The sequence below is a fragment of the Hyperoodon ampullatus genome (assembly GCF_949752795.1).
Source record: "Hyperoodon ampullatus genome assembly, chromosome: 3".
NCBI lineage: Eukaryota > Metazoa > Chordata > Mammalia > Artiodactyla > Ziphiidae > Hyperoodon > Hyperoodon ampullatus.
In genome coordinates this window covers 87,020,093-87,164,271 of record NC_136916.1, presented here as the reverse complement: position 1 = coordinate 87,164,271, position 144,179 = coordinate 87,020,093, and the positions used below count along the sequence as shown (strand labels likewise).

At 38.4% G+C, this 144,179-nt stretch overlaps 2 protein-coding genes and 2 pseudogenes across 8 annotated transcripts; 1 reads left to right on the top strand and 3 right to left on the bottom strand.

The window, feature by feature from the left end:
* Window positions 1-32,712: 32,712 nt before the first annotated feature.
* On the bottom strand, window positions 32,713-33,251 carry LOC307049559 (peptidyl-prolyl cis-trans isomerase A-like; annotated as a pseudogene). Its single transcript has one exon. The product of its transcript is annotated as a peptidyl-prolyl cis-trans isomerase A-like (transcript).
* A 39,715-nt stretch (window positions 33,252-72,966) lies between these two features.
* On the top strand, window positions 72,967-120,379 carry USP8 (ubiquitin specific peptidase 8; the record flags this gene model as incomplete). Of its 4 annotated transcripts, none has more annotated exons than XM_079700295.1 (19): window positions 72,967-73,075; window positions 77,186-77,330; window positions 82,798-82,883; window positions 84,586-84,748; window positions 87,554-87,596; window positions 89,726-89,870; window positions 94,008-94,170; window positions 97,525-97,669; window positions 97,967-98,187; window positions 101,349-101,933; window positions 108,616-108,693; window positions 111,201-111,278; window positions 111,689-111,951; window positions 113,897-114,109; window positions 115,149-115,359; window positions 116,248-116,484; window positions 117,208-117,350; window positions 119,893-120,025; window positions 120,194-120,379. In XM_079700295.1, the coding sequence occupies 19 exons, from the start codon at window positions 72,972-72,974 to the stop codon at window positions 120,377-120,379; spliced, it is 3,342 nt and encodes a 1,113-aa protein (XP_079556421.1). The 4 variants fall into 4 exon arrangements, with proteins under 4 accessions (XP_079556421.1, XP_079556420.1, XP_079556422.1 ...); XM_079700294.1 differs by having other exon boundaries at window positions 108,607-108,693; XM_079700296.1 differs by lacking the exon at window positions 108,616-108,693.
* Window positions 105,914-106,389, bottom strand: LOC307050332 (ATP synthase F(0) complex subunit C2, mitochondrial-like; annotated as a pseudogene). Its single transcript has one exon. The product of its transcript is annotated as an ATP synthase F(0) complex subunit C2, mitochondrial-like (transcript).
* A 1,715-nt stretch (window positions 120,380-122,094) lies between the features above and the next one.
* USP50 (ubiquitin specific peptidase 50) lies at window positions 122,095-140,041 on the bottom strand (the record flags this gene model as incomplete). Of its 2 annotated transcripts, none has more annotated exons than XM_079700311.1 (7): window positions 122,095-122,286; window positions 131,120-131,252; window positions 134,330-134,472; window positions 135,951-136,160; window positions 137,791-137,986; window positions 138,225-138,419; window positions 139,989-140,041. In XM_079700311.1, the coding sequence occupies 7 exons, from the start codon at window positions 140,039-140,041 to the stop codon at window positions 122,095-122,097; spliced, it is 1,122 nt and encodes a 373-aa protein (XP_079556437.1). The 2 variants fall into 2 exon arrangements, with proteins under 2 accessions (XP_079556437.1, XP_079556438.1); XM_079700312.1 differs by lacking the exon at window positions 139,989-140,041 and adding an exon at window positions 138,553-138,611.
* Window positions 140,042-144,179: the final 4,138 nt, after the last annotated feature.

The following is a 144,179-nucleotide window of genomic DNA, read 5'->3' as shown; positions in this document are numbered from 1 at the left end:
GTATTTGGATAGAATTAAGAAATAAATATTTTAAATCATGAATTCATATTGATATTTATAATTCAAGTTCAACACTGTCAGGTTTTTTGCTTAACTTCTTTGATTGTACACAAGTATCTCTACTGCCTCCTAATATATAAACATAATAACTTATGGGCTTTATCCTACAATACATAACAAATGCTGTCAAAATAAAAATACCAATAATTCCTGAGCATATATCCAGAGAGAACCATAAGTCGAAATGATACATATACCCCACTGTTCACTGCAGCACAATAGCCAGGACATGGAAGCAACCTAAATGTCCATCAACGGAGTAATGAATAAAGAAGATGTGGTACATATATACAGTGGAATATTACTCAGCCATTAAAAAAGAATGAAATAATGCCATTTGCAGCAACATGGATAGACCCAGAGATTGTCATACTGAGTGAAGTAAGTCAGACAGGGAAAGACAAATATCATATGATATCGCTTATATGTGGAATCTAAAAAAAGAGTACAAATGAACTTATTTACAAAACAAAAATAGAGTCACAGATGTAGAAAACAAACTTATTTTAGTTAGTTACCAGGGGGAAAGCAGAGGGCAGGGGAGGGATAAATTGGAAGATTGGGACTAACATACAAACTACTATATATAAAACAGACAACTAATAAGGACCTACTGTATAGCACAGGGAACTCTTCTCAAGACTCTGTAATGACCTATATGGGAAAAGAATCTAAAAAAGAGTGGATATATATATACGTATATTGATTCACTTTGCTGTATAGCAGAAACTAACACAACATTGTAAATCAACTATACTCCAATAAAAAAAATTTTTTAATACCGATATTAAAACTAGCAATAAAATGAATGAAGTTTAAGATTTCTTTGCAGTTCTTTTTGTCTTTAGCATATATGCCATTTAGTGTTGAGCTCAAAAGTCAGTTGAGATAGTGTTTTTCTTCATGTATTTAAATAACTATTTTGATATATACATTGGCTCATTTGTTCAAGTTCTCAATTTTAGGAGTTGTTTTTCATCTACTTTGACTTAGTGTAATTTTTGAACATGTAAAATATTTCCACATTTCAAAAGTCAAAACTAAATAAAAAGGTAAACCCAGAAATCTCACTTCCATCCCTGTTTCCTTCATGTCATTCCCAACCACCCCACACCACAGGGCAACAATTCTATTCTAGTTTGTCTTTTCGGTTTTTCTTTTTGCAACATAAGCAAATTAGTATATATATTCTTATTCCTCCCACACACACACCTCTTAACACCAAAAGAGCATAGTACATACATTGTTCTGCACTTTGCTTTTTTCTACTTAATATATAACCTTGAAAATCTCCTTAGAGATATTCATCATTCTGTTTTACAGTAGCATAGTACTCAGCTATGTGAAAATACCAGTTTATTTTTAATTAAAAAAAAAACAAACCTAGCAATCGTTTACTCTCCAGCAATCAAGTCAAGACTTCAACTTACAATTCAAGGTCCTGTATCAACTACTTCAACCTCACACATTCACCTCATCCAGTTTTCTCACCTCCCACTTAATAACCCCCAACAGTCATCAGAATCTAAACAGTTTTTCCTCATCCCATACATGCCCACCTTATTCCAGACCCAGTGCCTCCCCTCATGCTATTTTCCCAGTTTGGAATGGCTTCATCCCTTTTCTCCAAATCCTAGACTCCAACCAAAACCCATTTCAAAAATTCCTCTTCCCCAATAAGCTTTCCTTAAATGAGCTAACTCCTCAACAATCCTTCCTTTCCATTTTTTCTCAGCAATTTATGCCATAGTCCATGTATTTCCCTTTCATTCATTACACAAATGTTTACTAAGCATACACTATCTGCCAACAGAAAGGTGAACAATGACAGACAAATCCCTACCCTCATGGAGCTTGTGGTCTGCAAGGAGAGCCTGGAAATCAACCAATCAATCAGTAAAAGTAGTAGTAGTAGTCGTGATAAATGCTATGAATAAAATCTAAGATGGTAAGAAAATATAAGGCAGGGTAAGAAAATGGAGAGTACTGGATTAGGGACAGAGAACTGCCATTTTAGACAAAGTCTAAGGACAGGCCTCTTTGAGGAGGTGACATTTGAGTAGAAACACAAATGAAGGGAAGAAGCAAAGCAAGGAAGGATTCCAGAGAAAAGCATGATGGATATGTCACTCTTTTAGCTGCTCAACATCAGAACACCTTCATATATCTAGGGAATTCTCCTCTTGAGTCTTGAAAGACAGAAATGGCCACCTGTTACTAAAGCTAGATATATACTTTCCCAGCTTTCCAAGCAGCTAGGGCACAGTCATATGATCTCCTCTCAAACAGAGAAGTAACTATACTGGAATTTAACTTAGATGATAATGCATAAAAAAAGCAGGAAGTACACAGAATCCATTATGGCAAGAGTGGAAGCAGATTCCAACGACAGTAGTGGTAGCAGTTTCTTCCTCTGATAAATTCCTTTTCTGCGAAATTAACCAGAGGTAGTTTCTGGTGCTTAGAACTAAGAGTTCTGACTGTTCCTGGTGATCCAGGGAGATGCAATAGCAAGTATAAGGGCCCTGAGCTAGAGTGAAGAAGAGCAGGATATGCAATCACAGAGATATGAATGGGCCATTTCACATAGGGTCTTATAGGCACTACTAAGGCATCTGGATTTTATTGAGTTTACTAGGAAGCTGTTGGAATATTTTAAACATGTGTTGTGATGTGGTTGATCTAGTTTTTAAAAACTACTCTTGTTATTATGTGGGTAATACATAGAAGGTGGCAAGAATTGAGGCAGTAATACTAGTTAGGAAAATATTTTGGGCTGATGGTGCCTGGTGCTAGGATGATACCTGTGTGATCATTTAGACATTTTACCTTTAAGTACTATCTATCTAGGTTTAAATCTAGCATCTTATTTTGTGCTTTCCATTGTTCCGTTGGGTTTCTTTTCTCTCTTTCTTGTCTTCTTTTGGATTGATTCATTTCTTTTTTTAACATTCTATCTATTTCCTCTACTGATTTGGAAGTTATACCCTCTCTTCTTTCAGTGGTTCCCTAGATATTATACCATGCAGTAAAGTCTAAAGTTAATCAAAATCTTTAGTTCCCGCTTCCCCAAAGAACCTATAGAGTTTAGAAAACCCAAGCAACACATCAACCAAATGCAATGTGTGGACTCTGGATTCAATTTGAAGAAACTAAGTGTACATTTTTAAAAGTCATTTTTTAGGGCAGTGAAAAAATACTTATATGATACCATAATGATGGATACTTGTCATTATACATTTGTTCAAACCCATAGAATGTACAACACAAAGAATGAATCATAATGTAAACTATGGACTTTGGGTGATTATGATGTGTCAATGTAGGTTCACCAATTGTAACAAATGTAACAAATCCCCCACCACTCTGGTGGGGGATACTGACAATGGGGGAGGTTATGCATATATGGGGAAAGATGGTATATGGGAAATCTCTGTACTTTCCCCTCAATTTTGTCATGAACCTAAAACTGCCCTAAAAAAAATAAGTTAAAGAAATCATTTTGGAGATAATTGGGGCAATGTGATCACTGCTTAAATATGTACTGATATTAAGAAATTATGTTGACAGTTTTTCTGGATCTGATAATGATATTGCAGTTTAAGTTTATATCTTTTTAGAGATTAAAAACAATATATTTACAGATTAAATGATGTGATACTTGGAATTTGTTTTAGAATAATTGGGGGATATATCAATATATGAAACCAGATTAGTAATGAGCTGATCACTGTTGAAGCTAGGTAATGAATGTGGGGTTCATTATACTCTTTCCTTTCCTTTTATATATTTAAAGTTTTCCACAGTTTTTTTTTTTAATTTACCCTCCTTCTAGATAAGGACCCTAAAACCCCACTTATCCCCCTTCTCCTATTGCCTTGTTTTTTAATCCATCAGATATTTTTTACTGTTTCATGCAGTCCATATTCATTTTCATTTTCTAAATATACATCACTTTCTTTACTTTTCAGCCCTTCATACATTTTATTCCTACCATGTGGGATTCATTCTGCCTGATGTATATCCTTTAGAACTGCAATAATATGGTGCATGTGACCATTTAAATTTAAATTAATAAAACATTCAGTTCCTCAATAACAATAACCACATTTCAAGTGCTCAATAGTCCTATGTAACTTATAACTACAATATTGAACAGCACAAAGAATATTCCTATCATCACAGAAACTTCTATTGAATGGTGCTGGTTTAAAATTATCTTTAATAAATGTTGGTAACAATCTGTTTTTGTTTAAAATATCTTTATTTCATCATCATTCTTCAATGATATTTTCACTGGGTATAAAATTCTAGGTTGGCAGGTTTTTTTTTCATTTCATATTGCAGACATCATTTCACTATCTTTTGATTTCTTTGATGTTGAGAAGTCATCTGTTAGCCTAATTCTTGCTACTTTGATGGTTATCTTCTTTTCCTCCAGCTACTTTTAGATTTTTCTTTATGTGACTGGTTTTCTGCAATTTCATTATGCTGTGTCTAGGTGTGGAATTATTTCCATCCTAATTAGGATTCATTGGGATTCTTGAATCCTGGTTTGGAATCTTTCATTGTTTCTGGAAAACATCAGCAATCACCTCTTTAAATGTCCTATTTTCTCTCTCCTCTTCTTCTGGAATTCCAATTAAGGCTTTCTTACTCTATCCTCCATATCTCTTACCCTGTCATCTATACTTTCCATCTTTTTGTCTTTAACCTACATCCTGGATAATGCTGTCTGATCTATATTCCAGTTTAGTAATTTTCCTGATGTGTGCAATCTGCTGCAAATTATATCATTAAGTTTTAAATTCAGTTACTCTATTTTTTATTTCCAGCAGTTGTATTTTTTTTCAAATCCACAGTGCCACTTTTTTTTCCTGTTTCCTGTCTTCAAGTTTGTTATTTATTTCTATAAACACAGTAATCATGGTTGCTTTATCAAGTATCTTCTAATTCTAATATATGATGCCTATGACAATCTTTTTCTGCTATTGTTTCCACTGGTTCTTGCCCATGTTTCCTTGTCTCCTTGTATGCTTGGTTATCTTTGACTATGTGCTGGTCAGTGTCCTTCAAAAATTATTTGTGGGGAGGCATAAGATGAAGGAGCATTCCTCAAAGGAACATTTGCATTTGCTTCTGCCAAACACCTGAGGGATAATACCAGTCAGGGACCAACCTAAATTAAGTCATGACTTAAGTTTCCCTTACATAGCTAGGCTGTGATCACAGTTTTGTAGAGAATTTTGTTTCCTTTCTTTTTTTTCTCCTGTTCTGCTCAGTACCAAGACAACCTGCCCCGAAGTCCCTTGATATTTGACTGGGAGGTAGGCAATGAAAGGGGACCAGGAGTTAGTTCTGGTTCATCCTTCCCCCTCAGGTGTAGACATATGGAGTTCAAGCCTAACAAGGAAGGATCTCTTAAGAGACTTTACCTGTCCATATGTGGGTAGGCTCTGAGTCTTGATTTCTGTCCATCTCATCCCACAAGGCTGATAAAGAGAAACCTAAATTTCCTGGTATCAGCAAACATACTCAAGGCAAAAGTGGCTTTAGTTCTCTAGGTATTCTGCTAACCTCTCTTGGTTTAGGCTTTCTTCCAGAATTTGACTTACCAGATTCCACTATCTCCCCAGTTCTTCAAAGCTCTTAAGGTAGTGCTTTATATATCTTATCCAGCATTTTCAGTTGTTTCCAAAAAGAGAACTGGTTTAAGTAATCTATCCCACCATTACCCAGATTCAAGATATATTTCAGGGCTTCCCTGGTGGCGCAGTGGTTGAGAGTCCGCCTGCCAATGCAGGGGACACGGGTTCGTGCCCCAGTCCGGGAAGATCCCACATGCTGCGGAGCGGCTAGGCCTGTGGGCCATGGCTGCTGAGCCTGTGTGTCCGGAGCCTGTGCTCCACAATGGGAGAGGCCACAACAGTGAGAGGCCTGCGTACCGCTAAAAAAAAATATATATATATATATATTTCAAAGTAGAGTTAACAGGTCTTCCTGATGTATCAGATGTCAATGCACACACACAAAAAGAGGAGTCAAAGATAATAACTAAGTTTTTAGTCTGAACAACTTGATGAGAAGTGCGATTATTTACTGAAACAAAGATGGCTAAGTGGGATAGGGTGGGTCACGTGTTAAAGAGTTTGGCCACAGACTTGTTAAGTTTGAGATGCTTTAGCTAGGTTTTAAGTTTCTTGTGGGGAGAGACAAAACTTTCTTTTAGTGTCATTTTCACCCATAACTACTTTAGAGCAGTGCTACAGACATAGTGGGTATTCAACTAGCAAGGCATTCTCCACATTTAGCAGCATCTCTGGTCTCTACCCTTAGATACCAGTAGCAACCCCCTCCCCATTTTATGACATCAAAAAAATGTCTCTAGATATTGCAAAATCACTCCAACTGAGAACCACTAACTAAATCCTTCTTGAATTAAAGTTAATTTCTATACACTGTGCTATCACCATCCTTTCCATCACCGTCCACTCAACTGGACATATCAAAGATATATAAGATATATATGAGTTGATCCAAGCCAAAACTGTAGCCAAGCCCAATTCAGCGTTTCCCAAAAGCTCCAGAGGACTGCAGTACTGAGAAAAACATGGGGTGAAGGAGTAAGTACAGGTTGGAGGCTACAAAACAGTTTCACCCTCACTCAAATAAGAACATCTCCAGGGGCTTCCCTGGCTGTCCAGTGGTTAAGACTCCATGCTTCCACTACAGGGGGCATGGGTTCGATCCCTGGTCAGGGAACTAAGATCCCACATGCCACACAGCGCAGCCAAAAAACAAATTTTTTTTTAACAAAAACAAGACCATCTCCAACTGTTACTTGATCCTATGTAACATTATTTGTAATTTTTAAAGCATTTTTAAAAGAAAACTATTGCCAGTAAAACATATTCTCATCAGATATAAAATGGTTAAAATTTTAAATCTCAAGCAGGAATTACTTAACAGCTCTTTTTTATTGCTACTCCACACCCAAATCCCTGTTAACATAAACCCAGAAAAGAACTACTAATTCATTTGCAAGTCCTGGCATGTATGTGCTTTATCTGTGCTCCCCTTTTATTTTTTTCACTCTAGCCAAATAGAAATCAAAACTCATATGGATAAATTAGGGCCTCTAAAATCAGATTCTGAACTATAACTCATTCAAATAAAGTTTAAACCCAAAATTATACAGCAAGAGTTTGTTTTAGGCAACATCCATGCATTTCATGATTCTTTTCCTTCATTAGGTTAAAACCTCTTTGTCTTACAGTTACTCCCCAATGTATCATATTAAAAAAATACTTTTATGATCTACTATAAAGTTCCTTAACTCAGCTTTAATATTGTTTTAAATATTATAATATAATCTCAAATACCTTAAAGATCACTTCATTATTCAAAAGCCATTTTTACTTCTTTGAATTTCAGGCATCAAAAGATGTAATTAATTTGGAACCATGTTAATAACTTAAGTTCCTACTTCCCATATAAGCTATGTATTTATCAGACATACATTCTCTATCTACATTCTATCAATATCTGTGCATATCAATGTCCCTATTTGACTGTAACATTATAACATCATTACAAAGCTGTTCTCCAAAAAAACCAGAATACAAATGTCTATAATCTAAGCATAAAAAATGTTTATTGATGACTTTTACTATTCATGTTTAAGCTCTAGTACCATATCTAAAGCACATAAATTATACACACACACATACACACAAAACATAAAAGGACACATACACACAAAACAGAAAAGGAGTAAGCATTCATCAACTGGCATGACCAGAACTTCTCATGCACATGTCAAAACCTAGTCTTCCTCTTGTATCCCTGATGACACTACCGCCAAATTTACCTCCCAAATTAAGAAATCCAAGAGCTATCCTCAACTCCTTCCTCTCCCTCATGTCTCTACATACAGTTGATCAAGTCCTATACAGGCTACTTCATTTCTCCTTTTCTCTTTTTTCAATAGTTCAAAAATCCAAAACACAGAAATGTATACACTGAAAAGTTTCAATGGAAGTATTTATGCTATTCCCATCTTCCTCCCAGCCACAATTATTCACCTTTACTAGTTTCTTGGGTATCCTTCCAGTATTTCTATAGTTACCAAAAGATTGCATTACTATATACACTGTTCTGCACTTGCTTTTCTTACTTAACACATCCTGAAGATCTTTTCCTATTAGTTCATAGAGAGCTTCCTCATTTTCTGTATAGCTGCTTAGTATGCTATTGTGTGGATAAGCCTCAATTTATTATAGGTGGACATTATTGCTATTATAAACAACACTGCAATTAATAAGTTTGTAGATGCATCATTTCACTTCATGTAACTGTAGGATAAATTCCCTTAAGTAGGGTTGCTGAGACAAAGGTAAATACAATTGTAATTCTGATAGATACCAAACTGCCCTCATGTCATTTTTTAAATTAGTCCTTTACTCACCATTCTCTTTGCCCCTGCATTCTCATGCCTATATTAATGAAGTACCCCCTTAACTTGTCTCCCTCCTTCCCCAACCATTCTCCAACCTATTGTCAAGCTAACCATTATTTTTTTTTTTTTTTTTTTTTTTTTGCAGTACTTGGGCCTCTCACTGCTGTGGCCTCTCCCGTCGCGGAGCACAGGCTCCAGACACACAGGCTCAGCGGCCATGGCTCACTGGCCCAGCCGCTCCGCGGCATGTGGGATCTTCCCAGACCGGGGCACGAACCCGTGTCCCCTGCATCGGCAGGCAGACTCTCAACCACTGTGCCACCAGGGAAGCCCTAACCATTATTATTTTTAATAAATTTTTAAGTATACAATATAATAATTCTAATTTTAAAATTTTAAAGATTATTGAAAAGGCTAAGGCTCCCTGATCATCCCTCCCATCTTTACTCCCAAACCCCAATCCTCTATCCACCACCCAAGAGTTGAGCACTATTATCAGTTTAGTATTTATCTTACCAGACCATATTGTTTGCGTTTGCATGTATGTATCTGTACACCACCTACAAAATACAGTATTCTGGGTTTTTTCCTTATTTATATAAATGCTATCATACTGTATATACTACTCTACAACTTATCACTCAATAGTATATGTAATTTATTCATTTTTTAAATTGTTACATGTTACTCCATAGCATGAATATACCAATTTACTTGGTCATTTTCCTAATAATGATCAGTTTTATTTTTCCAGGTTTTTTTTTTTTACTACTGTAAACAATTCTGTAGTGAACATACTTGTACATGTCTCCTTATGTACATATGTAAGTGTTCCTCTAGGCAGAAAATGGACAGATTTGTTGAGAACAGCATTTTAAATTAATAGATACTACCAAACTGCCCAAACCAATTTACATCTCCAAATTGGCTATACCAACCTATACGCCCAACAATAGTTTATAATATTTATTATTTCCTCACAATAACCAATTTTAATATTACCAATCTTTTGGGCTTCCCTGGTGGTGCAGTGGTTGAGAGTCCACCTGCCGATGCAGGGGACACAGGTTTGTGCCCCGGTCCGGGAGGATCCCACATGCCGCGGAGTGGCTGGGCCCGTGGGCCATGGCCACTGAGCCTGCACGTCCGGAGCCTGTGCTCCGCAACGGGAGAGGCCACAACAGTGAGAGGCCCACGTACCACAAAAAAAAAAAAAAAAAAAATTACCAATCTTTTAAAATTTTTGTCTGTATGATGGGTACAAAAGGTTACCTGTTTTAATATGTATCTCTCAAATTTTTAATGAGATTGCATATCTTATCAAATGTTTGTCAGTCATGTTTCCTCTTCTGAAACTGCCTATTCGTGTTCTTTACCCTCTATGTCACTGTTTCTTTGTAGGAGTGTATTTTATGTATATTTCTGGTTTATTATACATGTTGCAAATATTCCTCCCAGTCTGTTTTAAATGTCCATATTTTGAATATTGTCATTGTCTTAAACTGTAGTTTGGTCAAATTTATTAAAATATCTTTCTAAAACATAGACATAATCATGTATTTCAATCACCTATAGAATACAACAGAATTTAGCCATATGTATATTTAACTTGAAGTGAAAAATACTTTAAATCGTTGGCCACCTACCATTCTGCTTTATAAATATAAGTCCCAGAATTAGTCTGAAACGTGAATCTCCCCCATTTCCTCAGTAGGTCTTAGTTCTCAAATGCTTCTTATAAAGTGAACCTCACATTGCAATGGGTGCAAGTTTAATGTTTAACAAGATTTTCTTTTTGGTACAACATAGCCCATAAATGTAGGTCAACTTCCTCTAGGGCACAACTGAAGAAACAGCGATATGTTTCATCATTAGAGGAAAAGTTGGCTGAATTGGACTTATTGAGAGATGATAGCTCTACTTCTCATGTGGCAACTTCCTACAAGTAATTTTGACTATACATAATTTTCACCTAATTGCATAATCACTGAATTAGTGATGACTGCAATGTATTTCAGATCTTTAAAGATATGGCCCATGCCTCACTGCAGCATCATCAACTCACCATTTCCCCCTTGGGAACTCCAACAATACAGTTATATGTAACTACCCCTATGTACTACTCTATCTCATGGGACCATTCCTTTATTCATTATTCTGCCTGAGAAGTCTTCTCCTTATCCAATTTACCTGATCAAGTATTCATATTCTTCCTCTCAAACCCAGTTCAGACATTACCTCCCCCAACAAGCTCCCCTTGACCTTCTTAGCAAAAGGGATTAACCATTTCTCTATTCTCTCATTATGCCCTGAACCTACTTCCATTAATATATGGATTCCACCATATTATGAACAATTGTTTACACAAGCGCTCCTCTCCCATAAGCCTCGGGTAATCAGGCAGGGTTTACCTTATTCTTATGTGTATTTTATCAATAGTATCCAGCAGTTTCTAGCGTCCCACTGAATAGCTATTTGCTAAATTAAACAAGTCTTGTCTATTCAGCACTATAGTAAACATTAAAAACCTATACACAAAAAAGTTGAACTCAAAATCTTTAACCAAAAATATTTTACAACCTGAAAGAATATGTAGATTATTAAAAAAGCAGTCTGTAGTTCCACTTTTTTGGTTTGTTGTTTTTTTAAGTGGGTATGTACCACAGATCAGTGTTTTTCAAACTGTGGTCATAACCCATTAGCAGACTATGAAATAATTTTAATGGGTTAAAACCAACACTTTAAAAAATATCAGCATATATCAAATATAGTAAAGTCGTGTTTCATGAATTTCTTCCAGCCATACACATGTGCACACATACACACAATACACAAACAACAATACATATGTATGCTAACAATGTTAAATACACTTCTTACCGTGGGTCACAATAAAAAGTAATTTGGAAGCTACTTCCATAGTTGCTATGTGGGTTTGGAGAAGCTTTAAATTAACAAACAAAAGTATATAGTCAGGAAGGCTTCTTCAATGAAAGACTTAACCATCTGAAGCATCATCTGGCTCCCCACTACCTCTCTAATCTCATCTATCACTTCCCCTTATTTATTCTGCTCTAGCCACACAGGTCTTAGTAACTATTCAAACAAGCCAAACATGTTCCCAGCTTAGGATCTTGGAGATGTTGTTTCCTCTGACTAGAAAGCACTTTACTTGGATAACTGCATGACTTACTCCTTCATTTCAGGACACCCAAAGAGAGAAGCTTTCTCTGATCACCTAAAATAGGAGCCACTTCCCACCATTCTATCCCCTTATCCAGTTTTACTCTTCATTGCACTCATTACCACCTGACATTTGTTTACTGTGCCCTCTCTCCCCCCACCCTGAATGACAGCTTCAAGAAAACAGACTTTGTCTTCTGTGCTGTTCATTACTGTAACACCAGAGATTAGAACAGAGCCTGGCACAGAGCACTGTTAAGCTGAATAGGTTTTGACAGGCAAGGAAAAGGAAAAGGAAGAACACATAGAGTTATGCCTAAGCATGGTGTAGTACAGAGAGGAAATACTACCTTGGTAATGTTAAGGAGTAAAGAATAAGGTTGAAGAAGCAGACTGTAATATGAAAAGATTTGAAAGCCAGAAAGTAGAGTTTGGACTTTCTCCTGCAGACAATTGGGAGTCGTTCTATGTTTTGAGCAAACGGTGATCCATTCAAACATTTATTCAGCACAAGTTCAATTCACTTTGCTTGGCACAATGCAGAGTGCAAAGGTCAACGGTACACGTTCTCTCTTCAGACTGCTTAGGTTTAGCAGCAATGGGTTCAAAAAAATTTTTAGGAAAATTATTCTGGCAGCCATATGAAGGATGGATTGGAGGAAGGTGACTCTAAAGTTAGAAAGGGCAAATAATAGGCAATGCAGAATCCCAAAAACAGAGATCCAGTAAAGAGTAATCTAAAGAATCATGCTGACTGATGGATATACAAAATAAAGGAGAAACATGTATCACAGACAACTTTAAGACTTAAGCATGGGGACTTCCCTGGTGGCGCAGTGGTTAAGAATCCGTCTGCCAATGCAGGGGACACGGGTTCGATCCCCGGTCCGGGAAGATCCCACATGCCGCAGAGCAACTAAGGCTGCGCATCACAACTACTAAGCCTGCGCTCAGGAGCCCGTGCTCCGCAACAAGAGAAGCCACTGCAATGAGAAGCCCGTGCACCACAACAAAGAGTAGCCCCTGCTTGCTGCAACTAGAGAAAGCCCATGCACAGCAATGAAGACCCAATGCCGCCAAAAACAAATAAATAAAATAAATTAATTAAACAACAAAAGATTTAAGCATGATGATGATAAAACAAAGAAAAACAGAGTAGGTGGAAGGTGGGTAATAATAAATCAAAAAGTGAAGGAAATTCCTTGAACCTCTCAATGGAAGTATTTGGTAAACCACTGGAGATACAAACCTGGAAAGTACATATTGATGAGTCATCAACATATAAAACATCCATGGAGAAGAAACAAAGAGAGGTGAGCAGAGGGCCAAGTACTGAGAAGAATAACGACCGTGGTTAAGAGGATTATGAAACAACAACCACAAAAAAAAACATAAACGTAGTAGCCAGAAAGAGAAAATCAGGATGCACACTAACATGAAAGGCAAGGAAAGAAAGTTAAGAAGCCTAGGTGGAAGTCAACAGTAACACATATACACTGACTGAATAAAATCAGGATGAAGTCAATACCATTGGAAAAAAAGGATGTCCCTTGAGGCAAAAGTCTGAATACGTCACATTCACATGTAATGTCATTACAAATTGCAGTAAGTTAGGGAAGAAGTAGTAAAAGGGCTGAGGGCAACAAGAGCTGAGGGCAGCAATTTTAACTAAGGTCTTAAAATTTTTGAAATAAAAGAGAAACGAGGAAGATAGCTAGAAAGAACAGTAGCAATAGTTAATCAAAGTTTATTTTGGGCTTCCCTGGCGGCGCAGTGGTTGAGAGTCCACCTGCCGATGCAGGGGACACGGGTTCGTGCCCCGGTCCGGGAAGATCCCACATGCCGCGGAGCGGCTGGGCCTGTGAGCCATGGCCGCTGAGCCTGCGCGTCCGGAGCCTGTGCTCCGCAACGGGAGAGGCCACAACAGTGAGAGGCCCGCGTACCGCAAAAAAAAAAAAAAAAAGTTTATTTTTTTCTCCCAAAATATGGAAGTCTGTATATACTTGAAGGTAAGGAGGAAAAACCCCTGGAGATAACCATCAAAGTGATCAGACGAAAAGTTAAGTATGGCAGCAAGATTCCTAGAAAAACAAGATTCCTCTTCCATTCAGTTTACAAAATAAGGTGAAAGAATAGAGATTTGTCATGGTGAAAACAAACAAAAAAAATGCCAGCTTGTATTCTATTTTTTTTCAATTAAGTAGAAGTCAATGGCACCTTCTGAAAGAGGGGAAGATATATGAGACAAAAGCAAAACATTAGATTAATAAAATGACTTCCAAGTAGCAAGGGTCCATTGGATCTGTCCAGCATAAATTTATAGTGGCCAAAAATTTTCAAAATTACCCACCTTCCTCCACAAATACACTGTGACCTATGAGGAAAAACAGAGGAAATAGATGGGTAGGAAGATTTGACAACAGGAGCCCAGTAAAATATGAAAAAGTGACTGATGCAAGTTCAGGCTATATATAACGCATACAGGAATAAACTAAGAGAGAGAAATTGAGGGTTCCTATGAAAAAAAAATAGATAAAGGAACATAGGTGGAGTAATCACAAAGATCAGAGTTCACATGAGCCAGTTAGGATGTAAGAAATTTTTTAGATCATTCACTTATAAACCACACTGTATGCTATGGTCTGAATATTTGTGTCTCCCCACCCCTCAGTTTTATGTTGAACTCGTAATGCCCAAAGGGATGGTATTGGAAGTGAGGCCTTTGGAAGGTGATTAAGTCTTGAGGGCAGATCACGAATGAGATTAATGTTCTCATAAAATGACCTGAGAGAGGTCCCTTTGCCCCTTCTACCATGTGAGGATACAAGAGAGAAATCTGCAACCCGGAAGAGGGTTCTCACCAGAGCCCAATGATGCTGGCACCTTGACCTTAGACCTCCTAGACATGTTTTAATATTTAAAATGTCTTAATATTAAAATAAAATAGGACTCAAAATTGAGTAAATTCTACAGGTTCCTTAACTGCAATTCCAAAACCAAAAAAAGCTCTGAAACCCAAAATAATGCATTTGGCAGTAAAACCTTACCTAAACTGACAGGAAGCTATTTATAGTCTTTACTTACCCCATTTAGTGTAAACATTCATACATTTTGCTGCAGAAATAGTAACTTGTTTGAAGAGGGCTACTGCACTGGACTGTTGAAAGGTTACATAACACTACCTTAGCTATATCCAAAAAATTCTTAATCCCAAAACCTATTAGACCACAGGGTTTTAGTTGACTATGATCCTACAATAATTGCTAACATTTACTGAGCTATTAACCATGTGTCAGACACTGTTCTGATCACTTTATATGCAGTAACTCATTTAATCCTTCCAAGCACCATGAGGTAGGTATTATAATTATTCAAATTTTACAAAGGAGGAAGGTGAGGCAGAGAGATTAAGCAAGTCACAGAGCCAGAGAGTGACTAAGCTGGGATGAATACAACATTTAAAATATTACACCTAAGGTGAAGAAAACATAACAAAATAGAGAACTGATTATAGTAGGGTGGTAGGAGTCTGATATTTTTCTCTATTCAATTAATGTATTACTTTTAGAATGGTAAAGAATCAAACACTTCATGTGTTCATTAAATACAGAACACTTCATGAACTTACAAATTCTCATTTATGTGCAATTCCTTAGCCAACTTGCATAAACTGCACAGTATAAAATCCAAACTCCTCAGCTTATGCTAATATTTTTAATTTTTTATTGAAATATAACACCTTAATATCTTTTTAATCACAAGCAATACACAATAATATATATTCATTGTAGAAGTTAGAAAATTTGTATAAGTAAAAAGAAAATAATCACCTATAAAATAACACTCAAAAATAACCACTTAACAATTTGGCACATTTCCTTCCAGATGTCAATGTATGTTATTTAATCAAAATAAAATCATGTTTTTATATTTACTTTTTTCACTTACCATATACCAAGACATAATTTCATGTTTTTATTCTTCTAACCATCATTTTAATGGCTAGGCAGTACCCCACTGTAGGGATGTACCCTAACAATCACTGTGAAATATTTAAGTTGTTTATAATTCCACAGCATTGAGTCACTGGCTCTGGGGGTCAAACTGTTTGGAATCAAGTCCATGCTCTACATTACTAACTCTGCTACCTTGGGCAAGCTACCTAATTTCTCTATGCCTCAGTTTTCTCTTCTGAAAAATGGGGATAGTATAACCTACTACATTATTAATGTGTGGAGGAGGGTCAAATGGGTCAATATACAGCTTTTATTATCAACAATGCTGCAGTTGGTATGTAAACAGCTACCAATTTATTGGCGTATCTTTACTACACCAAAATAAATTCATCTAAATAGGAACTTCCACATCAGAAGGTATGCCTATTTTTCAGGCTTTGAATCTGCCAAATTACAGCTGGGTTTAAAACCTTCATCAAATAGCTCTCTCACTTAATACTCATTTCTCTTTATCCAAGAAAATGAAAACTATGATCCAGTTAAGCTAACCAGCTTGCTTCAATTAGCTTTTGCTCTTCCACTTTTGTACCTGCAAACCTAGACGGATTTCATAAAATCTCAGTTTGTAGGGAACTTAACGAAACCTGGCCCAAATCCTCATTCAGCACATCATTTCCTCTACCCTCAAATCCCTAACTTTAACACTGTCAGTGGGAGGGGACAGCCTGCCACCCAAAACAACCCATTATATTTTTACTGTTTTGAGGAAATTTTTCTTGGAAGAATGCTGAAATCTGCCTCCTTCTAACTTCTACCCCTTGATCCTACTTCTTTCTGGTCAAATCAAACCTGATTTTTCTGTGTGACAGACGTCCAAATATTTAAATACTGCTATCATTTCTTACATGAGCTTCTCTTTTTTGGGCCAAACATCACAGTTTTTCAACTTTTCCTCCTTTCCATTTCCCCCATGATCAGAATTATCTGGCTACGCTCTATAGTTCAGTGGTTTTTAAACCTGATTGTCTATCACCTAAGGAATGTGAGAAAAACAGAGTGGCCCAGTTCCTATCTTACTTAAGCTTGGGCCTCCATGGTTTTTTTTAATTAGCTCTCCAGGTGATTCTGATACAAAGTTTGAGAACTGATGCAAGGTCCCACTTACAATATGATATATCATATGCTACCTAAAAATCTGACATAATACCCCAGATATAACACAACCAGTAAAAAGTAAAGTGGGGCTAACACCTTGCTCTTTCTATATGCTGTTCTACCAACTTCAAAATGACATTTACTTTTTAAAAAATTATAAGCGTTGATTCTTATTAAATGTACAGTTAAAATGATCAAGTCTTTTCCACACTCTCTATTTGTGCATTACCATCTTGGGCCCTAACTGCTAACCTTTATAATCATTCCCATTAAAAGGTAAGAGAACTCGGGCTAAGAGTTTTAGATTTCTATTTCTAGAAATCTAGATCAATGGCCCTGCATGTGGATTTACCTTCAGTGGAGAAATCACTTCATGCTTAAGCCTCTACACTTACATTATGGACATACTCAGCCCAAATAAAAGTGCACTAGCCCACCAACGACTGAACTGACAGTTGACTGCACCAAAGCATCTCCTCTGTGCAGAGCGCTGTTGTCAACATTATGAGGTAACACATAGGCCCTAATACTAATAAATTGGCCTTCTAGAGAGTATGATGGAACAAACATCTTCAGAAAAAGTATAATACTAATTATCGTTGTCCCAAGATAGACACATTAGTGCTGTAGAAACATATGATTACTAGTTGGAAAGCTCTGGGACCAAAGAAATGATTCATTAGGAAACTAAGTTGCCCTGAACTCTAAGGTTTTGTTTCAGTTTGTTTTTTAGCAATTGCAGAGAAGAGATGGAGCCCATCCACACTCAAGCTACTTGCAAAAGGGCACTGCACCCTCAAAATTAATTCATGAGTCAAAATTTCTTGCAATGACTTCTGAATCCCTAAGGACTTGTTTGGTTTACTTGTTACTATTTCTAACTTGAGGTACTCAAGGGCCAAAAAAAAAAGTCCATTCTATGGATGATGAGGCCCATTATAAATATATCTTAGAGTTGAGGGTAGGGGGGACAAACCAAGATCCAATCTATTTATTTTCATTTGAATTGCAAACATCAAAAATATACCTGGCATTTTCTAACAATTACATGAAGAATGACCAGATGCTTCCTGTTGATGGAACAGAACTACAGACTGACAGAATCAGACTAAAGTTCATAAAACAACTAGAAGTGAATTTAGCTTCATTTCAAAACCATTAAACCAAAGTAAGTATGGCCTTAAATTTTCATACATTTACAATTTAATTGTCCCTCAACCTAGAAAACCCAGATTGATTCAAAGAGATACAATTCGAACTCTAAGTTACAGAGAGTTAACTCTAAGTTTGTATACACATAACAATACAAAAGCACTGTTTCACCCAAGGTTTCACTGCAGGATTCCTTTTAAATCTGGCACTCCTATACCGCTTTGAAAGTGTCCTATCTTCAAAAATTCCATTTATATACAAGTTTTCACAAGCAAATCTAACACGGAATTCATGGTTTACTTGTGTACATCATTAAAAATAAGTTGTGGAATTAAAAATTAAGTTTAATCACTTAAAATTTTTTCAAATGTTCTAAATCCCAAACTGAAAAAAAGTTGGAGTCCAAGAAAAAAGCACAGGAATCAACCTTCTTATCCATATTTTTAAAGTGTGTCTTGTATAACATCCTGATTTGACTTGTATGGTGAGAGCAGGATAGAAACGACACATTTTTTAGTTTTTTTAAAAAGGCATGAGCATACAGTGTTTTCCAGTGGTTACATGGTGTGACACCACATCAGACTGAATGCAGAAGTAGGTTTAAGAATCTAGCTATCTTCTGTTAAACCTGACATTAAAGACTTGCAGAAATGCAAAACAATGTCACTCTTGCCTAAAAGGTCACTGACGTGAACATGCAATGGATTTTTCTTTTGTTATTTTTGGAAAAATAAATACTTCAAATGAGAGAAAAGTTAAGAAAAAAGATAAAGCCGTCTTCAGTTTCCTTAAATTCAAAATCTGAGCCTGAAAGTGGAAGTGTCAAGGTCGATGGTTACAAGTCAGTGAGAAGAAATTTAAAATAAGCTGGCTGGGTCTATGTGTGAGATAAGTATCTGCAAAAAGAACTTTTGACCACGAACTTCTGCATAATAAACTATGGTGCTTCTTTAATTCTGGGATGGCAAACTACTGTACAAGGATCATTTACTCACTACATCAAACCATTTTCCAGATAAAAACTGTACTTCAGAAAGTAACTTGCCTGAATCGAGACAGCAAATCAGTGTCGAGAGAGAGCACTTAAAATATTTCCATATTACCAAGCCCCCTTCAGAAGCACTGTGGTCTCTGCCCCTCCTTTGAACAGATGTCTGTTCGCCACAGTCCAATCAGGTTTAAAGCAACAGTCTGTGTACTGAAAACAGGCTTCAAGTGGGAAAACACACACAAAGCAGGCCTATATCGTTCCTTTGGTTTCAGTTTTCACGATGCACCCTTGAGGCTAGGCACGCTGGTTCAACGCGGTAGGAGAGTTTCAACGAAACACACTAAATACACACTGATTAACTGTGCCCAGGCAGAAATGACCTGGCAAAATTCTCAACTTCGTCCCCGAGGCCCTGCACCGCAGATCCCGGCGGCTAAGTCCCAAGAACAGAAGTGCCCAGCATCCTGAGCGGCTGGCTTCGTCCCCTCAGGGACTCGAGTCCCCAAGGCCGAGGCAGTTGACGGGGAGGCCCAGTGCAGGACCGGCCGGGCGCGCCCGTTAACCCTGTCCGGGCCGGCCGCTCCCGCCGCGGCCCGAACGCCAACCGGCCCCGCGGGCCCAGCAGCACAGCTCACCCGAAGCCGGCCGCCCCCGCCGTCCCTTCCCCGCTCCGGCGAGCCCGGCGGTGCGGTCAGGCCGCCCAGACAAAGAGAGCGGCGGCTCCCGGGGCGGCGGGCGCCAAGACCGTGCCGCGCCTGCCTGCCTGTCTCCCTCCCTCCCTCGCCCGCCTCCCGCAGAGCCACCGCAGCCCCGGCCCGACCCCATCCCGCCCCGGGGCGGCCGCTCTGGACCGGCCGGGCTATGAGCCGCGGGGAGGCCGCAGCTCGCCGGGGCCGAGGAGGGGGCGGCGGCCGCCACCATGTCTGCCCGCCCCTCCCAGAAGCGGGGTGCGAGCGGACAAAGCGCGCCGGCGGCCCGAGCGGAGCGGGGGCACAGGCCGACCCCGCCGACCCCCGCGGAATAAGCGGGGCCAAGAGCCCCGGAAACCCGGCGCCTTAATGCAATAAACAGGAAATCGCGGGGATGATCTGGGTTCCGGGGGAAGTGGAATTATTTTTTACCAGCGAAGAGATCAACTTCCACATCCGGTGGTAACAGGGCCCTACACAGACCCGCACTGACCTGGAAAAGCTTCGGGAGCGGCGACCGGGGAGCAGCAGGAGGTGGTTCGGGGACCCGAGGCGCCTCGTACCCGGCCGGGCTGACGCGGCCCAGCTAAACACAAAGCGCTTCAGCTGCACAGGGCGCTATTTTCCGAAAATGCCGCGTCTGGTCGGCGCCCAAAATCCCCACCGAAAAGTCCCCCGTGCTGCGCGCGGAGGGACACATGGTATGCGAGTGAGTCAAAGCTCCCAGCATCCCTCCCGGACCCGGCCCTCGTTCAGCCCCTCGTCTGAGCCTTTCCGCCCCTGCCCTGGTCAGCAGATCCCTCTCCCACCCACTCCCCGATCCCATTCCAGCGGGAGGAAGGGGGCGAGACGGCCTGATTTTTCTTTTTAACAAAGGGGAGGAAAATATGCCATCTCTAGAACTTGAGCCACACAAAGAAAGCGGCGGAATGATCCGCTGTCGGCGACCGCAAGTCCCGGCTCGCCCGGCGCCTGCGCGACACGGGGGTAGGAGCTGCGGCCGGCCATGTGCGCGGCGGGGCCGCAGGCCGGCCACCTAGCCTTCCCGCCACCTTCTGCGGGGCTAGGGGTGGAAGGCTGAAGTGCGTGTGCTTACGTTATGTCTTCGGCATGAAAGCTGAGAGACGGGGAATCCTGACTCCTTCCAGATTAAGCTGAGCCATCTAGCAGAGTCCTGGGAGACGGAAGGGCAGTGAGAAAGCTAGGATTTAACTTGAAGCCGCCCTAGAGTCCAGTAGGCTGACTGGGACAGGAGTCGCTGTTGAGGTACAAGGGGAGGTACTACGAATGTTATTTCTCCACTTCACCTAAACTGAACAAGTCAAGTTCGTGACGAAAACGTACATATTCCTGTAGCCACTCCCCGCCTTTTTTTTCTTAAACATTCTTTTGATGCCTAATACGTCATAGACCTTTCGTAACTGCTCGCCGAATTCCCTTGGATTACTGTCACCACAGAGGTAGAAGTCTTGTTTTCCCGTGGCTGGAATGTCAAGATTCTTGTTGTGTTGTATTTTATTACGAAAGCAGCAAAAGTTTATTTGTGGATGGTGATTTACAAAGTAAGAGTCTTACGAGTTTAAATTACTTGTGATGATTTTGCTTAAATACCCACCACACTGGTAATGTTTTTAACAGATGAGCCCGGGAATGACTTTTCCAACCTTCTAACCTTAAAATTTTTGGCTTCCTATATCTAGGAATTGGCAATATGTGAGAGAGCGCCAAGATTTTAATCTAGAAGAGTTTACAAACAAATGAAATACATGTTGTCTACTGATTTTGGGTGGCCTCAGATAAACAATCTTTCTCCACTTACCCTTTTGTGTTATTGATGTAGAGATTTGTGAAGTCTTTGTGTAACTTATTAAAGCGTTTTGCGTAAAATAGAAACAAAGTGAATGGCATAGGAGCCGTATTCTATTTTTCTTTCAATTTAATATTTTCAATGCTTCTTTCGATAGTCACATGCTCCTCTTTAACATTGAGTTTATCTGAGTAAACATTCAGCTAATGGTTGTTACAGAATCCTTGCCCACATTAATCTTATGCTGTAGAATGCAGACAAGTAAATAGGCATCATCAGTAGTATAATGAGGGTAAACTGCTGAATGCTGTGAAATTTTATATAGGAGAAATCCCTTACTTACCTGTCAGGGAGGCATAGAATGGGACTGGAGAAGCAATTAGCTTTAATAAGGGAGTTGGGGAAGAACCTTCCAGACAGGTGAAGCAACAAATGCAAAGGTTAAGAGGAAAACTCTGGAGAAATTGTTGGGCGAAGGAGATAATGCTTTTTCAGGAATGTCTAGAGATGTGTCCGAAGAGGTCTAGTCATAAAGGCCTTGAATGCCATTTGCAGAAATTAGCTTTTGAGAGCTAAGAGGACGGCATTGAAAGATTTTAAGTAGAAGCATAATCAGATTGGATTTGTATTTTAGACAGATCGCTGTTATGCAAAAATCAGAGGCAAAGAAAACAGTTTGGAGAAAACAGCAATCTATGAGAGAGTAATGACTTGGACTGAGATAGTGGCAAACAGGAGTGAAGAATATGACCAAAGATGTTGTTGAGAGCTTGGTGATTTGGTTGACTGGATAGGGAATGACTGAAAAGATGTCAAAGATGACTCCCAAGTGTGTTGAGGGAGCATTTAGGAGGATGTTTTCACTGAGATTGTATGTCTAGTAGGCACTTAGGTATTCTTTCGTGTAAGTTGTCTCGATAGCAACTGTCACTGGCACTGTTCTACACATTAGAACAGATTAAGCAGGAACAAGACCAACAAGGTTCCTGCTCCTGTTTCTGTGGAGGGAACAGACTATAAACAAGTTTTATAAAAGAAGAGGAAAGGTAATATCACATAATATCCTTTATGAAGAGAATAAAAGGGTATTTGGATGAAGCATTTCTCTGGGACGAGAGAGCAGGCATAATTTTGAAGATTGTTCAGAAATGGCCTCTCTGGGAGTTTCCTGGTGGCCTAGTGGTTAGGATTCTGGGCTTTCACTGCTGTGACCCAGGTTCAGTCCCTGGTTGGGGAACTGAGATCTGGCAAGCCGTGTGGCACAGCCAAAAAAAAAGTGGCCTTTCTGAGAAGGTATTCTTTGAGCTAAGACCTGAGTGGAAATAAGTTGAAGGCAGTATTCAAGACCGAAGGGAATAGTAAGGCAAAATCCTTGGTGAGAAAGCAAGAAAGGCAATGTGGCTAAAGTCTAGAGAGCAAAGAAAGGAATGGTAGAAGATGAGGTCTGCAGTCTTGGTAAGTTTCAGAGCTCTAGAAGCCACTGAAGGCTTTTAAGGTATGGAGTAACATGGATAGTAACAGTAGAGATAAAGCATTGAAGATACATTTTGTGATTAGACCCGACCTATATTGCTAATGAATCAAACAGGGAAAGGGAAAAATCAAGAGTGATTCCTAGGTTTGGGGCATGATTGTCTAGGCCAACACTGTCCAATATAAATATAACACAAGCCACATATGTAATTTTACAGTAGCCACATTAAAAAAGTGAAAGAAAACAAAAAGAAATTTTAAAAATCTTATTTGACCTGATATATCCAAAATAGTATCATTTCATATGTGATCAATATTAAAAAGTATTAAATATTTTGCATTCTTTTTCTCCTTACTAAGTAAGTGTTCAAAATCTGGTGTGTTTTTTACATTTATAGCATATCACAATAATTGATTTCATAAAATTGACAGTTGAAAAAGTAGATTCACATACTCGGATCATTCCAAACATATTTCAAAAGTTTTGCAGTAGTTGAATTATATATAAGATTTTTTATTTTAAATTAAAGTTAAGATTAAAATTTTACTTCCTAAATTAGCCACATTTCAACTGCTGCATGGCCACTTGTGGCTAGTTGCTACTATATTGGACAGTGCAGGTCTAGTAGAATAAAGAATAGTGGAAAATCAGACCAAAAAAGTTGTGTGGAACCAGCCTGGAAGGCCTTTGATGCCATGTTAAAGGATTGGGATCTTACCCTTTAAGACAGAGGGAACAGTGGGTAGTTTTTAAGCTAAGGAGTGACACAACATTGTGCTTAAGGCTAGAAAAAGTCCAGTAGGTGACCAGCTGATGACTCAGGACCAAGAGCAACCCTTCAGTAGAGTCTCCACATTCTAGGACCTACCTCAGCCCTTCAAATTCAGAAGTCTGATTTTTGTCAGTGCACTAGAGCAGTGCTACCAAAAGTATGGGCCACGGGCCACTGCCAATCTGTAAACCCTTTATTATTGGTCCAAGGCATTTACAGAAATCGAGAGTAAGAATTTAGAAACTTTTATAGCAATTAGTGTTAGACTAATTTTATGTCTATGGTTCTAATAAAAATTGGGAGCTTGTATTGTTGTATATGCCTTTGTTTTCTTTCTTTATTTCCCTTCTCTAGTTAATTTATTTTTATATTTTATAGAAGTGTCTATGATCTTTCACCACAGATTATTTTTGAAGCACTGCTCTAGAGACACTCTGATGAAGGGAGTCAGAAGGACCAAGTTCCCAGAAGACTAATCTAAACCCAGTGCCTTTTTTTTTTTAACTTTATAGTGAGAACTATAATGGCTAAGAGGGGAATGGACATCTACTCAGTTTCTCCCACTATACCGAAGTGGAAGGCTACATGGAAATAACCAAATTTATAATGGCTACCACTTATTAAATGTTCCTGTTTGCCAGCCACTATGCAAAACCTGTTACATATTATTGGTCTCATTTAACCCTCATAACAACTCTCAAAATAGGTATTATTAGCCCCATTTTTCCAAAGAGGATGTTGAGGCTAAAACAGTTTAAATAACTTGCGTAAAGTCACCAAGCTGGTAAATGTTAGAGACAGGATTCCAATACAGGTCTCTTTTCAAAGCTGTTGTCCCTAATCACTTTATTTGCCATTATTTTCCAAGTGTCTAGCAGATTCCATGGCACAATAACTCTACATTGGTTTAGAGAGAATACACAAAGTTGACTGCATTACCTCCCAGAGGGTCATTAGTGAATTTGGGGTTCTGCAGAGTAAGAGGAGTTAGTGGTATTCTAATAGCATCCGGCAAATGCATTCATTTCTACAATAGAAATATGTCTGTTTTGCTGCTATTCAGAATTTATAGACTCCCACAAATCAATAAAAAGTAGACAACCCAACAGAAAAATTGGTAAGATTTAAACAGTCACTTCACAAAAGAGGATATCTAAATGGCCAATAAACATGTAAAGGTGCTCGACTTCTGTAATCATTAGGGAAATGCAAATTGAAATCACAATGAGATACTGTGGCACACCCACAATAATGGCTAAAATGGAAAACAAAATGTCAAGTATTGGAACAAATGAAACTATACACTGTTGGTGGGAATGTATATTGGTATAGCCGTTTCGGAAAATTCACAGTTCAAGAAAACACTTGAAACCAAACTATATTTAGGGATACAGGTTTAGGTAGTAAAATCTATAAAGAAAAGAAAGGAAATGATTAGCTTTGGGTGGGGGAGTAATGCTTGGGCGGGTATGTAGGGGTGCTTCTGGGGTGCTAGCAGCGTTCTATTTCTTGATGTGAGTGGGGGTTGCATAGATGTTCACTTTGTGATTCATTGAGCTGTCGGTTTTGGGGTGGATGACTTTTCAGTATGTGTATTATATAGTTCATGGTTTTAAGATTTTTGCTGAAGTTAACAAGTTAGAAAAAATATCCCATGCTGGATACAGACTACCAACTATTACCTTACTGACTGAGCCAAGCATTACGGATGTGAAAGATAAGGCAGGCCTGAATTCTGGGGTTCGCAGTGGTGAAGGAGAGGAGAGAACAGATGCAAAAGAATGCTGCAAAACTTGAGGCAGTATGAGATGGTGAAAGAGCATAGCAATTGGAATGAGGAGTCCCAAGTTCAGGACTTAACTGGTTTTTCATCTAGACTCTAACCACTCTCTAGCTTATGACCTGGGCATATCTCCTAACTTGCCTTAATATCATTTTTCCCACCTGGGGCTGAGGGGAGTTTGATAAAACGTACATTTTTGTTTTGTTTATAACACTTCGTAAGCTATTAAAATGTCATATAAAATTTTTACTGATGTTCAATTGGATGTGATGGGAAAGGGGGAAGAAGTTAGGATGATTGAGATTTTGAGTCTGAGTGATGGAGATTATGGTGATAGCATGAACTAAATGATTTGGAGAAGGATTTTATTTAAACTCTATTTTATACGTGTTGAGTTTAAGATCATGCCAGAACACAAGGTGGAATTTTCAAACAGATTTAGAACCTAAGTTTTGGTACTCTGGAAAAAGGGTCAGAATTGGTGATAGAAATTAGAAATTACCCACATAAGGGTAATAATTAAAGCCATGGGCGTGAATACGATCATTGGAAAAGAATATAGAAAAACAGTACTGAGGACAAAGAAGGAGGGAGGTAAAGGAAAAAGAGGAAATCAGCATTTACTGAGCACCTGTTGAACTGTGTGCCAGCTGTTCTATATTTGTTATCTCATTTATTCCCCTCAAATTCCAGGGTAGCCAGTTGAGCTTCATTTGGTAGACTGACTTTGTAGACTCACAGTAAGGTAAAGAACCAGCATTTTAAACCAGCTTGACTCCAGCTTGTATGTTGCAATACACCATGCCTGTAGAGCCAAGTATCTAAGTCCATGGGGAGAATTTGAGTCAAGGAAAGATATGCCCTGAGAAAAGACCATTGGATTTTTGTGATTTGCGACCAAGGGTTTCTGGAACATAAAGCAGTGCCTGTACTCTCATATTTGTTGTGCTTCTGTGAGCATGGTTAATCCAGACAAACATTTGTGTTCTAGACCTCTGGCAATAAGAAAAAAGTCAAGGTGGTAACTGTGAAAATTAGTATAATGAAAACAAAGTCAGTTATTAAAGCCTAGCTAGATACTTTTTTTGCCAAGTGCATTAAATCATGCCAAAGAATGAAAGAGAAACAGGAATAACTCATACGTGATTCATTGTTGTTTGCTGCTTTGTTCGCATACTGCCAAGAACTATCTCGCATATCACCAGTGGTATGGGTCCTTCACATTGGAAAACACTGAAATGTTATATAATAGTGTTCACTGTTTACAGGGCATTTTCAGTCACCTGAAATTTTAAGGGAAAAGATCAAGATGGCTTTGCCAGCCAAGGGCATTATAACTTAGAATGAAAGATAATTTTGCTGGTGATAAACCCTTGCCTTTTGGAAAGCAGCAATATCTCCTCAAAATTTAGAGTAATCCACTGTATCTACGAGGAAGACGAGGAAGACTTTTCCCTACTAGGTTTACTAAAACTATTTACTCTTAGAATGGCATCTTAACATTAAAAAAAAGTAAAAGAAGAATGTTCCACTACAATACAATTACTGGTTTCTTACTGTGTGTTTTTAGATTTACAGATGAATAATGTGTGCATTTTTGGAAAACAGACTGTTGAGGAATTTTAAATTGATTGCAGGAGCATGATGTCTTCTGTCTTTATCTACTCCCTCTTTCCGAGTTCTAGAGAAGACCTCCAATAAGCAAGTGAAACTCTTTGGCATAGTCACTGATCTCAGAATCCCTCAGGAGCACCGAGAACTTTGATTTCCAGGAATTGGTTAGGCACAGCCACTTCACTCAACCTTATATTTTACACCCCAGAGTAAAGGTTGCATTTGGGCAACCTGATTTTCTTTCTTTCTGTTTTAAGGCAGTGGGCAATTAATAATTGTTTGTTGGTTACAGCCTCCAGCCAGATTTGTTAAAATAGATAATCCACCCACAGGTGCAAAAAACTTTTTAAACATCATCACTGTCTTCCATCTATACATTTCCCACCCCCAAGGTAACCTCTACTCTTACTTTCTTGTGTATTTTTCAAGAGTTTTTTTTCATGCTTATACATGTAATTATTTCATGCCTTTACATGTTATTTTTCCCCATTTTTATATAAAAGGGAGGATACCGTATACAATATTCTGCACTTTGCACTTAAGACATCTTGGGCTTTTCTGTATAAATGCATAAAATGCATCCTTTTTTCTTACCCCTGCAGATTATTTAACCAGTCATTATCCAATTGAAGAACATGAGTTTCTTTTTTCTTTTTTTTTTTTTTTTGGCTGCGTTAGGTCTTCATTGCTGCATTACAGGCTTTCTCTAGTTGCAGCACGTGGGCTTCTCACTGCAGTGACTTCTCTTACTGTGGAGCACGGGCTCTAGGAGCGTGGGCTTCAGTAGTTGTGGCCCGCAGGCTCAGTATTTGTGGCGCATGGGCTTAGTTGCTCCATGGCATGTGGCATCTTCCCGGACCAGGGATCAAACCCATGTCCCTGCATTGGAAGGTGGATTCTTAACCACTGCGCAACCAGGGAAGTCCAGAACATGAGTTTCTAATCTTTTATATTCTAATTAGTGCTTGGATGGGTATCGTTGTACACACATCTTTTCTTGTATATTTAAGCATGTCTCATCTCAGTTCCCAGACTGGAATTACTCTGCAAAAGGGCGTATGTGTATTTTTAATTTTAATAAGTACTGCCATATTGCCCTCCATGTACCAAATGTCTCTCCACAGCATTGCTGATAGACTAGAGTATTACCAAATTTTTGGATATTTCCCTGTGAACTTTTGAAGGGTGGATTATTTCAAGTCCTACCTAATATTTTCAGGACCAGTAACAGAATCATTTGGTTAAACTGGGGGAAATGAGATTTGGTTTACACAGTTTGTTCAGGACACAAATTATTTGCTGCAGATCCTGCAGCTACACACCCACGACTAGTAAAAACATGGCTGCTTATGCAGTGGAAGCAGCCAGCAAAAACCTGGAAAAGTGCCAAGAATGACTACAAACAGCTCCACCTACTCTTTTTTTGTGTGTGTGGGGCAAATTTGCAAGCTTAGCAGTATCTAAAAAGATCCTTCAGCCTTTGTTTGAATTACAGAGAATCAACCTGGTAAGAGGGAGGGGGTTACTCATTTCATGAAAAATTCCCCTGATATGATAGGAGCTGAAAATGATTTTTATTTAATTTTGCTTCAGTGCTGAAGTGGCACAGGGAGGGAGAAAATAGGGCTGTTAGGCTATGGGGTTCACCTGCACTGGGGATTATGTTAGAGTGTGAAGAAAGATTTCCAGGAATGATAATCTCAGTTACTTGGAGCCAAGGTAATTTACAGAGGGAAAAAAAGAGCTCAATGTGGTATGCTAGCTTACTGGCTTTTCAGACTTTTTTTGTTTCTGTAACATTTTTTTAAATTGAAGTATAGTTGATTTACAATGTGTCAGGTATACAGCAAAGTGATTCAGTTATATATATATATATTCTTTTTCAGATTCTTTTCCATTATAGGTTATTACAAGATATTGAATATAGTTCCCTGTTCTTGCATTAGGTCCTTGTTGGCACTTTTAAATCATTTTACAGATTTGTAGGCTTGTTATGGACTGAATGTTTGTGTCTCTCCCTCTCCCCCCAAAATATTCATAACTCCTAACCCTTAATGTGATAGTATTTGGAGATGGTGCCTTTGCAAGGTAATTGAGGTTAAATTAGGTCATGATAATGGGGCCCTTATAATGGGATTGTGGCCTTATAAGAAGAGGATGAGAGAGATCTTTTCTAGCTGGAGCTCAGGGGCACAGAGGAAAGGCCATGTGAGGACCCAGTGAGGAGGCCATCTGCAAGCCTGGAATAGAGCTTCCTACCAGGAACTGAAACGGCCAGTGCCTTAGTTTTGGACTTCCCAGACTCTAGAACTGTGAGGAGTAAATTTCTGTTGTTTAAACCACCTACTCTATGGTAGTTTGTTATGGCAGCCGAAGTTGACTAAGTGTATCTCTAGTTTTCCACAGATTCATAAAGGTCCATCCAAAAAAAATTGTGATGACTATTAATAGTGTCATGTCTCGTCAAATTAACTGCAACCAACATATTTTCTGTGTAGTTCCTGCAAAATTTGGAAACTGTTACCTCTTTAGGCATGGCAGGTGACTATTGGGGAATCCTTCCATTTATTTAATATACCCAAATGTTAACTTGAATCTCAGGAGTGGCTTAGAATTTGGAATCCTTCTGTGTCTTGAGTTTGAATAAGAGGCATATAAAGGCAGGCCTAAACTCATTCACTTGATGGGCTGTAAGTACTGGTACACACTGGTGATTGATTGGATATTCAATGATAGCAAGAAAACATATTACTTTTATTGAAATTTGATGTTTTGTTATGATAAATAGTATTATGATTAAGTTTTTTAATCCAGAGTCTTTTAGACATGATATTTGGGGTTTGTTTCAAAATAATGTGGTGCTGCAACAGGGTGTAAATTGTTGGCAGTATCAAGGAAATAATAGTGGTCTAGGGTATGATCATTGGAGAAGCTAAATGACAGATACTTGGGGGTTCTTTGTATTGTTCTGTACTTCTGTATATGTTGACATTTTCTGTACTAAAAAATTGTTAAAATAATTTATCATTGTGTATAACTAGTGACTCATAATTTTACCTGCTGAAATTAACATATAAAGAGTCTTCAACTTAAATGTCTTCTTAAGCGTGGAAATTTAAATGCTGGCCATGAGCATGAATTGGACTTCACTTACCATGCATTTATTTAGCAGCTACTAAATGCTTTCCTGTAGATTTTTCTCATTTAATCTCTGAAAAGGTAGGTGTCATCCCCATTTTACAAATGAGGGAAATGTAAACTCTAGATAAGTAGTACACAGTTAGAAAATAGCATAATTGGAATCTTCCCCCCATTTGGTCTGTCTCCCAAAATTCATGTTTTATTTCTACCATACCCTGCTGCTTCTCAGACATACCTGACCACCTTTTCCTCCATGCCATTTTCCTTTTAGTAGTGAAAGCTTGGCACAACAGGTGGACAAACATATATGAAAATGTGGAAGATTTCTGGGGTCTTTGTCCTCTCCTTTCCTGTTAGGGCCGCTAGAGTCCCAAAGCAGGAGTTAAAGGTTTGTTGCACCTAAAGGAAACCATGAAGCAAGGAATTGATAAAATTCTAGACCTAACTCACCAACCTTTGGTTCTACAAGAATTCATTTGACCATTATTACATATATTTGTGTCAGTTACTGTTCAAGATACTGAACTGATACTCTCATCTCACTTTCAGAACATAAATTAAGAGCTCAACCTTGAGGACTTTATGCTAACCTTGAGAGCATTATGCTAAGTGAAGTAAGCAGACATAGACAAATTCTATATGATCTCACTTATATTTGGAATCTAAGAAAACCAAACTCTTAGAAACAGGGTAGATTTGTGGTTGCCAGGCGTAGAGTAAGGGGAGGGGATGTGATGAAAGAAGGAGGAATGGGTGAAGGTGGTCTAAGGGTACAGCCTTCAGTTATAAGCTAGGTAAGTTCTGGGGATCTAATGTACAGAATAGTGACTACAGTTAATACTGTATTGTATAGTTGAAACTTACTAAGAGAATAGATCTTAAAAGTTCTCACCACAAAAAAAAAAATACAAGAAAAAATGGTGAGTGTGAGGTGATAGGTGTGTTAACTAAACTTATTGCAGTAGACATTTTGCAATATAAACCTATATAAAATCATCATGATATGAGCCTTAAACTTAATGTTATGCATCAATTATATCTCAGTAAAGCTGGTGGCGGGTGGTGGTGCTCAGTCCTAACACACTTACCTCTCTCCTCCTCCCTCCTATATCCCTACTCCACCCTCAGAAGCAACAGCTACACAGCTCAGGAAGTGGACTAAGTGCAAGGTAGTAACACTGAGCAGCCTGTCCAGCCACTCATTGCTTTCTCCTTTCTCTTCCCAAGAACATGCCAAGTTTGCAATATAAGGGAACTTGGGACAACCCCCTACTTCCATGCCAGTTGTAACAATGGAGCTTTAAGAATACTTAATATATAGTGTGGCACAGCTTAACAAAAGTCCCATCCTGAAGTGTGTGGAGGGAAAAGACCAGATTTTATAAGCACTTGTGTTTAAAGCAAGACTTGAATCCAAGAATCCAAGAAAGAATCCAAGAAATGTGCAATCTGGATATTTACACTCCCTTTATTCTCCATCACCCACCCATCCCCAAATAAAAATCACCGTACTTAGGCAAATCTAGACTTACCTGTGCTTAAGATAACCCCATGCTGACTAGCCTACAGAGTGGGTCATGTGGGATACACTTTCAGCTCCATGGTGTACTTTCCCTGCCCCTGAATTTCCACATCTCTAGGCCAGAGAAACCTAACATGACAGAGTTAGTAAGAGCACAAACTCCAGTTTTATCCACAGAGCTGTCCTTTGACCAAGCAAGAATGCTGAATTACTGGAAAAACTATAGCATGTTTGATTCTGTAAAAAAAAAAAAAAAAAAAAAAAAGATTTGATGCTTAAGCCCAAAGAGTTGGAAAACTAAGAAATGAGAGATTGAGAGTTTCACGTTAGAGTAAGAGAATACCTACAGATTATTTAAGGGCATAAATTCAAAAATGCCCCTGCCCCACCTCCTGAGAAGGTTTTCAGTAGGATGGAAAGCTGAGAGCCACCTTTCCCCCTGGCTAGCCCACCTTTCGCTGGCCGCAGGCAATCAATAGGTGGAGTAATGTATTATTTAGTAAAGCACTGATTTAAATTTAGATGTTTTTCACATGTACTAAAAACTGACTTGTCTGCCTTTCTGCCATCTGCACACGTGTACAGGATCTAGAAGAAGGTACTTAGGTTTCGCTCTTCCCCTTAAACTCTTCAAATGAATCCTTTTTGCTTTTCACCTTCCCATCTTTTTTATCTTTACCAAGGTGCCACCTTTCTAAATAGGCCAGGCTCAAAACTTTATCTTCATTTTTCTCATTTAGTTTTTATTTCATAATCATAAACTTAACTATGCAATCCAACTAGACTTGGAGGGGAATAAGGAAAATATAGAACCCAAAGAGCTGCAGCACATGAATAGATGTTGAGTATTTTCAGACAGCACAAAGATTATAAGATAGAGTGAGCAGCTGAAGGTGGTGGGGTACACTCCTGAGCTATAGAAGGAATGGTATGGAAGTTAAAACACAAGTCAAATTTATTGGAGTTGTCTGTAGTCAGCATTAAAGAGCTTCTTGGTGGTTCTGCCGTTCCTGGACTGAAGCACTCCATAGCTTCCACAATATTCATGCCCTCTTCTACCTTGCCAAAGACCACAGGTCTGCCATCCAACCATTCTGTCTTGGCAGCGTAGATGAAAAACTGGGAACAGTTTGTGTCGGCTCCAGCATTTGCCATGGACAAGATACTAGGACCCATATGCTTCAGGATGAAACTCTCATCATCAAATTTCACCCTGCACATGGACTTGCCACTAGTGCCATTATAGCCTGTGAAGTCACCACCCTGGCACATAAAACCCACAATAATTCTGTGAAAGCAGGAACCTTTACAGCGAAGTCCTTTATCCCCAGTGCTCAGGGCATGAAAGTTTTCTGCTGTCTTTGCAACTTTGTCAGCAAACAGCTTGAAAGAGACATGGTCCAAGGGCTCACCGTGGACAGTGATGTTGAAGAACACAGCAGGGTTGACTGTGGCTGGGTGGTGGTGATGTCTGCAAAGCCAAACTTTCTTCATTCTTTAGTCCAAATTGCTTGTCCTCCTGGGAAGAAATCTCTTGTGTTTTTACCTGTATCTCCACAAGTAAGGACTTCACCCTAAATGAGTCTATCACTTTTCCTTAAGGTGACTGAGTCTTGTTGCCCTCTTTGAATTTAACCTTTCCTTCCTGCCCCCCAGACTACCCTGCCTGACTACCATTGTGATTTTCTTCACATATTGCTTTCATCTTGAGACTCCTCTGAGCATTAGCCTACGGAGTATCTAGGCCCTATCCAGCCCTGGGTATGAGCAGACCTGCAGTCAAAGATGATAGGATGTGAAAACACCTAGCATCGTTCCTGGCACATGGCAGGCACTGTTGACTTCTTTTTTCTCTTCTTATCAAGTTAGTTTCTTTACTGTCCCAAAGACTACCAATGGTTATACAAGCCTCATAGATTACAGGCATACCTTGGAGATATGGCAGATTTGGTTCCAGACCACCACCATAAAGCGAATATCACAATAAAGTGAGTCACATGGATTTTTTGGTTTCTCAGTGCCTTTGAGTTATGTTTACACTATTCTGTAGTCTGTTAAGTGTGCAAACCATTATGTCTAAAAAAAAGACCTTAATTAAAAAACACTGTATTAAAAAAATACTTTATTGCTAAAAAAATGCTAACCATCATCTGTGTCTTCAGTGAGTTGTAGTAACATCAAAGATCACAGATCACCATAACAAATATAATGAAAGTTTGAAACATTGCCAGGATTACCAGAAACATGCCACAGAAACATGAAATGAGCAAATGCTCTTGCAGAAATGGCACCAGTGCACTTGTTTGATGCCACAAACCTTTAATTTGTAAAAAACACAGTATCTGTGAAGTGCAATAAAGTGAAGCTCAAGCTTTTTGATAAATGAAATATGCTTGTATTCTCCCTCCAAGAAATATATTCACTCCAATCTTTTGCCTCTCCAAATGTATCAAGCATGAACAAATACAAATTCTATGTTCAAACTTTAAAACAAGCTTGAAGGTCACAGAAGTAGGAACAAATGGAAAACCATACCTTGTTCTTGGCTAAGAAATTTAACATCATAAAAACAATGTTATTTAACATGTCAAAAATACTAATAAGGTTCTGGGGGGGGAACAAAGGAAATGGGAGGAGGGAAGCTAGCCAAGCTGATTCTAAAGCTCATATGGGAAAAATAAAGCAAAAATGGGCAGAAAATTCTGGCAAAGAAGAGCGATAAAGGGAGATGAGCATCTGTTAGATATTAGTCAGATTATAAAGCCTAAGTAAGGGCACTAATCTACCCTCATGACCTAAACACCTCCCAAACGTGCCACCTCCAAATACCAATACATTGGGGATTAGGTTTCAACAGAATTTTGGAAGGACACAAACATTCAGTCTGTAGCATCAAATGTCCATCGATAGGGAGCTAGAGGGAAAAAAAACACTAAAAGTATAATATAAACAATATATCATTAAGGGCTTCCCTGGTGGCGCAGTGGTTAAAAATCCACTTGCCGATGCAGGGGACATGGGTTCGAGCCCTGGGCTGGGAAGATCCCACATGCCACGGAGCAACTAAGCCCGTGCGCCACAACTACTGAGCCTGTGCTCTAGAGCCCGCGAGCCACAACTACTGAAACCCATGCACCTAGAGCCCGTGCTCCACAGCAAGAGAAGCCACTGCAATTAGAAGCCTGCACACTGCAATAAAGAGTAGCCCCCTCTCGCTGCAACTAGAGAAAGCCCGCGGGCAGCAACGAAGACCCAATGCAGCCAAAATAAATACGTTATTTAAAAAAAAGTACATGCACATTTTCTAAAAATATATATATCACTAAGTTAAAAAGTAAGGTGCATAAAGTATATATAGTGTGCTACCTTTTAATAAAGAAGATATAGATACATGCCCATGGGGACAGTAGTGGGAGCAGGACCTTTTAGTGTACCCGTTTTGATACTGTTTTGTTTTTGAACCATGTGAGTTAAATGTATTACCTTTAAAAGAAAAAAAGATGCTTTCCCAACTATAAATAGAAATTTAAAAATTAAGAGTTGGGAAGGCCTTCAGAGATCACTTACAAGTTTCTTCATCTTAAAAGTGAGAAAAAGAAAGAATATAAGAGGAAACTGTTCATGAGATAGCATAGCTAATTTGTTACAGAACTAGAATACAGGTCTCTTGAGTGCTTTTCTCTTAGGTTTCTTCATAAGTGCTGTCTACTCTAGCCCATGCTGATCTCCCTTTTTACTGACTCACTGATACCTTATTTGCTGATTTCATGGGTCTTAATTTTTTCTCATAAATGTTTACATCTTTGAAGGTATTCCTCTGTATTTTCTATAGCACTGCACACGGTGTTTGGCCCATAACTACTTTGTTCATTTATTCAATAATTTATTGAGTGTTCGCTGAAAATGCCAGCCACACTGCTTGGTTTTATGGATAGCTGTCAGTTGGGATACTGGAAGTGGAGGTAGAAGTTTTCATCCTTGTTCTAAGCATTGAACATAAAGTCAATAAAGCCTGTAATTCATTCACCTACTTATGTGAAGCCATATTTATGTTTACTTTCTTAATAATTCTTTTGGGTAGGGCCTAAGCAGTGGGTGACATACATCCTGCTGTTCATATGTAGGTGTTAGATGAATAAGATTACTGATCATCAAGCCCAGAGTTAGGTAAACAGAGAAAACCTTTAGCCTGCTTGTGTTAGTCAGATTCCCCTTCCATCATACTTCTGGGGACTGGATCACTCTGGGTTTTCAGGAACATTTTAGAAAAGACTCTGTCCCCTGGTACCCAGTCTCCTATTTCTGTCAACAGACTGCCTGTGCCAGACTGTCAGTGTCTTGAAAGCAGGAACTCTTTCTTTGTATTCCTAGTGCCTGTTAAAGTGCCCAGCACAATCAATGTTAGTTGAACTGAACCAAACCTCTAGGGCCCTACACACCGATACTTAAAATACAAATGTGTCTCCTCCAATGTGTTTCCACAAGAGTGAATTTCGTTTCATTTCCAGTCTGTTTTAATGTTTCTGATTCCCAGCTATAAAACCTGTAGCCTCCATTCCCTTTTCCCATAACCATAACTGCCATTTTTCCTCTGTCCCTTCTGGAAAGTGCTCTAACCGTAAGTGCCCTAAGACTACTGGGAAGCAGGTGTTTCCCTGGTGCTCAAGATAAAACTTGGCAAATAGCCAAAGTAATCTCGAGAAAGAAGAATGAAACTGGAGGTTTCACACTCTGTGGTTTCAAACTATACTACAAAGCTACAGTAATCAAAACAATATGGTACTGGCACAAAAACAAGACACATAGATTAATGGGACAGAATAGAAAGCCCCAAATGCATCCACAGTTATTGACATATTTTGTTAGTTAATATATGTCAAAGGAAGCAAGAATATACAATGGGGAAAAGATTCCTCTTCAATAAATGGTCTTGGGAAAACTGGACCACTTTCCCACACCATATAAAAAAATAAACTCAAAATAGGTTAAAGACTTAAATGTAAGACCTGAAACCATAAAACTCCTAGAAGAAAACACAAGCAGTACACTCTTCGACATCATTCTCAGTAATATTTTTTTGGATATGTCTCCTCAGATGAGGGAAACAAAAGCAAAAATAAGCAAATGGGACTACACCAAACTAAAAAGATTTGTACAGCAAAGGAAACTCAACAAAAGGAAAAGGCAGCCTACTGAATGGGAGAAAATATTTGAAAATCATCTGATAAAGGGTTAATATATAAAATATACAAAGAACTTACACAATACCAAAAAAAATTTTTTTAATGGGCAGAGAATCTGAATAGACATCCTTCTAAGGAAGACATACAGATGGCCAGCAGGCACATGAAAAAATGCTCAACATCATTCATCATCAGGGAAATGCAAATCAAAACCACGAGATTATCACCTCACACCTGTTAGAATGGCTACTATCAAAAGACAACAAATAACAAGTGTTGGCAAGGATGTGGAGAAAAGTAACTATTGTGCACTATTAGTGGGAATGTAAATTGGTGCAGCCACTACAGAAAACAGTATGGAAGTGCCTCAAAAAATTAAAAATAGAATTACCATATGATCCAGCAATTCCACTTCTGGGTATTTATGCAAAGAAAGTGAAAACACTAACTCGAAAAGATACATGTAACCTCATGTTCATTGTGGCATTATTTACAATAGCCAAGACATGGAAACATCTAGGTGTCCCTCAACAGATGAATGGATAAAGAAAAAGTGGTGTATATATATATACAATGGAGCATTACTCAGCCATAAAATAGGAATGAAATTCTGACATTTGCAGCAATGTGGATGGACCTAGAGAGTATTACACTTAGTGAAATGTCAGATAAAGACAAATAATGTATTTCACCACTTATATGTGGAAAAAAATAATACAAGTGAATGTATATGCAAAACAGAAACAGACTCACAAATATAGAAAACCAACCAATGGTCGCCAAAGGGGAAAGGGGAGGAGAAAGGGGGAAATTAGGGATATGGAATAAAGAGATACAAACTACTATGTATAAATTAGATAGGCAACAAGGATATATTGTATAGCACAGGGAATTATATTCAATATCTTGTAATAATTTTAAATGGAATATAATCTGTAAAAATACTGAATCACTATGCTGATAGATCTGAAACATACTGTAAATCTACACTTCAACAAAAACAAAACTTTTTAGAGAAAGACAAATATGTGATCTCTCTTATATGTGGAGTCTTAAAGAGAAAACTCATAGATACAGAGAACAGATTAGTGGTTGTCAGGGGCAAGGAGTGAAGGGTGCGCAAAACGAATGAGGGGAGTCAAACAACTTGCAGTTACAAATAGGTAATGGGGATGTAATGTACAGGATGGCAACTGTAGTTAATACTGTATTGCATTTTGAAAGTTGCTAAGAGAGTAAATCTTAAAAGTTCTTACCACAAGAAAAAAATAGTCTTTAACTATGTATGGTGATGGATGTTAACTAGATTTATTTTAGTGATCATTTTGCAGTACATACAAATATCAAATCATTATGTTGCACACCTGAAGCTAATGTAATATTGTATGTCAATTATACCACAATTTAAAAAAAAGATAAAACTTGGCAAGTTTATTTTTGTTCCTCAAGGATTTCCTCAATAAAAATTTCATAAAAGCCTGATCCTTGGTCCTGGCAGGTTATGCTACCCTAGATTCAAGTGTTTCTCTAGTGGTTTCTCCAGAAACCTTCTGAGTATATTACATGATGAAGTGAGAAAGAGCTTGTGCTTGACAGTCCCATATACTACCAGCCTTCAAATCTCCTTATTTGTAAATTTAGAAATAATAATGCTCATCTCATAGTGTTATGATGATGTAGAGATAAGGCATGTGAAAATCCCTGGCATATAGTAACTGCTCTAAACACATCCCCCTTCTTATCCACAAAGTAGTTTACAAATTAATGAAGAAACAAATGAACAGCTTTCCCAAGCAGTAATATTTACCTTATTTATAGAAACCTGTGCTACCAGTTCCTGAAGAAACCAGGTCTTCAGAAACCAGGTCTCTTAGTAGCTTGCCTTGGCCTGTCTCTAGCAGTTTAGTTTTGGAACATTATGCTCTTGAGGTGTGTCATAGTATGTCCTGATCAAAGGACAAGTCTAGTTTTGTCAACGATATTGGTATGGAAGGATCCCTTTTACTAGGTTCCATGAGGTCCTCAGATATGACAAGGCAGAGTCTCTGCCCCTTAGGTGATAACCATCTATTAGAGAATATAAGGTATTTACATAAATAACAGTTACACAAGGTAGAAAGTAATGTATGCTTTAAGTATATAAGAGATATACAGATAAAAATGCTATCGCGATTTAATAAGGAAAAATTACTTCCAGCTGGAGAGGATCAAAAACGGGTTCACTCTGGGACTTCCATGGTGGCGCAGTGGTTAAGAATCCGCCTGCCAATGCAGGGGACATGGGTTCAATCCCTGGTCCAGGAAGATCCCATATGCCGCAGAGCAACTAAGCTGGTGCGCCACAACTACTGGGCCTTCGCTCTAGAGCCCACGAGCCACAACTACTGAAGCCCAAGCGCCTAGAGCCTGTGCTCTGCAACAAGAGAAGCCACCACAGTGAGAAGCCCCTGCACTGCAACGAAGAGTAGCTCCCACTCTCCTCAACTAGAGAAGAAAGCCCACGCAACAATGAAGACCCAACACACCCAAAAAAATTAATTTTTAAAAATGGGTTCACTCAGTCATTCAATAGACATTTATCATAGATGTGTCTCTGCAAGGTATTAGACTAGACACTATGGATGCAAGATTTAAATTATGTCACACTTGTTCTGGGAGAGCTAAGAGCTTAGTAAGGGAGAAAGTCACAGAAAGAATAATTGCGGTACTATGTGGTAGGGACTGCTTTATAAGTGGGATGTTCAATGTGCTTTGGAAGTAGAGATCAAGAGTGATTAACTCAGTGTACAGAGACTGGGGAAGAAATGATATTTGAGCTGGGTCTTGAAGGATAAAGAGGAGTTTCCCAGATAGAGAAGATTGGAAAGGGTATTTATTAAGAAGTTGCCCTTTTATCTTGAAAAATGGGAAGAATTTAGACATTCAGAAGTGGGGAGAATCCAGAATTGCATCAACAAAGATTGGAAAATCAGAAGAAAGTGTGAAGTGAATTAGTTCTCATGGGTGAGTAGAAATGAATGAATTTGATCCAGTTTGTGGTGGGATTAAAGACAATGGGGAAAACTATTAAAGATCTTCAAACTGGGACAGGATAAGGTTAGAACTTTGAATTAAGAAGACTGAGCTTATAGTTTTGTACAGGATAGTTTGGATAAGGCCACACTAGGAGCAAGGAGGGCAAGTAGGAGACTATTAAAATAACTAGGTAAGAGGTAACAAAATCATGTAGAAAGTGGCAGGAGGAATGGAAGGGAGAGGCCAAATGGCAGAAGCGTTGCAGACATGGGGTATGGTTATTGGCAACCTGAGTGCTTGAGAGGATGCTGTACCATTAACAGGAGTAAGAAACATAAGAGATAAGGCTCGGGAGAAGTGAAAAGTAGACGCACTAATTTTGAGAATCTGCAATAGACTGGTAGGAACAATAGACAAGATGGGACAAGTGGTTAAGGAGAAATGGGAAGTGAGAAAGAGACAACAAATGTGACTACTTTTTGTGAACTTTGGCAGTGAAGGAAAAGAGTTTATGAGGCAAATCTTGAGGGTTTTCACTGTATGATGAACTGGAGAGACTGAGCTAATTTGTAGGTGGAAAGGGAAAATGAAGAGCAGACCAAAAACTGAAGATGAAAGAGAAGGGGGTAAATGATGGAGCAAGGTCATAGTTTCAGAGGTATTAGTGGAGAAAAGGATATGAACTATTTCTGTGACAATAATTTGTAGGCATAAGAGGTGAAGAATTTCAGTTTCTACTTAAGATGATGTCAGATGATTTGCAGATAATTTTTTTCCAGTATGGAAAATCTCACCCTGTTTTGTTTTTCCAGTCCCTTGTCAATTAAACCAATTTCTGACTGGCTAACAACATGGCCTACTTAGTAAGAGACACTTTGCTGCAGTAGAGTGGGAGTTGTGTAATTGTTTTCCCTAGTATTCCTGCTACAGAGAGCTGCTTGTTCAACCACTTCAGATTTGATATCACAATACCCTGTGACTGGCTCCTCAAAAAAAGCTCTTCAATTTGGATAGATGTTGATTTTCAGAACTTTCCCAACTCAGACATTTTAAAAGTCAGGAGTACAAGAATAAAGCTTCTAGAAGAAAACATAATAGAATAGCTTCATGACCTTAGAATAGGCAAAAATTTCTTAAATAGGACAAAAACCCGCTAATCATAAAGGGGGAAAAACGTGATAAACTGGGACTATTAAACTGTAAAGTCTTGTTCATCAAAAGACATCAATAAGACAATAAAAAAGACCAAGACACAGAGTGAAAGATGTTCTCAATATGTAATAATATAGACACATACTCAGAATACATAAAGAATGTCTATAAATCAGTAAGAAAAAGTTCAGTCGCAAAATAGGCAATTAATTGAACAGGCATCTCATAAGAGATTATCCAAAAGACCAATAAACATTTTACAAGGTACTCAACTTCTTTAGTTATCAAAGAAATATACATTAAGACCACAATAAAATATTTTAGCCATCAGAACTGCTAAAATGAAAACTCAAAATATCAAGTGTTGGATAAGGATTTGGAGCAACTAGAACACTCATACACAGCTGGTGAGAGTGTAAATTGGTACAACCACCTTGGAAAATAGTTTGCTCTTATCTCATAAAGCTGAACAAATGCATACTCTGTGACCTAGCAATTCCAATCCTATGTATCTACTCAGCAGAAACAACTGGATTCTATGCAAATGTCCTAGTAGAATGAATGAATAAATATGGTGTATTCATGCAGTGTAATACTACTCTACAATTAGAATGAATGAACCACAACTACATACAACAACATGGGTGAATTATACTACATCATGATGAGCAAAAGAAGCCAGAGGCAAAAGAGTTCATGCTGTATGATTCCATTTGTAGAGAGTGCAAAAACAAGCAAAGATGATCTATTCAGTTAGAAAAGAGGATAGTGGTTGCCCATGGTGTGTGTGTGTGATGGGGCGGGGGGGCAACGGAGCTACTGAAAGGGGGAGCAAGAGAAATTAATGGGGATGGGTAACGTTATCTTTCTTGATCTGACAATAGGTACACAGGTGCATTCAATTTGTGAAATTCATTGAGATGTACATTCATAATTTGTGCACTTTTCTGTGTGCTTGCTATACTTCAGGATTTATTTTTTTAGTCAGAGTTCTCAAGTCTGTCAACCTTGTTTCCATAATAAGCTAAATCAAGACAAGATCAAGATTGTAATTTATCATTTTCCTTCTGATTTAATCTATGAATATTTATTAAAATTATTCATGTTTCTCAGTTTCTACCTTCCAAATCTCTAACTGCCCAGCTCTCCACATCTTGAAACCCTTTAACGATTTCCACACAAGAGAATATTACCCCAAGTTCTGTGCTTTGTGGTCTGTGCTTTTGTGTTATAGAGCACAGAGTATCTCCCTTAAAATACACAACGCTAATGAAATTGATCAAATAACCAAATGGATAATAACATCCATTTAGTTTGGAGTTCACAACCATAAAGTCCTCTCAGCACTACTACAACTATGGACATCCTCGGTTTGCTCAGTGCTTTTGATGCCTCTTGTTGCCACATGCTAGTCTTCTGGTCTCCTTGAGAACATTTGGATGTTAACACCAAGTTCAAGGGAAAATAATGATAATGGAGGGATATTAAGGTCAGGAGTTCCTTGTTTGGGGCAGCTTCCTGGTTTATTAGTTATTCACCATTCTGGAGAGACAAGTAACTATGCAAAAATACCTTCAATATGAACATCCGGGTACTAGAGGGAAAAAAATGAAACATGAACTAAGTTTTAAAGAATAAAAATAAGCTTAATATCATGGATTCCTGGTATTTTTTAAATAATGCATTACTGGTTCAGAGGGCATGAACATTTTGATTGGTATCGCATTTCACTGAAAATGTGATTTGCAAGAAATGACATTTTTAATAATGTTCCATTTTCTAATCCAGGAACATGGTGTGTCTTTCCATTTATTTTCTTGTTCTAATATGTAAAGTTTTGGGCTTCCCTGGTGGCGCAGTGGTTGAGAGTCCGCCTGCCGATGCAGGGGACGCGGGTTCATGCCCCGGTCCGGGGGTATCCCACATGCCGCGGGGCGGCTGGGCCCGTGGGCCATGGCCGCTGCGCCTGCGCGTCCGGAGCCTGTGCTCCGCAACGGGAGAGGCCACAGCAGTGAGAGGCCCGCATACAAAAAAAAAAAAAAAAAATGTAAAGTTTTAAAGATTTCTCATTTAGGCCCTGCCCATTTCTTATTGCGTTAATTAATTTCTAAGTAAACACGAGTGACGACTTTGAAATTCCTGGGGACTCAGGGCTCCCAGGGGAGCCCAAATGAGCACAAAGTGAATCCTTTAACCTCTTTAAATTGTTTCTCTGCTAGTATAATTCAGGAAAGAAAGATTTCCTACTCATGTAGCCTCAGATAAATCTGTCTTTTTATTTTGGCTGGGACAAAGGAAAGAAGAGAAACACATGGTCGTGTTTTACCATTCTGTTGTTGGGGTGAAAATATTAATGTTATCTCTCTTTTTCTAATTTATAAATTATTGGTTCACAGCTTTCATCCTCACGACACTGTGAAGAAAGGCAAAGCATTCTTTATTATTATTATTATTATTATTATTATTATTATTTATTTTTGGCTGCGTTGGGTCTTCGTTGCTGCATGCGGGCTTTCTCTAGTCGTGGTGAGCGGGGGCTACTCTTAGTTGCAGTGCACGGGGCTTCTCATTGCGGTGGCTTCTCTTGTTGCGGAGCACGGGCTCTAGAGCGCAGGCTTCAGTAGTTGTGGCGCATGGGCCTAGTCGCTCCGCGGCAGGTGGGATCTTCCCAGATCAGGGCTTGGACCCGTGTCCCCTGCATTGGCAGGCAGATTCTTAACAACCGTGCCACCAAGAAAGTCCTAATATGTTACCTCTAATCAGCTAATTTTCTCATTATTATTGCCCTTCTACAGTACTGCCATTAGGCCCAGGAAAAAATAAATTATTAAAGAACACAGAAGTGTCTCTGACACTCAGGATGGGATGAAACCCTTAACAATCACTCCCATGATTATTTTCATTTACTTGTCAAGGAAGCACTTCACATCTCTTGCTCTGTCTTTGAAATAAAAGGCAACCGTGTTCAAATGCCAGAGAGCAGAGGTTCTCAAGCGTTTTAACTCAAGACCCCTTTACATTCTTAAAAACTGATGGCCCTAAAGAGCTTCTGTTTATGTAGGTTATGTCTATTGACATTCACCATAATCTAAATTAAAACAAAAAATTTATTAAATCACTTAGAAATAATAATAAACCCATTATGTTAACATAAATAATATATTTTATGAAAAATAACTGTATTTTCTCCAACCAAAAAAATTTAATGAGAAGAGTGACATTGTTTTACATTTTTGCAGATCTCTTCAATGTCTGGCTTAATAGAAGATAGAGGGATTCTCATCTGCTTCCACACTCAATTTGTTAGAATATTACACATCATACAGCCTTTAGAAAATTCCATTGTACATTTATAAGAGAATGAAAGTGAAAGTGCAAATGATGTCATAGTATTCTTAGGAAAATAGATTTGAACTTGTGGACCCCCCAAATGGAATTGGTAACTTCCTGGGATCCCCAGACCACAGTTTGAGAGCCACTACCACATAGGGTTGGCAATTTCACATGGTTCAACCTCATATACATCTCTTTCTTCAAAATATTCAGTGCCAATAAGTCAAATAAATACTTACATCTCTTTAAACATGGTATTCACTGCTTCTTAATAATTGCCTTTTATAGTAATGTGTGGGTAGTGTGACACATGTATCCAACTTTTACCCACATAGATTTATGAAATCAGAAAATATACCAGTAGAAAAGTGCTAAAGGATAAATGATACATGTGGGAAATTCAGGAAAAAGAAAGACTAATATACATATAAAAACATTTTTCACTACCGCTACTCAAAGAAACCCAAATAAAGCAACACTGGGTACTATTCTTCAATAGTCAAACTGACAAACTCTTGGGGGTTTTATTGTAAAAATATGAATCCATATCATCATCACATTTAATGTTATCAAGCTTTTGGGAAAATGCTTTATAATGAGGTATGAGCTAGTTCAACCTCACTAAAAGGCAGTTTGATAACAGGTATAAAAAAGCTTGGGATTTGCCCTGCCCTTTGTCCCAGAAATGCCACTTCTGAAAATTATTCTAAGGAGTTTATCATGGATGTACACTAATATTTATATTACAAATCCATAAGAGTATATGTTTTTATATTCGGTGCTTTTTATAATATTGTTAAATAGGAATATTCTAAGTGTCCAATGGTAGAGTTAAATAATTAAGAAATTATTGAATAATATTGTGCAGTTATTAAAAATGATATTTAGAATAATTCAGTAATGACAAGGAAAAGTGTTCATGAAATATTAAGTGAAAAGGAGTATGACAAATCAGTATGTATAGCACAACACAATTGTGTAAATGTATGTGTGCCTTTGCAGAGAAAGGAGGTTAGAAGGCAATTGTGCCATGTCCATGTTGCACGTTGAGCTCTCCATAGGGAGCTTAACAGAAGGAGAGTTAGAGCAGAGGTCAAGTTCTACTCCATTCGCCTAGCCCTGCACCTTGTGCACAGGGCTGTCTACAGCCAAGGGAAGGGGATATCTTTTTCTGAATTTTTCAGAAGCATCAACTGGACTATTGATAGCCCTGGGATTGTGACCAGTATATATTTTCTTCTCCTGGGTAATCTGTATTTTCTATATTTTCATCAGTGAATAGTATTACTTTTTTTTTTGTGGTACACGGGCCTCTCACTGCTGTGGCCTCTCCCGTTGCGGAGCACAGGCTCCGGACGCGCAGGCTCAGCGGCCCTGGCTCACAGGCCCAGCCGCTCCACGGCATGTGGGATCTTCCCGGACCGGGGGTTGAGAGGTTTTTCATGGCTTTTAGGATAAAACCAAAATCCTAAATCCTATGTATGGTCTACAAGGCCCCAGATGATTTGGTCCCTGCCCACTCTAGCCACTCTCAGTTCCTATCAGTTCTCCCAAACACCCTGCACCTCCTTCCTGCCTCAGGACTTTAAATATGATGTTTCCTCTATCTAGAAAGCTCTTTTTCCCCACTCCCAGCTGCACTTCTAATGAATTCCCATTAGCCATCTAGAATTAGCAACAGTTAATAGTTGGCTAATATTTAGAGGGAGCACTTCTTAGGTACTAAATAATTTAATCCCCAGAGCCACCCTGTGAGGTGTGTTATCATCTCCATTTTACAAATGACATAACTGAGGTTGCAGAGCAGTGAAATAACTTGGCCAAGGTCACATAATTATTAACTGGCAGAGCCTGGATTCAAAAACAGCCATCTGGTTCCAGAGCCTATCCTCTCTTAAATATTACCTTATGCTGCTCTGCCATTTCATCCAGGAAATCTTTGCTCTAGACCTCGAATTATACTTGCTGAGTAAATGAGAGGAAGAAAGAAGGGAGGAAAGAGAAAAAAAGAAGGAAAGAAAAGTGAAAAAGGATTCTCAGTTTATGCATGTCAAGTTGCACACTCTAGTTGATTTCAATCTTTTTCGATTGGAGGTTTTCTGTTACAATTGGCCAAAGATTTAGCTTCTTCAGTTTGATACCATTTGCGTGGGAAAGATATTTCCTGGAAAGCCTAAGAAAAAGGCATAAGAAGAAACACTGAGTGTACAATATACTATTATGTAACAAGAAAGAATTGGCAGAGACACATAAAATTTAAAGACATTTTTAGTAAATGTTATGAAACTTCTGTAGACAATCTAGAGCACTTCTGTGTCCCAATAAGGGGAATGTGCACCTTGGGGTAAGACATAGACATTATGAACAGAATGGTCTGGGTTCAAAGGCAATGTCTTTGAAGATTTCCAGAAGATCATCCATTATATTTTGCAAAGACCATCAGATCATTTGGCTGATAGAATGAGATAGCAAGATTCATTTTGATGGGAAGTATGGATTCCAAAAGGTCCATGAAGAGGAATGACCTTGGGAGTGGAGAGTAGGAAGGTAGGCTGGGTCAGCTGGGAATGACAGGGTGGCAGCATGAAAGCAGAAAGTGCCTGGTGAGAGGAAGGAGCTGCAGAATAGGAGGGGGAGATAGACTGTGATTTATAGGCTGCAGTTGGTAGACTAAGAAGCAGACAATCACACCAAGTAGGACAAGTATGCAATGCTAAGGGAACTCAGAGGCAAAAGCAAGGAGGGGATGAGAGTAGTGTCCAGAGGAGAGAGAAAACTTGATATGAAGATTAAAAGGACAGTGGGAATTGCCAAATGGTTTCAGGGGAGGGAGAATATTCCAGGTGAACAAAGGGTACAGAAGTAAATGTAAGAAAGCTAAGCTTACTGAGAGAACTGCAGCTAGTACAGCATGACTAGAAATTCAAGTGCTGTGGAGACCTGATGGGGAATAAGATTGGAGAAGGAGGAGTTCCCTGGTGGCCCAGTGGTTAGGATGCTGCAGGTGTGGCCAAAACAAACAAATAAACAAACAAACAAGGCCTCTTTGCTGCTGCACTGAGGGAGCTTTATCTTGAAAGTGATGGGCAGCCATTTAATATCTTAAAGTAGAGAAGTTTTACTTATCAATTAATCAAAAATTTTTTGATCACCAGTTGCCTACCATGTTCCAGACCCTACGCTAGATGCTAGAAATTCAAACAAGATTTTTAAAAGAAGGGAAAAAAAGATTTATAAGGGATTATTCCATAAATAATGTGACCAGTGCTTAAAGGAAGTATTATGTACAAGGTGCAATAGGAACATAGAAGTTGCTTGTTCTGCCTGCCTCCTTCACAGCCTAGGTGAAGCTTGAGCTGTGTTCTGAAGGGTGAAAAGTTTTCTAGATGAACAGAATGCAAAGTTACAGAGGTATAAAAGAGTGTGGGAATGACCAAAGAGTCAGTATGAAAGGAGGAGAAGATGGATGTATAAAAATGGCAGGTGAGGCTGAATAAGTTGAAGACAGTCAGACCATGAAGATTCAAGTGGGTGTGCTAAGGGATTCAGACATGATGTATAGATGATGGGTGTATTAGTCACTGTTCTCCAGAGAAATAGAACCAATAGGAGAGAGAGAGAGAGAGAGAGAGAGAGAGGGAGGGAGGGGGGAAAGAAAGGTGGGAGGGAGGGGGAAGAAAGAAATGATTCTAAGGAATTGGATCATGTATTTGTGGAGGCTAGCAAGTCCAAAATTCATAGGACAAGCTGGCAGGCTAGAGATTCAGGTGAGTTGATGTTGCAGTTTTGAGTTTGAAGGCTGGAAACTCAGGCAGAATTTCTATGTTGCAATCTAGAGGCAGAATTCCTTTTAATTTCTTTGGGAAACCTCAGTCTTTTGCATTTAAGGCCTTCAACTGATTGGATGAGGATGAGGCCCACCCATATTATGGATTGTAATCTACTTTACTTTAAGTCAACTGATTGTGTAAATGTTAGTCACATCTGGACAAACCATGACACCACTTATATGAAGAATCTAAAATAGTCAAACTCATGGTGGTTGCCAGGGCTGGTTAGGGGAGGAAGCAAGAAGGTACAAGGGTACCATGCACTCCTTTGATCAAAGGATATAAGGTTTCAGTTACATAAGATGAATAAGTGCTAGAGATCTATTATACAGCATAGAGCCTGTAGTTAACAATATTGTGTTGTATACCTAAAATTTGACTCAGAGGGTAGATCTTATAATTGTTCTTATCACACACTAGCAAAAAGTTAATAATCATAATGAAGGCAAGGAGAACATTTTAGAGGTAACGGGTATGTTTATAGCATAGATTGTGGTGATAGTTTCACACGCATATACTTATCTCCAAATTCATCAAGTTGTATACATTAAATATGTACTGCTTTTGTATGCCATTCATACCTCAATAAAGTGGTTTAAAAAATGTTAATCACATCTACAAAAACACCTGTAATCTAGCCAAGTTAACAAATAAAATTAAATGTCACAATGGGGAAACATACAGGCATAGGTGACTAGTGAGCTGTTTATATATTTATTTATGTATCTGGAGATCTGGAAGGAGTACTGGGCCGAATAACTTAGAGCCAAGGAGTAGTTGAAGTTATGAATGAATGAAATTTCCTGCAGAGAGTAACAGTGTGAGATGGGGAGAGCACTGAGGGTGGACCATGGGAGACATCAACATCTTAGGGAGGGGGTGGATGAAGAAAGTGATATCTTTGAAGGTGACTGAGAAGGAGCTATCCACGAAGTTGGAAAGGTACCAAGAGAGCATAAAGTCACAGAAATCAAGGGAGGAGAGAGTTAGAATGGATGCTAGAGAAAGGCCAAGGGAGATAAGGACTGAAATGTCTCCACTGGATCTTGCATTTAGGGAATCCCTGGTGACCTCAGCAAGAAGAATTACTCCTGGGCTTCCCTGGTGGCGCAGTGATTGAGAGTCCGCCTGCCGATGCAGGGGACACAGGTTCGTGCCCCGGTCTGGGAAGATCCCACATGCCGTGGAGCGGCTGGGCCCGTGAGCCATGCCGCTGAGCCTGCGCGTCTGGAGCCTGCGCGTCCGGAGCCTGTGCTCCGCAACGGGAGAGGCCACAACAGTGAGAGGCCCGCGTACCACCAAAAAAAAAAAAAGAAGAAGAAGAGTTACTCCTGAGAGAGAGGTGAGGGAAGAGAGACCCTGAATTTAAGAATTCTATTAAGAATGTGAAGGAATCTTGCATGTGAAAGGAAAAAGGGTAAGAGAGTGATGGTAAAGGAGGATATGGGATGGAAAAAGTTGGGGGGAGGTATGTGTATAAGAAGAACATGTTCATGTTCAGAGAGGAAAGGGCAATAAGAGAGAGACAGAGATAGAAGTTACAAGAAAAAAAGGGTAATTGACAAAGCAGGGTTCCTGAGGAGGCATGAGGGAATGGGATATAGAACACAAGTAGCCTAGGACTAAAAGAGATATGGGTGGTGATAGATAACAACTCTCAGAGGAAGACACGGCTCTATGAGTGTTGGAGAATAATAAACCCTAGAGTTGGAATGGACTTCAGAATGTCTTTAGCTTCAGTCAGGTAGTGCATTAATGTCTCCACTTTATAGATAAGAGGGCTGTGGCCTGGAGAAGTTCATAGTTCACTTATTCATATGACATTATCTTCAGAACCACTTTTTAAACCTTTGGGTAATAAGACTGCCAACTTGTGGGGCTTCCCTGGTGGCACAGTGGTTAAGAATCCGCTTGCCAGTGCAGGGGACACGGGTTCGAGCCCTGGTCCGGGAAGATCCCACATGCCGTGGAGCAACTAAGCCCATGTGCCACCACTACTGAGCCTGCGCTCTAGAGCCTGCAAGCCACAACTACTGAGCCCACGTGCCACAACTAGTGAAGCTTGCGTGCCTAGAGCCCGTGCTCCGCAACAAGAGAAGCCACTGCAATGAGAAGCTCGTGCACCGCAATGAAGAGTAATCCCCCGCTCACTGCAACTAGAGAAAGCCCGCATGCAGCAACAAAGACCCAACAGCCAAAAATAAATAAATAAATTTTTTTTAAAAAGAAAAAAAAAGATTGCCAACTTGTGCCTTCCAGAAAGAACATTACTGCCTAACAGATCTGTGACAAAAACAGGCTCTGCCTTATTTCACTATTTTTCTGATTCCCTATAAGAGAACCCACTCCTGTTCATAAGCTCTACTGACTCTTTTGCTGTATTTAAAATAAGATACTAGTAAAGAGGTTCTGGGAATTCCGCGCTGGTCCAGTGGTTAGGACTCCGCGCTTTCACAGCTGAGGGCATAGGTTCAATGACCAGGAACAAAGATCCTGCAAGCCGTGTGGCTTGACCACAAAAAAAAGAGAGATTCTACTCTTACGTTAGTTATGAATATGTTTACTTTCTTGTTATTGTTATGTATCACTTGTGAAAAAATATTATTTTAATTAGAAATAACTCCTTTTAAACATTTTTATAGAACCATGGCTATAAACAAAGTTTCTATTTTGCCAAAATGTTAAATCCCAGTAAAATGTCCTTAAGTCTGTTCCTGACACATAAACTTAGAAAAGTGATAAATAGAACTCAAGGTGCCCTTTAAAATTAAAAGTGTAATATTGTGTGTGCACCTTCTATATCCTAACAGGTCTTTCTTGCCTTTGAAATGCTGTAGGTGGTGTGACTTCCCTTCCAACTCAGCAATTTTTGTGGGGGTTAGAGAAGGTTTGAGCTAGACTCTGACCATCTCATCCTATAGACAAAGAGTTTTAACCTACAGTTTGCATGTTATCAGCTGTGGACTCTAATGTTTCTAATAATTGCGTAAGCAACAATTTTGTAGTGTTCAAGTGAGACCATTCGTGAATTCATTGTTATCTGGCCCTCATAGACATAGCTTTTTGGAGTTTGTTTCCTATTTTTAACCATATTCCACTTCCTAAATCTGCCTTCTAAATTATACTTTCAATTAGGCATTAGCCAGCGGTGGATGACTCTTTTCCCAGAGGATAGCTAACTAGAGACACTTTCTTTTTTTAAAAATTAATTTATTAATTTATTTTTGGCTGAATTGGGTCTTCGTTTCTGCGTGCGGGCTTTTGTCTAGTTGCGTCGAGCAGGGGCTACTCTTCGTTGCGGTGCGGGGGCTTCTCATTGCAGTGGCTTCTCTTGTTACGGAGCACAGGCTCTAGGCGCATGGGCTTCAGTAGTTGTGGCACACAGGCTCAGTAGTTGTGGCTCACTGGCTCTAGAGAGCAAGCTCAGTAGTTGTGGCGCACGGACTTAGTTGCTCTGCAACATGTGGAATCTTCCAGACCAGGGCTCGAACCCGTGTCCCCTTCATTGGCTGGCGGATTCTTAACCACTGTGCCACCAGGGAAGTCCCAGAGACACTTTCTTGATGTCATAAACTTTTCTGCACAAGATGCTGCTTTGGAAATAGCTGTTGTCACCTGAGAAAACTCTGTTATATATGTGAGACATTGAACATCAAGGCAGATGGCTTGAGGATGGGAATTCGGGTAGGAATAAAAACAGGCAAGGAAGCACTGAGGGAGAAACATACAGGTTTTATCACTCTGTGGCCCACTGTTACTGGAATATTATAAAATTGTTGCTCACATGCTAGTATGTGACTTACAAAGCAACAACAGGTGAGATGCATGAGGACATGCATTCCATTTCTTTAATATCTGTTCCCCTGAAATCAATGAAATGATGTAGTGTTGAAGACATGCCTTGCAGTATGCCCAGATGTTAGAAGAAAGCAGCTGTCAGTATCGGGACATTCGCCCACCCTTGGCTCAGGGTCTCTGGCCTGGTCTGACTCTGAAACCTCAGTGCTCTGTCCTTGGACTTGACGCTCAGTGCTGAGTAACCCCAGTGGATCCTGTACTAACCCAGAAATACCTTGCTTGTTTCTGTGCATTTACCTGTGAACTTAAGTACAATAAACCGAATAAATTGTTTGTAAACAAAAAAAGTGGGGAGCTTTAGCCCATGTAACTTCCCTTGTGCACCCATGTGTTCTCCTTTGGTAAGGAGGAGTTCATATGTTCAAATCTCTTTGTGCTGCCTCTCAGCTGCCCAAAGCCTTCTATGAAACCTTGGTTCTCACAATACTCCCATCTTCTTATCTTCACTTTCCAAATCCTATCAAAATTTACCTGTCCTCTGTTTAATTCTCCCTCTTTAATAGAAGGCTGCCTGATATGGGAAACTAGTTTAATGCTAGGAAGGAAGGTTTTTTCAGAGATGCTCCATTTTCATATGAAGAAATGAATCTTTAATGGTAGCATTTCTAATACCATGATAAGTCAGAGGAGGGATTAAAAATGACCTTGTCTGTCTTGCTACTACTAGATAGAAGAACTAAATTAATTGTGGAAAACAAATTGCAGAAAGAAAGCAAGATTATTTCAAAGGCAACACATGTCAGTGAGTCAGAGAGCTGTTGGCGGTTCCACAGTTTGTGTACAGGAGGGAGCACTGGAACTGTTGGAAGGACAGGCTTAAAGTTGCTTTTACATGTCACTTTACCAAAAAAACTGATAAAAATGTTAACTGATCCCATTAAAGAACAAAGGGGGGGTGGTTGCTGATGGAGTCTATTAAAGGGTATTAAACCACTCCTCAATTTTTCCTTTTAGGTGCCAGCCACCTTTACAGTCAGGTAACGTATTCATTGAGGGCCAATTATGTACCAGGCATTAGTTATAATCCTTTAACTATACTTTTAAATCCATAAAAGTATAAATCATTTGATCTTTTCCATACAGTCCAATCATGAAGCAGTGGGGAAAAAATCTACTTATGCATTTTTCCCTTATCCCAAATCATCACATTCCTAGACACAGACTGGTAAATAGGCTCATCCAGTCATCCCATTTTTACCTGTGAATATCCTGTACAAAGACAGGCAGAGGGCTTCCCTGGTGGCGCAGTGGTTGGGAGTCTGCCTGCTGATGCAGGCACACTGGTTCGTGCCCCGGTCCAGGAAGATCCCACATGCCGCAGAGCGGCTGGGCCCGTGAGCCATGGTCGCTGAGCCTGCGTGTCCGGAGCCTGTGCTCCGCAACGGGAGAGGCCACAACAGTGAGAGGCTCGCGTACCGCAAAAAAAAAAAAAAAAGACAGGCAGAGACACTCACTCTGTTACATTCTGAAATATGCTCACCTCTCTATAGAGGTACTGCATAATCACTGAGATATTTACCCAGTTCACAGACTAATATGACCCACTGAGAGGATGCATGTTCTTACTCTTTCTACATATCTATATATGCAATATACTCACACCTTTGTAATAAAACCCTAACAGAATAACGGACATGGAAGAAACATCAACCAGAATGCCACCCTGTTTTTACACATCTCAGCCACAAAAAGGACCATTAAAAATGACTTGGGCATTGTAACTCTGCACTTAGCAGATTGTGGAATGACATACTGATGGATTTAGAATTTTAAAATATTAGAGGCAAGATTATATACTCCCCAGTAATGTATAAAGAATCTCATCCTCTAGTTAAAATCTCAAAAATATTCCATACGATTTCTCACAGACAGCTATTACAAAAGTAAATTCAGATTGAAGAGAATGTTTTGTCACTTCTTCAGGGGGAATTCACGACCGCCAGCATCAGTATCACCATAGATTTTTTTTTTTTTTTTTTTTTTTTTTTTTTGCGGTACGTGGGCCTCTCACTGCTGTGGCCTCTCCCGTTGCGGAGCACAGGCTCCGGATGCGCAGGCTCAGCCGCCATGGCTCACGGGCCCAGCCGCTCCGCGGCATGTGGGATCCTCCTGGACCGGGGCACAAGCCCGTGTCCCCTGCATTGGCAGGCGGACTCTCAACCACTGCGCCACCAGGGAAGCCCCCACAGTAGATATTTTTAAACACAAATTTGTTGTTCCTTTTCCTTATCTACTAAATGTAAATTAGAGGTTGGTTCTTATGCACACTTGAGTAAAGATACACTAGTCTGTCTGCTGGATAACCTGGGTGCTCTCTTTCTGCAGCCTAGCAACAAGCTAGCTCAGCAGGGTGGCTCTAAAGGCTCAGGCAGAAACTAGAATTGATAAGGAAAACTTCACAGGCGATTGGTCTCAAAAACCTTGTTTTTTAAACCGATAAAGTTGTAACCCCAATAAAAAAGCTTAGTTTTCCAAATTGGCTGGGTGATCCCTGCTCCCTCTCCACTCCTCCAGAAGTATGTGATGAAGCAGGGACTTGGGATCCCTCATCCAGAACATTTCCCAAGGTACATTCCAGTTGTGCCACGCCCAGGCACAAATCTCCATGTGTTGGCTAGCAGCTCAGGGATCCCAAGCATTGGGCTAGCCCAGAGTCTGTAAATTTTTGTTTTGGGTCTGCATTGTTGTTGTGTTTATTCAAGCCACATATTGCTTGATAATACTGAAGTTTGAACCACTGGGCATGTATTATTTAATATATTTACCTATAATTTGGAAGACGTAAATACCACATCAAAAATCATACCCCTATTCCCATAGACATTACATTACTTTAGATAGTTAAGAGTTGTATAAATGGGAATAAATTACAGAAAGACTTTTTTGGAATTTTGACTTAAAAAGTATCTTTTTTAGGGCCTCCCTGGTGGCACGGTGGTTGAGAGCCTGCCTGCCAGTGCAGGGGACACGGGTTTGTGCCCCGGTCCGGGAAGATCCCACATGCCGCGAAGCGGCTAGGCCCGTGAGCCATGGCCGCTGAGCCTGCGCGTCCAGAGCCTGTGCTCCGCAATGGGAGAGGCCACAACAGTAAGAGGCCCGCGTACCGGGAAAAAAAAAAAAAAGTATCTTCTTTAAATTAGGTGCTTCATTAAAATGTCATTATATCGAAAGCTTAATAAGTTTTTTTTTGTAAATATGTAGAAAAGGCTTAAGCATGTGTGTTGATTCTATGATCTCAATTCAGTACACTGATAGCTCAACAGTTCCTGTGGTTATTGAATGAGATTCTCTTTCTGCCAGTTAGAGTTAGCATGACAAAACTGCAGAGGCAATTCTTAAGAAGTTTAAGTAACTCTTTGATGACCTCAGTCAAGTAGGTGAAAATTCTGTGATAGGATCAACAAAGTGAAAACTTTATCTTGTTGGGATAAAACCATGTGCATCACCATTTGTAATATTGTATTCTGAGTATTACAAGGAAATATCTTTCTGCAAGGAAAATCTAATGGAAGCAGGAAGATCCAGAAGACAACATTACAATGGGGAACCACTGAAGAACATAATAACCAGATTAAAACTTTTCAGTTTAGATAGAAAATCAAAGGGAGAAAGGAAAGAAGACCTAAATCTGTAAAATCATTAAGAGTTGAAAAAAGTAAGTATAGTTGTTCATTAAACCCTGAAATCATAGAATGAGGACATATCTCTAAAACTTTATTAAGTTTAGGCCAATTAGATAGACGTATAGGGACTTCCCTGGAGGTCCAGTGCTTAAGAATCTGCCTTCCAATGCAAGGAACGCAGGTTCAATCCCTGGTCAGGGGACTAACATCCCACATGCTGCAGGGCAACTAAGCCCACACACTGCAACTACTGAGCCCGCACTCTTGAGAGCTTGCGTGCCACAACTAAGGGCCCACGCGCTGCAATGGAAGATCCTGCATGCCACAACTAAGACCTGATGCAGCCAAATAAATTTTTTAAAAAAAGATAGAAGTATAACTTCACATTAAAAAAAAAAGAACTCAAATCACCTTAAGTGGTGATATAGTAAATCTTTTACAACTTAAGATAAACCAATCTGGTAGAGTCTTAGTGAAGTACAAAGAGTGGTGAGTGCCTAAACTTTGAAGTTGATATCCAGGAGAATAGCCAAGACTTACCACCCCTTTTCTGGTGATGCATTCCCTGGAGATAAAATGTTTGATGGGCCATGCAACTGGCCCAATGCGATGATCATTATGATTTTAGGAAATAAAACCCAGATGAATAGAAAAGAATAAGTGATTAATAAAAAAAACCACAAGACACTTGTGCTTTGGCTAAAAGATAATTGGGATGAACATATGTACATAATGTTGTACATTTTATTATACATATGAAAGCTAAATTTTCTCATAAAATATTAACTTGTGATTCACTTCTTGTGTTATTTTGAGATAAACATGTTTTATTGGCTTACAAGGCCTATATAATCTGTGCTCTATTCTCTCCCCACCCCTTTGAGATCATCTTCTATCACGATCCCACTCATTCACCCTATGCTAGCTATACTGTCCTCCTTGCTGTCCCTCCAGCACACTCTCCTTTTCCTCCCTCACTGCCTTCACCTGTGCTGCTCCCATTGCCTGGATGCTTTTCCCCCACACGTATCCATGGCTCGCTCCCTCTTTTCACTAAATGCTCTATGGAAATGTCACTTTGTCAGAGAGCTCTTCCCTATTTCACCAAAAATACCACTGTCTTTGCTGGCTCTTTACCCTATTTTATTTTTCTTTTTAGCACTTCACAACACCTAACATAGTATACAGTTGACCTTTGAACAACACAGGGACCAGGGGCACCAAGCCTCTGCAGAGTTGAAGATTCGAGTATAACTTAGAGTCGGCCGTCCATATCCCAGGTTCCTCCGGATCCGCCAGTTCAGTTCTGCAACCACAGATTCAATCAATGTCAGATTGTGTAGTACTGTAGTATTTACTATCGAAAAAAATTCACACTTAAATGGACCTGGGCAGTTCAAACTCACGTTGTTCAAACTCATGTTGTGTATGTATTTGCTTATCATATTTCTTGCCCATCTGAATGTAAGTCAGCTCTCTGTTGAGGAGGGACTTTATAACCCAAGTCCAAAATAATCCCTGGCATAGTATACATATTCATCATATACTTGTTGAATGGATGGAGGGTGAATCAGGTTCAGTACGTTTTGGACTACTGCTTATGCTGGATGGCCTGGGTACCATAGATACTGCCGCCTGGTTTGTTACAGTACAAATTTGAACAAGTGTTAGGGTTTATAATTCCATTCAATAAGTATAGTTTCATCTAGGTAACCCTGCTCCTTAAGAACTCTCATTCCACTAATTTTGAAAAGTCCAGAGCCCGTCCCCAGATTTCTGTGAATTTCCCAGGAGTGTTTTGTTTTTTCCTGCTTTCACCAACTCAGTTCAGTTTTGGAATCATCTTGTCGTCTTGTGCCTGGTTTCTCTCCCACACCTGTCGACCCACGTGTGGGAACTTCTTAGTTTTCAGAAAACGCACGCAAATGACTTATGTTTTAGCAAACTTGACTGATGCTTTAGGGAAGTTGGGGAATTCCACCTACTGAGAGGATGGGATTGGGATTGGGGCAATTACATCAGAGCAACAAAAATAACTTTAGGTGAATGTTAAAGAGTCCTATTTATTAAAACCTTTCTGCCATCCCACCATAGGAGACTCTTCACTGGTAGATTCATTCTTATGGGCTTCGATCTTTCTTTATCACCTCACATTCCTAGGATCCTCCCTCTCCGAGATTGTCTTCAGAGAACTTTTCTTCCTCTGTCTTTGTTTGGTTCCTACTCCCAAACTCAACTCTGGATTTTTCTTTGCATACTCAAATTCATCAAGATGCTCAGCAGACCAAAAGCAAACAAACAAAAAGCAAACAACCAATTTACTTTCTTAAGATCCACCCTCGAAAGATGGATGCAATTTTTCCCCTTAGTTATGAAAAATTTGCTAAGGCTTCCTTGTTAGTAGTCTCAGGTAGTATAGTATATTTCATATTATATGTCTTAAATCTTTTGGGGGGCTTCCCTGGTGGCGCAGTGGTTGAGAGTCCGCCTGCCGATGCAGGGGACGCAGGTTCGTGCCCTAGTCCGGGAGGATCCCACGTGCCGCGGAGCTGCTGGGCCCGTGAGCCATGGCCACTGAGCCTGCGCATCTGGAGCCTGTGCTCCGCAACGGGAGAGGCCACAACAGTGAGAGGCCCGCGTACCGCAAAAAAAAAAAAAAAACTTTTGGGAAAATAGTGTATAGCATAGGTATAAAAGAGCTACCATATTTTTGCAGGTATTTCATTGTGATGGAAAGGAAATTACCATTAATGGAAAGACCACTATATGTGAAACACTATTGGGTTAGGTCCTTTCATTTATTCATTACACGTTTACTGAACACCTATGTGACACACACTTTCACTTAACGCATTTGCTAGACCTCGCCTTCCAGCTTTTCCATCCCTGAGACACTTGGACTGCCCCTGGGGACTTAGTGACCATGGCCCGCAACTCCATCCAAGCAACTTTATGTTTACAGATAATCGGAGCATTCAATCACCTACAAAGAATCACCTCGCGAGAAAGTTCAGACCTCTCGTTTTGTTTTTGTAAGATTGGGCTTTTAACTGTGTATGTGTATATATAATGTGCTTTAGAACTGTGTCTATTCTTCTCTTACCAGAGGCGTGGCTTCGGAGAACGTTAAACTTTTAATCAGAATTTGAGATTCAAATCCCTTTTCTAGTCTGCCTTAAATCTCCAACCTGAAGAGGAAGAGGCTTAGCTAAGGCGTTAAGAGCAGCCCTGCTTCCTTCACAGCAAGACCCAGGATGCGAGTAACACCAGGGTGACAGAACTAAGCCCGAGAAATGCAGGGTGCAGGGGACAGGCGGACAAGCTCGCCCCAGCTCAGTGTAGCCTGGACACTACCCAGACCGTCCATGCAAAACGTCCTCCTCGGCCCTCCTCCGCCCTCCCGCGCAGCCCTCACAGGCTAGGATGAGGCTGGGAAACAGCAGTCAAGGGCACGGGCACGGGCGCGCGCCGGCGCGCCCGCAGCCCCGCCCCTGCGTGACGTCAGAGACGCGACGCGACGCGACGCGACGCGTCGCAACGCAGTGCAAATTGGGAAAGAGGGATGAGCTGAGCTGACTTCCGTCGGGAAAGAGAATTTTTCCTCGGGTTGGTGGGAGATGGGCCTTTGGCGAGGAGGTCGGCATTAGTGAAGCGCGCCCGGCGCCAAGGTGAGTGCGGGCCTGGGTCCTGGCCTTTGTTTGTCGGGAATCCGTCCGCAGTGAACCCCTTTCCTTCCACCAGCTGCCGGTCACCCGGGAGACAAGCCGTGTCCTCGGAGGGGGTGGGACAACCCCGAACATAGAATCGGCTTTTGGAGGAAGGGCCCTACCTCGAGTCTTTCCCGCTACCCACCTAGGGTTGCCCAGCGAGTTCCGTGTGGGCTCCGGTTTTTCCGGTCTTAGAAGGTGGCCTTGACCATTCTTCCACCTTCTTGGACACTCAGACCGACTTTGACCTCTTTCCTCTTGCATCCGTTTTCAGATTTTCTGCCCGTCGAGCCACATTCCCAGGCCTTAATACAACCTCTCAGAGTGTTTTCCAGTCCCTCCTCTGATCCAGTCAAACTTGCTTGTAGTGAAAGAAGTCCAGGCATGAGTTTAAAGAACCTGCGAGCGCATCAGAGTTAAAACTGTGACTTCCCCAAATAAAAGCTTGTCTTTCCTAAAATGTGGCCTTTCTCCTAGAGTTGTGGGACAAGTTAATTTCACCTCGGAAATTATCAGAACCCTGAATTTGTGCTTAAAGCTGCAGACCACACTTCTCGGTTTATTTCTTGCTTCCAGTTCATTTTGTGACCTTGGAGCAAGTCCCTAATCACTAACAAAATATTTACCTGAAGACAGAGGTGTTGCAGAGTCTAAGGAATTTAATATTTGTTAAGAGCCCTGAGGGTTTCAGCTGTAGGGGATGCCGAACTAAGGATTTTACTCTCTATATATCAGCAAGCATCCTAATTTTTGTATACTTTCTGCTGCAGCCATGAAGAATGTCAGGTGATTTTTGTTGGGGAAGTGTTCCTCTTCTAGGCTTGCTCTGCGGCTTTGCTATGTAAGCAGATTTTGCATTTCAACAGATTCTGTTTAAGATTCATTGTTGAATGTCTTGCATGATGGATTTAGATCGTTTCTCATGATTCCAGAGTACTGGACCAGCCTGTCTGAAAGGTTCCATAGGTTGTGCTATGTCTTTAACATGTTGAAATGTGTATTCCTTTTCTTGTGACACATTAGGTGCATCTTTTAAATTAGATAGTAAGGACTCTATAATAAAAAACAACAACCTGTGATTAATGATATAAATTTATATTAATTGCACATAGGTATGCATTGTAGTTTTTGAGAAAACAATGCATGAGAAAAACAAAAATATTTTAAAGATGTCTTTCTAGAATTTAATTTTTAATATATTTACTTGAACTTTGTCAGTCATTATGGTCATTTGTTTATTAGCGTGAACATAATGGGAAAGAACCAAAATGGCTTTTGTAAAGTAAGAGTCAGTACATCAGATTTTTTTCCCATAAAATGTCTAGCATTATATTTTATTATGAACATTTTCTACATAAAAATGTACTTATTTTGTAGAGGTGAAAGGGAAAAAAGTGTCTATTAAATATGAGGTGTTAATAAAATTAGATATTATTGAGTCTTTTTTGTTTTAATCTTGGTCATTGTCCCAGTTGCCTATTGCTATATAACAGATCACTCTAAAACAAAGTGGCTTAAAACTACAGTTCATTATCTCATGTTTCTGTGGGCTGACTGGACTCAGCTCGTTGGTTCTCGGTGAGGGTTTCATGTATTTGTAGTCAGATATCCAGCTAGGGTTGGAGTCATCTGAAAGCTCAGCTAGGCAGGACATCCAAGGTGGCTCATTCCCATGGATGGCAGTTGATGTTGGCTGGGAGTTCAGCTGGAGATGTCGACTGGAGTGCCTACAACATAGCCTCTTCATGTGTCTTGGACAGATCATAGCATGGAGGCTGAGTTCCAAGACAAGTGTTTGAAGGGTCAGGAAGTGGAAGCTTTCTCTTAAAGTCTTTTAAAAGCCTGGACCCAGAAATTGGCACAGCGTTACTTCCAACATTCTGTATTGGTTAGAGCAGTTAGAGCCCTCCCCCAACCACATAACAGACCTTTTGAAGAGGAGAATGCCGAAGGACTTGTGGCCATCTTTAGCCTACCATAATTTTGTTGACTGATGTTTGGATATAATAGTAGATGCAGAATAACTTACGCTTCTGATTTCTTTAGCCATTTCATGGCATGTTATAATTTTCGGAGCATGTTTTGTATATATTATTTCATTGACACCTTTGAAAACTCTATAGAAGCAGATGAATTATTCCCATTTTGCAGATGATAATAAACTGAGCAGTGGCCGTGGTTGTGGTGGAGGATTTAAGGAATTTGCCCAGAGTTGTATAATAATAAGTGGAAAATGAGACTAAGACTTTTTTTTTTTTTTTGCGGTACGCGGGCCTCTCACTGTTGTGGCCTCTCCCGTTGCGGAGCACAGGCTCCGGACGCGCAGGCTCCAGACGCGCAGGCTCAGCGGCCATGGCTCACGGGCCCAGCCACTCCGCGGCATGTGGGATCTTCCCGGACCGGGGCACGAACCCGTGTCCCCTGCATCGGCAGGCGGACTCTCAACTACTGCGCCACCAGGGAAGCCCGAGACTTAGACTTTTATAATATAAAATGTATTAGTAAATGATGAAATGTTATGTTAAACTTATTTGTAATAACATTTATAACCGTACTAATTCAAGTAACACACAGTACTCATGTACAGTGAATAAAGTTAGTGTTGAGATAGCTAAACATTGCCTCTTCTAACACATTACAGTTTAGTCTTTCATAATACTAAATTCTCTGAAATGTACCAACAATGATGTGAACCTGCATGTCTTTCTTGTTTTTTAAATTGAAGTATAGTTGATTTACAATGTTTCAGGTGTACAGTAAAGTGATTCAGTCATATATATATATATATATATATATATATATATATATATATATATACTTTTTCAGATTCTTTGGCATTATAGGATATTACAAGATGTAGAATATGGTTCCCTCTGCTATACCATAGGTCCTTGTTGTCCTCGTTGTTTATCCATTTTATATGTAGTAGGGTGTATCTGTTAATCCCAGATTCCAAATTTATCCCTCCGTACCCCCTTTCCCTTTAGTAACCATAAATTTGTTTTCTGTGTCTGTGGGTCTATTTCTGTTTTGTAAATAAGTTCATTTGTATCATTTTAGATTCTACGTGTAATATCATATAACATTTGACCTGATGTCTTTGTAATGTAGTAAAATGAAATTATTATGCATTATAATACCAATTTCAAAACAAATTGAAAAGCTGTGGGTGTAGGAATCCTGGGGTTTTTAATTTCTTAATTACAAAATATTAAAAATTAAAATGATTTCTCATAATTTTGGTAGGTTGGGAGTTATATAACTTAAGATGTTGATTTCATGTAAAATAGATAGCTAGTGGAAAGCAGCTGCATAGCACTGGGAGATCAGCTCAGTGCTTTGTGACCACCTAGAGGGGTGGGATAGGGAGGGTGAGAGGGGCAAGAGGGAGGGGATATGGGGATATATGTATACATATAACTGATTCACTTTGTTATACAGCAGAAACTAACACAACATTGCAAGGCAATTATAATCCAATAAAGATGTTAAAAATAAATAAATATAAAATTCTACCTTCAAAAAAAAATGTTGGGCCTCCCTGGTGGCGCAGTGGTTGAGAGTACGCCTGTCGATGCAGGGGACAAGGGTTCGTGCCCCGGTCCGGGAAGATCCCACATGCCGCGGAGCGGCATGAGCCATGGCATGAGCCATGGCCGCTGAACCTGCGCGTCCGGAGCCTGTGCTCCGCAACGGGAGAGGCCACAGCGGTGAGAGGCCCGCGTACCGCAAAAAACAAAAAAAAATTGATTTCAGCTGAAAACTAATTGTCATCTTCATAGCGTTTTATTGCTTCTAGTAACATGCTTATATCCATTCTTTATGCCTATGGTTGCATCTTGATTGCACGCTAGAATTCACCTGAGGAGCTTTATAGAAATACCTATGTGCAAGTCTCACACTCAGAGATTCTGATTGAACCATTTAGGAATGGGTCCTGGGCATCAATATTTTTTTAAAGTTCTGTAGGTGATTCTAATGTACAGCTAGGGTTGAGAACCATAGCTCTTTTTTTGGTACTTACTAAGTACAGTTGGGTTCCCAGCTCATCCATTTTGCCTCTGCTAAAAAAAAAAATTAGAGATAAAGAGGAAGAGGAGATAAGAAATGGATCAAGGTTATATAGGTAGATAGACACCTATTGTGTAAAACAATTACCCTCGTGTTTTTTCTAGGAATGGTCCTTAATAAAACCAAAAAATTGGGGCATGGTACGTTAGTGCCTGTAATATGGTACTTTGCTTTGTATTACCACTGTGTACTCATCTTTCATCCTAAGAGGTAGAAACTATGTTAGGAGGTATATTCTTTGTGTCCCCTGCAGCCCCCAGTGCTACACTTTGAATAGATGGAGGTATTCTAAATGTTTACCACATTGAAGCTGGTTTTTAATCACTCTTCAGAACTAGGGCTAGTTATTTTACTCTGTTTTTCTTTTTAGCATTGTAAGAACTTTGTAACTTTGGACTTCTCTTTTTCTTTGGTTTCCATGATATTTCACTTTCCTGGTTTTCCTTCATTCTGTGTTTCTTTCCTCCTTTAGGAACCACCCCCACTCCCCAAGTTCTGATCCCTTCAGGTATCTTAGCTGTAGAGAAACAAGATCTCATTTCCTTAGTGATTCATTCTTCTGATTTTAGTTACTAGTGTAAATGATGTCTGTGTTTTTAAAACTATTACAGAAGTTTAAAAATATACGTAAAAGTGAAGAGCATAGAATATTTAAACTATATCCTAGATAGCATATTATTTCAATGTCAATACTTTGTTGTCTCCCAAAACACTGAGGATTATCAAAGTAACATTAACGCCTTAATAGTTGATTTAATATCTGGTCTTTCTGTAAACCTGATGTCTGATTATGTATTTACATCTCTATCAAGGCATCCTTCTTTAGATGTTATTCCTTTTGCATACACTCACCATGTTCAGATTTTTTTGTAAATCAGTGGTTCTTATTTGGGGGTAATTTTGACACACACACACACACCCCCACCCAGGGGACATTTGGCAATGTCTGGAAACAGTTTTGGTTGTCACAACTGGAGAAGGGTGGATACTACTGGCATCTAGTGGGTAGAGGCCAGGGATGCTGCTACACATCCTACAATGTGTAGGGCAGCCCCACAACAAAGAATTATTCAGTCCAGCATGTGAGTAGTGCCCAAGTTGAGAAATGCTGCTGTAAACTGATCAGTTTTTTAAACTTTTTATTTTTGTTAACAGCACTACCATTCCTTTTTTGTTGTTGTTGTTAACAGCACTACCATTCTTCACATTTCTCAGGGTTGAAAGTGTGTGTGTGTGTGTGTGTGTGTGTGTGTGTGTATACTCAAGAGAGAAAATACTGTTTCAGTCAAAGCACATTTCTACCTTTTTTTTTTTTTTTTTTTTTTTTGCGTTATGTGGGCCTCTCACTGTTGTGGCCTCTCCCGTTGCGGAGCACAGGCTCCGGACGCACAGGCCCAGCGGCCATGGCTCACGGGCCCAGCCGCTCCGCGGCATGTGGGATCTTCCCAGACCGGGGCACGAACCCGTGTCCCCTGCATCGGCAGGCGGACTCTCAACCACTGCGCCACCAGGGAAGCCCACATTTCTACCTTTTTATGTTCTGTTTTGCCATGGCCTGCTAGTTATTCTTTTCTAAAGTATCATTCCCTTGTTCCCGTTTCCTTCAAATCTGTCTTGCATATCCCCACTTTGACCTGCCCAGAGATACCATTTTCCCTTCAAGATCTGGCTTCTTATTGCCTGCTGAATTAAATATAAACAATTTTGGGTGGCTTCAAAATCCTCCATTATGTAATTCCATTTCCTTACCTAATAGAATTTATTATTGTTAGCCAACAGTTATTAAGGGTTGACTATAAGGACTACTAAGGTAGATGTTAGAGATCTAGCATGTTAGAGTAATGACTTATAAAGACATGTTAGTATAATCCCTTGATCTAATTTGATTATTTCCTAATAATCCCTATAGCATTCTTTATTTTTCTTATTACCTTCCCATACTGATTTCTCATTTTGTGTCTTTGTTCGTGTTGATTTCCTCTTCTGGCATGCCCTCCTTTCTCACTCTATTCATAGCTAACTCCTATCCTTAGGGCCAGTTTCTGTCTCTATCACAGCATCATGAAACTGCATGCTTATGAGGTATGAGTATCTTAAAGCCTAGTCATAATTGTCATTTGGTCCAAATTCTGTACTAAAGGAATGCTATAGATAACAAATATTGATAGTATAGGATTTAGATCAAGAAATAAACTCCAGGGCTTCTCTGATGGCGCAGTGGTTAAGAACCTGCCTGCCAACACAGGGAACACGGGTTTGAGCCCTGGTCCGGGAAGATCTCACATGCTGTGGAGCAACTAAGCCTGTGCGCCAGAACTACTGAGCCTGCGCTCTAGAGCCTGCGAGCCACAACTACTGAAGCCTGCACGTCTAGAGCCCGTGCTCTGCAACAAGAGTAGCCTCCATGATAAGAAGCCCTCGCACCTCAACCAAGAGTAGCCCCCGCTTGCCGCGACTAAAGAAAGCCCGCGCACAGCAACGAAGACCCAATGCAGCCAAAAATAAAATAAATAAATTTATACATATATTAAAAAAAAGAAATAAACTCCAAGAGCTGGGACCATCAAGGATGGAAGAGGTGGAACTTAAGTTGATTTTTGCAGGACGAGGGATCAGCACAAAAGAGTACACTCTGGACTGGATGAAGCTCCCCCTCACCCCAAGTTACAGTGAATTTTTCCCTCCTTTTGACTTCCCAATGACTGGAGTCACATATTAATGTACAGTGTAGGATTAATTGTTGGCTTATTATTTAATGAGTATTAATTTGGTCTTGATAAACAGACTAAGGTATTTGTGATCAGAAGCCCTGTGATACTCTGTCTCCCTAGAGCAGTGTTACTCAAAGTAGCCAATCTCTTACAGTCTTGCAGCTTGTGCTAGAATATAATCAGTACATTGCTTTCTTTGTAAAGAAAGTTTTGCTGCTATGAAAAATTCAGTGCGCCTAATAGGTTTACATTCTGTTATAAGCTTATTTTATCACAGACTGGTAACCAACAGTTCCTCAACCAGCACTGGTCTGTGGACCACACTTGGAGTAGCATTGCTCTGCAGGACTTTTACACTTTCAGTTGTAACCTATAGACATTTCACATTTATACCCAGTGTTCTATATGTGCATACACAGGTACACAGCCAAAACTAAAGTTTCATGAAACAGTTTTAACCTTACTATGTGTGACATGCTCTGATATTTTCTCTTCAGGTTTTTTTTGTTTTTGTTTTTTTAATGGTGATTGTGACCTTCTAAAGGGATTTTTAAAAAACACTGCTATTGTCACTAGACTCATAGTAGATACTCAGAAAATACTAGAGGTTTTTTTAGCAGTGATTAATTCTTAAAAGGGTTGAGCCTTAACTTTAGGATTGCTTTAAAGCAGATTATTTCATCAGTACTTACTTGTCTTGGCATTTTAACTAGAGTGAGTATAGAATGGATTATATGAAATTTAAGATAGTCAGATGATGTAGTGAATACTGTTGCTATCTGAAGGCCAGAGATGGGGTGAGATGAGATGATGGATGGCCAACAAAGACAAACTGCTTTCCTTTCAGTGTTGCCAGCAACCTTGGCGGTGGCTGGTGTAAGGCCCTAGTTAAGATATCAGGACCAGTTTGAATGACAACAAACCTCAGTCTTTACTTTTTTGCTTTTTAGTCATCACTCTGGTTCAGGTCGTCCAATCTCTACTCCTTTCTTTGGAAGGATTAGAAAAATGTCAGAAAGAGAGAGAGAGGGGTATATATGCCTTCCATTTTCTCCCTATTGTCAGCTCATTTTCAGCACTGCCTGTATTTCATTTTTGGAGCATTGCTGTTTGATTAAGCTGTTGTTCTTAAATCTTTATCAGGTTTACACATCTTAAAAAAATTTTTTTAGGAGAACTTTTTCTTACATATACTTAGTTATTTTAGTTTTTGTACTTACAGTCCTTTTTGAAGTATAACATAGTTTTAGTGGGCTATATGTTGTATTTAGTTCTAGAACTAAACAAGTAGATTTTAAAATTATTTGAGTTCTGTAGTTATTGAACATTCCTGTATAAGTATCGGTGTGTTTGTTTTTACTGTTGCAACCAAAATAAGGAAATTGTAAATCCATTCAGTCATTCTGGCCTTAAGTTATTTTATGGCAGTCTCTTTTGAAATTTCTTTAATGGCAAAGTGCAGCAGAATGACTTATCAAAAATTTAATACATTAAAGTTTACATACATTTAAGTTGGATATGTATTCTTTGCTTTCTCACATGATTAGGGAAAAATACCCTTTACCTTGTGCTTTGACTTCTGCAGAAGTATATGTGATTGTAGAGGCTAAAATAGCAATTAAGGCAATGCTGGAAGTATTTTTAACACCAGACATCTTATTTGACAGCATAACGTATAATTTAATGAAGGAAAATGAAAACAACTGTGGTCCTTTGATGACATTATCAGAGCAAGTTCTTTATTTCAGCTGTTCTCAAAAATCAAATAAGGACAGAAAAAGTAACTTTAAAAAAGCACAAAAAAAAAAAAAAAAAAAAAAAGGAAGGGCTTCCCTGGTGGCGCAGTGGTTGAGAGTCCGCCTGCCGATGCAGGGGACACGGGTTCGTGCCCTGGTCTGGGAAGATCCCACATGCCACGGAGCGGCTGGGCCCGTGAGCCATGGCCGCTGGGCCTGCACGTCCGGAGCCGGTGCTCTGCAACGGGAGAGGCCACAACAGTGAGAGGCCCGCATACCGCAAAAAAAAAAAAAAAAAAAAAAAGCACAATCTTTTTCCTGGAAACCCTCATTAAAAACTTTGTTGTCGGGCTTCCCTGGTGGCGCAGTGGTTGAGAGTCCGCCTGCCGATGCAGGGGACGCGGGTTCGGGCCCCGGTCCGGGAAGATCCCACATGCCGCGGAGCAGCTGGGCCCGTGAGCCATGGCCGCTGAGCCTGCGCGTCCGGAGCCTGTGCTCCGCAACGGGAGAGGCCACAACAGTGAGAGGCCCGCAAACCGCAAAAAAAAAAAAAAAAAAAAAAAAAAAAAACCTTTGTTGTCATCATAATCTTATCCCTGTAGTTTCCATTGGTGTGTCTGATCGGTTGTCACTCAGTCGGTGTCCTGTCATTCTACCTTCGCAGTGTCTCTAGTATCTGTCTGCCTCCTCCATTCCATCTCTACTGCCCTAGTTCCGACCTTCATCATCTTTCCTTAGGATCATTATTATGGGTAACTAATGTCTTCCTTATCTCCAGTCTTTTAAAGCCTAACCTTGTACTGTTAGTTTAGATCATATAACTCTGTTCTTAGAATCCTGCTCTGGTTCTCTGTTACCTTTAGAAAACAAAGTAAATGCTTTAATGTGACATTCACAGCCTTCCATTTATCTGTTCCTAGATTATTTTTCAGACCTTACTGCCTAGCAAATCCTTGTTCATTCTGTATACTAGCTAGTTCCTAAAGATGTTCTTTACTTTTTTGACTTTTTCCTCATACTCTTTCTCATCTCTATCAAAAGCCTTCTCTCACCAAGACTCACAGAAATGCTGTCTCTTCCATGATGCCTCCCAAGATCCCTCTAGTCATACTTGATCTTGTTAATTTTTCTTATTGTACATTATTTGTAACTCTTTATAGTTTGACTTAATACATGTTGTATTAACACTGCTTACAACTTTCTCTTTCACATAAGTTTTTTAAACTTTGTGAGGAAATGGATCACATCTAACTTTTGAGTTCCTGGGAGCACAGTGTCTTCTGTACAGTAGGATGCCTGTGAATGTTTGAATGGAATTTAACTTTGAAATAGCTAATGATTTATTATTTTAAGTTGCCTAGGTAGCATATATAATTTTTATATTCTTTTGTCTTTTAAAGATCCAAGCTTTAAAGGTAATGATGAGAAAAAGATTTGACTGAGACATATTCTAGACCTTCATTTTAGAGGGTTCAAATAAATAGCTTTCTTTTCCCAATCAAGAAACCTAATTGTCATGAATCAACAAAATAGACTCTACCTGACTTTCTGAATATATGTCCTGTGGTTAGACCGCTAATACTTAAGACGCAGGTAAAGGATAGAGTAGGAAAAACAGATACTGTCAGACTGGTACGAGGTCACTCTGCCTAACTCTGGCGTTAATCCTTATCTTAGTACATTTAGTGTTGCCAGTAAAAAATCATTGGGCTTTTTGGAAATGACATTTCAAGAGCTAGCCTATATCAGGGGAGCATATGTTGGCTTTTCGTGGTTGAGTAAGCTTAAGATCCTAGCTGAGCTAGGTGGGGGCAGAAAAGTCAGGGATAACTCTTGTTACTATTATCTTACTGTCCTTTAGCCCTCCTTAATAGTCCAAGCTCCAGCATCCCCTGCCCTCTGCCACCATGGTGTCTGTTGTGGCATCAGTAAGGACTCAAGTTTCCTTAAGCACCTTCCTGAAAAGTTAGGTTCTTGGCCTTACTGTGCTTTCCCTTAGTCAAAAGTATTGTTTCTCAACTGTTGCTTCTTATGTTTCAGTAGAAATCATGTTCCTGAAGCACCACTCTATCCCATCATTTTCTTTTTCATTGCCAATTTTTTTTAAGTTATCTACAGTCTACTTCCATTTCTTTATTCCTTAATGCTTGTGCTCTTGCTTCCACTCACACCACTGTATGGAAGCTGTGCTCAACGAGGTTATATATACTAGGCTCTAAAAATATTCCAAATCTGTTTTTTTTCTTAATGAGTATTTAAAAACATATATATTTTATGGTTGCTTGTTTCAACCATAACTTCCTAACTTTTACATCTCTCTGGGTATTCTTTTCATATTTGTAGACAATTGGATGTTTTTATTCATATTTGCATTGTTATATAATATAATTGCTTTCTTTAAAAATTTTTAATGAAATACATTAAGTACATTACGTATTATTTTATGTTATAAAAGCCTGATAATAAAATGATCATCTGTACAAACTATTATATGTAAAATAAGCTACAAGGATATATTGTACAACAGGGAATATAGCCAATATTTTGTAATAACTATAAATGGAATATAACCTTTAAAAATTGTGAATCACTATATTGTACACCTGTAACATATAATGTTGTACATCAGTTATACTTTAATAAATACATAAAACAAAACAGTCATCTGTGAGCATCTGTGAACATACCACCCACCTTGAGAAATAAAACCTTATATATCGCTGAAGCTCTTTGTGTGTGCCTCCCTTATTGTATCTTCTACCTCTCCAGAAATAGAATTTTCTATTTACCATTTCCTGCCTTTATAAATTTATCTGATTTGTATCCTTAAGCAATATATTGCTCAGTTTAGTTTGTTTTAAAACTTCTTACAAATGGTGTCACATTATATGTATTCCTGCTTTTTCACTCAGCTTTAGGGGGATAAGCAGGGGTTGAGGAGGTGGTGAGCATGGGGGAGTAGGGAATGTTCTCTTGTTAAACTGTTTATCCTGGAAGGTCAGGGACCACTTCTTATGTATCCTTCGTGTCTTTAACATGTAACATAATGTTTTTTTACAAGGTAAGACACTCAATACTGTTATCTGTATAAGTATGAGGAAATCCAGGGATCCCTATCATATTCTTTAATGGATGCTCTTAGCTGTTTTGGTGGTGCATTGTTGATGGATTATATACCTAATCAAGAAATGAGAAAGTATTAATGTTTAATATAAAATGTGACAAGAATCAAAGCAAATTGGGGTGCTTTTGGAGTTTCACATAGGTGAACAGAAGCCGTTTCACCCCTAAAGTTGTACCTTACTCAGCATTTTAGGATTCAGTGTTCATTGATGTCCATTCGTCTAATAATAGTGAACTGATAGAATGAAGAGCAGTAAGGTAGTGGAAATAAGTGATAGAAAAAAAGTTGTAATCTCTCTTTTCTTTAAATTGAAGTATAGATGATTTACAGTGTTGTGCCAGTCTCTGCTGTACAGCAAAGTGACTCAATTTTATGCATACATACATTCTTCTTTTATATTCTTTTCCATTATGGTTTATCACAGGATATTGAATATAGTTCCCTGTGCTATACATTAGGACCTTGTTGTTATCCATTCAAAATATAATAGTTTGCATCTACCAGCCCCAAATTCCTAGTCCATCCCTCTCCCTACCCCACTCCCCCTTGGCAACCACAAGTCTGTTCTCTGTGTCTGTGAGTCTGTTTCTGTTTTGTTGATAGGTTCCTTTGTGCCATATTTTAGATTGCACATATAAGTGATATCATATGGTATTTGTCTTTCTCTTTCTGACTTAGTTCACTTAGTATGATAATAGTTGCATCTATGTTGCTGCAAATGGCATCACTTTGTTCTTTTTTATGGCTGAGTATTCCGTTGTATATATGTTACCACATCTTTATCCATTCATCTGTCGATGGACATTTAGGTTGTTTCCATGTTTTGGCTCTTGTGAATAGTGCTACTATGAACATAAGGGTATATGTTTCTTTTTGTATTATAGTTTTGACCAGGTATATTCCCAGGAGTGGGATTGCTGGATCATATGGTAATTCTATTTTTAGTTTTCTGAGGAACCGCCATACTGTTTTCCATAGTGGCTGTATCAAAAAAAGTTGTAATCTCTTAAATGTATTAATGCAGCTATTTATTCAAATTGTAATTAGTTCTTTACAACTGAAGACCTTGTATAAATTTACTTGGGTTCCTGAAGTTTTCATTTGGTGACACTTATGATCTTGCCAAGATTCCCATTTAGTGTGCTCCCCTGATCTGCCCCATCTATATGCATCCCTGCACAGGTACACACACACACACAACTTAATTGTTACATACCTAGCCTTTCTTCTTCTTCATTTTTTTTTTACTACCTCCATCTTCCCAGTCAGAATTTCCCAGAGCAGATGAGAAAACAAAGAATGTCATGAAACATCAAAGACCTTTTCAAAGTAAACCAAAGTATTTGGGTGTATTCTACCAGAAACATGTTCATACATCCCCAGCTTCATATAATGTGCCCTGGCTACCCCTCCCCCCAACTTGTTTCTTTTTGTAAACTGATGAGAAAGAAATATTTCTAAATGAAACTTCCTTCTGTTTGTAAACTATACGTTAATGCAGATTTAACAGAAGAAAAATATAAAAGCTTTTATTATTCTGTTCCTTTGACAGGAAAGATTCCTAATACTTAATGCAAAATGATACAAACAGTAATTCATTTCATTAATGAAAATTTGGAGGGGAAAGTAGATTGTTTATTGATACCCTGTATATTGAACTCCAAAAATAAATATTCAAGATAATGGAAAATTAACTCTGTTAGCAAAGGACACAGTTTAGGAAGTTTGTTTGTTTTTTAAACTGCTCACTTGTTATATTGTTAATGAGGAAAACTAATGGGATTATTTGTGTTCATTTTGTTTCAGAAAAGAACTACTTTTAATGAAGTACACCATCCATTGTGAAAGTGGAGAAGTAAAGATTATTCATCATGCCTGCTGTGGCTTCAGTTCCTAAAGAACTCTACCTCAGTTCTTCACTAAAAGACCTCAATAAGAAGACAGAAGTTAAACCAGAGAAAATAAGCACTAGGAAGTATGTATACTTTGCTAATTTGAGTCATATACAGGTATCCCCCACTATTCAAAAGTAGAGTGTTCCTATGAAGCCTTTTGTAAGCCAAAATGGCATAAAGTGAGGAAACAATTAACTTTTTTCATGAAAGCAAAAATTGCCTCTGTATTTCTTTCGATTAGTGAAAAAGGTACTTAGGTGTTCTGTAAAAGCAAAGTGGTGTAAAGTGAACTTTTGAAAAGTGGGGGATAGCTGTTAACTTTTAGTTCATTTCCATTTTATTAAATGAGTTAGAGAAGTTCTTAATTTTATCTTGGCAGAATACATATATATTCTGCTAATAAGCATATTATCTGTTTTCTGGACAGTATGTTACATCATAAGTTTGAGAGATGAAGACTGCAAGGATTCTACAAAGCTCATTCAGCCACAGTTAATGTCTTTTCCTAAAACAGTGTAAAAGTACTTCTTAATTAAAGATCATTTTTATCCTTGTGTATTTCACATATAAGATCTAGTTCTAGCATAGTCTTTGATTAAAAAAAGAGACGTATTTTTTATGCAGTATTCAGCAAAGTATTTAATTTTTACCAATTTGACATGAACTTTTAACCTAATGATTTTTTTAAAATTTATTTTACTTATTTATGGCTGCATTGGGTCTTCATTGCTGCACACCGGCTTTCTCTAGTTGCGGCGAATGGGGGCTGCCCTTTGTTGTGGTGCACTTTTTGTGGAGCACAGGCTCTAGGCACGTGGGCTTCAGTAGTTGTGGCGCGCAGGCTCAGTAGTTGTGGCTCACGGGCTCTAGAGTGCAGGCTCAGTAGTTGTGGCGCATGGGCTTAGTTGCTCCACGGCATGTGGCATGTTCCTGGACCAGGGATCAAACCCGTGTCCCCTGCAATGGCAGGCGGATTCTTATATATCCTCTTTCTTTCTTTTTTTTTTAAGTCTTGTTTGTTTTATTATTTATTTATTTGGCTGCGCTGGGTCATAGTTGTGGCACATGGGATCTTTATTGTGGCGTGCATGTGGAATCTAGTTCCCTAACCAGGGATCAAACCCAGGCCCTCTGCATTGGGAGCACGGAGTCTCTGCACCGCCAGGAAAGTCCCCTAATGATTTATTTTATGTATTTTTATTTTTGAGGGCACGTAGTCTATCTATGTTGGGGTAGACTACATGTTGAGGTAGAGGCTAGAGGTGATACTTTCCTGATAACAGTTGCAGAATTTGTCCTGAGATAAAATATAATAGAGATGGAGAGGTCCAGCTATTTTGATATTTACTGGAAGTTATTTTGCTAAAAATGGGATATCACTAAAATTGTTAAGTTGTTGATAGTTTTATCTCTGTTAAGGAGTGACAGGAGACGATAGGGGAACTTTTCCTCTGAATTTATTTTGACCAACAAAGGAGAAGATTTAGAGATATATAACTATATTATTATAGAGCTGGGAGTAAGAGTTTCAGAAAGAAAGGTGGGTCTAGCCAGCCTTACACCCTACACTTGAGGTAAGCAGATTTTAGAAATCAGGGGAAACACAGGTGTTCTGTGGCTGGAGATAAATGTGAGGCTCTAAAAAATGATATGTATGATCCCAAATGAACTTGTGAAGAGGCATCTTAAACCTGTGTTTGCACAGAAACATCTTTATGAGTCATTTTCTAGAGGAAATAAACAAGATGGGAAGGAAATAAAACATTAAGGATGAAGACAGGAGAGTAGTAAGAACTTTAAAGAAGGTCAGGAAAGAAAATCTCAGAAAGAACTAATATTCTTAAACATTACTAAGTATAAAATGGGCTTTTAAAAAGATCTTTGAGGCTTCCCTGGTGGCACAGTGGTTGAGAGTCCGCCTGCCGATGCAGGGGACACGGGTTCGTGCTCCAGTCCGGGAAGATCCCACATGCCGCGGAGCGGCTGGGCCCGTGAGCCATGGCCGCTGGGCCTGCGCGTCTCGAGTCTGTGCTCCACAGCGGGAGAGGCCACAACAGTGAGAGGCCCACGTACCGCAAAAAAAAAAAAAAAAAAAGAGAGATCTTTGGGTGGGGAAGGGATAGGAAGAGTAAGAGAGGGATTGGCCTACTTCTTGAGCTTAGTTGGTAATGTTGATGGGGTGATAGAGAAAGTAGCGCTGTTTAACTCACTTTGAATGATTTTCAAATAGAAAATAGTGAGAAGGGTAAAACCACCTTGAAGCTTTCTCAGAGAGCTTCATCTAATCTTAAAACAGATAAATCTGTTTTAGCAATGTCTGGTTTAGCTCTAGGACTACCCTGATCCCACAGGAAGTGGTATGTTGGCCTGAATCTACCACCACAACATGTAGCACTATTCTAGAGAATGCTAGAATCCTTTTAGGATATTTGGCTGGTTCACTGGACTCACAGTGACATTGCGGCCATCTCAGCTGGGTCTGCTACATATGGGCCCATGAGATATACATGCATCATAATGAAAGGAATTAGGAAAAACCTAAGGACTGTTGTACCCACTCCTAAACTCTTAGAGAATCTCCTTACTAGCTTTGGTTTGACTTACCTCTATCCTGAGACTTTGATGCCATGCTTAGCAGGGCATGCACACTGACTGAAATTGTCCTTGTGTAGGACCGCCTTTGGTCTTAAAGACCAGTTTGGCCCTGTTCCTTTGTGTGGTGTTCTAGTTCCTTGGCCTAACCAACTTCATCACTAATCCATGCCTCAATCGTAGAGCACAGTTTGAAAAATATAGAAAACAAGATGCACTGATTTGTAGAAATAAGTTATTGATAAAGCATATTGTGTATTAGCATTGGCACTACAACTTAGTTGCCAAAACTTTAGTCCTAAGTAAATGAATTCCTCTTGCAGAAATGTATGTTTTATTAATTTGCTTTCTGAAGACTCTTAAACCAGGAAAATGTCCTTAGAATGAATGCCGTAGTGGACTTCCCTGGTGGCACAGTGGTTAAGAATCCGCCTGCCGGGCTTCCCTGGTGGCGCAGTGGTTGAGAGTCCGCCTGCCGATGCAGGGGACACGGGTTCGTGCCCCGGTCTGGGAAGATCCCACATGCCGCGGAGCGGCTGGGCCCGTGAGCCATGGCCGCTGAGCCTGCGCGTCCGGAGACTGTGCTCCGCAAGGGGAGAGGCCACAACAGTGAGAGGCCCGCGTACCGCAAAAAAAAAAAAAAAAAAAAAGAATCCGCCTGCCAATGCAGGGGACATGGGTTCGAGCCCTGGTCCAGAAAGATTCCACATGCCATGGGGCAACTAAGCCCGTGCACCACAACAACTGAGCCTGCGCTCTAGAGCCCATGAGCCACAACTACTGAACCCCACGCACCTAGAGCCCATGCTCCACAACAAGAGAAGCCACCACAATGAGAAGCCAGCGCACTGCAACAAAGAGTAGCCCACGCTCTCTGCAACTAGAGAAAAGCCCACGCGCAGCGATGAAGACCCAATGCAGCCATAAATAAATAAATAAATTTATTTAAAGAAAAAATAAATGAATGCCGTAGACCCCTCAAATTATTTTACTGAAGTGGAATTTTAAGATGACATGTTTTTAGACTTTAAATCTCTTCTCTTTTCAGGGCCAGTGAATCAGAGTGCAGTTCAGCCATTGTATAGAAAACTCTAAAAGATTGAACTCATGTCCCCTTTCCTGTCCCTAGTTTCTTGAGTTTTTAGGTGGGGAGAATTTTACATCATGGTTAGAAAGGAGTAAGGAGAATTGAAAAGTATTTGTTTTAACATAAAAATAATAAATATTTTAGCTCCCCTACTTCAGTACAAGTAGTATGCAGCTATGTTCTTTAATTATAGAGTATGACTATTATATGGATGCCGAAGGACCACTTGCCTCAGGATTATCTATTGTAGCAAATCTTTTAAAACTGGATTTAGAATGCATTTTGTACAGTTTGGTGACATACAAACAACTATTAATGAAACATAAGTATTTAATTGTAGTATAAGGGAAATTTTCATGTTGCATCCAAACTTATATCTAACTTTGTATAATTCTGAAGTAGTGCAACCTAAATTATGAAATGTATTTTATTGAGATTCTCTGTGGACTTTATACATGACTTTTTTCTCCCAGATGTCAAGTGTTTTAATTACTTTTTCTCTAATTTTAAGTTATGTACAGAGTGCCCTGAAGATCTTCAAGACCGCTGAAGAAAGCAGATTAGATCGTGATGAGGAAAGGGCCTATGTGCTATATATGAAATATGTGACTGTTTATAATCTTATCAAAAAAAGGCCTGATTTCAAGCAACAGCAGGTACCTTTTATTTCTATGTTTTTATTTGCTAAGTTATTTTTACACAGTGGAGCTATTGATCTCTAAAATTTTAAAATAATACTGAAATTTAGATATTATGTAGCAGCAAGTTCAAACTTCTGCAGATAGAAAAAGCAAACTAAAGATTTCGTTTCATTATTTGCAATATATGTGTATATGTATGGTTACACTCACACTATATACACATACTTAATTTGCTTTGGATTAGTACAGGTTTATAGCAACATACAGACTCATGATTAGTCTTCTGTTGTAATAAATCACTGCCAGGTCAAATAGAAGGATTCAGTTTACTCATGCATTCAATAAGAAAAATATAACTATAGTTGTACTTTTTCAAGGGTCAAGGTTTAGTCACTTGTTTTTATGTGACAGCTTTTTATATTTAATTGACATTATAGCCATATTAAAGATCTCAGTTTGCAAAATTAATGTTGATTAATCTATTTAATTTAGATAATCATTTTTATCTATTTATTACTTTTTGCTTTTAATCTTTTTCTTTTTTTTTTCTTTTTTGCGGTACACGGGCCTCTCACTGTTGTGGCCTCTCCCGTTGCAGAGCACAGGCTCCGGACGCGCAGGCTCAGCGGCCATGGCTCACGGGCCTAGCGGCTCCGAGGCATGTGGGATCTTCCCAGACCAGGGCACGAACCCGTGTCCCCTGCATCGGCAGGCGGACTCTCAACCACTGCGCCACCAGGGAAGCCCCCTGCTTTTAATCTTTTGAGCCAGGTGCCTTTCTTCCAATTTGCTGAAGCGTGAGGAGGGAGGGAGGATGGGAGAGGTGTAACTGGGTAAGGAGAACTGATGACTAGGATAAGTGTTGCTAGAGAAGATGGTTGCATTTTTATTACATCAGAAACAAAAGAAGAAAATAGAGAGTGGGTTAAAGAAATGGGAATAATATTGTGTTGGTGGTTCCACCTTTACCTAGGAATGATCCTGCTACTAGAGAATAGTAGCAAAATACTGCTTATAGATTTCTTACCTGGTAGACAAGCCATTCTTTTATTTTTTTGGCCACGGCATGTGGCATGTGGGATCTTAGTTCCCTGACCAGGGATCAAACCCATGCCCACTGCGTTGGAAGTGTGGATGGAGTCTTAACCACTGGACTGCCAGGGAAGTCCAAGACAAGCCATTCTTGAATTAATATTGAGATTTTTATTTAGTTCACTTTTGGCAGAATTGTCTTGCCTCATTTAAATTTTTTTTTAAATTTGTTTTATTTATTTATTTTTGGCTGCGTTGGGTCTTCATTGCTGTGCATGGGCTTTCTCTAGTTGCGGTGAGCGCAGGCTACTCTTCGTTGCAGTGCTCAGGCTTCTCATTGTGGTGGCTTCTCTTGTTGCGGAGCATGCGCTCTAGCGTGCAGGCTCAGGAGTTGTGGTGTGTGGGCTCAGTAGTTGTGGCTCACGGGCTCTAGAGCGCAGGCTCAGTAGTTGTGGCGCACGGGCTTAGTTGCTCCACGACATGTGGGATCTTCCTGCCTCATTTAAATTGACTTATAGAAGTGAAAAAAAGAAAAAGTTCTCTTATTCTTCGAAATAACCTTTTTTTGTCCACAGCAGTGGGACTAATAAAATTTCTTTTGGTTGTTGGTTATGGGATAACTTTAATGTTTTTTTTAATGGTGACAAATGATTGCTGGTGTTTCTTCTCACCAGCAAAATTATGCTGATAATCTTAATGGGGTTTTAGATCTAGCTTTGGAAAGGTAGCTCCTTGCATTTGGAGATTCATCTTCCTGTCTACAAATGGCTGGGTTGGTCCTGCCCTTGGAACATTCTTGGACATGCTTATCTGCAGATAGAGACAGAGGCTTCTCTTGCTCACTCTTTGATGGTTTTTACAGTATCTGTTAAAAAGATACTGCTTAGAGCCAGGATACGGTTCATGTGTTTAATACTTTCTGTCATCACTGATATTTTTCCTAACCCCACTGGAAGGTTTCAGAAAACAACGATGTAATGGTCATTTTACTCAGAGAGTCTTTTGAGTCATGTTGTTTCTGCCCAACATAAAATTGAATAAAAGCTACTCTGCTAGGGGCTTCCCTGGTGGCGCAGTGGTTGAGAGTCCGCCTGCTGATGCAGGGGACATGGGTTCATGCCCCGGTCCGGGAAGATCCCACATGCTGCGGAGTGGCTGGGCCCGTGAGCCATGGCCGCTGAGCCTTCACGTCCGGAGCCTGTACTCCACAACGGGAGAGGCCACAACAGTGAGAGGCCCACGTACCGCAAAAAAAAAAAAGCTACTCTGCTACATACATGATCTATGGGATATGAAGGACTACCCACAACTAAAAGTTTGGCTTATTTATGAGATAATAAAGAGAAACCCAGTGCTGGAAGACCCTGGTGGCATGACAAAAACATCACAGACTGGGGAAGAGTAGACCTGGGTTGGGAATGTGCTCTCTCACTTTGGGCTCTCTTACTTCATCTTTCCTGAGACCCCAGTACGTTCATCTCTAAAGAGGACCTTCTTGGTGGGCTGCTATAAGAATCGAAGATAAGTCTTGTATTATCGTTCCTGTCATACTATAAGTATTCTATAAATATTGAATGGGTGAATGAATGGTGGCAATTATTCTGCTTATTACTATTGTAAATGTATATTTTATTTATTAAAACATAAATCTGAAAAAAACCCATAAATCTGAACCCTGTCAGAAATAAAATTTAAGAAAAGATACTGCTTAAAAAGAAGTGTAAAAGTATTTACTGAAATAAATATTTTTGAAAGATTTGTGAATTTGGAGAACTTCGGAAGTTTTGATGTTTCCTTTTTTGTCTGTTGTGGTAGGGCCAATGTTTTATGTACTTATTTAATTTTTGCTTTATTTTTCTAACTTGTTACTTTTTTTCTTTGGCAAGATTGGGAGTGGTTTTGTAGCTACCTTTTTTTTTTAACTTGAGAAGGTTGGGAGTAAATTTTAATCAGTAAGAAATTTTTCCATTTCCACAGAGTATCTATTGCATTTCCAAAGAGAGTATCTAGTTGAAAGTGGCAGGAGTTGTTCGGGTTAGGAAGCTCCCTGCAAAGGCTCAAGTAACCCAGGCTGTTACTTCATATGCTGTAGATGTTCAGTTCCTGATATTAGTAAAGGGACTGTTTCCATTTGCTCTGTCCAGGGTACCACGTCTGCTTCTGTCTTAGAACTGTTTTTTGTTTTATTTTATTTAGCTCAATGTCTCCAGTGCATTTTAAGTATGTGAAGTGTTAAATTTAGTAACTACATATTTTCTGGTTTTTACCCTTTAAATCAGTAAGTGACAGGATGTAATGTGACCAGCCTTCTTCAGAAACTTACATTTTTCACTTGTTTTACACTAAGATTTAGATAAAACTTTTTAATTTAGCAAACTCACTAGTAGAAAACACATTACATTATTGTTTAATCATTGAAAAAAATTAGTTTATGAACAGTTTTTTCAGGGTTATTTGAAAAGGGGGAGAAGGCAAATATATTGAAGATATTAGTATAGCAAAGTCTAGGTACAGTTAGAATATTTTTAAATATCCATGGCAATCATGATAATTAATGCTAAATATTATTATTAGTGAACCATTTTGTTTGGGAAATCATTGGAATTGCTTGAATTTGTGTGTTCAGGAGTAGGAAAGTTCTACTAAGTAAACCTAAGAAGCAAATGTTTTTAGTTGTATAAGAATTGGACTTTTTTTTTTTATTCTGCCAATTGTCAATACTATTGAAAATTGGAAAAAAATTATACTTACTCCAACTGTGTTCTTTTAAGAGCACAGAGAGAGGTAATTATTGACAAGAAACTTCATTAATATTAGGGGAGTGTCTTCTGGGAGTTTGTACCAGACATCCCCAAACGTGATTTTTTCAGCATTTCAGCAGTGTTAAGCCGGGCTTTTAAATGAGTTCATGTCAAAAAATTAATAAAACAAGTCATATAAAGCAACCGTACTCCAATAAAAATTAATTTTTAAAAAAGTCATAGTGTTTTTTGGTTTTACTTTGTATTTTGTTTTTATCAGAGAAATATTACAGTAATGGCTAATTTTGTTTTCTCTTAAAAAAGTATTGCATCAGAAGTCAGGACATTGTGATAATGGAAGTAATTACAGTTTCCACTGTAATTTTTAGTTGATATAATATTGAACAAACTATATACTTTTATTAAAAATTACATAGTGAATGGCCCTTTTATATATTTTATCTCTAATCTAGAAGAATAAAATCAAATAAAACATCATCTACTTTTAGGCTAGATAGACAGACATATGATAACTGTTATCAACAGATCTATCTTACCAGCTCTTTGTAACTGCCTCTCAAACATCCAGAGATGGATATTTCTGGCCTCCTGGCCTTTCTTTTTATAACTTCTGATTACAGTATCATTTGTGATAAACTGTGTTAGTAGGCAAAGTCATAGTGATAAGTTGTGGCAAGTTAGATCCACTAGTTAGTTAGCTGAGTCTCACTGCACTACTGTCATGTTAAACCAGCCTTGATTTGGAGATATCTCTGATTGCAAGATCTAATGAGTGACCCCTTAGGGAAGTGATTTATTTTTTTCAATTCATTATGCTTGTTAATAAATTATGTGCTAAACCTTTTGTGTGTGTATGTGTGTGTGTAACGTAGATCATACTGTTGATTTATTTTCTACCATTTGATTTTCAGTTACTCAGGGTTTCCTCAAGTGTAAAACTTGTTTTATGTCTAAAGTGATTTGACTCCAGTTGGGAGGTAGGCAGGTATTATAAAATACAGGTGGAAGGAAACATCTCAGTTTAAAACAAGTAAAACAGGGCTTCCCTGGTGGCTCAGTGGTTGAGAGTCTGCCTGCCGATGCAGGGGACACGGGTTCGTGCCCCGGTCCGGGAGGATCCCACATGCCGTGGAGCGGCTGGGCCCGTGCGCCCTGGCCGCTGAGCCTGCGTGTCCGGAGCCTGTGCTCCGCAACGGGAGAGGCCACAGCAGTGAGAGGCCCGCGTACCGCAAAAAAAAAAAAACAAACAAGTAAAACAAAACAAATTCTATGATGTGAATCAATACAGAATTTGCTTTACTGCTTCTGAGACTAAAAGAAAAAACTAACATATTTACAGTAGGAAAATATATTTTGCTCCTAACGTATATGGTTTGCTTTTTGGCACTTATTCAAAAACAATAAGAATAGTATTTACACTTCGTAAAGGTGCCTTACAAATAAGTAAAATTATTACTTACCGGCTTTTTTTTTTAACCTACTAATAGTATGAAAAAATATTTTTGAAACAATTGGAGAATAAGTTGTACACTTTTGTAGGTTAAAAGTTTTAAGAAATATTTTATTCAGTCATAATATTTTTATCTAAACTTTTGTTTATATGAACACCATAATTTTGTGTTTTTAGCATTAGTGCTATGTACAGTGGCTAGTACTAACAGTATAAGATGGTTTTCCTATAATTTTAGGACTACTTTCATTCAATACTTGGACCTGCAAACATCAAAAAAGCTATTGAAGAAGCTGAGAGACTCTCTGAAAGCCTTAAACTCAGGTACAGACACTATTATGAAATCTTTAAAAGAATGTAAATTTAGAAGAATAAAATTATATTTAGAATTTGTCCATTTATATATGACCATGCATATAAATCCCAATTCTTAAGAAGAAGTCTTATATTCATGTGTTACCATTAATGTTCTTTACTGAAAAATTTTAAATGTTTAGACTAATACATTGTTAAGATAAGCATTGGTCTATTAGATTATAGCTCAGGTCCAGTTTTTTCTAAGTTTCTGACAGGATTCTTCAGAAAAACATAATATTCTCATATGCTTCATGTCATAATGTGCTACTGTACACTGTACTTGTGGGAATGAAGTATTTAATGTTAGTTTTGACTTGCCTGGTTGCAGAAGTTACATATTAAAAAAAAAAAATCTAACTCTAGTATTTGCCATGACTGACTTATCAGGCTTATAAAATAATTAGAAATTAAAAACAGTATGTTTCAATTTTTAGTCATTAGTCACTCTTTAAATAAAATTAAAAGGGAACTATTTTTACTCCACTATTTTTTTTAAACTTGGATCAGTTAACTGCTATAGTTACACAGGTTTTCCCCTGCCATCTGAAAGTAAAGTGTTCCTATGAAACTTTACCTAAGCCAAAATGGCATAAGGCAAAGAAGCAACTACCTCAGGACACGTCTTGCTACAAGATGCACAAAATAAATCAAGATAAAGCACAGATGCTCACAGACACAGTTCAAAGCTATGGCAGCTTGATGCTGAGATGCTTGTGTAATTCCTGGGGAAGGAGCTTGGCGGTGAAGGAGCCACACTGTCTGATCACGGTGTGGCTACTTCTAACAGCTGGCTGCAGAACAACTGCTAAACGCTATTTTCATTTTTCACCTTTTTTCCATAAGTGAATACCCTCTTCAGATTTCTTTCAGTTAGTAAAAACAAGTACTAATGTAGGTCTTTTGTAAAAGCGAAGTGGCATAAAGAAAACGTCTGAAAAGCAGAGATACCTGAATGTATCATAGCCTTTACTTAGAACTTATCTTTTTCAACTAATGTGTTCCTTGGTCCTTTCCCCAGTTACTAATCTTGAGGCTGGAATATGTTAAGGTGGATGAAGTCATTTAGAATTACTATTCTCTTTCTCCTTTAGCCAGTTAATCAACTAAGTAGAATAGAATTTCTCCTAATCTTTGGGTTACCCATTATTAACTGTTTTCTCTTAGATTGCCTAGTTTTTCCCTAATCATACTACTGCTAGCAATAATCATGTTCTTTACTCGTCTATCTTTGGGGCTTTAGGTTCTTTCACTTATTTATTGTCTGTACTTTTTTGTATTTTGAGCTATTTAATAAGTAAATCGGGCTTTATAGTTAATTTTAGGATTTTAGGATTGTAAATCCTTTGAAAAGGAAATGGCAGCATATTTGAATCTTTAAAGCATTGAAATTAGTGGGAGGGAAAGAGCAAAAAGAATATTGAACAACTTCAACTTGAGAGCATAGCGTTTCTTTTCAAGATTTTTGAGCAATTTGAAATAAATCTACAGAGGACAAATTTGTGAGTTGTGATTTATAATGGAACACTGGCAGAGTTGAATTTTAACTGGAGGGAGAAAGAATGCAGCCATAAAATACCTCATGGCAGGATATTAACTTTATAGAACTGGAAATCCTTTACTTTCCACCATCATGCCAATAAAAGACATCCTGACTTCTTTTTTCAACTAGATATGAAGAAGCTGAAGTTCGGAAAAAACTTGAAGAAAAGGACAGACAGGAGAAAGAGCAGCTGCAGAAACAGAAAAGGCAGGAAACAGGAAGAGAGGATGGTGGCACATCAGCTAAAAGTTCTTTGGAAAATGTATTGGATGCCAAAGACAAAACCCACAAGGTATTCCAGATTTATTCTGCTAGGTAAAAAGACTGGTTCTTTTTGTCAGATGATTTGCTTAAGAAGAGTTGAGATACCACTATATCGTTCTTTTGGGCAAAAAAGATAAAATTTAATGTGTTTTTATTAGAAATTGAAGTAATTTTTCTAGCTTTAGTTGATTCTAGGTTTTTCTTGAAACTTCTAAAGAAATATGTTGTGTGTATTTGTTTTTAGCAGTCACTATAGACTTGACTGGAGCAGTGGAAAGAGCATTTGGGCTGTGATTCAGTATATCTGAGTTCTGGTCCCATATCAAGTCTTGCTTAACTGTTTTGGGACTCAGTTTGGCCAATTAAGATCTTGAAATAGATGATCTTTAAGGTCTCTCCTTTCTAATAAATATAATTTACATTAGGGAAAGATTTGGTACACTATTTGATGTGAAACTTTTTTTCTATTTCTGGCGTCTCATTCTCTCCCCTTTTTCCTCCTTTCTCTGCCTCAGTTTCCCTTTCCTCTTTCTCTCCCTCTTGTTCCATTTGTTCAGCGACTACTTGTAGTCTTTTCAGATACATCATTTGTTTGCCAGAAACTGTTAGTGACTCAACCTGTACCTGCTAGCTGTCACTGTATCTCCCTCCCTTCGCCTCCTCAGAAACTATTCTTTCTAATATATAATTTCTTCTGCACTGTTGAAATTCATGGAAAGATTTCTAATTTAATTTTTCTTAAGCATTTTGTAGCTTTCAGCTATCACTTGTATGTGGGTTATCACTGATTTCATTAAGAAGTAGTAGTTGAATTGCTTGTGACATTGGGCTAGGCCCTATGTAAAAAGAAGTGAAGAAATCGGTCTTTTGATTTTAGGAACTCATAATGTAAGATTAATAGTACTGCCTTAGAGACATGTTCATTTATAGGTCAAATGGCTGATATAAAAAAATACCAAGATTCCAAAGAACTGTATGAAAGGGACTTTTCAAATTCTTCATTTTGTTGCTTTTCCAACAGCAGGGCCAACTACTTTTCGTTACCTTTACTTTTTTATTTAGCCTTTTTTTTTTTTTTTTTTTTTTGCGGTACGCAGGCCTCTCACTGTTGTGGCCTCTTCCGTTGCAGAGCACAGGCTCCGGACGCGCAGGCTCAGCGGCCATGGCTCACGGGCCTAGCCGCTCCGCGGCATGTGGGATCTTCCCAGACCGGGGCACGAACCCATGTCCCCTGCATCGGCAGGCGGACTCCCAACCACTGCGCCACCAGGGAAGCCCTTGTTTAGCCTTTTTATGTTGAAAAGAGAATACAGTTAAATCCTGTCACCCAGCTTCAGTAATCAACTAACATTTGCCATATTTTTTTATCTGCACCTCTCACCTCTTCAGTCAAATTCCAGACAACATATCATTTTACCCCTAAATATTTCAGTATGCATCTCAAAGAAAGGAACATTTTTTTTAAGCTTTTTTTTTTTTAATTTTATTTTTGGCCACATTGGGTCTTTGTTGCTGTGCGTGGGCTTTCTCTAGTTGCAGCGAGCGGGGGCTACTCTTCGTTGTGGTGTGCGTGCTTCTCATTGCGGTGGCTTCTCTTGTTGCAGAGCATGGGCTCTAGGTGCACGGGCTTCAGTAGTTGTGGCATGCAGGCTTCAGTAGTTGCGGCTTGCAGGCTCTAGAGCGCAGGCTCAGTAGGTATGGCATGCAGGCTTAGTTGCTCTGCAGCATGTGGGATCTTCCCAGACCAGGGCTCGAACCCGTGTCCCCTGCATTGGTAGGCAGATTCTTAACCACTGTGCCACCAGGGAAGTCCAAAAGGAACATTTTATTAATAACCGCAGTGCTATTTTCCCACCTCACAAAATTAACAATAATTCCCTGATATAATCTAAAGCCCAATCTATTCAGATATTTTACCCACTTGTCTCATAATGATTTTTCAGAGTCAGTATGTTTGAATCAGGATCCAAACAGGGTCCACTCATTGTCTTTTGGTTGCAATTTCTCTTAAGTCTCTATAGCATTCTCTGATTGAGTTTCCTTCTCATTTTTCATTTCCTGCCTTTGGCTTTTTAATACTGGATCAGTTCTGTAAAATCAGCCACATTGTAGATTTGTCTGATTACTTCCTCCTTGTGTCACTTAACTTGTTCTGTCTCCTGTATTTCCTGTAGGCTGGAAGTTCAACCTAAAAGCTTAATTAGATTGAGGTTCAGTTTTTGTTTTTTGGCCAGAATGCTTCATAGGTGATACTGTGTACTGCATACTGTATCATATTAGGAGGCACATAATATACATTTCTTTTCTTTTTTACTTTTAGTGATGTAGAAATTGATCAGTAGGTTCTAGTGGGTCCTTAGTTTTCCCATCTATGAAATGAGTTAGTACGTTAGAGAATTATCCCATGTTATCCTGGTTAGGAAATGCAAATTTATAAAACTTTGTAACACTTCATTTTCCTTTAATTCTGTAATGGAGGACATTGAAGGGATTGACTAGAATTTTTATTTCATTGTAAGAAGTGCTCTCTCGTTAAGTTAAATACTAAATTTCTCTAATAATCTGTGCTTTGAAATCATATTTGGTCTTTAACTGGAGAAAATTTTGAGGAAATGACATATGATTGTGATATGCTACTAGTTATTTTAGTTGTTATCAGAGTAATCTGTTAATGCTATTACTGTTCATCTGTATTTTTATAAAATGCCAGTACTCTGCACATTTCATTTCCTAGAAGGCTTTCAGTTTCAAAGAAGTATTAAAGTTGAACTTTTTCTTTCTATAAAAATGTGTGTTTCTATTAAAGTTGAAACTTTTTTTTCCTATGAAATAGATAAATGGTGAAAAGAGTGAAAAAAATGAGACTACAGAGAAAGGTAAGTGTGCCCAGAAAGAGGGAGTTCTTTTAGGCTATTATTGAGATCTTTTAATCAGAATAAGCTTCAGATTTTAGACAATGAGATTCTTAGCATTGCGTTTAGTTTATATATGAGCTTTATCATTTTTCCTAACCTGTACAATAATATTGAAAATGTATTATATTCTGTATTTACATGTCATGGGGAATATTTATGGTAATATGCATTTGAAAACATGAAAAACACAGTTGGTACTTGTCATTGCTTTTTTTCAAGATACAGTTTAGCATAGTGGTTAAGAGCATGGACTCTCAGAAGTCAGACTTCCTAGGTTTGAATACAGGCTCCTCTGAGTTTGCGTATCATCTTGAGCTTATTACTTCACCTTTCTACTTTAGTTTCCCCATCTGTAAGGTGGGAATAATAATCGTATCTATTTCATAGTGTTATTATGAGGATTGACTGAGTTAATGTATGTGACACTCTTAGAACACAGTAAACTTCATATAAGTAGCCGTTAGTACTTATGACTTTAAGTGGAAAACTTAAATATTTAAAGGCTTTTTCACTCCCCTCAAAAAAAATCTAAACCAGTAATTTGGATGTTATCTGTAGGTGGTGTTGATGCTCCAGTAATAAGTATGTGACCTAAACAACAAGAGTTATTAGGCAATTGCCTAAGTTTTCCTCTCTCAGAAAAGGTTTAATTTAAACATTAATTATATGTAACACTAAAATTAATTATCTATTTTAAATGTTTCCATACAACAATTTAAAAAATAAAACTGAGTGTAGTAAGGTACCTTCCTAAAAGCTGTTATCAGTTCATTCAAGATTAGTTTTTTTTTAATACATTTATTTATTTTATTTTATTTATTTTTGGCTGCTTTGGTTCTTCGTTGCTGTGCGCACTTTTCTCTAGTTGCAGCGAGCAGAGGCTGCTCTTCGTTGCAGTGTGCAGGCTTCGCATTGTGGTGGCTTCTATTGTTGTGGAGCAGGGGCTCTAGGCACACGGGCTTCAGTAGATGTGGCACGTGGGCTCAGTAGTTGTGGCTCACGGTCTCTAGAGCACAGGCTCGGTAGTTATGGCACACGGGCTTAGTTGCTCCGCGGTATGTGGGATCTTCCCGGGCCAGGGTTCGAACCTGTGTCCCCTGCATTGACAGGCGGATTCTTAACCACTGTGCCACCAGGGAGGCCCTGAGATTAGTTTTTATTCATATGTTCCTTTGTATCTCACCCTGCTTAGGTGTTGCACGTCTTGGTGGTTTGTTCTCCACTTTAGATTGTTTTGTTATCAGAATGATATTGATGGTTAGAAAGGGAAGTAAGATGGTTATTAGCAACTGGGTATTTTAGCTTAGGAGATGGTGTGACTGTGCTCTTTGTACAGCTTACTGCTGAAATAGTTCTTTCCATGTTTAAGCTTCCTTTTAGGGCTTTTTAATCTTTCATTTCAGGTGGTAGAACCTGGAAGAGGAAAATAGCAATATAGGGAATATTTATTTTGGCTAAATATTAAAGGGCTAGATATTAAACATTTTAGGCTTGGGGGGCCCTGTTGTCCTTGCATGGAAGCAGCCATAGACAATATGTAAACAAATGAGTGAAGCTGTGTTCCAGTGAAAATAACTGGCCATAGTTTACCAACCCCAGATGTGGAACACAGATAACAAACTTTTGGCTTATTATTCTAGGAAACCTACAAGTTTTTCAGATAGCCCCCATGAGACCCCATGGAGACTTTTTAAAAAGAATTTAGAACCTTTCAAGAACTTTTGAACCACAGGTATTTCTTCTGGTTGACATTTCTCAAATAGCTTGATTTTTTAAAATAGAATATTTTCATGAGACACACATACTAATTTATTTTACACAGCAGCAGAGCCCACACCAGATGTAGTTGTAACATCACCAGCAAGTTTTGGTATTTAAGTCTTTATAAACAAAGCGTTGAACTAGTTTTTTGATAAATGTCAAAAACATAAATTGTATTTAAAATTAGTTTAAAATGTAATAAATAATATGACAGAAGAGCAAGTATATGACACTTCTAGGAAAAGCTATGCTTGTCCTGTATTTAGTGATATGATAGCACATGGAACTAGGTGTTTCTTGTCACTTATATTGTCTCTCTCGATTCCAAGGAGCAATCACAGCAAAGGAGCTTTACACAATGAGGATGGATAAAAACATCAGCTTGATTATAATGGATGCTCGAAGAATGCAGGATTATCTGGATTCCCATATTTCAAATTCTCTCAGTGTTCCTGAAGAAGCCATCAGTCCAGGGTGGGTCGCTGTATATTTAGATAAAATAGTAAACTGTGGACAGTAGTAAATATTGCTACTTAGCATCCAAGCTAAATGTGATAAAGTGGTCTTTTCTTTTCCTGTGGACCTTTTCATTCTTTACTCCATAGTGGCACACCTTACCCTTTCTGAAGGGTACTGTAAAGGACATTCCAGTTCGGCTGTTTTTTCTTATCTGTGGCATTTGGAGTCTTATCAGAAGAGAAATGAAACTCCCTTGTGTGTCCTCTTTCCCCAGGTGTTTGTTGACTAATTTCTCCTGCTATTTTTTATTTGAATTGCTTTCTATTTTGAAATTCCCCATACTATTATCTGTGGTAAAAGATTACACAAATAACTTTTTCGAAGAAGAAGCAGGATAGCTAAGTGATCAAGAAAAAATACAGGCTGTAAAATCAGACTATATTCAGACTATATATTATAACTCTGTCTCTTATTAGCTACATTACTTCTAGCTAGTGGCCTAACCTCTCTAAGCCCATGTTTCCATCTGTGAAATGGGAATAATGATAGTACCTATCTCAGAAGTTTTGAGAGGTTTAAATGACAAATTTTATATATGCACACAGATAACACAGTGCCTGGCACTAGTAAGGACTTACTAAAAAAACTACCTTTTTCTTTCTTTTTTGATAAGAAGGCCTTTAACCTGTAAAATAATTTAAAGTTAATTGCATGAATATACGGTATATTAGAAACTATCATAATAGTGATAGGACTAAAACTCCAGTCCAGGGCTATTTTCAACTATTAGGAGTGTTATAAAAATTATATAACCTCTCTAGGTCTTAGTTTATGGGACTGGATTAGTTAAAATCTATGGTCCATTCCAGTACTAACTTAAGCAACCTTAAAAAGATATATATTTAAAGTTAGGTAATAAAATTTGCATGGTTTTTAGCATATTGCCGAGGCTTATGAATGTTCGACCTGAAGAATAAAGTGCTTTGTAAGTATGCTATTTAAAAATGAGATTAGAGGGCTTCCCTAGTGGCGCAGTGGTTAAGAGTCCGTCTGCCGATGCAGAGGACACGGGTTCGTGCCCCAGTCCGGGAAGATCCCACATGCCGCGGAGCGGCTGGGCCCGTGAGCCATGGCCGCTGAGCCTGTGCGTCCGGAGCCTGTGCTCCGCAACGGGAGGCCACAACAGTGAGAGGCCCGCATACCAAAAAAAAAAAAAAAAAAAAAAAAATGAGATTAGAAAGGAAAACAAAAAATTAAAAGAAAAAAGACAAGAAATTTTTTTTAATAAAATAAAAATTTTAAAAGGAAAAAAAATGAGATGAGGGTGCATAGTCTAATCAAGTAGGTATGAATATATTTCCAGGATTTGGAAAGAGAAAGTTATGATTAATCTTTGGTGATCTAATCTTTACTGACAGAAAGCTGGTGACTTTTATTAACTGTTTCCCAAAATGTGAGAATTTGACTAATGTGAAACTCAAGATGAGTTTAGGTTGAAGATTGAAGATGAATTGCATACCAAGAAAATTATTACCTTTTAATTTCTGTTTCAGTCCTTCTGAATTAGTTAAAAGAAGTTTCAATTTGGTGCTAGCATTCCTTTTTAGTATTTGATAATATCCCTTTCTTACTGGAGAGCAGGCCTCAGAGCTCACTGTAGGCAACAGTATCTTCAGCTAGCTGATAGTGAATACTACATTACTAGTTTTTCATTGTCTGTTTTAAAATTTTAATACAGCATAATATACACACAAAATCACTCTTATCCTCAGTATTTAGCCCAGTCAGTTTTCAAAAACTGAATGCATCCATTTACCTAGCATCTGGACCAAGAAACAACATTACCATCACTGCAGAAGCCTCTCTTATGCCACCTGTCACTTATCCCAAGGGAACCACCAATAGAATAGATTTGTTTTTGTAGTTTATATAAACGGAACCATACAGTCTAAAGTCTTTTATGTCTGGCTTCTTGTACTCAACGTTATGTTATGAGAGTCATGTATATGATTGTGTGTAGTTGTAATTCATTTATTCTCATTGCTATATGGTGATCTGTTATGTGAACATAGCATAATTTACTGATCTGTTTTATTTACTTCTAGGATTATCCTTTATTTATTGGATATAATGCTATTTTCCATGTATATAAGAATATACATTTTCCTGTTAAAACAAATTTAAGTGAAGGATCACTTTCAGTTAAATAATTAAATTAAAACATTATACAGTAGACAAGGTAGAGCAGAGTTGCAGCAGCTTGTGAAGGGGTTACATGAAAGACTGAAGTTTGGGGAGTACTGACTGATATTATTGTTTCCCAAACTAGTATTCTGCAGAATACTAATGTTGAGTTTTTAGACAGAGTGATTTAGGCAGGTATATCCTTAGTGTCAGAAATTGTCCTTAAGAATATCATGTTTCAATTTTTCTCATTCTTTGTTGACCAGGCATCCTTCTAATCTCTATATATCAAGTGAGACTTATTATGAAACAGTATCTTATATTTCTTTTTTTTTCTTTATTTCCTAGAAGGTACGGTAACCAACATTATTATATAGGAACAGGATTTTTTCCCCTTCAATTAGTTAAACCATTTAGTTTTACTTAGAATACAAGTTTCTGCCCAGCTTGCCAATATCACTAGTTAAATATCTGAAATACCTAGGTGCTTTGCTAGGAATAATATGGAGTTCCTTTCCTGGAGGAGCAAATCTGTATTATTCATTCCATCATTCAGCAGATATTTACTGAGCACTTATTATGGGCTGAGTTACTGTGGTTCTAAGTGCTGGGGCTAAATCATTGAACAGACAAAAATCTTTGCTTCATGGAGCTTATATTTTAACAAGGAGGTGGGATAGGTGAGACAGGCAATAAGTCTTAAAATGTGTATCTGCTGTTGATAAGTGCTATGGAGATGGATGTGTCAAGTGTGTATGTTGGGGTGAGCACTGAAAATTTTAATCCATGAAGGCTTCATGGAGAAGTTATTCCTGAGCTAATCTTGAGATAAGGGAAATGAGTGATGCAGTTATCTGAGGGAAGAGGGTTCCAGACAGAGTGGACAGTAGGAGCAGAGGTAATTAGGCAGGCGCATACCTGCATAAACCAGGAATTACAATGGAGCCAAGGGTAGAGTGGAGAAAGAGGGAGTAAGTTAGTAACTAGTGCTGAGGAAGTTGAAGTAATAGGACTGGAGAGAGGGGCCATGCATCGGGCCATGGGAAGGCCTTTAGGTAAGAACTTAAGCTTTTGTGTGAGTGAAGGAGAATGTGAACAGCATGCTTTAGTGTAGAGTTGGTATTGTTCACAGGTGATGATGTAGAAGGCAGCACAGCATAACAGCTAAGAGCATAGACGTGAGCCAGATTGCCTGAATTTGAATTCTGGCTCCACTTGGCAACTGTAACCTTGGGTAGGTTACTTAACCTCTTTGGGCCTGTTTCCTCATGTATAAAATGAGGATAATAATGCCTGTTTTATAGGAGTATAGTGAGGATCTAGTGAGAGTCAATGAGACTAAAACATTTAGAATAGCACCTGGCACATAGTAAATGCTGTATGTGTTTGTTAAATAAGCATTTTGGTATTTGGTTAACTATTAATTATCTCTATAGGTATAAGAGAACTGAAATATAAACAGTGTTACCCAGGTGCCCCACCACCACCACCAATTATTTATATTTGGCTGAGACATACTCAGATGACTTCCTGTGTTTTCATTTTTGGCCCCCTTTTTTTTTTTTTACATAAAGGGTCAACTGAGTCTATTTATTTCAGTCTCTAATAATTACTAAAATATATTCCAATATTATGCAGTGGTAAAGGTGTTAAACACTTTAGGCTATATACTATCATAACATACAGTCTGACCTTAGAAAGGAAGCTGTCTTAAAATTTGCTATGGTATGGGGGAAATTTCCTGGCAGTCCAGTGGTTAGGACTTCAAGCTGTCACTGATGAGGGCCCTGGTTCTATCCCTGTTCGGGGAACTAAAATCCCATAAGCCCCGCAGCATGGCCAAAAACAAAAACGTTTGCTATGGTATGATAAAGACTGAAGAACAAAACTCAAAACTCAGTGTCTTACATTAGTATGTTAGGACCTCTCATCTACTTTTGCCCCAATACAAACGTTAATACATTTCAGAGTCACTGCTAGTTGGATTGAAGCAAACCTCCCAGATGATTCTAAAGACACATGGAAGAAGAGAGGGAATGTGGATTACGTGGTACTTCTTGACTGGTTTAGTACTGCAAAAGATTTACAACTTGGAACAACTCTACGGAGTCTGAAAGATGCACTTTTCAAGGTTAGCAAGTTTCCTTGTTAGTTTACTGTAATTGCAAGCCTTCTCTGGTTGTTAGAAAGGTATGTCAACTAGTTAATTATCTTAAGGACATGAAGATCCGACATGCTTTGGTTGTAGACTTTTAAAAAATTCAGATTTAAAAGACCAGTTTTGACTCACCCAATAACAATAAACTGAACTTTATAAAGTAGGATATTAGAATTTTCCAAAACATAAATTGTCTGGAAAAAAGTGTTATTTTTTGTTATGAAACGTAAAGGCAAAGAAAAAGTCACTAAGGAAAAAGAGATTGATAGATTTGACTTAATGAAATAAAAACTTAGGTGTGCAAAAAAAATACCAGATTTGAAGGCAGAAGACAAAAAAAAATATTTGCAACAAATATGGCAGTGATTTAGAACACCTAAAATCTGAAGAGCTTTTGCAAGTAAATAAGAAAATTACTTAAGATAAAATGTTGAAATAAGCAGTGGACACAGATAGATGTGAACAAAAGATATGCAAGTGACAAAAACATAAAAATGTCAACTTGACTAGTAATCAGAGAAATGCAAATTGAAACAGTAAATGCCACTTTCATGATCAAATTAACAAAGATAAAAAATAATACTCGGTTTAATTTGTTAAATTATTAAAAAATAATAGCACTGAATGCTGGTGAACATGGGTAAGTATAAAACTCAGTCTGCTGGTAGGAGGGTCAATTGATGGAACATTGCCCTCCAGGAGAGTAATCTTAAAAGCCTTGAAACAAATCATGCTTCAAAGTAAGGAATCTAGAAATATACCCAGATATAGGCCAACATATGAGATTGCCAATATTCAACTACAGTTAAGTCCCCTACATACGAACAAGTTCTGTTCCAAGAGCGTGTTCGTAAGTCCAATTTGTTCGTATGTCCAACAAAGTTGGCCTAGGTACCCAACTAATACAATTGGCTATATAGTACTGTACTGTATTAGGTTTATAATACTTTTCACACAAGTATTACATAAAAAACAAACACAAAAAAATAAAGAAACATTTTTAATCTTACAGTACAGCACCTTGAAAAGTACAGTAGTATAACACAACAGCTGGCATACAGGGGCTGGCATCGAGTGAACAGGCAAGAAGAGTTACTGACTGGAAGGGGGAGAGGAGGTGGGAGATGGGAGAGCAGAAGGATCGTCAGCAATAGGAGATGGAGGGCAAGATGCAACTTCACTCACGCCTGACTTTGATAGATGCACATTTATATCTTTGAAAGTTCACAACTTGAAGGTTCGTGTGTAGGGGATTTCACCTAAAAAAGTGGCAGCTTCATAAAGTTACCTGAAAGTTTAGTGTATGATAAAGATGACATAACAGATCAGTGAGGAAAAGATGGATTGAAATAACTGGTTTGAGGACAGCTGGCTAGCCAGCAAGTAAAAGAAAGGGGATCCCTACCTTATTTCTTAGACCACACTAGATTCCAAATGGGTAAAAGATAAAAATATGTTGATTCAAACAATGAACTACTAGGAAAAAGCATTGATAAGTGTTTTTGTGTGTGTGTGTTTTTGTTTTTATTTATTTTTAAATTTATTTATTTATTTATTTATTTATTTATTTTTGGCTGTGTTGGGTCTTCATTTCTGTGCGAGGGCTTTCTCTAGTTGTGGCAGGCGGGGGCTACTCTTCATCGCGGTGCGCGGGCCTCTCACTATCGCGGCCTCTCTTGCTGCAGAGCACAGGCTCCAGACGCGCAGGCTCAGTAGTTTTGGCTCACAAGCCTAGTTGCTCCGCAGCATGTGGGATCTTCCCAGACCAGGGCTCGAACCCGTGTCCCCTGCGTTAGCAGGCAGATTCTCAACCACTGCGACACCAGGGAAGCCCCTGATAAGTGTTTTATTACCTTGATCCTGAACCAAGAGGCTAATATTTTTGACCATGTTAAAAACACCACAAATAAAGTGAAAAGTCAATTAAGGGAAAATATTTGTAACAAATATGACAAAGACTTATTTTCCTTAATATTCAGAGTACATTCACTGTTTACCAAGAAAATAGCAAATTCTATAGAAAAATAGGCAAAAGATGAGATTAGTTAAGCCATAGAATATAAAGGGTTAATAAACATATTAAAATATGTTCAACTTCACAAATAAATACTAATTAAAACAACCTGGGCTTCCCTGGAGGCACAATGGTTAAGAATCTGCCTGCCAATGTAGGGGACACAGGTTCAAGCCCTGGTCCGGGAAGATCGCACATGCCGCAGAGCAACTAAGCCCATGCGCCACAACTACTGAGCCTGTGCTCTACAGCCCACGAGCAACAACTACTGAGCCCACGTGCCACAACTACTGAATCCCACGTACCTAGAGCCCTGCTCCGCCACAAGAGAAGCCACCACAATGAGAAGCCCGCACACCACAACGAAGAGTAGGCCCCGCTCGCTGCAACTAGAGAAAAGCCCACGCACAGCAATGAAGATCCAACACAGCCAAAATTAATTAATTAATTAATAAAATAAAACAACCCACTTTATGTCCACCAGTTTGATAAAAATTATAAAGACATAATGGGCATTCTCATACACTGTTGGTAAATGTGTAAATTGGTATTGTCTTTTTGAAGGGCAGTTTGGTGGCATCTACCAAACTTTTAAGCCAACAGTTCTCCTAGGAAATTATTGTACAGAATATACAAACATTTTTAAAAGATCATTTCAGAGATTAGCAATATACATTAAAAGCCTTAAAATGTTCATGACCCTTGGCTTAGCAGCTCCACTTGTGGGGATTTTCCCTAATGGAGTTGATTGGGTGTGTACATGTATGAGGATCTTTAGTTTTTATCTCAGCATTGTTTATAATTAAATAGGAAAAATAATAATTGTTCAAATGATTGATTCAGTTTTGGCATGTGTGTGTATGTCTGTATAAAATACAATATTATCTGTTCATTACAGATGATGAGATAGTTCTTTATTAATAACATGTTCATGTAAGAGAAAAGCAGCATAAGTTTCATTGTTTTATAAAAATAAAATTTAAAAAGAAGTATGTCTATGTAGAAAACTGTAAAAATAAACTCTAAAATGTTAAAGTGGTACCTCTGGGTGATGGGGTTATAGAAGATTTTTATTATATATTAAGTTGTTTTCCTATTTTTCTTCTAAGATCATGGATTACTCGTGTGGTTTTAAAAATCTGATCTATCCATTTGTTTCACTTAATGCTGAATTTTGAATTCAGCTCTCTCTCTTTTTTTTAATCATTTAGAAGATGAATCTTTTAAGAGCAATTTTAATATTCAGTTTTGTTGTGTTTTTAGCTGTCAAGAGGCTGCCTCCATGTTAAACATACTATTTCCTTATTTTATAGTGGGAAAGTAAAACTGTCCTGCACAATGAGCCTTTGGTTTTAGAAGGAGGCTATGAAAATTGGCTTCTTTGTTATCCACAGTATACAACAAATGCTAAAGTCACTCCACCCCCACGAGGCAAGAATGAAGAGGTGTCTGTCTCATGTATGTATGTGAAAATTTTTGTTTAAAATTGCTTCGGTAAAATAAACTTTATTTATGTTCTCAGGGTAATGTTCTTGGTTGTGTGTGCATTTGTCCTGTTAGCAGTTTGCTTTTAGGCATAAAAATACAAGATGTCCCCATCCTGGAAGTTAATGTTTATTAATTCTTTAAGGCTGTTGTGGCTGTCATCTCCTAGTTTACATTTAACTATCACGTATAACATGCATGAGATATGAAGTACTGTTTATGGGGTTTGCAGTTCTTTCAAAAATATTTTTATTCTTTTGGGGATTTTAGTGGATTTTACTTACCCCTCACTGGAAGAATCAGTTCCTTCTAAACCTACTGCCCAGATGACACCTCCTACAGAAGTCAATGAAAACATAGAATTGATAAACAATCAAGATGAGAGAGTGGGACCACTGAATATATCAACTCCAGTTGAACCAATTGCTGCTTCTAAATCTGATGTTTCACTCATAATTCAGCCAGTGCCTATTATAAAGAATGTTCCACAGGTATGTTCTTGATTTTCTTTTAACTTTATTGTCTCTTAAAATATTATATTAAATATATAGTACAGAAATATGTATCTAGCATATATATGCCTTCAATATTTTAGAAAGAAAAATATTGAGAAATATCTATATGTTTTGGTACCTTTTTTGCTATAAAAAATTTTCATTGTATTTATCTTACTGCCACAGCAATATTAGAATAACTAATTGGAAGGATTTTAAACCCAGCTGGGTCCATTTAGTACAGGCAGTACTAATGAAAGACAGTATTAGCACAGTGAAGTTGAACAACACTTTTCAGGTGTTTTTTATTATAATTTAATTCATAGTATTTTCCCAAATAATTTGGCTTATAGATGATAGATATGTGATGTCAATATTTTGGTTTTGAAATAGTATTTTAGTTCCATTTCCTTAGAATTTGACACATAAATAACAGGCATGTTTTAACAATAATTATTTAAAAGAGTTTAAATAAAAGATGTTACAATAGGGGGCTTTCCTGGTGGTGCAGTGATTAAGAATCTGCCTGCCAGTGCAGGGGACACGGGTTCGAGCCCTGGTCCAGGAAGATCCCACATGTCACAGAGCAACTAAGCCCGTGCACCACAACTGCTGAGCCTGCGCTCTAGAGCCCGCGAGCCACAACTACTTAGCCCACATGCCACAACTACTGAAGCCTGCGCGCCGAGAGCCTGTGCTCCCAACAAGAGAAGCCACCACAATGAGAAGCCCACGCACTGCAATGAAGAGTAGTCCCCACTCACTGTAACTAGAGAAAGCCTGCGCGCAGCAACGAAGACCAACGCAGTCAAAAATAAAATAAATAAATAAATTTATTTTTTAAAAAAAGATGTTACAATAAAAAACTTGTAGCATCTTTCTCTTCGTTAGATTTTACTTAAAGGAAGGTTAACTGATTCTTTCCTGTGTGTTTTCCAACAAGATTTTTTAGCATTTACTTTTAATTTTTTTTCCTCAGGTATATTTAAATAGTATTTCACATTTGAAGTGGATGACATCTGGTTTGTGGAACAGAAAATTAGTCATTTTTTTTGTTATAAAATGAAGTGGTTCATTTCTTCATTTTTTACAGCCTGCTTTTAATATTTCTGATTAAATCTTAAGACTAAATAGTATTTGAACAAATTATTCTTAAAATGGAAATTTAAGAAATTTTAAAAAGAGCTTATGATATTGCACTTCCTTTCAACTTAATCAACATGTTATTTGCACCCTAATCCCTTTGTGACTTTCCGAGATATGTACAATTTATCAAACACATTTTGAGGATTTCCTATATGAAACAGAACATGAAGGTTTACAAATATGGGTAAGCCATGGATTCTGTCTGATGTTTAGGAGAGACATGGACAAAATCAGCCACAGCATAATGCAGAATATCCTAACTTTTTAATAGTCACTAGAGCACACGGCAAGGAGAGAAATTCTGACTGAGAGTGGGTATCATCAGGGGATCTTCATGGAGGAGGTAGTATTTTTATCTGAGTTTTAAGGATTGAGTAGGATTTGAGAAACAAGTGGAAAATTGTATGACTGAAGGCACAAAGCATGTTCTGGGGTCAGTGAGTAGTTCTGACATGCTTGGGCACAGCTCTCAGTTGGAGACAGGTGAGTGTGATAGTAGATAAGATTGGAAAAGTGGACAGAAGTCATCAAGAGAGACTTGGATCTCTTTTGGAATTTTATCCTGTAGGTGAAAGGAAACCATTAAAGAATTTTAAACTTGAAAGTAACAAGATCTTAGCTATGCTTTTAATATAAGTGGAAAATGGATTGTTGCCAAAATATGGATGAAAACATTTATTTTGATTCTTGTTCACCTTTTATTAACCTCATTCTCATAGTGGTTCTTCTCACTTCATTCTCAAATAAATTTAGAAAAGGGGGCGGGGAATAGTTTTGTTTTTATTTTAAGTGAAGAGGCAAAAAGAGAAGTAAGGAGCAAAGGAATGATTCCTTCTTGCTATGGTAGTGTTTCTAATGGAAAAACAGTTCATTTTGTAAGAACACTACACAGGTTGTTACTGGCAGATATTCTCATTTTTGTTTCAGTAAACTTCATTCTCAAGAAATGATGTTAGGGTCACTTTTAACAATTTTGTATGGTTAGTATGTTGTTAAATTGAGGTAATTACTCAGTTTGTCTTACTAGTATCTTATCTCTTATGAAAGTTGTTATGGAATATTTTATTCATTTGCCCTGCAACATTTATTTACTAAGTGTCAGGCACAGTCTCTACCCTCCTGGAGCTTATGTGCTCAGAGGGAGGAAAGATTTTAAACAGACAATTATAGTTATTTAATCAGAATCCCAGTAAGTACTATGAGGGAAAAGAATAGGGTATTATGAGGGCATATATCAGGGGACTTGGCTAGTCTTAGGGATCAGGGAAGTGTTTAAGGAAGAGATATTTAAGCTAAGATCTAATGTTGTGGTGGGGATTATCTAGATGAACAGCTGGTATAAAGACCTGAGTTGGGAAGGAGCATGGCATCTTTGAGGAATTAAGTGGAGGGAGGCAAGTATGGCTGGTGTAACAAGTGGTATGAGATAAGACTGGGGAGATAGGCAGAAGTGAGACCACACAGGCATGGCAAGGATTTTAGATGTAATCTAAGTACAGTGAGTGGCTATTTAAAATAAGGTTTTAAGTTGGTGTTCGGATTTGTGCTTTAAAATGATTACTCTGGTAACAGTGTGGAGAAATAAATTTTCTGGTTTGAGCAACTATTTGCACAGTGGTCACACCCATGTGTTTGTGGGGTGAAATCATGAATTCACTTTTGGCCATTTTAGGTTTGTGGTATATGTGAGACACTCACATGAAGATATTGAGTAGGCAGTTGGTTATGTAGAAATGGAACTTTAGGTATGCCCAGGTCTGGGTTTTACGTTTTAGAGTGAACTCTTCATATACAGAACATATCAGGGTATTGAAAGTGTGGAATCAAGAGGACATAAGTGCCAAGTGCCTTCTGAGAAATCTTGACATTGGATAATTTACAAGTAGATGTTTTGGTAGATGTTGTCTCCACACAGTGATGATTCTTTTATCACAACTTGATATCAAGAACTGAGGTTACTATGTTCCTGGATTTTGACAAAAGTATGTTTTTCTCTGTTTTTGTTGATATAGATTGATCGTACTAAAAAACCGGCAGTCAAATTGCCTGAAGATCATAGAATAAAATCTGAAATTACAGATAATGAGCAACAGTCTCCTCAGAATGGAAAAGTTGTTCCTGATCGGTCCACAAAACCGGTATTTCCCCTTCCAACTGCCATGTTAACAGATGAAGAAAAAGCTCGTATTCATGCAGAAACTGCTCTTCTAATGGAGAAAAACAAACAAGAAAAAGAACTTAGAGAAAGGCAGCAAGAGGAACAGAAAGAGAAACTGAGGAAAGAAGAAGAAGAACAAAAAGACAGAAAGAAACAAGAAGCTGAAGAAAATGAAATCACAGAGAAGCAACAAAAAGCAAAAGAACAAATGGAAAAGAAAGAAGGTGAACAGCCCAAGAAAGAAGATAAAGAAACCTCAGCAAAGAAGGGCAGAGAAATAACAGGAGTAAAAAGACAAAGTAAAAGTGAACATGAAACTACTGATGCCAAGAAATCTGTGGAAGACAGGGGGAAAAGGTGTCCAACCCCAGAAGTGCAGAAAAAGTCAATGGGAGATGTGCCCCATGCCTCTGTGGCAGGAGATTCGAGTTCAGGCAAGGTAAGCAGAAACAAACAGTACAAGTTGCCAACTAAGTGTAATAAAATGTATATAAAAAGATAACACCAGTAGCATTCCATAAACAGGGCAGGCATTTTAAGTAATTTTCTTAGGAGATGATAGATTTGTACTGATCCACCTACATTTGCTTACTCCTACTCTTATTTGATTGGTTGGGAATGGAATTCCTTTTTGTGTCTATGAAATGCAACATATTTTCAATAATTGAGATAAATAGCTACATTCTTCTTTTTTTTTTAATAAATTTATTTACTTATTTTTGGCTGCATTGGGTCTTCGATGCTGTGCGTGGGCTTTTCTCTAGTTGCAGCGAGCGGGGGCTACTCTTTGTTGCAGTGCTTGGGCTTCTCATTGTGATGTCTTCTCTTGTTGCGGAGCACGGGCTCTAGGTGCGAGGGCTTCAGTAGTTGTGGCTCATGGGCTCGGTAGTTGTGGCTCATGGGCTCTAGAGCACAGGCTCAGCAGCTGTGGCGCATGGGCTTAGTTGCTCCACGGCATGTGGAATCTTTCCAGACCAGGGCTTAAACCCATTTCCCCTGCATTGGCAGGTGGATTCTTAACTATTGCACCACCAGGGAAGTTCTACATTCTTTATTTTTATTCTTGATGTATGATCATCAAAAGACTGGAATGAGATATAATACGATCTCCGAATGGAGGAATTTGCTGCCAAATATTTATATAATGAAGTTTGTCTCTGCTTAGAATATGTCCAAAATCAGTGACATCTGAATGAACCAACATTTATCTTTGTGTATAATGATTTTTTTTGTCAGGACTATGTCATTTTGTTCGTTGATTCATCTAGTCAATAATATTGGCAATAACCCCATTAATGTTGCCTTTTTCTGCCCTTGGCTATTCCCCAACATTGATTTTCATAATTTTGGAGGAGATTTTTTTTTTCTTTTTTTGGCTGCCCTGTGCAGCTTTCAGGATCTCAGTTCCCAGACCAGGGATTGAACCTGGCCATGGCAGTGAAAGCACCAGATCCTAACCACTCACTAGACCACCAGGGAAGTCCCCTGGAGGAGATTTTTTTTTTTAACCTAATAATATGTATGCTTTTCTTGGGCTTTTTTTTTGCCTTTTTGTTTTATTTTGTTGCTGTTGTTGTTGTCTATTATGCAATTAACAATGCCTTTCCCTTTTGAACACTAAACTAAATAAGTGTTTTGGGTTTTTTTAATCCTACTTTATTTTTTTCCTTCTAGTTATATTGAGATATGATTGACATACAGCACTGTATAAGTTTAAGATGTACAGCATAATGATTTGACTTACATACATCATGAAATAATTATCACAGTAAATTTAATGAACACCCATCATCTCATAGAGATACAAAATTAAAGAAACAGTAAAAAAAAAAATTGTATGGTAAGAACTCTTAGGATTTACTTTCTTAACATCTTTCATATGTAACATACAGCAGTGTTGAGTATATTTGTCATGTTGTACATTACATCCCCAGTACTTACTTACCTTATAACTGGAAGTTTGTACCTTACAACTACCTTCATCCAGTTCCCCCTACTCCTACCTCCCACCTCCGATAACCACAAATCTGATCTTTTTTTCCTGTGTGTTTGTTTGTTTTTGAAGTATAAATGATTTATAACACTCTGTTAGTTCCTGTTATACAACATAGCAATTTGGTGTTTCTATACATTTCAAAATGATCACCATAATAAGTCTAGTTACGATATGTCACCATACAAGGATACATAGCTATTGACTATATTCCCCACAGTGTATATATTTCATCACTGTGACATTTATTTTGCAACTGAAAGTTTATACCTCTTAATCTCCCTCACCTATTTCTTTCTTCCCCACACTGTCCTCCCCTATGACCACCTGTTTGTTCTCTGTATCTATAACTGTTTCTGTTTTATGTTTGTTCATTTGTTTTTTAGATTCTACATGTAAGTGAAATCATACAATATTTTATCTTTTGGGGGCTGACTTATTTCACTTAGCCTACTACCCTCTAGGTCCATCCATGTTGTCACAAGTGGCAAGATTTCATTCTTTTTTTTTTTTTAATGGCTGACTAATGGGCACCTGGGTTGCTTCCGTATCTTGGCTATTGTAAATAATGCTGCAATGAATATAGGGGTACATGTATCTTTTCTAGTTACTGTTTTTGGTTTCTTTGGATAAATAACCAGGAGTGGAATTGCTGGATCATATGGTAGTTCTATTTTTCAGTTTTTAAGGAATCTCCATACTGTTTTTCATAGCAACTGTACCAATTTACGTTCCCACCAACAGTGTTGTAGTAAGGCTCCTTTTTCTCCACATTCTCGCCAGTACTTGTTATTTGTGGTCTTTTTGATAATAGCCATTTTGACAGGTGTGAGGTAATATCTCATTGTGGTTTTGATTTGCATTTCCCTGATGACTGGTGATGTTGAGCATCTTTTCATGTGCTGTTGGCCATCTGTATGTGTTCTTCAGAAAAATGTTTATTCACATCCTCTGCCCATTATTTATTTATTTATTTATTTTTGCGGTACACAGGCCTCTCACTGTTGTGGCCTCTCCCGTTGCGGAGCACAGGCTCCGGACGCGCAGGCTCAGCGGCCATGGCTCACGGGCCCAGCCGCTCCGCGGCATGTGGGATCTTCCCAGATGGGGGCACAAACCCGTGTCCCCTGCATCGGCAGGCGGACTCTCAACCACTGCGCCACCAGGGAAGCCCCTCTGCCCATTTTTAAATCAGGTTTTTTTGTTTCTTTGATGTTGAGCTATCTGAGTTCTTTGTATAATTTTGATATTAACCCCTTATCAGATATTATTATTTGCAAGTATCTTCTCCCATTCAGTAGGTGGCCTTTTCATTTTGTTGATAGTTTCCTTCTCTGTGCAAAAGCTTTTTAATTTGATATAGTCCCATTTGTTTATTTTTGCTTTTGTTTCCTTTGCCTGAGGAGACATGCAAAAAAATATTACTAAGACCAATGTCAAAGAGTGTTCTGCCTGTGTTTTCTTCTAGAAGTTTTATGGTTTCAGGTCTTACATTTAAGTTTTTAATCCATTTTGAATTTATTTTTGTGCATGTTGTAGGAGAATAGTCTAGTTTGATTCTTCTGCATGTAGCTGTCCAGTTTTTCCAACACCATTTTTGTTTTGTTTTTTGGGGTTTTTTTTGTTTGTTTTACATCTTTTCTCTTGGTTTTTTTGTTTGGTTGGTTGGTTTTGGTTTTGGTTTTTTGGGGGCTGCTTCACACAGCTTGTGGGATCTTAGTTCCCCAACCAGGGATTGCACCCGGGGCCACTGCAGTGAAAGCGTGGAGTCCTGACCATTGGACCACCAGGGGACTCCTGGCTTATTTTTAATATTAATAAAATGTCATTGCTCTTTGAATGCTGAACTTTATAATGCATACATACTTTGAATTATTTCATCCAATAAAAAGAAGTGTGGAAAAAAAATACTTGCTTCCTTATGTATCTCAAAGACCTGATCCATCAACAACACCATTTATTGAAGAGGTTGTCTTTTCCCCATTGTATATTCTTCCTCCCTTGTCATAGATTAATTGACCATATAAGTGTGGGTTCATTTCTGGCCTCTCTGTTCTGTTCCATTGATCTGTGTGGCTGTTTTTGTGCCAGTACCATTACTGGTTTGATGACTGTAGGTTTGTAGTTGAAGTCAGGGAGCATGATTCCTCCAGTTCTGTTCTTTCCCAAGATTGCTTTGGCTATTTGGGGTCTTTTGTGTTTCTGTAAACATTTTAGATTATTTGTTCTAGTTCTGTGGAAAATGCCATTGGTGTCTTTTTTGTTTTTTTTTCTTTTTTCTTATTAATATAGTATTCATTTGTCTTCCTTCTGTCAAACCCTGAGCTAACCCCTTTCCCCAGGTTGCCTGGGGTGGTACAGGAAAAGGAACATACAGGGCAGACAAGACATGGGAGAAAGAACTATGGGAGGTGGAAACAGCCCCTTCACATGGCGAAGAGGATGAGAAAGGCCACCATCAGGCAAAAGAGTCCCATGGCTTCTGAGAGGCAAAGCCCAGAATGGTGTAGGAGAAGAGCTGTTGCTTCAGAGAAGGGTTCCTGGCATAACCAATGATGAGGCTCCCAAACACAGTCCCAATTCCAGCCCCAGAGCCAGCCACCCCTACTATGGCAGCCCCAGCTCCAGTGAACTTGGCTGCTGTGTCAGTGTCCCTTGAAATGGCACTGGTTTGGAAGCAGCGGCTAGGAATAAGTGAGGTGGTCAGGGGACTCGGGGCTGCCAAGCTGCTGTGGCTCTCATCTGTCAGCGTCTCCAGTCGTTTCAGCACCACTGCAGACAGTGATCAGCTCATTAGTGGAGAGGTTCTCCTGATCAAGGAGGGGATGGAGACGAACTTGGCGCAAGTGTACATTTTCAGGGGCTGAAGGGCCATGGCAGGAGAGCTGCTCCCAGTGCAGAGAAGACAATAGAGAGCACCATTGGTGTTTTGATAGAGATTTCATTGAATCTGTAGATTGCCTTGGGTAGAATGGACATTTTAACAATATTAATTCTTCCAATCCATGAACACAGTATTATCTTTTCATCTGTTTGGGTCATCCTCAATTATCTTTCATCAGTGTCTTATAGTTTTCCAAGTACAGGTCTTTTACCTCCTTACTTAGATTTATTCCTATATATTTTATTCTTTTTTTAATATTTATTTATTTTCTTTATTTAAAAAAAAATTTTTTTTGGCGGCATCAGGTATTAGTTGTAGCACGTGGGATCTCTCGTTGTAGTGCAGGCTCTTCATTGTGGTGTGGGCTTCTTCTCTCTAGTTGTGGTGTGGTCTTCTCTCTCTAGTTGTGGCATGTGGGCTCCAGGGCATGAAGGCTCTGTAGTTGTGGTGTGTGGGCTCCAGAGCACATGGGCTCTGTAGTTTGTGGCATGCGAGCTCTCTCATTGAGGCATGCAGGCTCTCTCGTTGAGGCGTGTGAGCTCAGTAGTTGTGACACGCAGGCTTAGTTGCCCTGTGGCATGTGGGATCTTAGTTCCCCGACCAGGGATCGAACCCACGTCCCCTGCATTGGAAGGTGGATTCTTTATCACTGGTCCACCAGGGAAGTCCCTATTTTATTCTTTTTGATGCAATTGTAAATGGGATTGTTTTCTTAATTTCTTTCTGATAGTTCATTATTAGTGTATACAAATGCAACAGATTTCTGTATATGAGTTTTGTATACTGCAACTTAACCGAATTCATTGATGAGCTCTAGTAGTTTTCTGGTGGCATCTTTAGGATTTTCTATGTATAGTATCATGTCATCTTCTAACAAATAAGTTTTTATAATAGCAAGAACAGCTAGCCCTTTTTACATTTCATATAAATGGAAATGTATTTTTGGTAGTGTGAAAAGAATTTTAATTGGAGGCAAAATACTGTCTTTATTGAATGTCAATTTCTATACTTCTCGAGCAGCAGTTTATGCATATACCCAAATTAACAATTCATATTAGTGCCACATTTATCCAGGGAACACGTAACCTAGTAACTTTAATTATCAAAGATGTAGGTCCCATGCAAAAGCCTTCTAAACATCCAAAGTTAGGAAAATGAAGCCCATGTTCTAAAATTCTCTAACTTTATTCATAGGAGAATCAGAACTTATGAGCTCTTACCACTTGAATATTATTCATTGTGTAGCTAGTATATGCCAGATATTTCTTCTATTGATACATAATCTTACTTATTCCTCCTAATGATAACTCTATGAGGAATTCAATTTACAGATGAAATTGAAGCTTAGAGGTTAAGTAAGTTGCCTGTGAATCACATATGCAGTTAAATTCCAAAGCCACCTTCTATCCAGAGGCAGGTAGTCTTAAGAATTTAAAGCATTCGTATTTCTGGGGTCATTTAGTTTAGGTGCCAAATATGCATACAAGTCTAAATAGCCCTGAGATGATCACATGTCGTTTTTTTATGTTTCCTATAATGTAACACACTGAAGGAAAGTTAAGATTGCATTCATTGTATGGTCCTTTTAAAAGTAGGCAAAATGTGTGATTTATTCTGGAATAAATTTTATTTAAATTATCACACTTTTAAGTTTTTACTTTACTGTAGTTATTTTTTAAATCTATAAAATTAAAGTGAATTTTTTAAAGCATCTATGAGAAGTTCTAAGAGGATATAAAATGAATTTTGCACTCCTGAATATTGCTCTGTATGAAATTCTATAATCGCTTCATTCTCTTTAATACGTTAATGATCTTAGATCACTACCACTTTCAAGGTAGCCAAAATCATAAGAGATTTAAATAAAAGGATAATGTTCACAAGAGTCCATGGTGTGTGTACACTAATGACCCAACATCTTATACTTGGCCATGTATTATGAATCACTGCTTCATAACCCACTGTGATTCACATCTCTTCCCCACCACTGATTCATCAAAGTTTCTTAGTTCTTTACCTTTGGAGTTAGGAAATCCCACATGGGCCCTGCCACCTTTAATTTTAAGTGTCTAATTTGACAATAAAATCAAATAAACTTTTCAGAGCCTCATTTTTTTTCTCTCTCTTTTTACACTTGCAGTCTGATGGATTTGCTTGTATTAGCTAGTGATAGGTAGGTTTATGCTGGGGAAAAGTTAAAGTTTTGTTTCACTTCTGATTTTAATAATTTTATAGCCTGTTAAGATTAAAGGACAACCAGAAAGTGGAATTCTAAAGACTGGAACTTTTAGAGAGAATACAGAAGGCACTGAAAGAAATAAAGTAAGCAACAGTTCATTGGATAGGAAAAAAAACATGGATTATAACCATGTGGTTATCTCTACCATATCATCCTCCTCCATCTTAAGATCTTCTCTCTGAGGGAATCTTTGCTATCTTTGGTAGCATTTTTTGCTTGTTTTTGCATGATGGATCCACTTATATGCTAAAGGGAATAGATCCTTATCTTCCTATTTAAAGTAAGATGATATGTTCTATTCATTTTATGAAATTAAAAGATACTTAGGCCTTATTGTATGATCTAGCAATTCTACTCCTGGATAGATACCCAAAAGAATTGAAAGCAGACTCTCAAAGAGATATTTATACACCCATGTTCATAGAGTATTATTCATAATGGCCAAAGGATGGAAGCAACTCAAGTATACACTGACAGATGAATCTATAAAAAATGTGGTATATACATACAATGGAATATTATTCATCTTTAAAAAAAGAAATTCTGACATGGATGAACCTTGATGACATTACGCTAACCAGTCACAAGAGGACAAATGTTCTTTGATTCCGTTTATATAGGGTACCTAGAATGGTTAAATTCATAGAGACAGGAAGTAGAGTGGTGGTTGCCAGGGACCTGGGGGTTGGGAGAAGTTGGGAGTTGTTTAAATGGGTACAGAGTTTTAGTTTTGCAAGATGAAGAGAGTTCTGGAGAGTGGTTGCACAGCAGTGTGAATATACTTAATGCCACTTACCTATACACTTAAAAATGTTCAAGGTGGTAAATGTTACATTTCATCACAATTTTAAAAATATTTAGGCCTTTTATAAGATGTCTTTGCCTTTGTTTTTATTTAAGAGTTTTCTTGAGGTATAATTTGAATACCATAAAAGTAATCCATTTTTAGTGTACAGTTCAGTGATTTCAGTTCAGAGTTGTGAAACAGTTTTAATGCAATCCAACTTTAGGACATTTCTATCACACCAAAAAGATCTCTGTGCCCAGCTATAGTCACTCCCCATTCCAGGCAACCATGAATCTAATCTTTGTCTCCACAGATTTGCCTCTTCTAGGCATTTCATACAAATAATATATATATAGTCTTTTGTATATTTCTTCTTTCACCTACTGTAATTTTTTGACATTCATCTATATTGTACCACATATCAGTAGTTTATTCTTTTTGTTGCTGAGTAGTATTCCGTTGTATGGATATACCACATTTGATGGACATTGGATTGCTTCTGCTTTGGGGCTGTTATGAATAATGCTGCTATGAACATTTGCATCTAAGTATCTTTGTATGGAAATTTATTTTCATTTCTTTTGGGTTGGCACCTAGAAGTGAAATTGTCTTTGTGTTTCTGTTTTTTTTTGTTTTTTGGGGGGTTTTTGATGAAGTCCAATTTATTATTTTTTCTTTTCTTTTATAAATATATTTTTTTCTTTTTTCTTTTTGGCTGCATTGGGTCTTCGTTGCTGTGCACGGGCTTTCTCGAGTTGCAGAGAGCAGGGGCTACTCTTCATTGTGGTAGGCGGGCTTCTCATTGCAGTGGCTTCTCTTGTTGCGGAGCACAGGCTCTAGGGCATGCGGGCTTCAGTAGTTGTGGCACGCGAACTCAGTAGTTGTGGCTCACGGGCTCTAGAGCTCAGGCTCAATAGTTGTGGCATACAGGCTTAGTTGCTCTGCAACATGTGGGATCTTCCCGGACCAGGGCTCGAACCTGTGTCCCCTGCATTGGCAGGTGGATTCTTAACCACTGTGCCACCAGGGAAGCCTGTGTTTCTGTTTTTTTAGAGAAACTTTTAAAAGTCACCGTTATTATAGGCTTGTGCACACACACTCCTTCCCCTTGCTGTGATAATTTTAGGACTTTAAGAAAACATATATAAATGGAATATTACTCAGCCATAAAAAGAAATGAAATTGAGTTATTTGTAGTGAGGTGGATGGACCTAGAGTCTGTCATATGGAGTGAAGTAAGTCAGAAAGAGAAAAACAAATACTGTAATCTAATGCATATATATGGAATCTAACAAAAGAAAAAATGGTACTGATGAACCTAATTGCAGGGCAGGAATAAAGAGGTAGACATAGAGAATGGACTTGAGGACTTGGGGTGGGAGGGGGAAGCTGGGGTGAAGTGAGAGTAGCATCGACATATATACACTACCAAATGTAAAATAGTTCCTGGTGGGAAGCAGCAATATAGCACAGGGAGATTGGCTTGGTGCTTTGGGATGACCTAGAGGGGTGGGATAGGGAGAATGGGAGGGGGATATGGGGACATGTGTATGCATATGGCTGATTCGCTTTGTTGTGCAACAGAAACTAACACAGTATTGTGAAGCAATTATACTCCAATAAAGATCTATTTAAAAAAGAAAGAAAACATGTATAGTTCTTCATCTTTGAACTTGTTTTAAAAAATATTAAGGGCAGCAACACAAGGCTTTTTGGTTCTTTGGTACAAGTAGCTTAAGTTTGTATATGGCAAAATGTAATTTAAAAAGCTTTTACTTTTTTGTTTTTTTTTCTTTAAACTAGTCTCGAGAGCCTTTGACAAGAGCACGAAGTGAAGAAATGGGGAGGATCGTACCAGGACTGCCTTCAGGCTGGGCCAAGGTAAAATTCAAAATTAGCACAGAAATAAATTACATGGTCACTGTTTTTTTAAAAAACAAAACATGTATTTGTTTATTCTACATCTTCTCTGCAGAGTCGATTCTGTTTCTTCATTATAAAGGACATAGCTCATTTCCCTAATTACAGCAGGGTTAGATTTTTCAATATCCAATCTGGAATGCTGGCTTCAGTATATGAACATCCTGGCATTTGTCATTGAGAAACAGTGTATCACTTTAAAACCTAAAGTTCTTTGAAAGTTTAATTATAGAAGTGATTATCACCATTTTATTCAAATAATTTTAATCCAGAAGTAAATTTAGCAGTGAAATACTTTTGAGTGTTTTTTTGTTGTTGTTCATTCAATGTTCATCATTTTTTGACCTGTCTTTTTTTTTTCCCCATGTAAGTTTCTTGACCCTATCACTGGAACTTTTCGTTACTATCATTCGCCCACCAACACTGTTCATATGTATCCACCGGAAATGGCTCCTTCATCTGCACCTCCTTCCACCCCTCCAACTCACAAAGCCAAGCCACAGATTCCTGCCGAGCGGGATAGAGAACCGTCCAAGCTGAAGCGCTCCTACTCCTCCCCAGATATAACCCAAGCCATTCAAGAGGAAGAGAAGAGGAGGCCAGCAGTAACTCCAACAGTTAATCGGGAAAACAAGTAAGTTTATCCTAACTCCTAGAAACAGAATCATCTGCTGTATTTGAAAACCTCTACTATAAACATATCAGTTTATTAATATCAGGGCATCAGAAAGTTCTGTGGATGGCTATCCCAGCCTTTATTTACTAAAGAGGAAAAAAGAAATAAATGGATTAAATGTCCTTGGTTTTTCTCCCAAGTGCTAACTTAAATATATCACAGACGTAATAATGTAGATATAAAAGTATACACCTTGTTAAGTTTTAAGGCAGTGTGCCATAGACTGCTTAGATGTGTTTCATAAACTTCCTCTGAGCCCTAAATCTCCTTTTGAGGACCATAATTTATAGGATTATTGAGTATGTCTTGTTGCAGCTCTTCAATTCCAAACTTTTTTTTTTTAACTCAGCCAGTAATACGGGAGCGAACTTATATAGTATTAAAATAATGAGCATTATAGTGTGTATCAGCTTCTAATCCGTATTGTTTCCTTTTCCTTCATTGTATTTCTGTTACTCTGTTCACAAGTGGTGATCAATACGTGATTCATTTAGGTTTCCCCAAAACAGTAACTCATTTAGATGTATTCCTGGCTTTATCCCTTATTGAATACTCTAATGCTCCTAGCTTATGATTGATAGGATTATGAGAAGATAGTTTGTTAGTCTATTTACCACTTCTGATCATTAATTTTGGGGAACGTAGGATAGATGGAAGTGAAAATAAATGAATTTTTCTATTTATTAAATACACTCTCTTAATTGCTAAGGAATTCTAACTAGGCTGTCTTTTTGGCCTCTTCAGAATCACCTCCACAAAAAGTAGTTAATATATTTTCCTCATGAGAACCTTCCCTGCCAGGTAGGACTTACCTGGAGGAGATTTTGTAAAATCGGTAAATCTAGTTGTAGATTTTAGGGCTCACTATTAAAGCTGGTGAGGTGTAATTCCTTCTTGAATTATCATTCTTATGAAAGTTTGTTAATTTGACAGTTTTAAAAACTACAGCATATGCAGTTCATGTATTTTTTTTATCTGTGTTGAACAGAGAAATAGCACATGAGTGCATACACCTGAGCCATGTGTAAAGAAAAGGTGGTTGAAATATAATCTGTTCTCAATATTCCTTTCAGAGGTGGAAATATACTTAGGATCAATAATAAAAGAAAGACTTATCACTTAGGAGTTCTCTTAATGCTGTAGCAGTTCTAGAAGTTCCACATATAAATCAAATACACTAAGTAACAAAAGTCTTGGAGGCATTCTCTAGTCTAGTGCTCTCCAGTAGACATGTTGATAGAAATGTTCTGTATCTGTGAAGATAGAAATGTTCTGTATCTGTGCTGTCCAGTATGGTAGTGGCTATTTTGAATTGTGGCTAATGTAACTAAAAAGCTAAATTTTAAATTTTATCTTACATTTATATAGCCACCTGTGGCTAGTGGCTACTACCATATTTGTCAGCACAGCTCTAGACTTTAGGTTTTAGTACCCAATTAACCTCTGCCTGCTTAATAATATACTCCACAGTACCATATGTATATACACACATACACTTTTTTTTTTTGATTCCTTGTTTGGCATTCTGGTTGAATACAACATTTGGTAATGCTAAACTTCCTGGGATCATTTAAAGAAGTTTGAAAGAGGCTTCTCTACTAGAAGACTCTACCTGTTCATGAGAAGCCAGAGAATCTATCTCGGGGTATCTGTAAAAAACCATGGACTCACATAAGAGGTTAAAGGTGTTTGTTTCATGGGAGGGTCACAGAATATAACCAGTGTTAACATAGATACTAAATGTCCTGTAAGACCCATTACCTTATGAGCTAACTTAATAACTATTTGCAAGATTACTGAATACTCTGGTACCAATGCTGGAGTTTACTGCCCTTTGTAGTATGAACCTTCATTTCAGGTGCTGTACATTTTAAAGTATCTTGTACACTTTTTTCTTCCTTAGGCCAACAAGCTACCCTAAAACTGAGATCACAAGGCTTTCTGCTTCGCAAATTCGGAACCTCAATCCTGTTTTTGGAGGATCTGGACCAGCTCTCACCGGACTTCGTAATTTAGGAAATACTTGTTATATGAACTCAATACTGCAGTGCCTATGTAATACTCCACATCTGGCTGATTATTTCAACCGCAACTGTTATCACGATGATATTAATAGGTAAATAAATATCATACTTTTTGCAGTACAGTATTAAAAGGGTGATCTAACCACGCTTCCTTACCAGCCAGTTCCAGAGATGTCAAATTAGGAAAGAGGAAAATATTCTTAAGAACAGTGTAGAAATTGCCAGGACATGGAAGCAACCTAAGTGTCCATCGACAGATGAATGGATTAAGAAGATGTGGCACATATATACAATGGAATATTACTCAGCCATAAAAAGAAATGAAATTGAGTTATTTGTAGTGAGGTGGATAGACCTAGAGACTGTCATACAGAGTTAAGTAAGTCAGAAAGAGAAAAACAAATACTGTATGCTAACACATATATATGGAATCTAAAAAAAAAAAATGGTTCTGAAGAACCTAGGGGTACGACGGGAATAAAGACACAGACTCAGAGAATGGACTTGAGGACACAGAGGGGGAAGGGTAAGCTGGGACGAAGTGAGAGAGTGGTATGGACTTAGATACACTACCAAATGTAAATAGATAGCTAGTGGAAAGCAGCCGCATAGCACAGGGAGATCAGCTTGGTGCTTTGTGCCCACGTAGAGGGGTGAGATAGGGAGGGTGGGAGGGAGACGCAAGAGGGAGGAGATGTGGGGATATATGCATACGTATAGCTGATTCACTTTGTTATACAGCAGAAACTAACACACCATTGTAAAGCAATTATACTCCAATAAAGATGTTTAAAAAAAAAAAATGTAGAGAAAAGCCTCCTCTGATTGGTAAAGGACAGACAGGAAAGGAACAGTACAAGAAGGTGGAACCTCACTGTCATAAACTGGAGCCTGTTGATAAGGAATAGGAGACCGTGCAGGGCTGGCAGCCAAAAGGAAGCAAGTTGGAGGGGTGTAATCAGAGTAAGATTCAGATAGGTATTTGGTAATAAACCTGTGAATAAGTATTTTAGTGTAGGGTCACATATTACAGTATGTGAATAGTTTAATGTTGATGTCAAGAACCCACTGTACCTTGGCTTTTTATAATTCCTGTATTGCTTTTTTGTAACTTTAATTTTATTTGCAAAGGTCAAATTTGTTGGGGCATAAAGGTGAAGTGGCGGAAGAATTTGGCATAATCATGAAAGCCCTGTGGACAGGACAGTACAGGTATATCAGTCCTAAAGACTTTAAAATCACTATTGGGAAGATCAATGACCAGTTTGCAGGATACAGCCAGCAAGATTCACAAGAACTGCTTCTGTTCCTAATGGATGGTCTCCATGAAGATCTTAATAAAGTAAGAAATATTTCTAAGTTGCAAAGGCTCCTTAGGGTTGCTTAACATTGTACTCATTTTTATAGCAATTTAAAATTATAGTTGGTGATTGTTCGGTGCTAATTTATTGAAACCTAGTGACTCTGTACTATGGCATGGAACTTCAAAACAAATATATCTGATAGGTCTAATATTTGAAAGGAAGTATATGCAATTTGTATTTACTTATGAAAATGTTAACAGGTATTTCTGCAAGAAGTTTGTAAATGTTGTAAATTTGTAAAAATAGTTGTCAGAGATGCTGTGTTTGTGACCCACGTGACCAAGTGATTCATGTGAAAAGTTATTACTGAGGCATCTTTGTCTGTGTACTGTGGCTGCTTTTTAGCACCAAGCTGTCCTCTTTCAGATACCTTTGGGGTCACCTTTCTTACCAGCGACCATATACATACACAAATAGACACACTTATATGTGTATATGTATGTGTGTGAATATATGTATGTTGTGTGTCTATGTGTATATGTGTGTGAAGGTAGATAGATAGATAGATAGATAGAATGTATCCATCCATGAGACTAGGACAGCAAAGTAACATCTGTCTAGTTGTAGCCCTAACTCCCAGCTATATGTGGAATGTCTTTTCAAAACCAGACTTTTCAGCTCTTTAAATAAAAATTTGTTAAGAAATTGCAACAAGTTACATCCTTTTGATAAAGTGGGTTTTGGTATTTTAGGAGGTTTTTTTGGCTAGAATTTTTTTGTGGCACTTGATGAGATTAGAATTCCTTTCTGAAAAGAACAAGAAGTGTTTCTAAATCTGCAGAGTGTTTGTATTTACTATACTCTTTCAATTTTATATTAAATGTTGACTTTGAGATATTAATATAGAGTCTAAATTTTATTTCCAGGCTGATAATCGGAAGAGACATAAAGAAGAAAATAATGATCATCTCGATGACTTTAAAGCTGCAGAAAATGCTTGGCAGAAGCACAAGCAGCTCAATGAATCTATCATTGTTGCCCTTTTTCAGGGTCAATTCAAATCCACAGTACAGTGCCTCACCTGCCACAAAAAGTCTAGGACATTTGAGGCTTTCATGTATCTGTCTCTACCACTAGCATCTACAAGTAAATGTACATTACAGGTAAGTTTAGGATTGAGAGAAAATGATTTGTTGAAGAAAAATTCTGTTCATTTGCACATAGAGGTGTACTTTATTCAGTAATTTATTTCTCTTGTTTTCCCCATAAACATTTTATAGGTTAAAACTTAAACAAAAATTTTGTTTTAATTAGGCGTCTGTAGATTAGGAAAAAAACGGCATTTTTTAAAAGAAATTTTCCTTTTTAAAAGATTTTCCTATAAAATATTCTTTTAGAGTTAATCATTTTTTTAAAGTTTGTATTTATTGTAGAAGTTTTAAAAGTTAATTTGGAAAATTGTATGTTGACTTTAATTTAGGTACAGTTTTATAGGAATTTGCTCTACATGGGTATATCAAATAAATACGTTTTGCAGACAACAGCGGTGTGATTTAGAGAGCTTGTTGACACCCTTTAGTGTTGGCTTCCTGTTAGTCAGAACTTCCTGAGCCACCAGGTAGAATTTGTTCCTCAGTGCTCTCAGGGCATGCAGGACTTCTTCCCTCCACCATAGGCAGCACCACCACTCGCCACACTCTGTGTCACTGTCAGCTCCCATCTGGGTCTGCATCCCTCACTAGATCATAAACTTTGTGGGGGCAGGAACTGTTTTGTAATAGTTTACTGTTGTATTCCTCATCCTGGCAGAGTAACTGATTGAATAGATGCTAGGGAAACTGTGTTGAAAATATTAACAAGTATCTACTACTTGTTTTTGCCTCCAGGATTGCCTTAGATTATTTTCCAAAGAAGAAAAACTCACAGATAACAACAGGTTTTACTGCAGTCATTGCAGAGCTCGACGGGATTCGCTAAAAAAGATAGAAATCTGGAAGTTGCCACCTGTACTTTTAGTGCATCTGAAACGGTAAAAGGGACACATTTTTCTTAGTGTTTAGTACTTTTTAGATGAAGGACTTCTAAGTCTTTTATTGTAAACACTTTGTTGTACTACCTGCTTAGGATGTATAACAAAGGAAGATTATCTGGTTACGGTATCTCTAGGGAAACTAGGCAGAAATGATTAGATTCTAGTTCACCTTAGTGTTTGTAATAACAGGGCAAAGTGACAGCATCACTCTTTCATATAATTCTGTTTTTAAAAATCTGTGAAACTAGCGGGGAGGGATAGATTGGGAGTTTGAAATTGACATGTTCACACTGCTATACTTAAAATGGATAACCAAGAGAATTCCCTGGTTGCCCAGTGGTTAGGACTCTGCACTTTCACTGCCAAGGGTGGGGGTTCAGTCCCTGGTCAGGGAATTAAGATCCTACAAGCCACGCAGCACAGCCAAAAAAATAAAAAATAAATAAAATAGATAATGAGTAAGGACCGACTGTATAGCACAGGGAACTCTGCTCAATATTCCATAATAAGCTAACTGGGAAAAGAATTTGAAAAAGGATAGATACATGTATATGTATAACTGAATCACTTTGCTGTACACCCAAAACTAACACACATTGTTAATCAACGATACTCCAATATAAAATTGTTTTAAAAATCAGTGAAACTAAATTATTGCATTTCAAATATGAAAATTTTAAATCATTACAAAGCATTCAGTGAAAATGTATAAAAATAATGTTATACAATATAACTCTAACACACTATTAGATAAAATTTATCATTCAAACAATATAGTAAACATAACAAAAAAGAATACTGTGCTGAAAATGAAATATATGAGTTTTTTAAAAGTATAATTTTTAAAGGTAAAACATTAAGGATGCCATTGTAGAGTGCACACATATTTTTGCCCAGATTTTTCCAGCCAATGAAAAAGATCTGGACCTATAGCAGTAGAAGAATAATGGCGAGAGAGTTGTAAAACATGTGCCAGGTCTTTTGCTCTGATTCTTTGTCTTTATGGTATCCATCTGTGGAGTGATAACTTTAAGTCATTTTTTGGAAAAACTTTAAAAGGAAGTTTCATCTGTTTATGGAGAGCTCTAATTTTTGTTTCAAAGAAAACATTTCTTTTTAATTTTTTGTTTCATCTTATATTATTGGAGATTCTTAGGCAGTTATTTATGTTAATTTCCACATTGATATGTTCAAATTCCTCTTACGTAAATTTTCTAACAAAAGCTTATTATATCACTTGTCCTTTGCTGCTTCTTGCAGATTGTGGAGGTATAAACATTCTATAAATGATTACACATTTGTTCTGTTAAAATTTTTAATGCTGTGTATTACTCTTGGAGAATATCTAAAAGTATAAATGGTTCAGAGTTCATTTTTTAAAAATAATTCTGAAATAACCATATTACACCAACCAAAATACCAGTATTTTGGTGTTTAAAGAAGCAGAATATGTCAGGATAATGGAATGCCATTATTTCAGTCACTAATTTATATGCTCACAATTACCAACTCTAGTGTACCCAAAAGTACAAGCTTAAATCTAGAGCAGCTCTCCTCTGTCATTCCTCTGTACTTTTGTGGTGATTAGCATTATAAATGGGGGTTTTCACAACTTTTTACCTTTGTAGAAGACTAATCTAACAGCTTTAGCTGGTCTAGGGATTAAGGGACCAAGGTGTGGCCCTACCTCTACCACTCTAGCTGTTTGACCTGTGGTTAGACATTTAACTGATTATTGATGGGGGATTTTTGCAGAAACTAACGCCTGCGGCTGGCGATTTGTTATGTAAATGAATATTGAAATGCCTACAGTCAATACGTTCGGGTAACAAAAGACATACTAATACGTCTCTGGTCAATAATGTGTTAATATCTGTGAACGGCAGTTTCTTCATTTGTAAAACAAATGAAACCAAGTACAGCAAGTCCCCTACATATGAACGAGTTCTGTTCTGAGAGTGCATTTGTAAGTCCAATTCATTTGTAAGTCCAATAAGGTTAGCCTAGGTACCCAACTAACTCTGCTATATAGTACTAGGCATACTGTAATAGGTTTATAATACTTTTCACAGAAATAATACATAAAAAACAAACACAAAAAATAAAACATTTTTAATCTTACAGTATAGTACCTTGAAAAGTATAGTAGTACAGTACAACAGCTGGCATACACGAGCACATTCACATCTTTGGAAGTTCACAATTTGAAGATTCGTATGTAGGGGACTTACATTATCTTTTCTTCTTTTTTTTTTTTCTTTTTTGGCTGCGCCACGCGGTATGTGGGATCTTAGTTCCCCGACCAGGGATCGATCCCACGCCCCCTACGTTGGAAGCGCCGAGTCTTAACCTCTGGACCACCAGGGAAGTCCGAAACCAGGTGTCTTTAACAGGTCCCTCCACTATTAAAATTCTGATTGTGTGTTTGAAATGGATTTTATGGTCCTGTCTAAAAATCTGGATTGTTAATGAATGAATTAGGGTTCATTCTGATGTCTTTGGTCTGTCAGTGTAATTGCTGTAATGTTATGCTCTACAGTTTTTCCTACGATGGCAGATGGAAGCAAAAATTACAGACATCTGTGGACTTCCCATTAGAAAATCTTGACTTGTCACAGTATGTTATTGGTCCAAAGAACAATTTGAGGAAATATAACTTGTTTTCTGTTTCGGTAAGTATCTCATTAAACTAAATACGTTTTCTTTTGAAGCAACCAAAAAAACCCAGTTTCAAGTGGTTCCTTACCTCATAGGAAAGTAAGAACAACATAATTCTTTGAAATTATTGACATATTTTAAATAATTCAATTTGATTTGATTTTCTGTCTTGTTTGGCACAGAATCACTATGGTGGGCTGGATGGAGGCCACTACACTGCCTATTGTAAAAATGCAGCAAGACAGCGGTGGTTTAAATTTGATGATCATGAAGTTTCTGATATTTCCGTTTCTTCTGTGAAATCTTCAGCAGCTTATATCCTCTTTTATACGTCATTGGGACCACGAGCAACTGATGTAGCCACATAAGGAGAAGTAGGTTATAAGCTAGTTTATCTTTTAACAGGCTGAGCAACACAATTCTTGAAATGCTTAAAGATTCTGGATAGCTATAGCTGGCCATTTAAAGGAATTCTAGGACAGTGAGAGTTGTGTTACTATACCATATACTTCAGGTCAGTGCTGTTATCAAAAAACTGACCAAGAACATTTAACAAGTATTGCAGTAAGCATTCCTTACAGGTACCATTTATTTCAAAACAACTTTTTTAGTTTGCTCCAAAGTTAAAATAATTAGCTAAGCATAATTATTCTACTGGTCTAAAAACCATTGTATCCTTTATTTTCCTTTTTACTGTTATGGCCTTTTTACATTTCTAAGTCCCAGCTTGCTCTATGAATACTCTAGAATGATGTAAAACAGATAGGAATGTATGTGTATATATTTATTGCACACTTGCACATCAAATCGATGTACATAGTATAATATGTGGTCCTTTTGTGAAGCCTAGAACTCAGAGGATTGCTTTTTTCTTTTCTTTCTTTCCTTTTGGCCTATTCTGAGTAATTGCAGTGCTTTCTTAGGGAAATGACAGGGCAAAGTTATTTTTCTGTTGGCTTTGGGCTGTATTTGTGCACTAAATCTTTATTCTAAAAAAATAAATTGAAACTTTTCTTTAATTTTTTAAATGAGAATTTTCATTTACACCTACATTAAAATCTTAATGAGAAAAATAATTTAAAACCCTGTAAGTGTTCTGTCTTTAATTTTATATTATTAAACATAGAACAGTAGAATTACAGATTTTATACATACACTCTTTATACCACTACAATGACTTAAAATTTAGTACACTTATTCCTTTGCATCACTTGATTCCACTCATCCTTCACCTTGACCCTGAACTGCATATAGCACTTATGATTCTCTCAGAGTTGGGAGTCAGAGTAAGTTATAAATAACTTAATGCCCAGACTCATTCTATCAAGAGTAGTAGAATTCTTAGGATTAATATAAAAAGAGATGAGTCAGACATGACTGCAAAGTGAACTGCATTATAAACCACATCTTTACAAAGTGATGTATTAAAAGGGATAGAGGAGCTTAGAATTTATCATTTACCTCAGGGACTTAGTTGTTATAGGTAAAGTCAATATATAATATATAAAAACGGGATTCTAAAGGTGCTTCTGAAAGATGTCACCATTAATGGACTCCCAGAAAGAAGATGAAAGGATGGTGTTGAATTGTGAAACTGACAACTTTTCATGTTCTGCAATTAGTCTGAGAGATTATAGTTTCTTGCCTAAATTATCTGAACAATTAAATATTTTCAAATCACATTCCTAACCTCACAGAGCCACTTGAACAAAAGTTATTTTGGTTTAGCTCCATGAAGTATCTTTGGAAAATAATTTGTTGGATATATATAATTATTATGAGATAGTTTATGATAAAAATACACACTAATAAACACTGTACTTTGAAACCTGAACACGATACTTATAATCTGATTGCTTTGAAGGTCCCCATTCGTTAGCATTGCATCATTTTCATGCTGCCTTTTTCAGTGGGCCAGGACCCATCTTTTTATAGACTTACCTTGTGAAAGGTTGCATAACATGCCAGAAAGACTTAAAAATGTCAGTGATGCAAGTAAGTTGCAAGAGTTTTAATGACAAAGCAAAACTTAAGTACTAGGTTCTAACTGCTAGTTTTGCAATTTTCAGGAAACACCATTTTCCTAGCTCTTGCGTTTTTGTATAGGTATAGAAAAGGGCTGGCAGCTATAGAACAGGAGATATGCTGTAGCAGTTTGAACTGAAGTATCTGGAATCTCACTGACTCTTGTGTCATCAAAGTTATACCAGGCGTGAGTCACTGAGTTTTTGCAGAAAGCAGTGTAGTGGCCACCATCCAGATCGCCAGAGTGGTTCTAGGGGAGAAAGGAATGTCACACAGTATTTACATTTGAATACTTTAACTATTAGAACCCAAACGGTAGGGCCAAGAACTATTTTTATAATTGTCCCTTATACAAGCTAAAGGATTAAAAGCTAAATCATATGTTACATCAAATCATACATATAGCCTGACTGGTATATTTTTCATGTCACTGAAATGGTTATATATTGTGTCCATCGATTATTTAATAGACTCTGTGAATGAAATAGGATAGTATTTGGCATCTTCTAATATTTATCAGTTAATACTTACTGAGTACCAACTGTACATAGACTATTAAACATCAAAGGAAATTTTAAAATAAGAAAATAGTCATCTTTCCTAAATGAGCTTATAGTTTAATTTTGAAGACAGTCTAAGATAGACATGGAAAAAGACATTTAACACTGGAACAAGACATTAAAACAACTGCATACTGCTACCACACAATTTGCGGAGGTTGTACAGCAACAGCTCCCTTGGTCATCCAAAGCCCAAAAAAGAACCTGTTCTAGTCTCTTTTTCCCATGTCTTCCCTAACCCAGTAAAGCAATGTTTGAAACAAAGGCATTGGAGAACCTCACTTCTCAGAAGGTGGTATGGCATAGAGCAGGGGTTGACAAAACCATTTGCCCATGGGTCAAAGCCAGCCTGCTGCCTGTTTTTATATGGCCTGTGAACTAAGAATACATTTTATATTTTTATATGGTTGGAAAAAATCAGAAGAATAATATTTTGTGATGTGTGAAAATTATATGAACGTCAGATTTTTCAATGTCCTTAAATAAAGTTTTATGGGAACACAGCCATGCTCACTTGTTTGTTTTTAAGTGGCTGCTTTCACACGACAACTGTAAAGTTGAATAGTTACAAGAGAGACTATAGACTACATGGCCTGCAAATCCTAAAATATTTACTATCTAGCTTTTTAAGTTTGCTGACCCCTGGGATAGAGGGAAGAAAATGGATTTTTCTAGTCAAGTCTATGAATTCAGCTCTAATACTACACAATGACCTTAAGGAAATTATTTAACCTTTCTGAGCTTTAGTTCCCCTGTCTTTTAAAATGGGTAATAAGAACTTGTCTTATACAACTACTATCTCTCTTATAGTGCTAGCACATAGGAGGTACTTATTAAGTGTTCCCTTAGACCTTCATCTTCCCCACATCTCCTGTTAAACCTTAGAGAAATATCCCAAAGCTGACATTTTAAAGATTCAGGCTCTGGTCCTGGTCTTGGCCATGTGACCTTAAGCTGATATGCTTAAACTTCCTTATTTATAAAATGGTGCCCATAATAGTGTGATGTAATTTGAGAAAAACAAAACATCTGGTGGATCCAGATGATGAAGTAATGTTCTAAAGTGACTAGACAGATTATGGCTGGAATATGTTCTGTTTTGATGACAATGTAAACAAACAAAAAAATTGACATAGTAGAATAGGGTAGTCATTCTAGACTTCCATTCCCAGTAATTTTGGCAGACAATTAGCTAGCCTGAAAGCCTCAGTTATGAAACTGTAAAGAATGCTCGATAGGGACTTCCCTGGTCCAGGAAGATCCCACATGCCGCAGAGCAACTAAGCCCATACACCACAACTACTGAGCCTGCACTCTAGAGCCCCCAAGCCACAACTACTGAGCCCACGCACCTAGAGCCCATACTCCGCAACAAGAGAAGCCACCACAATGAGAAGCCCATGCACCACAACGAAGGGTAGCCCCCGCGCACCATAACTAGAGAAAGCCCATGTGCAGCAACGAAGACTCAACCAGCCAAAAAAAACAAAAGAATGCTGGATAAAACATGGTAAATACCTTTTGAAATATATGGCTAACTTTAAAGATTGTATAGTGAGAGTAATCTCCAGGGGCCAAGAACAGAGGAAATAAAAGATGAGCATGATGTGTGGTTAATGCTGTGACTGCCTGAGAGCAAAGACAGTTCCTGGTCCCTGGAACCACAGTGCTTGGGTTTTAAAGGTCTCACAAGGGCTGGAGGTAAAGTCTTAAGTCCCTGCAAGGTAAGGAGTTGGATTGAAATCCACACACATAGCCACAACCTCTTAAAGAGAGTCACCCTCAATAAAAGAATAAACTGGGGGGGAACAAATCCATTCTCCAGTGCGTAGCTTAGCTTAGGCTTTGGGTACAAAGAATAAAAGTCATTCCTGGAAAGTCACTACCACAGACCTGGCTTCTCTTTGGTTTGGGATTCAAATTTACACTACCGTCTGTGTCTCAGAATTCTGTGAATTTAAGGTGACAATGAAAAGTATCTGGGGGTTGCTTGGCAAAAGAAAAGAGAATTACTTTCTGATTGATGCACCTTAATTCAGGCTGCACAGGATACCCATATATAAAACCCAGTGATGCTGAACTCACAATTCAGTATTAAAGAGCTCACAAGGAAACAATTCACCATGAGTAAGAGTTAGAAGGCAATAAATAGCAAGATTAAAAACTCCAAGGACTTTAGGTAATAGAGACTATACAGAAAGTATATAGACATTTAAGAAAAGGAAGCAAACTGAAAACCTAAAAACTTTCAGAAATGATAAATACTTGAAATTAAAAATTTAATATAGAGAGTAAATAGTACATAGAATTGAAGAGAGAATGAATAAACAATAGAAACAAAACAGGAAATTACCCTGAGTGTAGTAGCAACAAGACGTTGAATAAGGGACTTCCCTGGTGGCACAGTGGTTAAGAATCCTCCTGCCAGGGCAGGTGACATGGGTTCAAGCCCTGGTCCGGGAAGATCCCACATGCTGTGGAGCAACTAAGTCTGTGCACCACAGCTACTGAGTCTGCCCTCTAGAGCCCACAAGCCACAACTACTGAAGCCCACACGACTAGAGCCCATGCTCCACAACAAGAGAAGCCACCACAATGAGAAGCCTACACACCGCAACAAAGAGTAGTCCCCACTCGCCACAACTAGAGAAAGCCTGCGTGCAGCAACAAAGACCCAATGCAGCCATAAATAAATAAATAAACAAACAAATAAATAAATAAAAATGGGCAGAGGAGCTGAATAGAATTTTTTCCAAGGAAGACACACAGATGGCCAACAGGTACATGAAAAAATGCTCAATATCACTAGTCATCAGAGAAATGGACATCAAAACCACAATGAGACATCACTTCACACCTGTTAGAATAGCTATTATTAAAAAAGATAAAGTGTTGGTGAGAATGTGAAGAAAAGGGAACCCTAGTACACTGTTGGTGGAAATGTAAGTTGATGTAGCCACTATGGAAAACACTATGAAGATTCCTCAAAAAATTAAAAATAGAACTACCATATGATCCAGCAATTCCACTCCTGGGCATATATCCAAAGAAAACCAAAACACTAATTTGAAAAAATATATGCACCCTTATGTTCATTGCAGCATTATTTACAATAGCCAAGATATGGAAGCAACCCAAGTGCCCATCAGTAGATTAATGGATAAAGAAGAGGTGTGGCATATATACACAATGGAATACTAGTCAGCCATAAAAGAAAAAGAATGAAATCTTGCCATTTGTGACAACCTGGTTGGACCTAGCAGGTAGTATGCTAAGTGAAATAAGTCAGCCCGCGAAAGACAAATACTACACAATTTCACTTATATGTGGATATGAAAAACAAAACAAATGAACAAACAAAACAGAAACAGAGTTATAGCTGCAGAGAGCAAACAAGTAGTTGCCAGAAGGGAGAGGCATAGGCAAAGGAAAGATAGATGTGAGGGAGATTAAGAGGTACAAACTTTCAGTTGCAAAACAAATGAGTCACAGGGATGAAATATACAGTGTGGGGAATATAGTCAATAACTATATAATATCTTTGTGTAATGATATAGCATAGCTAGACTTACTGTAATCATTTTGAAATGTATAGAACTATCAAATCACTCTGTTGTGTGACAAGAACTAACATATTGTTTTAAGTCAATTATACTTGAAAAACAAACTCATAGAAAAAGAAACCAGATTTGTAGTTACCAGAGGCGGGGGGTGGGGGAAGGAGGAATTGGAGGAAGGTGGTCAAAAGGTACAAACTTCCAGTTATAAGACAAATAAGTACCAGCGATGAAATGTACAACATAATTAACACTGTTGTGTGTCATATATGAAAGTTGTTATGAATAAATACTAGGAGTTCTCATCACAAGGAAAACTTTTTTTCTATTTAATTTTGTATTTAAATGAGATGATGGATGTTCATTAAACTTACTGTGATAATTTCATGATTAAATAATTATGCTGTACATCTTATACAGTGCTGTATGTCAATTATATCTCAATAAAACTGGAAGAAAACAAAAGAAAAGAAAGAAAAGGACAGAAAAAGAACAAATAATATCATCCAAAAGAAAGCTGGAATAGTTTTTTCAATATCAGACTAGACAGACTTTAAGTGAAACGGTATGGCTAAGTATTAAAAGATTCCCCTAGCATGATAAAAGGAACAATTCACTACAAAGATGTAAAATTGCACACATAGCTTCAAATTATGACAATTACTGGAAAATTTTGGTAAAATCAGTCTTTTTTATCATATATCTTTCAGTTATTAATCTTGTTAAAGCAAACAAAAACTTATTAAGAGTATATATTCAAACAACACAATTAATGAATTATATTTAATGGACATATGGAACCCTGAACCTAATTTAAAAATTCTTTTCAAGCACACACAAAACTATGACACAAAGTGAGTATCAACACGTACCAAGAATGGATAACATTTGGACCATATTTTCTGATAAGAATGCAGTTAAATTAGAAATTAGTAACAAAAAGATGACTAAATAAAATTATGTTTGGAATTTTTCAAATGCACCTCTAAATAACATGTTGATGGAAACTCAAAGAAAGTATAAGAAGGGAAATAAAGATCAGAAATTAATGAAATAGAACACAACGGAATAAAGAATCAACAAAACCACAAGCTGGTTCTTTCAGATAACAAAATAGATAAACTTTGGCAAGACTGACCAAGAAAAAACAGATTAGACACAGATAATATTAAGAATAAACAAAGGGAGAACTGAGAATTCAATAGAGATATTAAAAATGTGAGCAATTTTATGCCAATAAATTTGAAAATGTAAAAAATGGGAAGTTTTAAAAATAATTTTTAAACCATGCTAAAGTAAAACAAAGCTTTTATAAGATAGAATAGGTAAGTGTCTTCATGATCTTTGAGTAGAGCAATTTGTGGTATTTTCACGCAGTGTAATACTATACAGCAATGAGAAGGAATAAACTACAATACATGCAACAATATGAATGAGTGTTGCATAATTTTGAGTAAAAGCAGCCAGGCACAAAAGAGTACACACAGTATGATTCCATTTCTATAAAGCACAAGAGCTGGCAAAACCTATTCTGTCAGCAGCCAGTGGTCTCCTGGACTAGAAGGGGGCACAAGGGCAGTTAGGGTGCTGGTAATATTCTACTTGAACTGTTTTCTGGTTACATGGGCAGGTTACCTTTATGAAAATTTATTGAGTTTTACATTCATGGCTTGCATTTTTCTATATGTATGTTTTATCTCAATAAAAAGTTTATTTTTTCAAAAATGAAGAAACAGAAACTCCTGAAATAGTCTCATCCTGGCTAAAGCAAATTGACCAAATATTTAAAAATCCACCCACCAAGAATAAAAATTTCAGGACCAGATAGTTTTTTTGTTTAATTCTACCAGCCTTTCAAAAAACAAGTTATTTTTATCTTCTGCAGACTGTGCCAAAGAATAGAAAAGAATGGCCAGTTTATTTTATGAGGCTAGAAACAGGCTGATCCTCAAGACAAAAACAGAAAAGAACAGTATGAGAAAGTTACACGTTAGTTTCTCGACTGTGAAAATAGATATAAAAAATGTGAAAACATTTTTAGCAAAGAAAAAAGAAATTAAGTGTTTTATGTTAATAGATTAAAGGAGAGATTCAGGTCAGTTATCTTCAAAATGTGATCTGGGAGAACACACACACACACACGTATATATAAAGTTTCATGTGTTAGCACATGACAATGCATTATACAAAGTTGTAGGAGCAGAATGCTGGTAACAACCTAACTGTCCAGCAACAGGAGAAATGATAAATAAATAGACACAACGAATTAGTAAAGCAGGTAAATATATGCACTAAAGCTAATATATCAGTATGGATTAATATCATAAAAATAATGCTGAGGAAAAATGTTACAGAAGGATATGTACAGTTAATGATACTAGATTTATAAAACACGCAAAATACACTATATCACACATGTGTGATAAAAGTATGAAAGTATAGTATAGACACATACGAAAGAATGCATGGGTATAATTCCCTCCAAATTCAGGACAGAGAAGGGAGGGGAGTGGGGTTGTTAAAGATACACAGGGGCTTGATTTTTTCTACAATATTCTATTCTTAACATCTGTGTGCACACTTACTGTATTCTGTTTTCTGTGCCTGAAATATTTCATAATTTTAAAAAGTTTTTTAGAAACCAGTCATCTGAAAAGGGTTGAAGGAGGTAAACATTGTTGGTGTATGATAACTTCTCAATTTTTTTTTTTTTTTGCGGTACGCGGGCCTCTCACTACTGTGGCCTCTCCCGTTGCGGAGCACAGGCTCCGGATGCGCAGGCTCAGCGGCCATGGCTCACGGGCCCAGCCGCTCTGCGGCATGTGGGATCTTCCCAGACCGGGGCACGAACCCGCGTCCCCTGCGTCGGCAGGCGGACTCTCAACCACTGCGCCACCAGGGAAGCCCTATTTTCAAATATTTGAAGGGTCATCATGTATAAGAAAGAAGAATGTGTTCTGTTTAACTAACACATATGTACAAGCCTTTGTTAACCAAAAAGCCACATACATACTACTATTACTACCTCAGAGGACAGAATTAGGACAAATGGAAGGAGTTACAAGGACGAAGGTAGATTTGTGCCCCATACAGAGAGACAAGTTAACAGTCAGAGGCAGCATAACATGGCAGTGAGAGCAGGACTGTTTGGAGCCAGCCTGCCTGGCTTCAGGTCCTGGCTCTGCCCTTTGTAGGCAGTAGATTGGAGCAGATTATTTAACCTCTGTTCCTGTTTCCCATTCTGTAAGATGGGGATAATAATAGTGCCTACACTTCACAGGGCTACATAAGGATTAAATGATTGATTATTCATAAAGTGCTTGGAACAGTCCTTGGTACATAGCAAGCACTATATGTTTGTAAAATAAATCAAACAAATCTGGCAGATAAAGAATCTTCCTTATAAAGCAGGAAGCTCTTTAAGGGCTTATTCAAAAGCTGGATAAATCTCTGTTAAGGGTGGTGTGGAGGTAATCCTTCCCTTCTGGTCTAGCTGAGTACTTCTCAAACTTCCATATGCATTCGAATCACATGGGGATCTTGATAAAATGCAAGTTTCTAGTCAGTAAATGTGGGGTGGAGCCTGAGATTCCTTATTTCTAACCTGGGGACAACACCTTGAGTAACAGAGCTATGGCTGGCCTTTCCCTATGACCATACATCGTAGTTTCTAAGATGCTTAGTTCTTGTTTCTGATCAATCATCAATTTGCAGAAAATTCTAGATATATTTCTCTTTCAAAACCAATTTTTACCCTTCAATTAACTAATAATTTAAACACTAAAAGGGTTAAGAATTTATAGGAAGCTTGGGTGACTCTTTTTATGTAACTGTAGATAATTACCACGTAATTTTTTATAAATTCTGCTTTTGGATTTTTTTTGAAGCAGAAACACTTATAATGAGATGTTAAAACAGTAGAATATGGGGGGGCGTATCATTTTGGAATTCACATTAGAGTCTTTTATGATAGGGAAGAGGATGTCACTCTAGATTTCCAAATTGGTGAGTGAGAGAAGGAAAATCATATTTAAGGGCAGGATAAATTAGAAAGGAGAATGTCAAGGCTTGAAGTAAAAAGAAAAAAGTAAAGAGGGATTTTTTTTTTAAGTTTGAAGTATGGTTCTGAGAGATGTTAAAGAGAAAGACCAGTGGGATCAACATTTTATATTAATTCAGTGATAAGCCCAAAAGGGGAATTAGACTTCAGTACACCGGAGGGCTCTGGTGAATCATACTGGGCTCCAGTGGGAGCCCCGCCCATCTGACAGTGGACACAACTGGACCTCCAGTTTCAACTGAGATCTGAATGTTCTGAAGCAGATCTTTAACACTGTGATCCAGAATAGAAACCCAGAAAATGTCCTGTTGCTTGGGGTGGTTGATGTTGTGGGAAGTTCTAGGTGATTTGGTCTGAATTATACTCCATGCTTTCTTTCCTTCAGGGAATCCTCAATGATGACAGTTGATTTAGAGCCAAAGGGAACCCCCAGAGTTTCCTTAGGACTGACGCACACAGGCAGTGAGTCTATGGCTACCGTGTACCTAGTGTTTGGGGCTTTCACCATAGAGGGGCTCGTGATTATTCAACATAAAGCTATTGGAACCGACTTCTGCTGCCCCCGGAGCACAGCTCACAAATGTCCCTAGATCTGAAATAGCCTGTCTCTACTATTGTTATAGTATTATTTATTAGTATAAATACTAATAAACAAATACTCTGTAGTAGTATAGAGTAGAGGGACAGTGGGGAGGCAGCATAGAGGACATTGTATTCTTTCATGTATTCTTTCACTGCTCTACTGTTCAAGGTCAAAGCAGGGAGTTTCCAGGCTCTATATTTTGTTTTAAAAAGGGCAGTATAGGAGAAGTCAGGGAGAGATAGAAGTAGTAGTCATTCAAGCAGATAATTCTACAGTTTTCTTTAAACCTGTGTTACTTTAAATAGTTTCAGTATTTTACTCACCACCAGTGCACAGAGGTTATATTTAGGATGTTTCCAAAAAACTGGACAAATGTAAGGAGTAAGGTCCAAGTTAGTGAACGGGTAATGAATATCTGTCCTCAGTTTCCTTTTCATTGTACCCAGAATGTCAAACCTGCAGAGATATAATAAATGTGTAAAATAGAAAGTAAGTTTGTGAACCACTCATGAATGAAGTCCACATACCTTCACAAGTTCCAAGTATAGTTAAAAGTAATTTCTTGGAAAGATTATTTGGTGTAGACCTATACATAAATTATTTTTTTCTTATCTACATATATTTGAATCTCCACAGCCAAAACTGAGGCTGAAGTGGGCCAAGAACCTGAGTCAGGGAGTGAGACAGGGTAGAGTCAATCTAGCGGGAGAAAAAGAAAGGGATAAAGCCAAGCTCAGCGTCGGGGGGAGTAGAAATCACATTGATAACTTCCAGAAGTCTTCCCTCCATCTGATGCTCTTCACTCTAACCAAGCTGACTCAGCTTTTCCTTATGTTGATTTCAGCACACACTGTCTTCGCAGTGTCCTGTTTTCCAACTTGGAGGTTTTAATATATCTTTAATAAGATAAAATTTTGTGAAAATCTTGTCACATTCTCTATGTGTTATACAGATCAGCAGTTCCCAAATCTGAGTTCATATCAGAATCACCCCAGAGCTTTTTAAAGAATAAATTATGTTCATTTTGGAAAAACAGCTGGTTTAGGTCAGGGGAAAGGAAATTACTGGGTGAGGCTGAGATATTCTTGTGCCAGAAAGCAAGAAATCTTGTTTGCAAAAACTAAGGGAATATCATATCATATGACCCAGCAATCCCATGCCTAGGTATCATCTCAGAAGAAACAAAGACTTACATCCACACAGAAACCTATATGCAAAATTTATAGCAGCTGTATTCATATCTGCCCCAAACTGGAAACAACTCAAATGTTCATCAACTAGTGAATGGATCAACAATTTTGGTACATTCATAGAAGGGTATACTACACAGCAATCAAAAGGGAGGAACCATGACTATATTCCACAACATGGGTTAATCTCATTGTGCTAAGTGAAAGAAGCCAAACTCAAAAGGCCATATATGGTATAACATACGACATTCTGGAAAAGGCAATAAAGATGGAAATCAGATCAGAAGTTTCTAGGGGCTGAGGGTGGGAGAAGGAATTGATTATAAAGGAACATGAGAAAACTTTTTGGGGTGATGGAAAGAATCTCTGTTGGCAGTGATGGTTACATTACATTTGTCAAAATTCATAGAACTATATAAAAGAAGGATACATTTTATATATGTAAGTAAACTTAAATTAAATAATGGGGTCACAGGAGTTGGCTTGAAGGGGATCCCACTGGCCAACTTCTAGCAATTTGAACATGGAGAGGAATGATAATAGTAATAGATATTAAACCAATTAAGTTTAAAAATATCCATGAGTCCAGAGTGATACTAGTTACAGAGGGGAAAACTACTATACCTTTAAATGGTGAGATCTTATAGTCACTACCTTAACTAAGTGATCAAACTTAACATTACCAATAGTGGGACAAACTTTTATTATTTGCCTCCTGACGTAATGTAATGACAAGTCCATAACATCAGCTATGGCAAATTCTTGCTAAAAAAAAAAAAAAGTTTAGCCTGTATCTAACTATGGGGAAACTATTAGACAAATCCAGGATGGGTGACATAATCTAAACAAACTTAAAATGAGAAAAAAAATGTTTAAATATATAAAAAGAGGGAAGGAGTCTTCTAGATTAAAAGAGACAGCCAAATGCAATGTATGACTCTTGACTGGATACTAGATTGGAAGAAAAGTTATGAAAGATATTTTGGGGATGGGGGAATTTAGATATGGACTGTATCTTGGGTGATATAAAATTATTGTTAAATTTCTTGGGCTATAGATAATGGTGTTGTGATTATGTAGGAGAATGTCCTATTCTCAGGTGATACATGCTGAAGTATTTAAGCATAAAATGCCATGGTGTTTGCATCTTACTTTAGACGGTTCAGCTAACAAAATGGAAGGGAGGGCTGGAGGGAGAAAGAGACAGACAGGAAGAACAAAAGGAAATGTGGCAAAGTGGCACCAACTAATGAAGATTCTAGGGTATTTGAGTATTCATTATATACCTTTTCAAATTTTCTGTAGATTTGTAACTTTTAAAAATAAAAACTGGGACTTCCCTGGTGGCGCAGTGGTTAAGAATCTGCCCGCCAATGCAGGGAACACGGGTTCGAGCCCTGGCCCGGGAATATCCCACATGTCGCGGAGCAACTAAGCCCGCGCTCCACAACTACTGAGCCTGTGCTCTAGAGCCCGCGAGCCACAACTACTGAAGCCCGTGTGCCCTAGAGCCCATGCTCCGCAACAAGAGAAGCCACCGCAATAAGCCTGCGCACCGCAACCCACGCTCCACAACTAGAGAAAGCCCGCACAGCAACAAAGACCCAATGCAGCCAAAAATAAATTAAAAAATAAAAATAATAACTGAGGGCGGTGGGGCGGGTGTTAAAATTTTAAATAGTGATGCTTAGATTCCACCTCAGACCTGTGTGAACAGAATCCCCAAGGGTGGAGCTAGGGAATTTATTTATTTATTTTATAACATCTTTATAGGAAATTTATTTTTTAAAAGCACTCAAAGTGAGTGCCAAATGTCCATCGACAGTTGAACAGACAAACAAAATATAATGTACATACATATGATAGAGTATTATTCAGCTATAAAAAGGAATGAACTTCTGGTACATGTCCCAACAAGAATGAACCTTGGAAACATGCTAAGTGAAATAGGCCAGCAAAAAGGACAAATGGTGTGTGACTACACTTATATGAAGTACCAGAACAGGCAAAGTTATAGACACAGAAAGTAGACTGGAGGTTACCAGGGGCTGGGAGGAAAGAGGAATGGGGAGTTATTGCTTAATGGTTCCCGAGTTTCTGTTGAGGGTGATGAAAAAGTTTTGGAAAATCGATGCACAATATTGTGAATGTAATTAATGCCAGTGAAATTATATACTTAAAGTGGCAAATTTTGTTATATATATTTTACCACAGATTTTTAAAAATTAATGTAATATACTCAACACCATTGAATTGTACACTTAAATAGGTGAATTGCATGGTATGTGAATTATATCATGATAAAGCTGTTCAAAAAATCTCACAAAATTTCAAAATCCATACCTTTTTAAGTGAAAGACAATTATTTTTGGTGCTTTAGATATACTGGCCTTCACAGTTGTTTCTTTCTTGGTTTTGCAAAAGGAACAGTAAATTTGGTTGTTCCAGGTCAGTGTGTCTTGTTGAAAAAAACACTGGAGACAGTCCTGTTGAGGGAAAAAGCATTTGGTGACCAAACTGAATCCACTGCAACCTGGGGTCCTGTCTATATTAGAACTCTGAAAGAGCTGCGGAAATGTAATCCTCGGTGCTTTTCTCCAAGTCCAAGAGATGCCAGCGCCGCAAGCTGCAGCTTGGATATAGTCCACCTGGCAAAGGAGGTGCTGCCTTCTCAATGAGTTATTGAAATAGATCCAAATGTCCATCTCATTTCTAATCTCTGAATCAGCATTTTAACATTTCTGGTTTGTTTCAGAATAATACCAACTATGCAATTTCCACTAACCAAGTCAGGCAGCTGCTTTAAGTTATTCATCTCATCAGAAAAGTGATCTGGGGACTGAAAAATGACCGTATCCCTGTATTTGGGGGTGGCCCATAATAAAGACAGCAGAACAGAGAGAATTAGATCTCATGCCCACAGAAGACATCCTCAACCAGCCAGGCTCCCCGCTCTGCAAACCATTAACCTAAAGAGGAAGATGAGCACAGATTGCCAGCACCTCACTTAGAGGCTTTGGAATTCATCTTCAGTAGTGTTTAGCAGTTTGATCTGAGAACAAAGCCCAGTTCTGAACAAGTAGTAGGATTATTTTCTCTAACTCTGGTATTTCAAGACTTTTAGCAATTTAAGAAGAAAAATATAGGGGCTTCCCTGGTGGCGCAGTGGTTGAGAGTCCGCCTGCCGATGCAGGGGACACGGGTTCGTGCCCCGGTCCGGGAAGATCCCACATGCCGCAGAGCGGCTGGGCCCGTGAGCCATGGCCGCTGAGCCTGCGCGTCCAGAGCCTGTGCTCTGCAACGGGAGAGGCCACAACAGTGAGAGGCCCGCGTACCGCAAAAAAAAAAAAAAAAAGAAGAAAAATATAAATGTGTGTTTTCCTGCAAGGAAACTTATTGCTCCCTCCCTCCTCACAATTCCCTGGCTTTTACTGCCACCTTCCACCCACCCCTGCCCCCCACTCCCACCACTCCTCCGTTTACAGATTAACTTTTGGTATTATGGTAAAGAAAACTCGAGAGGTAAACCAAGGCACTATTCCATTCTATCTTCCCCCCAGATTACTCAGCTTTTTTCCAAAACATAAGAGCTCAAGAATAAGAGTCAAAGTCATTTCCTAATATGTACCTACAGACCTCTGGGATGAGAAAGGGCCATAAAAGTTTTATATGTATAAATTCCCTATATGCACCAAGCTATCTCAATAGACTGAATAAAGCCCACCCGTCTTTCCAGTTTTACAGTAAGGCTCTTTCATTGAACACATTTAGAGATGCATCTGAATTCATAGCAACTTTTGGCTGTATGTCACTTTTCTACAAAACGTTCTCATCACGGGTTTCCAATTTTTTTAAGTTATAAAGTAGCTCCCTTCATACTAGAAAATGTAGGAAACAGCCTTGGGAAAACCCAGGGCTGGGGTAGAGGAAGACAAAATAAGTCTCCAGGAGTAAGAATCCCTACCTGAAGAGAGCACTCATATTTGGATGGAATGGGGAGGGAGAGGACGGTGAAGACCTCGTTCCTGTAGGTACAGTTCTCACACTTTAAACATATGATGCTATAATTGAGCTGCCCTTCAAACAGCCGGGTGATGATGGAGGACTCGTTGGCAATCATCTTCCTACAGAATCTCGGAATAGATCTTTTTTCATATGATCTTCTTCGGCGGTACTGAATAAAGGAACAAATTCACCCCAAATCAACTACTGGTTATCAAAATTTTTTTAATAGAATGACCTGATTTTTCTAACAGAATGCTACCCAGAACCACTTAGTTTTGGATTCAGAAAATAAACAGAATAAGAACTTCTTAAGAGCATATGTGTGATTTCTGATAATTCAGTTATTTCCCTCTTTAAGTGAAGCTGAGGAACAAGGACACCCTAACCCTGGTAAAAACACATGTCCATGGTCATAAACTGACAGTAAATGATAATGTGATATAGGGTCCTGCAGGCAGTTTTTCCTGGGCAGAGGGTAAGCTGCAAACTAGCTTCTGGTCATGCAAGCTGATCTAGAGGTAAGATGAAGGAATTGGATCTCTCCTCCAGTCCCTTCAGGTTATGTTCCTTAGTCTCTTCTTTTATTGTTAGAAAAAAATTTTTTTAAAGAGCAAATCTTAAACTCCAAAGGCAGCCCGATTTCACTAGCCTTGTAGCCTGATTTAAATCTAGCTGATGCTCAGGAACAGTATTTCCGGGAGCACACCCTGACTGGTGATTCTACAGCCTCAGCAGAATATACATTCTGAAGGCGCTTTAGCTCCACGGTCAGCTATGCTTTGGAACTGTGCACAAGGCTCCGCTTTGGCTGCTTCTTTCATCACACCCACCTGCCCGTGTCTTCCACCTGACAGTATTTTGATGCCTCTAACTCCAAGTTTAACCTTGAGAACCAGAATGCTATTTATTTCAGACTGGCTGCAGATGAGGACCTCAGTGATTTTTACTGACCATCACCCTCCCCTCTGGCTAAAAAAAGTGCTGCTGTGAATATCTCAGTAAAAATTAAAAATGGAGCTGAGGATTGCAGATGAGAGGGATTAACAGTAATAGTTTGTGGTCTTTCATGATAAATGTCTCCTGGCTATGAGGTAAGCTAACAGCAGCACAAAGACACTGCATAAAGTCTAGGGCATATCTTTGGAGAGTGTGGGTCTCATATCAAGGCTGAAGGTAGTGAGTCTTATAAATAAAGGCAACCTCCTTAGTAACTGGCAACTTCATGTTCTATTAAATATATGTCCTAATCCAGCGAAGAACTCAGGTTAGGCACATTTAGTATAAAGATGAAACTGCAGTTTACAGATCTGTCCTTTCACCTTACACCAAGCTTAATATTCCCTCGGGTTTGTAGCTACCAAGAACATTTGTTTTAAGTTGTAAATTTTATATATTATACCTCATGAGGAATATATTTTTATAAAAAAATGTAATTTTCACTCTAAAAAAATAGTCAATGCAGATGTTACTGCAAAGGAAACTAGACCAGTGGTCCCCACACCTGCTGATTACTGGAAATCCCAAGTGAGTTTCCCCAGAAGACAACCCAGGCATTCTAATTCAAGAACACCAGAGGGCCTAAGAAGCTGTGCCATAAAATCTCCCCAGGTGATTCTGATAAACAGCTAAATTGGGGAAATACAGGCCCATTCAAATACTAACTTGAATGTTCCCCATAGTGACCCCAGCACCTGTGCTCAGCACAGAGTAGGCAATAGTGACTGAACAAATAAAAGAATGAAAAGTGAAAGTTGCTGATAGAGCTAAAGGTCTATTTCAAGGCCATTAATTCTACTTACTTTTTTCAGAGTTTCATGAAGTTCATTCAGGACATAAATCAAGAATTCCTGAGCATCTTGCTGCATCTTTTTCATAAATGCTGGGTAGAGTTTGCCAAAAGCTGACCAAAATATTTCTGGTGAGACACAGTCAGAGTCTCCAAGCCACATGTCTGTCATCACATAGGCAAAAGCAGTGGCAACCTCACTGCAATCCCTTGGAAGAAGGAAGGGAAATGATTCCGGCTAAGCATGTGGCATCAGACCCCAAACAAAGCTTCATTCATTTCTTGGTTGACCTTCCCATTTTACTCACCCTAGAAATGGGATCTGGGGCACTGTAGCCTCTCCTAACTGGTTTAGCCCTTCATAGGGACACCAGAGGGTCCCTCCCCTAACCTCACCTTGGAGAGCAGGGGTGAGGGCCCGGCTGCAGGGATGGCAAATGATCTTACTTTTGAAGAGCGGTAATGTACTTTCCAGAGAGAAAGTATTCCACCAGCGGTGAGATGCTGCAGAGACACTGTAAGATGGCATTCATGTAGCATGTGTTGCCCAGGTTCCGCAGACCAGTCACACCCTGGATATGGGGCTGGTTCTCATCAGCCTCATTAACTGGAAAGGGGTCATAGTGATCTGTGCACTCCGTGCTGTGTTGGTGCCACATGGAAGAAAGGACAGCATTTTGAGGAAACAAAATATGTACAAATGAAATAAGGCCGTCTCAACCTAATGACACAAAGAAGAGTCCTTTATAAGACTTCCACCAAATACATTCCCTATTAAAGACAGAAGCATTCGGACTTGGAGTCTAAAATTGCATTACTTTGTTTGGGACTCTTTGAACAGTGCCTGCGGCCAAATAAGCAGAGATAAAGTTTCTTCCTAAAACCAAAGCAAGAGAACAGAAAAAATTGGCCTTTCAGAGACCTAGAATTGCTTTGCTAAAATGCAGACTTCCTCTCTAAATACCAAAGTATTTCCTTTTTTGCTGGGCAAGTAATTTAATTATTATTAGCAGTAATAATAATAACAATAGATAGTTAATAACAATAGCTATCTTGTATTGACCTGTCACTATGTTAAGTACTTAACATGAACTTTCCCATTTAATTCTTTCAACAATTCTATGGGGTAGGTACAGTTATTTTTAAATCCTGTTTTACAGGTGAGATATCATGTGTAAATAAATGGTTTCATCATTGGCCCATGGTAATATACTAAGGCATGTGCAGTGGCACATAGAAGGGGTATCTATCTATCTATCTATCTACCTATCCATCATCTGTCAAGAGTTATTTGGATTTATATATCAAATATTAGGAGTATATATGTGTGTGTATATACATATATATGCCATATATACATTTGAGAGCATAATATATACACATATTAAGAGAATATATACATATATTAAGAGCACATACATATGTGTGTATGTTATATATGTATATATAATACATACATATATAAACACACACACACATACATAGAGAGGGGGAGAGAAAGAGCATTTAGTTTAAATTTTGACGGTCACTTACTAGTTACATGATCTGGGACTCATATCTGTTTCTCATCTATAAAATAGGAATAATGTTACCTGCCTTATAGGATTGTTGGATTGTGAGGATTAAACAATGCAAGGAACGAGGCACAGATTACATAGTTAATGGTAACCTAAAAATGTTTCTTTAAAGAAATGACTGATCCAGGATGTCCTTAACAGTAGCTATGGAATTCGTGTGTCCATGTGGATCAACCAGACCTGCACAGAGGAGAGGGTCCTCTTCTTTGCACACAGAGCTTCCTTTTGTAATTTGGCTACTGTACCAGGCAGCCCAGTATCTTCATCCTTTTGGGTTTCCTTTCCACGTAGTATCTAAAACTGGGACTCCAGGAGACAGCTACCTCATGTCAGTACCTCTACTTACAATCCTGCCAGTTTGAAAAGTGCTCTCTTTTACACGGAGGGACATTTTCCCTTTTATTTACCAATGTCACAGGAGGCCCTGGGCTGTCACTCTTTAGGAATAACTATTGGCTAGATATTAAATAACATCTTCCCATCCCTTCCCTTTGGGAGACCCCCAATGGGTCAACCCTGAGGAATCCATTCAAAATTCGGCATGTACCGCCTGACCCCTTTAAGCATGGCTTCCCCCCACCCCAGCCCAGCCCAGCTAAGCTTATCTAGAAAACTGTAGTAGACAGAGGCTCACAGGACATAGTAGATACCGGAGTCATCTGCAGTGAAAGGCTGTTGCGAATCCATTTTATTGAAACGACGTTGGTCTTTCACTTCTATTCAGGAGCTACGTCTAATCCTTTTAACTTCATTTCTCCAAGCCTGTTACTTTGGCTCTTCTTGTTTGTAATAAACAACTCATATGTTCCTTCCTACTTTCAGTAGCTGCAAACTGATTTCATCCATACTTCAGGTACCTTCCAACTTGGATTTCCCATACATCATAATCCTTTACATTACACTTCAAAGTTCTAGAATGCTGCTTGAGATACTGTTACTTGGTTGCTTTAAAACTTAAAAGGTTAGATTTCAGAGAATTAACTGAACATATAACCTCTCTTCATCTTTCCAAGTTTCTCTTGTATATATATATTACAGACACACACACACACACACATACACAGAAGATTTGCCTCCACATCACTGGATACTATGGCAACTCTGTCCCCTTAGGGCACTCATCCAGCTTCCCAGTGACCACACCACTCCAGGGACTTTGAGGGACTCTGTCTCACACCGGGGAAAGAGGCAGATGGCTTTTGCTGCTTCCCAAAATGCATAGCATTGGGATAGACTGGAGTATTTCCCTTCACGGTCATCAATTACAGTGCAAAAGAGGTATACACACACACACACACACACGCACACACGCACACACACACACTCCACTAATGCCACACTGGGCAAATAAAAGTATTCATCAAAGAAGAAGTTATAAGTTGAGAAATACCAAAGCGCACATGAGCTCCTGAGCTCTCATTTTCTTCACAGAGAACTGTGCTTAAGAAAGCACTTCAGCTGCATAGCACAGGGAGATCAGCTCAGTACTTTGTGACCACCTAGAGGGGTGGGATAGGGAGGGTGGGAGGAGATGCAAGAGGGAGGGGATGGGGGATATATGTGTACGTATAGCTGATTCACTTTGTTATACAGCAGAAACTAACACACCATTGTAAAACAATTATACTCCAATAAAGATGTTAAAAAAAAAGCACTTCAATAGAGAGGGACCCCCCAACCCCTGCAAAGAACCTCTACCCAATGCTCTGTCTAGATGAAAAGGGGTCAGAGAATACATGTGACCAATAGCAGTGATAGCAACCTGGTCGAGGAAGTGGCCTTGTTAGAAAGGGGGAGACTCTGGAGTTCCGGAGCTAATACCAACATGTTCTTCCTCTGAGCTAACTTAGAATCTGTAGAGAGTAGGTAAAGAAAGGGCCATTAGGGCCAATTCAATTCATCTTTTCTCAACTCTACATCTAGTAAAATAAATGAGGTAGCAAAAGGAAAAAACTCTTCAAAATTGTCAATGTCAGGAAAGAAAGAAGGCTGAGAACTATTTCAGATTAAAAAGAAACTAGAGAAACAAGACAAATACTCAATCCTGGGTGGGATCCTTGGTCAGGAAAAAGAATAGTATAAAAGGACATTATTGGGGGCTTCCCTGGTGGCGCAGTGGTTGAGAGTCCGCCTGCCAATGCAGGGGATGCGGGTTCGTGCCCCGGTCTGGGAAGATCCCACATGTCGCGGAGCGGCTGGGCCTGTGAGCCATGGCCGCTGAGCCTGCGCATCCGGAGCCTGTGCTCCACAACGGGAGAGGCCACGGCGAAGGACATTATTGGGACAACTGATGAAATCTGAATATGGATTATATAAGAATAGTTTTATTCCTGAATTTTATAAAACTGTATTCTGTTTATTAAAGATAATGTCCTTGTTTTTAAGAAATACACACTGAAGGATTTAGGGATAAAGGGGCATGATTTATGTAACCTGTTTTCAAATGGATCAGGAAAACACACACAGACACAGACACACATGAGGAAAGGAGGGAAGGGGGAGTGATAGAGCAAATATGAAGCAGATGGAGCCCAAGTGGCTACAATTGGTGAATCCGAGTGAGGGTATATTGGAGTTCTTTATCCTCTTCCTGAAATCCTCTGTAAGTTTGAAATTATCTCAAACTAAAAAGTTTAAATAATGAGAATGTAGTAGACATATTTGTAATTTGGATTTATCTCCAAGATACAGTACTGGTAAGTCAAAAAGCAAGGTGCTTAAGAGTTTGCCTATAGTATACCCAAATGGTTATACATATACATTTAAATTTATATATTTATACTCAGGCTACACAAAGACATTAAGAATAATCACTTTTTGATGCCAGGATAAGGGATCCTGGCAACTAGAGGTGCTAACTCTTGCAGCTATTTGATCTTTGCAGCCTATTTACAGAGGAGTTTCTTGAAGTCACCACAGTGGTGATTCTGGAGGACGTGAATCCTATCATCCTGCTCCTTTTGTCAGTGAAGTTCTCCCAAGACCTTCAGTTTCTCCTAATCAATATAGTCTTGCTAAAATTTCATTTTAATTTGATGCTGGAAGGTAAAAATACAATTCATATTCATATGTTGATTTTGTATCCAGGAACCTTTATAAACTTACTTAAGTCTAATTTTTATTTAGGTTCTTTGGATTATTTCCTTTCCAATTCTTATGCCTTTTATTTTTTATCTTTTGAACTAGCTAGCACCTCTAGTAAAACATTGAATACAAGTGGGATAGTAGGTATCCATAGCTCATTCCTGAACTGAGGAAAAGCTTTGTATAATTCACCATTAAGTGTGATTCTTACTAAAGGCATAGTTTTTTTTTTTTTGAGAGTTGTAATCATGAATAGATTGTGAATGTGATCAGGTTTTTCTGTACCTTTTGAGGTAATCATGAGATTCTATCTTCTTTATTCTGTTATCATGGTTAATTATTGATGATGGTCACATATTAAACCCATATTCTGTTTCTCAGAGAAACCTATCTTACTTGTGATGTAGCATCATTTTCATGAATTGCTGGATTCTATTTGCTAATCTTTCGTTCAAGATTTTTGTATCTATGTGCATGAGTAAGATCACCCATGGATTAGTGTTCTATGCTGTGTAACAAATTACCAAAAACTTAGTGGTTTAAAACAACACCCATTTACAATATTATCTCAGTTTCTGTAGGTCGGAGTCCGGGCATGGCTTAGCTGGGATCACATATTGCATTTTGTTATCACATCTCTTTAGGATCCTTCAACCTGAAACAGTTCTTATATATCTCCTTGACTTTCAAGAACTTGACCCTTTTGAAGATTACTGGCCACTTATTTTGAAGAATACCCCTTAATGTGGGTTTGTCTGATGTTTCCTCATGATCAGATTCACTTCATGCATTTGTAATACAAATATCACAGAAGTGATGCTGTGTTCTTACTGCATCATGTTAGGTGCAACACAATTTTGATCTGTCCCAGCACTGGCAATGTTAACTCCAATCACTCAGATAAAGTGGGGCTTCCAGGTTTCTCCAATGTAGTTACTTTTCCTTTTTCTAATCAGTATTTTGTGGGGAGGACTTAGAGACAGTGTAAATGGTCCATTCTTCATCAAACTTTCACACATTAATCAATGTTGCTTGGCTGGATTAATTATCACTATGGTGGTTGCCAAGTGGTGATTTCCTAATGCTGTTATTCCAATTACATTCATTAGCTGATCCTCTACTATAAAGATAAGTTTTCTCTTTTCCTTTTTTTTTTTTAAAAATTAATCATGGTGGACTCATGAATTTCTGTTTTATTCACTGGATTAGAATCTGTTATTATTATCATTTATTTCTGATGTATAAATCGTCTCAAGATTAGCCAGCAGGAGGCCCTTCAAGATGTTTTTTGTACCCATTTGACATGTCCCCATCATTCTTTGGGCTCTTCCTTACTTTTTGGTACAGCAAGGTCTTCCAGACTTACCTTGTATTGTCCCTGTCCCAGTCCTGAAGTCAGCCATTTCTCAAAGAGCCCTGGTTCCTGTTAGAGGAGAACAGTATTTAGAAGATCTGGGAGCTAGGTATACTCACACTATTACAGTGTCACAGCCCCCCATTACTCTCAATATGTTTCCTTATTTGATCAACCCCTATGCATGTAAATTATCTCCTGTTGCGGCCACCCCTGATCCCCACCCTATTACACTACGCACAGACACCATCCTTACCTTGCTTCTCTGACACCACACATCAAGTCACTGTTGCCCTGCAACAATATGAGGCCTAACTAGATTGGTCTCAACTATGGCTTTTAGACTCAAGTGTGAAAGAATGAAGGAAGAGAAAAAGAAAGGAATCA